The sequence below is a fragment of the Sarcophilus harrisii genome, chromosome 4 (genome assembly GCF_902635505.1).
Source record: "Sarcophilus harrisii chromosome 4, mSarHar1.11, whole genome shotgun sequence".
NCBI classification, from domain to species: Eukaryota; Metazoa; Chordata; class Mammalia; order Dasyuromorphia; family Dasyuridae; genus Sarcophilus; species Sarcophilus harrisii.
In genome coordinates this window covers 60,542,127-60,686,305 of record NC_045429.1, presented here as the reverse complement: position 1 = coordinate 60,686,305, position 144,179 = coordinate 60,542,127, and the positions used below count along the sequence as shown (strand labels likewise).

At 35.0% G+C, this 144,179-nt stretch overlaps 1 long non-coding RNA gene across 1 annotated transcript; it reads right to left on the bottom strand.

The window, feature by feature from the left end:
• Positions 1 to 53,539: 53,539 nt before the first annotated feature.
• Positions 53,540 to 120,009, bottom strand: LOC116419064. Its single transcript, XR_004229287.1, has 3 exons — positions 119,951 to 120,009; positions 54,083 to 54,230; positions 53,540 to 53,562 (listed from the first exon to the last, which is right to left on the bottom strand). It is a non-coding gene; the product is annotated as an uncharacterized LOC116419064 (long non-coding RNA).
• Between the last annotated feature and the right edge of the window lie 24,170 nt (positions 120,010 to 144,179).

Here is a 144,179-nt window from a genome sequence, read left to right as displayed (position 1 = left end):
AAAAATAACAATTTTCTCTTCTTTCTCCTCTCCTTTCTCCTCCTCATTCTCTTCTCTCCCTCCTCCTTCTCTCCTCTTTCCCCTTTTCCTTCTCCTCCTTTCCTCCTCCCCTTACCCTCTTCCTTTCCTTTCCTCTTCTCCATTTCTCCCTTGCCTCCCTTTTCTTCTTCACTTTCTCTTCTTTTCCTCTCCCTCTCCCATTCCTTCTTCTTCTCCCCTTGTCCTCCTCCTTATTCTCCCATTCTCCTCCTCATTGTTCTCTCCTTCTCTTCCCTTTTCTCTTCCCCTTCTCCTCCTCCTCTTTCTTCTCTACCTCCTCCTCCCTTTTGCCTTATTTATGTTGGGTAAAAATTATCTATTGACTTTTTTTTTGCATTATCATTTCCAGTGTAAAAGTTCTCCTCAGCAGAGAAAACATAAACAAAATAAGAATTGAAGAGCTCTGCTTTATTTTTCTCATCAGTTGTTATTGATCCCTGGGCCCCCAATAGTGTTATGATTCTTTCTTTAATCTTTCTTCTTACAAAATACAGCTTAAGCAAAACCAAAGTTAAAAAAACCAAAAATAACGACTTTTTGTTATTTTTAACTTTCCTTATCAGTTTTATATTATTCTGAACATCCCTGACATTATTTTTGCAGAGCCACATTGAACTTATAGTTATCTTCTATTATCTATTTTTACTTTCATCTTCAATACCTGTTAAGAGTCATGCCTAAGTGAAGGGGCCGGTCAATTCTCTGAAAGCCTCCACAGCAGTGAATTATAACACTTGAAGGAGTTGCAAAGCAGCCTTTACTAATGCAGATGTTCCTTGTGGATTGGGAATGAAATAATTTGGAGGCAAGAGGGAAGAGGAGAGAGATCAGACAATGCAACTGCCTCTCAGTCTCCTTGTTATCATCATCATCATTATCCTTTCACATGAGATCCATTCTACAGATCTGAGTTAGATCTCCAGCAGCCACTAGCTGGTAGCTCCCATATTGCAACAAATACATATCTTTAAGAAAATATAAATTGGTTGGCGAGTTCCCTCTGCATCCATGATCACTTTAGATAGCATGTTTTTATTTGTCCTCATTGGAATATTTTATGTCTTGAGAATTTTATTCTTAACAATTATCATATTTCCTGAGCTCACTTCCTCTGTAGAATTTTAATCCACAAGATCCCTTGCATCTTCCTATGAATCCTATGTAATCTGCATACTCTAAATACAGGTTTAACTTTTTTCTCCTTTATATCTTTAAATGTGTTTTTTCCTCCCTTATTCTATCAAAAATGCTAACAGAAAGTAGTTACTTAACTCCAGATTTCCCACCATTTCTACACCAACAACCTTCCTTGCTAGCTAGAAATAGATCCAGTAGAAAATTTCCTCAGTGTGGTACATTGAAGCTTGAAATCATCAAGGCAGGTTGAAAAAAGACCTGAACTACTTTTTTTTTTTTTGGCAGAAAGGGTGCTTTAATAGATATCAGAATAATTGAAATCTCCCATTTTTATCATATTGTCCCTCTGTGCAAGATCTGTTTACCAAATTCTTTATCCATTTCCTTTTTCTGTCCAGATCATCTATAGCATATTCTATTGATCCCTCGCTTTACCTTCTTTAAAATGTTTTTTTACACAAATATATCTATAAAATTATACCTTTTTTACTTCTCCTCTGGTTTTGTACAATGTATATCAATCTAGAACAATATACCAGTAATGGATTTTAGTCTATCAAGTCTAAGTGACACTTATGGGGTCATTTTTGTCTCTTTGTACTAAGATTACTAGTTATTCTTGCTTGTTACCTTATATCTTTAATTTTGTCTTCTGTAAATTTCTTGTCGCCTCAACTTTTATTTTTCTTTCTTTACTATAGCTTCTCTTAATGCAAGTGCCCTTTCTCTTTATGATCTACCATCTATCATCTCTTTAATTTATTTGTACATATTTGTTTTCATGTATCCCCCATTAGAATATGTGTTCCTTGAGAGCAGGGATTGTCTTTTGCCTTTTTGTGTGTCCCAAATGCTTAACACAGTGCCTGGCACACAATTAGTGCTTGATAAATTTTTATTGATTTATGGTCTCCTCTCATTAGACTGTGAGCTCCTTTAGACTTGTTTTTCACATTTCTTTGTATTCCCAGAACTTGATACAGTGCCTAATAAATAGTAGGTGCATAATAAATGTTATTGCTTAACTGCTCTCCACATGATTTAGATTGGTAGACATATATTATTTTCTCTTTTCCCTATTCTTTTTATTTGAAATATTTTTCAGCTTTTAAAAAACTGCTTAATTTGTTGTTTGAGAGTAGCCCAGAATTCTTCTCTTTAAAGAATAATGTTTCACAAAAAGAGAAAACCCTGGATTGATCTCTCATTACTCACAAATTGTGATCCTTTCCAAATTATTTATAGTCCTCTTCCTATTATCTATTAAATAAAGTCACAATTGTTTCCCAATCAATATTCTCTTTGGTGTGGCCTAAATCTATTTCTCTAGCTTTATTTTCCATTCCTCCCTCACACATTTCCTAGATGGTGGTCAGACTAGACAAGTCTTTGGATTTGGAATGAGAGGGAATGGGCTCAAATTCTGACTCTGTTTTTAGTTGTACAACCTTTGCTCACCTGAGCCTTGTGTATAAGAAGATGACGGTGGATTAATTCTAATTGTATTTCTAGTGGTAAATCTTATGATTCTTGAATAAACTCCATATTTTCCCACCACTATGTTTTCATTCATATCTCATTTTACCTGATGAGAGAGAAAAAGACAGAGAGAGACACACAGAAATATTAAGTTCCTCTTATGCTATGTGAATGGGCTTAGCTAATAGATTGCATTTCTCCTTCAAAGGACACTTGAGATAAAAATCATCATGAAAGTAGAAATGGTGGTGCCTTATATAATGAATTCCTATAATCTGTGAACTCTGTATCACAGGGATGGGAACATTTTGTCTTCCCCGTGAGACTGTGAGATCCTTGAAAGAAGGAGTTATTTTCTGTCTTTTATATCCTCAGTGCTTAGCCCAGGGTCTAGGACATAGTAGGTACTTAATAAATGCTATTTGACTGACTGACAATCTAAGGGGATATCTTACCTTCAGGAAAGTTTAGTAGCAATTCTCATACTAGTGATCCTTCTACCTTTGGAAGTCTGGAAAATGTCTGGATCTTGCATAGTTTAATTAACTATACAACCACTGATGGATATCTCTCTAATCCCTAGTGGATATTTCTCCTGCCAATGAGGGAAATTGTTATAGATTTGCTACAGATTCAATAAAAAGGTAGGGATCGAAGAAGGCTAAAGGGGGAGATGTAATCAGAACTAGACATGGGATATTTCATGAGGATCAAAAAGATTTCTAGATTTCTCACAGAGCTGGAAGCAATGGCCAAAAGAAATGTCAGGAAGATCTCTCCCTTCCCTCCCCAGGCATTTGAGGTCATGCAATCAGTTTTTGGTACAATTGCTACCATGTGTCTTTTAACAGTCAGAAGCTTGAGTTCATCGAGTACTGACTACTTCAATTTGATTCTTTGCTTTCTAGTTTTGGTCATTTCCCAACTCTTCAATTCTTTTGGGCATATAAATAAGCCCTTCACTTACTGACAAACATACAGATTGGAGTTTGGGCTCAAGGACCACTCCCATTTCAGCAGCCTGTGACAACAGCCCTACTGAAGCTAGCAGAGACAGAATAGATTTTAATTCTGTGAATTCAGAATTAATTGCATTGAAAAAAATGAGCAGTGACAATCTCTGTGAATTCAATGACAGCTATGATTCTATTCCAGAAAACTGGTGGTGAAGAATTCTTCCCTGTTGCTAACAGAAGTGACAAACTACAGAAATGTATTTTTGGACATGACCAATGTAGGAATATATTTTGCTTGATTATGCAGGATTCTTATGTGAGCTTCCTTCAGTGGGTGGGGAAAATGGAAGGGAGAGAAAAAATTACTTAATAATTTTTAAATGAAATTCAATATTAAAATTAACATAATTTCTCTCAGAAAAAAAAACAAACCTTCAGATATGGTAGCACTTCCATTGGAGTTCCAGATAACTAATATCCATTTAATTGCTTCAATTTAAAAATATTAGGGAGGTCTATCTTATATTAGTCAGCAATGGATTCTCTATGGCAAATAAAAACAGAGTAAAGTAGTTGTCCCATTCATTCTTTTTAAACTGACTTGTGTGCAAACTCATCTAATTTTTTCTAAGTTCAGTTTATGGATTTCTTTTTACATAAGGACTTTTCCTGATTCTTCTTCCCTACCCCCCACTCCCTACACACATACACACAACCAGCTATTAATACCTTCTCCCTTAGGATGATATGATATTTATGTATTTTTTTTTAAAGATTTCTATAAATATATATAGAAAATTTCCTCCCAATTACATGTTAAAACAATTTTAACATATTTTTTAAGTTTTGAGTTCCAAATTGTAACCCTCCTTCCCTCTCTAAATGTGGTAAGCTATCAGATATAAGTTATACATGTACAATCATGAAAAATTATGTATTTATTTTTTAGAAGAGAAAAAGTACTACATAGATAGTTGGCTTGAAGCCAGAAAGACTAGGTTCTGGTTACATTTCTTACATATATTAATTGTATAACCTTGGGCAAATCATTTAGTCTCTAAGACTTGTAAGAAACTCTCTAAATCTTTAAGCTGTAAAGGTGCTGACCTATATTAGTAGAAAGTATTTTCTTATCCAGAAATAGCTGATACCAAAGAAATAACAAATTCTGTCCTTATTCATATTTTTAAAAATATATATTTTGTGTATGCTTGTATATGAATATTGTCTTCCTTAGTAGAATGGAATCTCTTTGAGGACAGGGAATGTTTCTTTCTTTTTTGTATTCCTAGAATTGAGCATATAGTAGGTACTTAATAAATATTTATTCATTGACCCATCCTGCTATACTGGCCTTGAAGAGATTTGGAATCTAATTAGGGATATGTGGGCTGTGTCTATGAATTGACTAGAGTAAAGAAACATAATTGTGAGATTATGTGATATAGATTATGCAATAGCAATTTGGAGTAAATATAGTTTTCTTTTTCACCCTATCCCTTCCCCATGGAGGAGGGAAGGCTTCATAAATGACATATAGGACTTGGGTTAGGTGGAACTATAGGAATCAGAGGATCTGAGTTCAAATCCAGCTTGACACTTAATACTTTATGACCCTTAGCAAATCACTTAATCATGCCTGCCTCTCATAAATAAACAAACAAACAAATATTGGGAATGAATGTGAAATTGAATTATGAAAATGAATAGTTGTCTTCTTGGATTCATATTGATTTATTGACTATCAAGCTCACTTAAAATCATTTACTTTTATTAGGAAAGATCACTGAATAGAATCAGATAAACCAACTAAGTGTTAATAGAATTTAGATATCTCCTTAAATCAATCAGTGCTTGAGAACCAAATCTCATTTTCTCGCACAAAAGACATTGTATAAAAGGGAGGAGTTCTCATAGAGCCACATAGAAAGCCATTAGGGAAAGCTGGGGAAAGGAGAAAGAAGTGAGTAGAGAACATTGCAGACATGGGAGACAGCCAGAATGAAGGCACCCACTTTTCTACCAATACGTACAGTACTAAGGGCTCAAACTTAGAGAGTTTGTTTGGTAAAGAGGTAAGTCACAGGTCCTTAATTGCTTTGAGTCCTTTTCCATTGACCAGGGAGGTATTGATAACATTTTCCCAGTGTTTTCCTACAACAAAAACAGACCAAAAAATGTCCAACATTTTCAAGATAGATATGGAAACAGAATCCTAAGTAGTAGATAAATTAATAGTAGTAAATAAAATTATAGAATTAGAAAGGGGCCTTGAGGCCATCTAGTCCAACTCATATGCCAAAAGAAAATTTTCCAACTGACCAGTGGTCATTCATATGATTTTTCCTTGAAAATTTTCCAATGAAAGGGAACTTGCTCACCTCCATCTCCTGAGGCTTTGTATTTCACTTTTGGAATCCTCTGTTTGAAAGTTTTCCCTGACACTTTCCCCAACAAGTCTAAACTTGCTTCTCTCCACCCATTTTCAACCTTCTGCCTCCTGGGGCTAAACAGAACAAATCCAATCTCTTGTCCACACTAGTAAAATCTCATGTACATAGCTATCATATTCTCCTGGTGTCTTTTTTTCTTTCTAATCTATCTTCAATGGCACAAACTCAAAGCCCTTACATATTATGATTGCCTTCTTCTGGGACCACCTAAGCAGATCAATGACCTTTCTAAAGGGTGATGCTCAGAACTGAAAACAATACTCTAAATATAGTCAAACCAAATCATAGTATAATGGGATCATAGGGAATCTGCAGATAGAATATCAAATAAGCATTTGACTAAAAGACAAGAGATTTGAATTTTCAGCCTCTTTGTCATGTAGTTCTTTGTGTGACCTTGAAGGTAAAAATCACATGACTTGACTGTGCCTCAATTCCTTTCTTTGTTATTTTATTTATTTATTATTAGTGAATACTAACAGTATTTATGTTACCTGCTTGTTTCATGAGAATGTTCTGAAAATGAAGTAAGGTAATAAGAAAAGGACAAAGCTGAGACAATGATAAAATAATATTTTTATGGGCTGCTCATTCCAGTCCAGGGGTAATAAGTAGTAGGGTGTAGCTATTAGTTATTGAGAGCTATTTGTCATCTTTATGAAAAAGGTTTGTGATTTTTGTGTCACATAACAAATAAAATAGAAACTAAATATTTTTTCTAATATTCATGATTTCTCAAACTTTCCCCAAATAGGAAGTATGTACCAGGAATAAAGCACTTTCAGGTGTCTTCATCGTCTGGCACACCAAGAACCAAAAATAAAAAACTGAAAATTCAATTGACAAAGAACAGATAACATTTATTCCTAACCCTTAACATTCTTATTTCCCACATCATTCTCTCACACCTACTACTCTTCTAGCAGAAAGGCTGAACTGACCAACAGGTTTTTAAAATACCTCAACTCTATGTCTCCTTCACTCTTCCCAGTGACTCACATGGTTCTAACAGCAGCAATTTGTTAAAGCAGCAATCGCAGTAAGGAGCAATAGTATTCTGTCCCACAAAGAGCATGGCTGGAGAACCAAAATGCAGAGAGAACTGGGTTAGGACACATGGGTGAGTCTGTGTAGTACTCCACTAAGCCTGAAGGAAAGAGACTAGCAGGCAACTAGGGGTGGATCTGATCCCCCAGAAATTACTATAAAAAATAAACTATAAATTTTGTAGAGTGTAAGAAGAGACAAGGCAGCTTTGAAATCCAGTTCCCAGGGAAAGAGTCATTAAAAGGGAGAGAATCAGAAATTGTACAATCAGAGAAAATAAAGAAAAAAGTCAGAAATTTTATTTAAAGTCCTTATGAGGAAACATATAAACCAACAGAACAAAATTTTTGGAAGAGTCTTAAAAATTTTTTAAAAATCAAATTAGAGAAGTAGAAGAAAAAATGGAAAAGAAATGAGAGTAATGCTAGAGAATCATGGACAGGAGAATAAATAAATAACATGGGAAAAGATATAAAAAAAATTCCTGAGGAAAATTAACTCACTAAAAAATAGAATTGGTCGAATGGAAAAGAAAGTACAAAAGCTAAAGAAAATAATTGTTTAAAAATTAGAATTGAACAACTGGGAGCTAATGACTTTTTGAGATATCAAGATCTGATAAAAACAAAATAAAAATGTAAAAAAGAAAGAAAATGTGAAGTTTCTCATTGTAAAAAGAACTGATCTAGAAAAACAGATCTAGTAGAAAACATATAAGAATTATTGGACTATCTGAAAGTCATAATAAAAAGATTAAATAAGCCTACACAGCATCATTCAAGAAATTATCAAAGAAAATTGCTCTGATATGTAGAACCAGAGGGGAAAATTGAAACTGAAAGAATCTATCAATCATCCTTGAAATAGATCCCAAATTAAAAACTCCCAGGAACATCATAGCCAAATTCCAGACCTCACAGATCAAGAAGAAAGTACTGTATGTAAGCAGTCAAAAAGAAACAGCTCAAATATCATGGATTTCTAACTTCCTAAGAAAAATTCTCCAGGATCATGTGGATTCACAAGCCAATTCTACTGAACATTTAAAGAACTATTCATCTCAATATTTTATCAAATATTTGGAGAAATAGGTGAAGGAGTCTTATCAAGTTCCTTTTATGACACAAATAGGATCCTAAAATCCAAATCAGGAAGAGACAAATAGAAAAAGAAAATTATAGATCAATTTATTTAATGGATATTGAGGCAAAAATTTCATAAGTAATATTAGGAAAGAGATTAAAGCTATATATGACAAGCATCATACACTATGATCAGGTGGGGTACAGGAATGCAGGGCTGGTCCAGTATTAGGAAACATTCAGCAAAACTGACTATATCAATAATGAAATCAAGAGAAATCATATAATTATCTCAATAGATGCAGAAAAAGCTTTTGACAAATTATAGCATCCACTTCTATTAAAAATCCTGGAGAGTATAGAAATAAATGGAGTTTACCTAAAATTATAAATACTATTTATCTAAAACCATCAGCAAGTACTATTTATAATGGAGATAAGCTGGAAAATTTCCCAGTATCATCAGGGATGAAGCAAGGGTTCTCATTATCACCTCTATTATTTAATATTATATTATGAATGTTATCTGTAAATTATTAGAGGAGAAAAAAATTAGAGCAATGAGGCAACAAGGCAATGAGAAAACAAAACAATCACTTTTTGCAGATGATAAGATGTTTGCTTAGAAAATTCTAGAGAATGGACATCAAGAAGTACTTGAATTTAACAACTTTAGCAAAGTTGCAATACATAAAATAAGCCTACATAAATCATCAGTATTTCTCTATATTATCAATAAAACTCAGAAAGAAGAGACAGGAAGAGAAATTCCATTTAAAATAGTTGTAGACAAAATTAAATACTTAGAAGTTTATCTGCCCAGACAAACCCATAAACTATATAAATAATATGAAATATAAAACACTTTTCACAGAAATAGTCAAATCTAAATAATTGAAAAATATTAATTGCTAATAGGTAGGCTGAGCTAATACAATTAAAATGACAATTCTACTTAAATTAATCTATTCAGGGTCACACCAATCAAACTTTCAAAAATTCTTTTATGGAACTAGAAAGAATAATAACACAATTCATATGGAAGAACAAAATCTGAAGGATATCAAAGGAATAAAAGGGAAAAATGTGAAAGAAGATGTAGCAAATCTCAAACTATATTACAACACAGTAATTATCAAGACAATCTAGTATCAGTTGAGAAATAGAGTGGTCAATCAGTGACATAGATTAAGTAAAAATTATGTTATATTAAATCTTCATGGTGATCTAGTATACAATAAACCCAAAGATCCCAGGTTTGGGGAGAAAAATTCTATTTGACAAAAACTACTGGGAAAACTGGAAAACAATATAGCAAAAAACTACATATAGATTGCCATCTCACTATATATGGCAAAGTAGAGTCAAAATGGACACATAATTTATACATATAGGATGATACCATAAGCAAGTTAAGAGAACATGAAATAGTTTATCTATCAACTTTATGGATAAAGGAAGAGTATAAGACAAAAGAAGATAGAGAGAGCACTACAAAATATAAAATAGATAATTTTGATTACAAAAAATTGAAAAGTTTTTGCACAAACAAAACTAATGCAACCAAAATTTGAAGAAAAGCAGAAAGTTGGGGGAACTTTTTTGTAACAAGCATCTCTGACAAGGCATCATTTGTGTAATATATAGTGAACAGAGACAAATTTATAAGATTATACATCATTACCCAACTGATAAATAATTAGAAAATATGAATAAGCAGTTTTCAGACAAAGAAATCAAAATTATCTACAGTTATATGAAAAAATGCTCTAAATTATTATTGACTAGAAAAATTCAAATTGAAACAACTCTAGGGTACCACCTCATATGTAGTTAATATTTTAAAAAAAGGAAAAAAAACATTGGAAAGAATGTGGGAAAACTGGGACACTAATGTACTGTTAAGTGGAATTGTGAATTGATCCAACCATTTTTGAAAGCAATTTTGAACTATCCTCAAATCGCTATTAAACTATGCATATTCTTTGATCCAGCAATACCTTTGCTACACCTATATTTCAAAGAAATCCAAAAAAGGGGGAAAGGACTGATTTGTACAAAAATATTGATAGCAACTATTTTGGGGTGGATAAGAATTATAAATCAAAGGGATATCCATAAATTAGGAAAAGGGTAACCAAGGTGTACTATACTATTGTAATGGAATACTGTTATATTATAAAAAATGACAAGCAGGAGGATTTCAGAAAAACCTGGAAAGACTTACAAGAATTGCAATATAGTATGATGAAGAGCTGTGAATGACAGCTATTCTCAGCAATATAGTGATCCAAGACAAGCCTAAAGGACTTGTGATGAAGCATATCTGCCTCCAGAGAAAGAACTGATATTGACAAAAAACAGATTGAAGCATGTTATTTTTCATTTTTTTTTCATTTGTTTCTTTTACTCAACTCTTCTTGTACAAAATGACTAATAAGGAAATGCTTTACATAGCTGCACATGTTTAACCTATATCATGGAAAGGGGTGAAGGAAAAAGGGAAGATATAAGGGACAGATAGAATGAATTTAAATGAAGATATTTAAAAAGAAAAAAAAAAGAAGTTCCATGGGAGAAGAGGGGAAAGAAAGGATGATCTTGATATAACTAAAACATCAGTTGCAAAAACTGGAAAATTATAGGAAGAGTTATAGGCTTCCCAGAAGAACAGAAGTCAACAACTTGGATTCCATAATATAAGAAAACTGTCCAGATTTTCTGAACACATAGAAACAAATTGTCACTGAAAGATTTCACAGATTGTTTCTAAGGGAAAAATAGAGGGAAACATCTCTGTGCTGAAAAATCCAAGACACATAGTGACTAAATTTAACAATTCCTCTGACAAAGAAAAAAATTCTTTAACTACCAGGAGAAAACTTTTAAATATAAAGAAAATGAAAGTGAAATAATGCAAAACTATTCTGTATCCAGAGGCAGTTAGATGGCACAGTGGATAGAGCACCAATCCTGAAGTTAGGAATACCTGAGTTCAAATTTGGTCTCAGACACTTAACACTTCCTAGATGTGTGACCCTGGGCAAGTCACTTAACCCCAACTGTTTCAGCAAAAAACAAAAACAAACAAAAAACTATTCTGTATTCACACACACACACACACACACACACACACACAGGAGAGAATAGAACAATATATAACAATGAACTGTGGAACTCAGTACACAGCCCAAGGTGATTTAACCTGTAAATTTGAGCCTAACCAGAAATGAAAAAGATGGATATTCAATAAAAAGAGATTCTCAAACCATTCCCAGAAAGAAAGCCAAACATAAAGAAAGTGTTACCTTTGTAAACATTTAAAACAACAAAAATACAAGGAGGCTTAACAAGTGCAGTAACCAAGTATTTTTTTTAAAAAGCTAACACAAAGATAAGAGATTTCTTTGTCAATGGAGTCAAGATGACGAAGTAACAAGAAAAAATACAATCCAGCTCTCCTATCAAACTTTTCCCACATATACTTAAGAAACACACAAAACTAAATTCTGAGCAGAAAATCCAAGGAAAAATCATAGAGAATTATGTTTCCCCCCAACTCAGCTTGACTTAAGGATACAATTCAAGAATCTGGCCTGGAGTGGGTTTCATTTGGAACCCTACAACTCCTAGGACCTGAGAGAGTCTAAACTAAGGGGAGTAAAATTTCATCCCAAATCAGATCCCTTTTGGATTGTTGAAAGCTTGAAAGACTCTAACCTAAATTATGATCACAACATAAATATGAAAGAATATAGAACCCCAGGAGAGTCATTCCTCCAGAAAAATACAGAGTCTAGATTTAACACCAGTCCAAAATCAAGAACTAGGTTAGAAGCATGGACAAAGAAATGAGAATCACATTATTAAAAACTATTATGGTGAGAGGAAAACTCAAGAAATAAGCCCAGAAGAAAAGGATGACTCAAAAATATAGGAATAAATGAAAAAAAAATTTTAGATGGTAAGTTATACAGGCAACTAAGTAGTACAGTGGTTAGAGTGCCTGGCCTGGAGTTAGGAAGCCTCATCTTCGTGAATTTAAATCTAGTCTCAGACATTGACAAGCTGTGTGACTCTGGGCAAGTCACTTAACCTGTTTGCTTCAATTTTCTCATCTGTGTATTAAACTGAACTACTCCAGTGTCTTTGCAAAGAAAAATCAAATGTGGGTAATGAAGAGTTGGACATGAATGAAACAACTAAACAGCAGCAACATCTATCTAAACCTCAGAGTCTTTGTTAGTTGTAATGGGAATAGGCAAGAGGCATTTCCAACATCAGAGATGAAGCAGGGATATGCATTGTCACCATTATTAGTCAATATTTTGTAGATAAAGAGGAAACAAAATGATCACATCAGATGTTTATTTAAAAAATCTAGAAAATCAACAAAAAAAAATAATGGAAACAAACTAGCAAAGGGGAAAGACATAAATTAAATCATACTAATCATCGACATTTCTATATATTACCATTAAAATCTAGCAGAAATATATAGAAAGGAAAATTGCATTTAAAAGAGTATAAAATATCTATATGTCAAGACACACACAGGAAAATGATATGAACATTGTTACAAAATACTCATGGCAGAAATAGAGATTAAATAATTAGGGAAATATTAAAGACTCATGAATAGGTCTAGTTGATATAATTAAAATGAAAGTATTATCCTAATTACTTTTTTATTTATCACCATACTAAACTACCAAAGAATTATTTTATGTACCTAGAAAAATTAATAACAATTTTTTTCTAGAGGAATAAAAGGTCAATATCAAGAAAATTAAGAAAAGGGGTCTAATAAGACTAGAAGCTAAAGGCTCACACTGAAATTTTAAAAATCAGGTCCCAGGGTTTTGTTTGAGATAGCTTCACTGTGCATGGTCAATTCTAGCCATTTTTCTTGTGTGTGTTGTATTTTGGTACCATTTTAGCTTTCTTATAGGCACATCTGTGACTGTGATATTACAGTCCAGATATAATGGCTTTTCTCCTTTTGATGACAAAAAGATTATATTATAAAAATCTTGGCAGATGTCATTTCTATATTTTCTTTTCTTCATTATCTTTCTTCCATTTTGTTCCTTAAATACCTTCGGGGAGACTTTCTTTAAATTTGATTTACCCAGGACTGCTTCTCTCTAATTGTAAATAGATATTGATCATAAATTAATCATTCTTTTTCATCGATATTATAACTATGGATGTGTCATTAACTAGCTCTCCTTTAGTCCACCATCTTTTCAGCTTTTAAACTAGGCAAAACATTTGTTAAGGCACCTCGACTTCTTTGGTTGTCTTGTAGTAAAGATGGCATTGATTAGAATTACATATAGAAATATTATCATTGATGTTGATTTCCCTTCTTTTGTTCATTTTCCACTTTAATTTTTTTGAATTAACAGGGATCCACTTTTTCTCTTATCCACCCATCCCCACTAAAATTAAGGAAAGAAAAACAAAATCATTGATTATTTTAAAAATAACCAAAAAAAAAAAAAAGAAAGAAAACAAAACAAGTCAAAACAAAACTGAACATTGTCATTATCATCTGCAGAACATCAGGGAGGATTCAAAATATATAGCAATAAATTATCAGTTCAAGAAAGAGTGTGTGTGTGTGTGTGTGTGTGTGTGTATGAAAGAATTATATTCATGAAGATCCATCTTTACTTCCTTATAGGTTGTTCTTTTGTTCTCTGCTGAGTACTTTTTGAATTTTATTTTTCCCTCCTTTCGCCTCCCCCACCCCCAAGCAAGCTACAGTTAAGCAAGGATATATTTATGTATACATATATACACACACATATATATATGCCCACATACACACACATATCTTTCTTATCCTTGCTAATACTTTGCTTTCATTCTGCTCCTCAACTTACTTTGTTATTATTTAACCTCCCCCCACTCATGGATCCCTTCCTAGTCTTTCCCCCCTACCTTTTGCTTCCCCGTCTGCTTATCCCTATTCCCTTATTTCTTTATAGATTTTGGAGGGTGCTATACCCTTCCTGGTATATTTAGTATTTCCTATTCAACCTATTTCCAATATGAATAGGTTTTCAAAATTATGAGTCCTCCTCCTCCCTCTGATACTTCTGTGTCTATTCTTCTACATTTCATTTTTAAAACATAATTATAATTTTTACCTTAATTCTGCCCCAATCTTTCTTTTGGGTTGCCCAGTTGATAATTACCATTAAACATATGGTATACAATTCCCTGTAAAAACCATAATAATTCATCCATGTTAAGTTACTTGAAATTGATCTTTGATATTGGCTCTTACATGTTAAATTTTCTACTGAGTTCAGTTGAGACAAAGTCCTAAAAATCTGCAAGTTCTTTGAGTGTCAATTTTTTTTCAGTGTTATAGATAACTTTGCTGTATATGCTATTTTGGCTGCTGATAAGTCTTGTACAATTCTACTTGTAGCTCTAGCATATTTGAATTGCTTTTTATTGTTTCTTGCAAAATTTTCTCTTTGAAATGAGTGTTTCAAAATTTGGCAATAATTTCTCTATGTATTTTTCACAAAGAATCTCTTTGACATGATGATGGGCAGATTTTTTTTCCTATTTCTATTTTCCCCTCATGTTCCCTCACTTTAGGACAATTTTCTTGGATTATTTCTTGAACATATTCTTATGTCAAGGTTCTTTGTTTGGTCATAGATTTCAGGTAGTCCAATTATTCTTTTATTTTCTCTTCTTGATCTGTTCTAAAGGTCCGTTGTTTTTCTTAGATGCTTCACATAATGTTCTCTTTTTTCTTTTCTTTTTTTTTTTATTTCTAAAGTCTCCTACAGCTTCACTGGGTTCCCCTTGCTCAATTCTTGTTTGAAAAGAGTTTCATCTTTAGGATTCTGTATCTCCTTTTCTAGTTGGTAGCTTTATTTCACAATCTTCTTGGGGTTTTTTTGAATGGTTTTTATTGAAAAAAAAATTCTCAATATCTCTCATTTGTTTTTTAAATTCTTTTTTTGAGTCCTATAAATTCTCTCTGGGCAGAGAACCAATTTAATATTACTTTTTAGGGTAGAAAAATCTATTTTACTTCAGTGCCCTCTTCTGAAGATGAACCCACGTCTTCCTTATTCCCATGGTAAAGGTATCATGGTTGAGTTCTTTCTTCTTTGCAGGTTTATTATTTTTTAATGTGAAGTATTAGTGTAAGCACCTCTAATTGTGGAGAAAGGGGATGGTGTTTCTAGCTTCCTTTCAGTGCTCCTCTCTGACCTGTAACCCCAAACCAAGAGTTCTATCCTCCTACAAGTATCCACAGCTAGCAGTAATCCTCTCCCATTGCTTCTGCACTCATGAGATGTGCTGGTTCCATCTCACTCAGGGCTGAGTATCTGCAGCATAGCTGTGCCTGGTGTTCCTAATGAGCCAAGATTCACTCCATTTTCTTGGACTCAGACCCCCAACTCCTGTTTCTTAAAAGGTGCAATGTCAAGCAAAAAAAATAGATCTCACATTGGCCCTCCAAATATTTATAACCTAATTTCCATTATCTCTGTGTCAGGAGGTGGTAACATGTTTCATTAGGAATCATCTGAAATTATGGCAGATCATTGTCTTAAACAGTGATTTTAAATATTATAAAGTTCTTTGTTTTGACAATGTGATTGTTATTATATAAATTTTCCTCCTGATTTCACTCACTTTATTCTGCATCAATTCAGACAAATTTTCATAAGTTTCTCCAAAATTATTTCTTTTATAATTTCTTAAAAGAAAATAGTATTCCACTATATTTGTAAAACACAATTTATTTTCTACTAAAAGATAGTTGATACAATTACTTTTGTATGTATGAGTCCTTTGCCTTTTTCTTTAAGCTTTTTTGGGGAGTATAGGCCCCGAATAAATTTGAATGGGTAAGAGGATTGCATAGTTTGGTAAATTTTATAGCATAGCTTCAAATTGTTTTGTAGAATGCCTAGACCAATTTATAACTACACCAATAGTTCATTTATGTATTAGATTTTCTCACAGCTCTTCTAGCATATATTATTTTTTGGCCAACTTTTAAAATGTGTAAAACAATCTTTGAAAACTCAAAATTTCTATAATTAGTGATTTGGAACATTTTTAATATGCCTATTGATAGCTTAAATTGATAGCTCTGAAAACGATCTGGTCATGTCTGACAATTTTTCAATTGGAGAATGCCTTTTATTTTTGTACATTTGAATCTGTTATATACAAATCTTAGAAATGAGAACTTTATCAGAGAAATTTGCAATGAACACTTTTACTTTTTTCCTTTCTAATTTTAGCTACATTGACATTGTTCCTTCGTTTTATTTGTTTTTATAATAGTTTTTTTTTATTTTTCAGAATACATGCAAAGATAATTTTTCAAACCTTGGCCAAACTTTGCTAATTAAGAAATAATTTTATATTGTAAAAATTATCCATTTTGTTTTCTGTGATCCTTTATATCCTTTATTTAGTCATGAATTCTACTTTAGTCATGGATTTGAAAGATATTTTGTTACTCTTCTAATGTGTTTATTCTGTTACCCTCTTTGTTTAAGTTAAATGCCCTTTTGAAACTTATCTTGGTATGCAGTATGAGATATTGATCTATGGTTAGTTTCTGCCTAATTTATTTAGAGCTTTCCTATTAGGTCTTTATCAAGGAGTGTCTCTTACTCCAGGATCTAAGATCTTTGGGTTTATTAAACATTATATTTCTGTACCATTTGCTTCTCTATTTTTTCTAATCTGTTCCAGTAATCAATCTGTTTGTTTCTTAATTGGTACCAAGTTTTGGCATCAATTATGATGGCTACTGGCAAGTATTATAGTTTGAGATATAGTACTACTAGATTCCTTTTATTCCTATTTTTTCTTAATTATTTCTTTTGAGATCATTGACCTTTTATTCCTCTCTATGAACTTCAATATTATTTTACTAGAGAGTAATCATGGATTAGCTTGACTAACATCGTACTGAATAAATAAGTTAATTTTAGCTAATATTATAGTTTTTATTACATGTATTTATTTCTATAAAATGTGTTTTTGTAGTTGTATTCATATAATTCAAGTATGTATCTTGAGCAACAGGTTCCCAAGTATATTATGAATTCTGTAGTTATTTAAAATGGAATTTCTCTTACTATCTCATCTTGCTGGGTTTTGTTGGTAATATACAGAAATGCTGATGATTTGTGTGGGTTTATTTTATATCCTACAACTTTAGTGTTTGTCAATTATTTTGATTAAATTTAATTGCCTTTATAGTGTTCTCAAATTAACTTATCATATCATATGAAAACAGATAATTTTATTTTATTTTTATCTATGCTTATTCTCCCAATTTCTTTCTTATCAACACTGCCACAATTTCTAGTTTCATATCATAATGGTGATAATGGACATCTTTGCCTCTGATTTTATTGGAAAAATCTCTTAAGGAACAATTCATTTATAGTTATGCTATGTGTTTTTTTAATCAAATGATATAGTTTGCCAAATATATCATTTCAGTGATGTAATTAAAATATTTTTTATTGTTTGCTTTTTAAAATGATTATGCTGATTGTTTTCCTAATATTAAACTAATATTTCTATGATGTGCTTTCTATGACCCAACATGATCATAGATAACAATGTGTGTATGTGTTTCTGTAGTATTCTTACTAATATTTTATTTTTAAAATTTGCATCAATAATTAAAAGAGATATTGGCCTATAATTTAATTTTTTGTCTTTTCCTAATTTAGACATAAAGATCTTATTTTCATCATAGGAACTTTTTTTCAAAGAGCTCATGTAATATCTTGGAAATGGTTGCTCTATAAATGTTTTTATAGAATTTTCTTGCTAATCTAAGAGGTATGTAGTGTTACCTCACAATTGTCTTAATTTGTATTTCTCTGATCAATAATGATTTAGAACATCTTTTCATATGATTAGAAATGGTTTTAATTTCTTCATCTGGAAATTGCCTGTTCATATCCTTTGACCATTTATCAATTGGACAATGGCTTGATGAATTCACTTTTTTCATTTTCAAGATGGGTTTTTCTATTTTAAAAAATTCCAATGATCTAATAGTTTATGTATTTCATTTTTTTCTTTAAAATAGTTTCTATTTTTTAACAAGTCAACAAACATTTATTAATGTTTGCACCAGGCAATGCACTGAGCATAAGAGATAAAAATAAAAGCAGAACATAGTACCTGCCCTCAAAGAATTCATTGTCTAATAGAGAAGACAACATAAAAATAGCAATGTATAAATATGGTATATACTGGATAAATTGGAAATAAGCAACAGAGAGAAAGTACTATCATTAAGGGAAATCTAAAAAGGCTTCTTGGAGAAGATAGGATGTATAGCTGTGATGCAAAGCCAAAAAAAAGACAGGAAGTGGAGGTAAAGCAGAATAGAATTCTAGACAGGGCAAACAATCAATGGAAATACAGAGGGAACAGGAAAGAGGCTAGCATCACTGGATAAAGGAACACATGGAGATAAGGAATGGAGGAAGATATAAGAAAATTGGCAAGAGGAGTCAAGTAATGAAGAGCTATGAATACCAAACAAAAGGTTTTGTATTGATTTTTGAAATGACATAGAATCACTTGAATGATGTGGCAACATAGTATTCCTAAGCTTAAGGAAAAACCAATTTAACAGCACAGTGGAGGATGGTCTGGAGTGGGCAAAGATCATTTACTAACTCAATCTTTTCTTTCAGTTTTGTTAGGATTCTTACAAGGTAATAAGTTGGTTGTCTAATTTTAGCATTGTGCTTAGCAGTTCTCTGGTTCACTAATGTGTTTATTACTCATTGGATTTGTATAAGATTCACATGTCCTGGAGATTCACAAGTCACAGCTCCCACAATCCCACTCTCGGAGGAGGAGTCAACCTTTAGTTCACATCTCTAAAAGAGCATATCAAAGGACAAGCACTAGAGACTTTTGGGAGATTGATTGATCTCCCAGGATTCAGTTGGGCAGAACAAAGGATTCCGAGAAAGCAGGAGGCTGAAGCTGGCAAAGACAAAGGACTAGCAGCAGGAGCTCTTGGAACCAAGGAAAGAGATAGGTCTCTAAGAAAACTAACCGGGCTATTTTGAAGGAGACAATAAAGTATCTGAACTTTTAACAGCTGGCCGCATTTGAGGTGATTATTACTTTGAACTCAAACTAAGTCTGCCTTCAGAAGCCACCCAAGAAACCTGCTCCCAGAGCACAATTATATTTTAGAAAAGAAGAACATAATAAGTTTTGCTTATTTCTTTAATTTTTTAGGATTTCTATTTTAGTGCGAATTAAAAAAAAATTGGGTTTTGAATCATAGTTTTGTGTCCAACTCATTGATCTACTCTTTCTTTTATTGATGAAAATATTTAGAGAAATATATTTCCTCCAAAGAGAATTTTGTCTACATCCTCAAAATTTGACCATGTAGTCTCATTTTTTGTCATTATCTTTAATAATGACAATTGTTCTTTGAATTATATACTTTCCTTTCATTTCTTAAATTCAGTAGCCCTTCACTGAAAATCATTTTATTGCATTGTGATCCATGAAAGATTTGGTTAATATTCCTGCTTTTCACAATTTGTGAGGCTTTTAAGCCCTAAAACACGACCAGTTTTTGTAAATATAATGTGAACAGTTGCTACATATATATTATTGTCATGAACACATATAAAATTATATATGCACATATCTATACAAACATACATATATATTTTATATATATTTACCAACATCAGAAAGGAATATATAGAAGTCTCCCACCATCATGGATCTACTATTTCTTTTTGTAATTCATATAATTTTTCCTTTAATTATTTAGATGTTATGTATGTGTTTGATATTTAATATTTACATAAATTGTCTATAATATGCTTCAGCAAAATGTAATTTTCATGTTTATTCCATCCATCTTTTAATAAAGCCTCTTTTTGTCTTGCCTTGTTTGAGATCATGATTCCTATCCCTGCCTTTTTTATTTCAGCTGAAACAGTAAATTTTGCTACAGCCCCTTATTTTAGCTCTGTATAAATATTTGTGTTTCAGATGTGTCTTGTATAAATAATACATTGGTGGACTCTTCCTTCTATCCATTCTTCAACCCTCTTCCATTTTATGAATAATTTCACCCCCATTAACAATTAAAATTATATACCTTTCTCCATCCTATTCTCTATACTTTTCCTTCACTTTGTTCCTTCTTATTTTTACAAGAAGAAGAGGATGTTGAATGAGAAAGAATTTCAACACCAGGGCTCTAGGATTTTACAATTTGTTTTTGTTCCCCTCCCTCTCTTTTCTTTTCCTCATCCAGAGTCCAATCATAGAATCTTATCTTTTCTTTCATTTTAAACCCATTGTTATAATCTATGTTCCAGGTTGATTTTTCTTATGACTAATTTCTCCCTGAATTTACTCTCTCTTGTATTTTTCCTTCTCCCCTTCCCTTCTGTTTTTCTGTTAAGTAAAATGTATTTATAAATCCATGTATGTGTTTATGTATATTCTTCCAATTTTTGACCAGTTCAGATGAAAGTAAGTTTCAAGTGTCACCTGCTCACCCCAACTTTTCTTCTAGGTTTATATATTTCTTTTCCACTTCTTTTATTTTCACTTAAGACTAGAAAAATGTAACAAAATCATTCCCAGGCTCTTTCTCTTATTTTACTATAATTATGACTCACAAATGATAATAGATTTCTAAAGAGGAACACTTATCTCTCACTTAGTTCAGCATTGTTGGTTTCTTATTCATGTATTTCCTTTTATGTTTTCTATGGCTCTTTGTTTTTAGAAGTTTCCCCTCATTTCTTATCTTTACATTAAGAATAGTTGGAAATCCTCTATTTCATTAAACATCTATTTTTTTCTCCTACATCATATACTCCCCTCCCCCTCCCCCGGATAACTTAGTCTTGCTGGCAGGTCAATAATTTTTGCCTTTTAGGATTTCATATTCCAAACTCTCCCCTTATTTAGAATAGTGACTGCTAACTTTTTGTTATCTAGGTTGTGATTTGAATTTTTTCTTTATAAAACTTTCATTTTTTTTTTAACTCAGAAATTCCAGATTTTATTTATAATGTTGGTGGGAGTTTTCATTTTGTGGTTTTTCTGGGGAAGTGACCAGTGTTTTTTTTTTTTGTTTTTTTTTTTTTCAATTTTTCACTTTGCTCTTTGGTTATAAAAGATCTGGTTAATTTTCTTTTAAAAATTTTTGAAATGTGGTGTCCAGGCTCTTATTTTTGTCATGATTTTCAGGAATTCAAATAATCTAAAATTCTATCTCCATCTGTTTTAGGTTAGTTATATTTGATATGAAATGCTAATATCCTCTTACTCCAAATTCAGCACTGCTTCTCCTCTATCATTCTATATCCTAGACTACCTGTTCTGAAAATTGTTGTGATGAATGCCTTTTACAAATTTAATGCACTTTTAACTATGTAAAACTGCACTAAAACTTTTGGGACATTACAATTAGTAATTACATTTTATGCTACTACCAATCTAATTTTCCTCAGTTACTACTTTAATCCTATCTCCTCCCTACTCAGAAATCTTTAATTTCTCATGTTTATATATCTATATATATATTATATATATATATATATATGCCTATATAAACTGTATATAGTAAGACTGTCACATGTAGGATATGGGTATCATTGTGTGACTCCCTTTGAGGCTCTGAAATAGGATGCTCTCTATCTTCCTCTCCTCCCATTCTTCAAGAGGTTGAAAGGAAGGGAAATAGGAGGTTGGAACCAAAAGCTTGGCCGCTCTGTTCTATTAAAGAGAGGGTTAATAGGCTAGAATTATGTATAGTTGCTCTCATAAATAATGTTAGTCTAAGTGATATAGTTTTCAGATTCAAGCTAAACTTTTGATCTCTATTTCTTAATAGGGAAAAGATGTTCATAGTTCTATGTCCAGGGCTTGACTTCTTTCCCATCAAATTCCAGTCCCATGATAAAACCATATAACAAGTAGGCAAAAAAATTTTATCTTTTATTGAAGTCAAAGCAAAACAGAAATCAAAGGAAATATACATAGGAAAATGTACATCAAAAAATAGAGAGAAAAGTGCTCTCCCATTGGAATCAAGATAACTCAACATGACCAATGGGACTGGATCTCCATCCTAAGGGAAATTCCTAAAAGTTCTAGTGTAGAAAACTAGGGATAGGAACATAATAGAAATTTGCAATCTAGAGTAAGATTGGTCTGTCATCTCTCTTGAAGCTGGAAGCTAAATGCACCCAAGATAACTGCAGAGTCTGAAGAAATTAAAAAGGCTAAAGAGGCTGGAGTTCTCTTTCTGATTCTTTTCAATTTCATCCCCACACCTTATGTACACACAGGGCATTGACCTCCACCAGTGAGAAAAGAATCCATAACAGTATATTTGAGCACTTGGGTTACATGAAAATATGAGTACATACAAAATAAATCCATGATAACTTTTAAAGAAAAGGCATGAGTAATTGTTGAAGATTATTTTGTGCAAAAAATGATTCTAGGGCTCTTGAAACAATGGAGGAATTCGAAGAGGTAGAGGTAGAGATGAGGGGGTAGTGAATTCTGGTCATGGGGATAGGTCAGAAAAAGAAAGAACAACTTGAATTAGAGTCTATGCAAAAATAGAAAGTCAGTTAAACTACTAAATAGTAGAGTATGTTAATATGAAATATGGTCAGAAAAGTGGAGAGAAGGAAACAGACAGAGATAGTTAAGACACACAGACAGAGCAACAGAGATAGAGTGAAGGAGGGAGGTAGGGAGGGAAGGAGAGAGAGAGAGAGAGAGAGAGAGAGAGAGAGAGACAGACAGACAGACAGACACACACACAGACAGAGACACAGACAGACAGAGACACAGACAGACAGAGACACAGACAGACAGAGACACAGAGAAAGAGAGACAGAAACAGAGAGAGACAGAGAGTGAGAGATAGAGACAGAGAAAGACAGAAAGACAGAGAGAAGGACAGAGAGAGAGAGAGGAGAGAAAGAAAGGAGGGGGAAGGAAATCTATATCAAATATGATAGATGGGATCTGTGAATTCACAGAAGTGAAAAAGAATAGAAAGATATTAGAGAATAACAAATAATCCAATTTAGTGATAATTTAAAGAATACCAAGGGTCATATAAAAAAGAAAAAAAAGGTGGGGCTAGGAAAACAGTTTGGACCCCTATTTTTGAAGGCCTTAAATAATAAACTAAGGGTTTTGTGCTTTATCCAAAAGAGAGTCATTCAAAGTTTTTGAACAGGAAAGAAATAGGATCAGAACTATATGTCATTAGATAGGAATACTACCCTATCCTTAATCCTGAAATTGTATGACTCACTAGTTTATTACTATAAGAGGAGAAACAGTGAAGTTGAAATATTGGGTCACAAAAAAACTGGGTATTTTTCTTCAGTGTCTTTATCTTTACCAATATTCACATTTCTTTAAGCCATTCCAGTTCTGATGTTTACCGTAGGATCATTGAGACTTATGTAGAGAAGCCTTAATGTTTCTGAGAAACCAAATCAGGATTAGGTCTGGTGTATAATGGAACAGGGTACATTGGGTGGTTTGAGATGGTATTTTCCCACCTGTATCCATGTGCTCTGTTTATGGGACAACTGTGGCTTATGTAGTTACTGAAGTGTAAAGAACTATCTGACCTTCACAAAACTGTAGGAATTTTAAAACTTTTTTGGTATAATGGACATCTTGGGAAGTCTAATGAAGCTTATCGCTCTCTTCTAAGAATGTTTTTGAAAGAACAAGGAAGAATTATTTTGAAATACAATTACAAAAAAAAAAAAAATTAAGTTCAAGATCCCAGCTTAAGAACACTTGTTGACTGTATGTCCCCAGCCTGAGGGGGAAGGCATCTATATGAGGAAAATATCAATAAAGAAGAATCTTAATTTGTGGGTGGAGAGATTTCTAGCTGTAGTTACTAATATCTCAGTCACCCTCTGTACCACATCTGAATAATCACATCTTGATAAAAATGAATTCAATTATAAGTTATCTTAGAAACTGGGAAAGTCATAGGTAATCCCCTCTCAGATAACCTTCTATATCCTCTGGCTATATCTTGTATATAATTAGTTATTTACATAACAGTTTTCCCTGTTAGAATGGAAGTTCTGTGAAGATAAAGACTGTTTTTATTCATCCCCCTTTGTATATCTAGAGTGTAGCAAACGCTAAAAGAAACTCTTAAGAGAATGCCTAATATGTTTTTATTTTCTCAATTCATAGGATCACATTTCAATCTGGATGGACTTTATAGATCATCTAGTCACATTTCCTACTTTTACAGATAATGATGCCTTGACCAAAAACTTTGCCCAAAGGGTTATAAAACTGCATACCCTTGTCACTATAGGGTTTATTTCCCAAGAGAGTCATAAAGAAGGGAAAAGGACTCACATGTGCAAAAATGTTTGTAGTGACAAGAAACTGGAAATTGAATGGATGCCCATCAGGTGGGGAATGGCTAAATAAGCTATGGTATATGAATATAATGGAATATTATTGTTTCATAAGAAATGATGAGCAAGACTTACATGAGCTGAAAGTGAAGTGAATAGGACCAGGAGAATAGCATACACAGCAACAGCAAGATTATGTGATGATCAGTCTGATGGACTAAGTCCTTTTCAACAATGTGGTTGATATAAGACATTACCAATACACTTGGGATGGAAAATACAAACCACATCTAAAAAGAAAATTACGGAGACTGAATGTAAATCAAAACATAATATTTTCATTTTTTTGTTTGTTTGCTTTTTTTCTCATCTTTTTTTTTTCTCTTTTAGTCTGATTTTTCTTGCACAACCTGACACATATGGAAATATGTTTAAAGTGATTGTACAATGTGCATGTTTAATTTATATCAGATTACTTGTTGTCTTGGGGAGGGGGGAGGTAAAAGAAGGAAGGAGAAAAAATTTGGAACACAAAGTCTTATAAGGATAAATGTTGAAAACTATCTTTACATGTATTTGGAAAATAAAACATTATTGATGGGAGGGAGCCCAAAAAAGAAAAGAAAAGAAATTTGACCAAAGTCATATAGGTTGTAAAGTAACAGATCTAGGACATTAGCCTAAGTCTTCTGAATCAAGGGCCAGGATTTTTTAAAATGCCAGTCAGTCAACAAGCACGTAAGAAGTATTTTTTATGTGAGAAGGGCTATGCTAAATGCTGGGCTTTCCCTTTACTATATTGCCTCCCAAGTCTTACTATACTAAATTCTGGGTAACATGGGATTAACAGGGAGTCTGTGAACTTTGAGAAATAATTTGTTTACCACAATTGTATTTTGTACTTTGTTTTATGCATTTAAAAATGTAATTCTGAGAAGGCACCTAGAGGTTTTCCCGGACTTCTTAAGAGGTCTACAATACAAAAAAATTAAGAACTTTTGGCTTAGACAGAAGCCAAGAAAGAGTATCAGTCCAGATGTTAATCAAAGATCTTGGTTTTCAGATTTCTGTAAATCTGAAATTTACAGAGGGAAAATAGTCACGGGAAATAGACCCCTAATCATATAACACCATTGGGTAGAAGAAAATCTGGGGTCTTATGACTAATTTGACCATAATCTCATAGCATGCACTACCTTGAGCTTTATTTTTCTAAAAATAATTGAACCTAAAACCTTCCAGAGAAAAAAATTTATCAGAGTTCACACTTCTGGTGTAGTCTAGAGAGTGAGCAAGTTTCACTATATGCAAATTGCCTAGATAGCCATCCAACCATAAAGGTGTCATGCCTGTCATTCTTTTAAGAAACTTTTGAACCTTTAAAATCATTGAAATTCCTTTTCCCAGGTCAGAGGGAAATATTTTTGAAAGTCCCACTATTTCATTTTCTATTATAAAATTTTATTGATCATTTAGATCCATTCCTTTCTGTTGCTCAATCCTTTGTGTTGAATTTAATGCAAACTTGTATTGACAGTGCTTATAATCAGTACATTGCACATAAATGCTTAGTGAAATCAATGATACTGAGATGAACTTTAATTTCCTTACCTATAAAATGAGAAGCATGGAACTTTTACTACCTACTTCACAAAATTGTCATAAAGAAATCATTTTTTTAATCTTAATGGGCTTGAAAACACAATTTATCATTATCATCCTAGGATTATGCAAAAGGATAAGTGGGGTTGCCCCTTTAGTTTGCAGAAGCTATCATGACATTACATGGAAATGCATGAGGTCTCTTCCAAGACCAATGCTTCGTTCAGGAGTCCCCAAGATCTTCAGTTAGTTAGCTACACTAAGTTACCTATGTAATCAGTACAATAGCAATAAGACTAAAAATGAGAATGATATTGCCTCTGGGTTACTTTGGGAATACCCTGCTTCCCAGAATCACACTGTACTACACTTCCTTTTGCTACCTTCATGAGTTAAATATGAGATCACCTTTGTCTAGCAGGTAGAAGGAAAAAGGCAGTCAGTATCCATTTTGTGCAATTTTTGCCATGATAGAACTGATGATGGGATTCTGAGGCCTTCGTGAGGACAGATATGCTAAAAGAAGGATTACTCAGGAATACTCAGGGGATATTGGTTGAATAAGATGCCCTCAGATGTCTTTTGTAATTTTGAAATTTTACAATTCTGTAGTTATCTAGAAATATCAAGGACACTTTATCAATTTTCTCAACCATTTAAGTATCTAGTTTAATATTTTCCTCATTTCTGTGTCTTCCTTCCTACTCCAGGAACTTGTTCCTTCAATAATCCACACCCTTTCCCAGATTAGAATTTTTATTTATGATTAAGAAGTAGTGACAGCAATAATTATATAAATATGTATGCAGATATTGGATTTAACATATATTTCTACCATGTTTAACATATATTGGACTATCTGCCATCTAGGGAGGGCGTGGGGGAAGGGAGGGAAAATTGGAACACAAGGTTTTGCAAAGGCCTAATGTTAAAGAGTTGTCCATGCATATGTTTCGAAAAATAAAAAGCTTTAATTAAAAAAATAAAATAAAAAGAGAAGTGGTGACAGACTAGATGCTTATCAAAGGTGCAGGTGACATATGACACATGAGGGGCAGTCAACCCCTTCGATGACAGAATCAAGTTCCAAGATGATATGGAGAGGCTATAAGATTGGGATAATGCTAATAAGATTAGATAGCAGCTGGGTAGTGCAGTAGATAGAGCTCTGGGCCTAGAGTCTTTTCATATCTGGCCTCAGTCCCTTACTAGCTGTATGACATTGCACAAGTCACTTAACTTCTGTTTATCTCAGTTTTTCAAGTGTAAATTGGGGATAATAAGAACAAGTACTTCTCAGGTTATTTTGAGGATCAAATGAGATAACATCTGTAAAGTGTTTACAATAATATTATTTTTGTAATAAGATGACATTTTAATAGGAATAAATTAAAATCTCCTACTAAAGTTAAAAAATCACAACTATTAGATGAATAAAGCAGATTGTCAGTTTATCTGAAAAAGCCCTTATGGAAGGTAAGGTAAACTGAAAATTCAATGAATCAACAGTGTGAAATAGATGCCAATAAAGTTAGCACAATCTTACATTGCCATAAATGAGACATAAGGCAAAGGTCTAGAGAAGTGTGAGAACCAATGTGTTTTGCATTGGTCTGACCACATCTGAAATATTATGGTGTATTCAGTATAGTACAATTCCTAGCATGCTACATGTTAGGAAGGACATGGATAAAGTGGAGTTATATCAGAGAATATCAACAAAAATGGTGAATGATCTCAAATTCATGCCATATGAGAGTGGTTGAAGGGAAAAGATATTCTAAGTCTGAAGAGAGGAATTGGGGAGGGGAGATGATGGCTGTCCTCAAGTATTTGAAAAGCTGTAATATGGAAAAGGAAAAAAAATTGATCTGTTTAGCCCCAAAGGGTAGATTTAGGAACAATGAGTAGATGTTTAAAAGAGATAAATTTTGATTTGAAATATGGAAAACTTCCTATCAGACATAGTTCCACAAAAGGTGGAAGCTGTGGTTTCTCCCTCATTTAAAGCCACCTAAAGAGGGACATCTAAGTGAATACTTGTTAGGAATATCATATAGAGAATCCTCCATTAATTTTCCAGTAGACTTCATGACCCTAGTTTCCTTCTTAGCTTAGCGATTTCTTAATTTTTTCTAAAACTGTGCCCTCCTTTGGCTTCTCTGAACCCAAGCCCACCTACTTTTCTGGTCCACCTCTCCTCTATTTCTGTTGCTAATTCTACTTCCTTCTCATGTGACTTAAATGTAGGCAATCTCTGAAATGACTCTGACTTTAAATCTATTGAATCAGAGACCAGTAATCAGTGCTTAATCATTTATTCTAAATGAATGAGCAATCTTTTAACTCCTTACTTCTTAAAGGTCAGTTGGATACCTTAACACAGTATATAAATACTAGATATTACTAATTCAATAAATATTTATTAAATGCTTACCATGTGCCAGTCATAATAGTAAACACTGGATATATATATATATATATATATATTTTTTTTTTTATTTAATAGCCTTTAATTTACAGGATATATACATGGGTAACTTTACAGCATTAACAATTGCCAAACCTCTTGTTCCAATTTTTCACCTCTTACCCCCCCACCCCCTCCCCTAGATGGCAGGATGACCAGTAGATGTTAAATATATTAAAATATAAATTAGATACACAATAAGTATACATGACCAAAACGTTATTTTGCTGTACAAAAAGAATCAGACTCTGAAATATTGTACAATTAGCTTGTGAAGGAAATCAAAAATGCAGGTGTGCATAAATATAGGGATTGGGAATTCAATGTAATGGTTTTTAGTCATCTCCCAGAGTTCTTTTTCTGGGTATAGCTAGTTCAGTTCATTACTGCTCCATTAGAAATGATTTGGTTGATCTCGTTGCTGAGGATGGCCTGATCCATCAGGACTGGTCATCATCTAGTATTGTTGTTGAAGTATATAATGATCTCCTGGTCCTGCTCATTTCACTTAGCATCAGTTCGTGTAAGTCTCTCCAGGCCTTTCTGAAATCATCCTGCTGGTCATTTCTTACAGAACAGTAATATTCCATAATTTTCATATACCACAATTTATTCAGCCATTCTCCAACTGATGGACATCCATTCAGTTTCCAGTTTCTAGCCACTACAAAAAGAGCTGCCACAAACATTCGTGCACATACAGGTCCCTTTCCCTTCTTTATAATCTCTTTGGGATATAATCCCAGTAGTAACACTGCTGGATCAAAGGGTATGCACAGTTTGATAACTTTTTGAGCATAGTTCCAAACTACTCTCCAAAATGGTTGGATTCGTTCACAACTCCACCAACAATGAATCAATGTCCCAGTTTTCCCACATCCCCTCCAACAATCATCATTATTTTTTCCTGTCATCTTAGCCAATCTGACAGGTGAAACACTGGATATATAAAGGCAAAATATAAATAGTCTCTTCATGAAGGAACTTTTACCCCAGGGGACATTATTATCTGTCCCCTAATAATTCATAGAAATGTGAGAAATAAAATTGCATCATTGACATAGAGTAACTTTTCATAGTGATTATTTAAATACAAATTCCTAGAAAATGTCTATGTTTGTCTCGTAAAACTACATCAGTAATTAATATTGTAAACACAAATTCACTTGGATTATAGCATTAATATTGATTAGAGCAGTTAAGCGGGATTGTAGAAAAAGTGCTAAACCTGAAGTAAAAAAGACATCTTCCTAAGTTCAAATCTGGCCTCAGATATACTTACTAGCTATCTGACCCTGGGCAAGTCACTTAACTCTTTTTGTCTCAGTTTCCTAATTTTACAAATAAGCTGGGGAAAAAAATGGTAAATCATTCCAGTATTTCTGCCAAGAAAACTCCAAATAGGATCATAAAGAGTTGAACACAATTGAACAACTGGTGTTGAACACTGCAGATGACACATGGGTGTGTGAGTCTATCAAGTATATATATAATTTTAAAATGTAAAATGAATTAGTTGATAAATGACCTAATCCTTAAACCATCAATATGTAAGAAAACTTCCTGAAAGAGCTTTTGGCTAGTTTTTGAGAACCAAGTATGTCTGTCAACAATGAATATACTGTATAACATGGATTATGAGAAGAGTACAAGAGTGGTCACTAGTGACCTGAATTCTAATCCTAAGCCTACCATTCATTTGCCTTTAGAGGACTTGATGATCTTTAAGTTTATTACAGCTCTAATGTTTTATTTTATGTTTATGACAACATTATTGAAAACATATCTGCTAAGTGCTTTGCCTTATTAGACATATTATAATAGTTTCATAGCCAGTTAAATGAATAGAGCCTTTTCTTTCTTTAAACAAATATTTATTTAAGTCATTCAATTTTACTCAGAAAATGTTGGATATTTTGTTAGTGGATGTGAAGGGGCTGCATAAAAATATCATTTCTGTCTGCAAGCAGTTTGCCATCTATAAAATCATGACAATTTTATAAATATATATATGTACATATATATCTATATAAATCTCAAAAAAGATTCATGCTTTAATTCATTTGGATTGTAGCTCTTAATAGATGCAAATATGTATATATATGTTCTCATAATTTCTCATGACTTCAGGCATGTCACTTTGTTTCTTGATTTTAATTCATGAAACTGAGGCATTGAAGGTCGGTTATTTTTCTGTACTTACACAGTTTGCCAACAATACAATAATATTGCAAGGAAAGCCTCTAGAGTCCTTTGGATGTCCTCTTGCTATAGATGAAAAGGGATGTGACCGATTAAATTGGAAAGGAGCATTTGAAGGCATGATGGTGATAGTGATGATGGTGGTGGTGGTAACTACCATCTATCTATATAAAGCTTTACATTTTACAAAGTGCTTTCATTCCCTAAAATCTTACTTGGATCTTACAAATGAACCAACTGTGGTCCCAATACTGATACTGAAAGGAACACTTGATAGCTGGATGGATGGATAGATAGATAGATAGATAGATGAAAACCTAGTATCAATATGATTTCCTTTCTTCACCTACAGCAGTAGCCCTCGATAAACTTGTTGAATGAGAAAATTCTGCCTTTGAAACCCTCCTATGGTACTTCTCTAAGCTTTTTTCATTCGCTCTGGGGTTCCCTCAGAGTCTTAAACCTTATTTTCCTCACTCCTACAAGTAAGATTCGAAATGCCAGTTATCTTCTCTTTGCTGTATAAATGAGCTAGCATTTATACAAGGCTTTCAGATTGCAAAGCCTTTCATAAATTATTTCATTTGATCCTCAAAAGCACTTTGAAAGGTAAATGCTATTATTATCCCGATTTTACAGATAATGTAAAAAGGTTGAAAGAAGTTAAGTAATTTACGTGTACAAAATCATCTGTTTAAAGCAGAATTTGAGCTCAGGTTTCCCGAAGTTCCTTTAGGACTTTATATACTTTAACATGTATCTGTCTCTGAAAACAGTGCTTTGCACAAAGTAAATAAATGGTTATGTAATGAAATAATCAAGTAATGAAAGAATTAATTGTGTCCTCTTAATGTTGGTATTTAGTCAGCTTCATCTTCTGCGATCTATTCCTATCTCTCTCTCTCTCCTCTACATTTACATAACTAATTTGTCAAAAAGATTCTGATTCATGAATGGTTTATTTTAACCTGAACTACTGGATAATCCCATTTTTTATTGTTTCAGTCATCTTTTAGTCATATCTAACTGTGAGTCCATTTGAGATTTCCTTAGCAAAGATACTGGAATGGTTTGAATATTTTTTTCTGTAGCTAATATTACAGATGAACAAACTGAGACAAATAGGGTTCAATAGCTTGTCTAGGGTCATACAGCTATTAAGTGTCTGAAGACAGATTTGAATTCATGAAGATAAATTTCCCTGCCTCCAAGCCCAGTTCTCTATGTATTGTGCTGTCTAGCTACCCCTGGGTAACTCAGGGCCTTAATAATGCTAAAGCATTAGAGTCATAAGCTTAGAGTTGTGGAAATAGTGGAAAGAGTCTGGGATTTGGAGTTTAGAAGACCCAAATACAAATCTTCCCTCAAACACTGAATACTAATCCTACCTCGGGCGTATACTGCCTGGGTGACCCTAAATCAGACTATGAGCCTATGAAAATTCAATAGTGGAATTTGAAGAACTATGTGCATGGAAGTGTATTGCTAACAAATATTCTCTCAAAAGCCCCAAATCAAAAGATATAATTACACCTACACAGCCATTCACAGTGAAAAACTAGGCTTGTTAGGTTAGTTCGTTTAGTCAGATTAGCAAGAATACACTTTAGCTATGCTCACCTTGAAAGAACTTTAGAGATTCTTAAGAATGTTAGAGGTAGACATTCTCCAATTGAAAAATGGTCAAAGGATATGAACAGACAATTCTCAGATGAAGAAATTGAAACTATTTCTAGTCATATGAAAAGATGCTCCAAGTCATTATTAATCAGAGAAATGCAAATTAAGACAACTCTAAGATACCACTACACCCCTGTCAGATTGGCTAAGATGACAGGAAAAAATAATGATTGTTGGAGGGGATGCGGGAAAACTGGGACATTGATGCATTGTTGATGGAGTTGTGAACGAATCCAACCATTCTGGAGAGTAGTTTGGAACTATGCTCAAAAAGTTATCAAACTGTGCATACCCTTTGATCCAGCAGTGTTACTACTGGGCTTATATCCCAAAGAGATTCTAAAGAAGGGAAAGGGACCTGTATGTGCACAAATGTTTGTGGTAGCCCTCTTTGTAGTGGCTAGAAACTGGAAACTGAGTGGATGCCCATCAGTTGAAGAATGGCTGAATAAATTGTGGCATATGAATATTATGGAATATTATTGTTCTGTAAGAAATGACCAACAGGATGATTTCAGAAGGGCCTGGAGAGACTTACACAAACTGATGCTGAGTGAAACGAGCAGGACCAGGAGATCATTATATACTTCAACAACAATACTATATGATGACCAGTTCTGATGGAGCTGGCCATCCTCAGCAAGGAGATCAACCAAATCATTTCCAATGGAGCAGTAATGAACTGAACCAGCTATGCCCAGTGAAAGAACTCTGGGAGATGACTAAAAACCATTACATTGAATTCCCAGTCCCTATATTTATGCCCACCTGCATTTTTGATTTCCTTCACAAGCTAATTGTACAATATTTCAGTCTGATTCTTTTTGTACAGCAAAATAACGGTTTGGTCATGTATACTTATTGTGTATCTAATTTATATTTTAATATATTTAACATCTACTGGTCATTCTGCCATCTGGGGGAGGGGGTGGGGGGTCAGAGGTGAAAAATTGGAATAAGAGGTTTGGCAATTGTTAATGCTGTAAAGTTACCCATACATATAACCTGTAAATAAAAGGCTATTAAATAATAATAATAAAAAAAAAAAGAACGTTAGAGCTAGAAAAGCCATCTTAACCTATCTTTTGTCTGTAAAGACAGTCTTTGACAGTCTTGTAAAACCCATAAATAATGCATTTTTTCCCCAAAATGCCTTCAATGAAATGCATAGGATTGGAAAGGAAACCAAACATATTGAAATAAAGGTGAAACGTTTTTCCCCATCCAAATTTACAGACCTGCAAGATTATCTAGTGCAATGACCTAATTTAATTGATGATGAAACAGTGTGGCCTTTCCAGGGTCATATCAGTATTGCATGCAAGAGCCAAGTCCAGTATTTTTGTCACCATACCACAAGATGAGAGCTGTGGCCAGATAGCCTAAAGGGCAGAAATTAATGAGATTCAGTAGGGAGTCCCCCACCTTCAGGGTTTTGAATCTAAGGTCAAATCAACTCTTCATTGGTACTTCCTGCCTAGGCTCTGCTTAGAACAAAATTGGGAGAGCTCTGGAAAAGGCAGAAAAAACCCAGCATATCTGGGTTCTACAAAATTCTGCAACAAACTACTCTCTGGCAGAATTAGCTCTTCCATAGTTAGAAGTAAGAAAGTCTGAGCAGAGAAAAGCAGATACAGATCTTCATAACACTCTAAGAATGTCTGTTTGGGATGTTTCAAATCAATAATAAACTCTTCTACCTCAGATAAGAGAAATGCAGCTTTTCTAGTTATTGCTAGCACTTTCCTATAACCAATGGGAAGTTAATTTTTGAATTTCCCTTAATTGTTAATAGCTAGCATTTGTGCAAGTCAGCTCTCAGGCCTAATGATTAGATCAGTGGAAAGGGCCTAACTGAAATGTCTTGGTCAGATTATATGGACTGAGATGAATTTACACCAGAGTCAACCACTTTGATGAATGTTTTTCTTTCTTAACCTGTGGTTTTCAAAATCTTGGTGAGGCAACTGTGTTGGTTAGAATAAACATTTGTGGTCTGAAAGATAGACTTTGCCACTCAGTCACTGAGAGGAAGACTTCTCACCATTTCTTTGCATCATACTTGATTATTCTTCACAGAACTTGGTCAAAACAATTCAATGTTATCACTTCAATTTGAAATATGATGGAGTTAAGCGATATGCAAAGTGCTCATGGGAAACACTGGGCATTAGAGAAAATATAATTTAATCCTTTCTTTATACCTTCCTTTGCTATAGAAATTGTAAAATGATTATTATTTTCAGGTAATTCAATGACAGCACTTTGGAAGTCACCTAATCCAACCTATTTAAACAGGAATTTCCCTTAACAACATCCCTAAAAATTGATCAGCCTGACTCTAACTTTAAGAAGTTCAGTAAGGAAGAATCCACCATTCCAAAGGCAGCTCATACCAATTTTGGATGAGTTTGATTGGAGTTTTTCCTTATATTGTGCCAAAATTTGCCTCTATGTTTCTTTCACCCATTTCTCCCAGTTTTTCCTTTTAGGGACAAAAAGTATGTTTAATCTCTTATTCTACTGGTTGTTAAGAGGGTTTTGAATTAGTTTTTAGTTTAAAATACGCTTTGAACAAACTACAATTCCAAGGCAGGACAGCAGGGACTTTGTCTTAGGGAGGCAAAATTTAAAGGATTTTCTTGAGAAATTGAGAGTCCTTCTGTAGCCTAAAAAATATTTAATTTAGTACCTGTCAAGGTTAAATTGGTCAAATTGACAGCTACATAGCTCAGATCATCTCTTCTTCATGCATTTAACACTTGTAGCCGCCATAACAGCTTGGGATGTCCAAAGATCTTTTCCTCTCCATTATCTATCCTATATTTCCTGTTTTTTCAGTTCAATGTCATTCCATGCTTTCCATGTTCTTTCCAAAGTTTTGTTTAGCATTACTTAGAATAATCGGATTAAAGAACAGCAAATCTGAAATTCCTTTCAAATCTAATGGCCAAAAAGAATTTGGTCTGGAACAATAGTGGTGGTTTTATAGTGGAACAAAGTCACTTTAAAAGCCTTAATTACTGGGGATTGAAGAAAAGACTGTAAGCGTTAGTTAGAAAATACTGAGAATTGCTTCTAGTTTCTATGTTTCTGCTACAAATTCACAGAAATTGAAGACAAATAATGGAGCCATTTTTAGATTTATATTTCTATCACCATCTCTCAAATTCTGCTAATTTTAACACATTCTTCCCAATTACCTTAACTACTCTTGGTATTGCCTTCTTACGACATAGTCAAAATGTATTTTTTCATTCTTGTCTCTTCTTTGGGACTCCCTTCTGAATTTTTATGCTTTTTATCATTATAGTATTTGGGAAATGTCTTAAACTTCCAGCTAAGTAGGCTTAACCCATTTAAATAAAGTAAGAAGAAATTGATTTAATACTGTGGCTTTTATCCCTAAGCTTTTTCAAAATATATTGATGCTGAATTCATCAGCAGGGCTTAATTTTATTATATTCTTTTCTTTAAAATGTCCAAAATAATTGAGCTCAAACAATGTGGCTTTTATTTTCATCCCTTTATTTGGATCATAGACAAGTCTTAGGCTTGTCAACATGACAAACTGATAAAACACTGATTACAAGAGATTTGTTTTTCTTCTTTTTTCTTTTTAAATTGAAGTGGGGAGGGAAAGAAAAATATACAGAGATGGGAGTTAGGAATAAATTTTCCACAAAAATGAAAACAAGAAAGAGAAAAGGGTTATAGAGAAATTTTTACAGAATACAATGGAAGGAATAGAAGGATGACCAGAAAGAAATAGACATGCAGAATAATTTTGAAAGTTTCATATTGGATTTATTATATACTTAAAAGGAAAAGTAATACAAAATAGATTCATTTTATTACATATATTCTATATATGTATATTACATATACATAAATGCACATACAGACTGTATAATCATATATACATGTATATGTCATACTGTTTATGAAGTCAGAAGTATTGGGTTCAAATCTTGACTGTGCTATTTATTATCTTTGACCATTATCAAATAATTTACTCTCACTGGGTTTATTAAGATGAGGGGTTTGGACTAAATAGCTTCTAAGGTCTCTTTGAAGATTCTTATTCTTATTCTGGATCAACAAAGATAATACTTATCTCATTGATCCCTTTGTGATCTGGAAAGAATAATCCAAACTGAGTTAAAAAAAAAAAAAAAACTGTGGAATTGGAGGTGACCAATATTCATTTTCAAGGTAAAATAGATGGAATGGTAGATCAGATTACTTGTCCTGGAAACAGAGGGACCTAAAATCAAATATGGCCTTAGGTACTTACTAGCTGGGCAAGTCATGGTCAAGTAACTTTTTTGCCTTGCTTTCCTCATCTGTAAAATGAACTGGAGAGGGGAAAAAAAGGCAAATCACTCCTGTATATTTGTCTTAAAAAAAAAAAAAAAACCAAACCCAAATGATGTCACAAAGAGTCACACACCACTGAAATGACTCGACAACAGCAACAACAAAATAAACTAGAAAATCAGCCCAAATAGGTACATGAGGGCCCAGAAGTGTATTCAGACACAAAAGATGATGGTAAAGCCCTCCTATTCTGCTTTATGGCAGTCACTACAAAGGCATGATCCAAGTACCAGAGAAAACAAAATAACAATGAGGGATAATCATCTTTCCTAATACCTTATGTTCAATGCCCTTTCACCTTCATTACCTCATCCTATCCTTCCATCCTGTGAGGTAGATAGTGTGTGTCATTATTATTATTATTTTATGCATAAGGAAATTGACATCTCATTTCTTGCGCCAAAACATCCTCTAAATGAGGGTATCCTCTAAAGAGAGAATCTCATTGAGTCTTGACAACAGTACTGAGAAAGGCAAGGTCAGTATTAATGAGTCCATTTTATAGGATGAAGACAAAGAAGCTTTATGTACTATCCAGGCTGGCCTAATGTGGCCATACAAATACTTCAGGAATTAGTGTTCATTTCTTTTTGCAATCATGCCTCTATGTGAGTTACTATGACTTTGACTGACTACAGAAATAAAACCCTCTTTAACAGGGAAATTGCATTTATAGTTGTATCAGGGATTGCATTGTAAAATGTACACTCCTTGAAGGCAGATAATATTTTCTCTTTTATGGAAAGAACACTTTATTTGGACTCAGAGGATCCAGATTCAAATCCTGCAGCCACTTAGTAAAACATTAACTTCAGATATTTTAACCTTTCTATATTTCAGTTTCCTCAACTGTAATATGGGGTGGGGAGAAGGCAGAGGCTACCCAGAGGCACTGCCTGTGATGAGACTGTATCTATGTTCCTATGCAAAGAAGTAGCTATAAATTATGAAACTTCCCTTCTTCTTCTTATGCTGGGAAGAGTATATGTGTTACAAAACCTATATCCTTAAAGTCGGTGTATTTCTAAATTGTTTCTAAAAGTCTGTAGCAAAATAAACTTGGGATTAATTCAGTGCTTCAGTGGTTGCTGTGAAACTGGTTCATTTGCTTAATAAATACTTGTTCATCACAAGGGGAATGGACTTGATGAAATCTCAAGTCCTTTGAATTTGAAAATTGTAATTTAGTAATATTTTTTCTGGATCCCACTTGTGCTTTCTACCACATAGGAATCTTTCAGTAAGGAAAGTTCTGTTGCTATTTGCATCTTATACTTAGAGAATTTCCTGGGAAACAGATATTTAAGTCACCTGTTTAAGTCCAAGCAAAGATGGGACTTGAATTCAGATCTTCCCTATTCTGGAGATTCTTAACTCTAAATTCAAATCTTTAGCTGTACAACATTAAGGCATGTCACTTAAACTGTCTCAGTCTGTTTCCTAATCTGTAAAATAAGGATAATAATAGCCTTAACCCACAGGATTGTTATGAGAAAATCTGTAAACTACTTTATAACTTTAAAATGATTTATAAAAAACAGCTCTTATTATTAATTACTATGGAAAGGGTGGGAAAAGGAAAGCCATTTCCACACTTTGCATAGGTAGATACAGGCAGAAAAATATCAACCAAAATTGGTCAAGGAAATTAGGGAAAACCTCCCTTCTTTTGTGAGAATTGCCACAAGATTTTTAATAACCACAAAGGTTCAAATGACTTATGTGACAGATCATTCTGTTCTCTTATGGGCCTAAGGTGTGAACCTGACTCAGGAGGTTATATTCCCCTAAAGAGGTGGTTCCCTGCCAGCTTGGTGGTGAGATTTTATGTAAAGATGAAATAGTAAAGTGTTTGATAAGGATATGATATTCATGCCCACAATCATGCCAGTTTTTCCAGAATGTATAATGTGGTGGTTTCACAGGTCTACACTGCACTGCTGTTAAATCTCTCTTGAAAATAACCTATTTCTGACAGTTGAAGGATCTACTAAAGTCAATCCCTATCTATGGTAGTTTTTAAATTAACCAATTAGTCTAGAATCTGGTTAATTACAGAATAACAGAACTGAAACCTGAAGCTATGAACAGACTCACTTTTCTGGGGATGGGTTTGTCTATTTGAAGGTGACAAATCTTCTGTTAGTCAATGAATTTATTTCCTCTCTGCTGTTTCCTGCCCATAAATCCCTCTCCCCACTCCACAAAACACACACACACACACACACACACACACACACCACACACACACTCATACATACACACACATACACACACATATATTTTTTAAAAATGCATGCTGTCACACACATACAAGCATGCATTTAAAAAAAAATCTCTAGGATAAGTTAAAAATACACCTGGGCATACTAAACGAAAAATGGGGAAACAAAAATCAAGAAACTTAGATCACCTCTAATAACCCTAATAAACATTCATCGTCAAAGTACAAGCTTCTCTGAACATTTTCTGCATTCTGAAAAGAGTGTAAATAGTTTCCAGTGTCTTTTTCTATTGCTTGAATGAAAAACTTAATAAAATTATTTGTACCCAGCAGATACATATTATCATCTATCTGGATATCATTGGACACTATTGCAGTATCACCCCTTTTTCTCTGTAACACCTGGAATGGCAAACTAAATATATCAAGGTACTTGACACCATTCACATGTTTTAGCCTTAATGATAATATAACTAGGTAAAAAAAATGGGCACTATTTTCAAATGTATGGTCTTCAGAACTTTTGGACCATTATAGATAGGAGTATGAATTAAATCTGTAATTTAATTAATATGGGTTATCTTTTCTGCAAACTCTTCACTATTCCAGACTTTCCTATCACTAGCAAGACACAATCTTCTTGGTTAACTAGGCTTGCAAATTCCAGTCATCCTTGACATTTCATTCATACTCACCCTACATATCCAATGTATTTTTAAATCTTGTTCTTATTACCTTTAAGAAAGTTTTTACATTTTTTTTCTTTTTCTTTTTCCCAGTCATACAGCAATCAATATGTACATTCTCTAATCATTCCACACCTGAAGAATAGTTTTCTGGTTGTCCTCTCTATCTCAAATCTCTCCTTTCTTCAATCCATCTTCCACTAACTGCCAAACTAGTTTTCCTAAAGCACAAGTCTGACTCTCTTTGCCTCTGTCTCTGTCTCTGCCTCTGTCTCTCTTCATCTCTCTCTCTCTCTCTCATACACACACATACATACTCAATAAACTACAAAGACTCATTACTAATCAATTAATAAGAATTTATTAAACATCTTATTATATACCAGGCATTGTACTAAATTTGGGGGACTAAAAAGAAGAAAAAGATGGTACTTCCCCTCAAGGAGTATACAGTTTAATGGACTACTATTCCCAGGATCAAATAACTCTTCTGTTTGTTTTTTAAAGCCCTTAACAACCTGGTCTCTTCCTACTTTTTTAGTCTTACTACCAGCCTTTTTGTTATTTCTGACACATTTCCCAATTCAATACCATTTGATTTGTGTAACCCAAGTCTACAATGTTTTCTCTTTTCATCTCCACTGCTTGATTCTATTTGAGACAGTTTCAATTTCACCTTCTCCAAGAGCCTTTTCTTTACCTTTTCACTTTCCCCAATGCTAAAATCTTTCCTCTGATAGTAGGTTTTATCAATATTTGTTTGCTTGTCTCCCCATGAGAGCTCTTTAAGGACAGATATTGCACCATTCCTGGAATAAGTTAGTGACTGATTCCAGATGAGGAATCTATCTACCAAGCCAGAATAGGAGTTGCTTAATGGCATCATTCACAAACTTTTGTTCTCAGTATCTTTATACTATTAAAAATTATAAGGGGTCAAGCCAAAGAATTTTTGTTTAGATGGGTTGTATCTATAAATATTTACCATACTAGAAATAAAAAACTAATTTTGAATTTGAAGACCCTCTGAAAGGTTTTTAGAGAAGCTGGACCATACCTTGAGAACCACTGGCTTAAAGCATTAAGAGGCCAAAAAACTTGTCTGGAATTTGAAGGTAGATGATCCTGGTTCCAAGACCAGTTTTCTCTCCACTGTGCTATGCTGCCACTGGTTTTGAGCCATTGCTAACTTTACAATACAAATGCTAGTTGTTGTTGTTACTGCTAACCACATTGCCCCAAGATTGCCATGGGCAGTGTATAGATGCTTATGTAAGGGCAGTTATCTGAGGCAGATATCTGGGGCCTAATTAACCAAGGCTATAACCTTGGAGTCAAACCAAATTGGAGGGCCTTTCCAAGATTATCAAATTCAATCACTCCAATCATGGAGGCCAGAAGATGCATTAATGTTCTTTTCTTCCAAGAGTATAGATCACATTCTTGTCTTCAAGGGTAGCACTCCCAACTGCACCAGTAGTCTAAATTCTTTTGCATTAACCAACTTGAAAGTATGAATACATTTGTCACCTAATACTTTCCAGTTTTCTTATAAGTCAGCAATTTTTACCCACTGTTCAACAACCTTAGAGAGAGAGCCCCAGGGACTTTTCCCCAGAATTCTTTTTTTCCCCAGAATTCTTACTTAAAACATATATATATATATATATATATATATATATATATATTGTCTAGGCCACAAACAACTTGCTTTGTGCCTACATAATCCAGGGACCAACTACTTGGTGAGAATTTGAAAAGAAAAAAAGAAAGCTAAATTATTCACCAGTTTGCAGGAATCCTCATATAGTTACTTTATGTATAGTGGAGATACCTTATTGATTTCTCTGCATCATATTTTCATCACAAAGTGAAGTGTTTCCATCTACTAGATTCAAAGGTGTGGGCCTCCAGAGGTAACCAATACCAAGGCTATCTCCTTCTTCCTTTGACTTCAAATCATGCCTTTTTATAGTCCTTTCTCCTTATATGACTTTTCTCTTTATTCCCACTGTTTACTATTTGGATGTCCATTCATATATATCATTGTATCCTATCATTTTATGCTAATAAATATTTAGCAAAGAACTATCTGGAAGAAAAATAATTCCCATGACATACTTTGAAGTTTAATCTGCATTATTAAAATTTCTTCCCTCACAATCTGAAGTCTAGACACTGAACCAAATAACATATCAAACTCTGATTTGTATTGTTTGCTTATTTCTGAGATAGAAATGCTCATACTGAAAATTTAAAAGTCTACTCAAAACAAATGAGGTGACCTTAGCACATATACGTGTGTGTGTATGTGTGTGTATTTCCCTGTAGTATATTTTCAACTTGTACAAAGATAAATTCTCAGTTTTTCTGATTTTTTTTTTTGCCTCAACACTGTATACACTGCCTACTGTCCAATGTCTTTCAGGTCAGAGACAGCTCATGTTTTAATTGATCTTATCCTTTTTTTCCCCAAATCACATAAATCTCCACCAGTCAACAAGTATGGATTACCATCAAGGGATGCAGGGATTCAAAGCATACATACATTATAGCCAGGAAAAGAAGACATAAGCTATTGAAAAATTAACACTTTGAGACTAAAACAAAGTCCGAGGCAATGATCCCCAAAATCATCTATTCAATCTCCTCATTTTCCATGTTAGGAAAACAAGGATGAGAGAAAGGAAGTGAGGTCAAAGAGGTACAAAATCATAGAAGATGATTTAAAATCAGGATACACGATCATCCGTTTATAGATTTAGAAGTGAAGGAGACTTTAGAGTATTATCAAATCTAACATCCTCATTGTGCATATGAAGAAAAGGAGCTTAAGGAGGTTGTGATTGGCCCAAGATCAAATAGCTAATATTTCAACTGAATTCAATTCAGAAAATATTTATTAAGCACCTATGGTGTGCCAGGCACCATGCTAAGCATCGGGGATACAAAAAGTGGCAAAATATAGTCCCTGCCTGTAAGGAGTTTGCAATTTAGTATATTGAAGATGTAACTAAACTGAAGCTAAATTGTATTCTTTCTACTATACCAAATTGCTAATTAGCACCAAAAACAAAAGAGTAGTACAGATACCAGGTCATGTGTAACAATTTAGGCAGCAATGGAATAATCAGAAAATCACACTGCTCCTGCTGTCATAAAGCATAGGCAGGAACATAAACAATTGTTTCATCTTTGATCTTCAAAAGGATCCTGAATCTCAGCACAGTTTGAGGTTAGGGGATAAATCAAGACCAGAGGCAGGAAATGGAAATGACTTACTGTGAGATTCCTAGTGATATTTGTTTTCACATATAAATCCCAGAGGCAGTTAAGTGATCTAGTGGATAGAATGCGAGGTGTGGAGTCAAAAAGACTTGAGTTCAAATGCAGTCTCAGACACTTACTGCCTATATGAACTTGATCAAGTCACTTAAAATGTCTCACCCTTACTTGTCTCATCTGTAAAAAGGGGATAGTGGTAATACCATCCTCCCACGATTGTTGTGAGGATTAAATGAAATAATATAGGTATATCACTTTACCAATCAATATTAATTTTATCATTATTTCAAGTTATTATTTTAAGTTTTGCCTCAGATTTTTGATCAGAAAGGAAACCTATGGACACTGTATCTAACTTACATGTTCTATTCTGTGAACTGCCAGGTGATACTTAGTAGTCAATGTTTAAAATCTGCAACAATAGTTACTCTAACTCTAATGGAATATGCTATCTGCCAGCTATCCTTGAGAGCCTGGGCCTCTCTATGAATTTATAATAATTCTCTATTTTTGCTAAGGCTTCTATCTTCTCCCCTGTCACCTATTCAGAATTTTGGCTGTTTCTTGAGTTTCCCCCATCCTAAATAAAATACTGTCAATTTTACCACAATAGTTCAATCAATAAATATTTATTAAGCACCAGTAGATTGTAGTCACACTGTAATATGTATGTGTATATATATACCCACATAGAGAGGGAGACAGAGGGAGACAAAGAGAGAGACAGACAGACAGAGAGACATATAGACAGAGGAGGGGGGAGGGAAGGGAAGAATGGAAGAGAAGAGACAGGAAAAAGGGAAAGAGAGCAAGAGAGAAAGACACACACAGAGAAAGAGACACAAACACAGAAAGACAGAGAGACACACAAAGAGAAGAAAGACAGACAGAAAAGGAGAAAAGGGGAAAGGAGGAGAGAAAGAGGAGAGAAGGGACAGAAAGGGGGAAGGAGAGAATAAGAGAATAGAGAAGAACAAGAACAGGAAGAAGAAGAAAGAGGAGAAGAAGAAGAAAAAGAAGAAGGAGGAGGAGGAAGGAGGGGGAGAAGGAGAAGGAGAAGAAGAGACAGAGAGGTGATATAAGGTAGGAGTCCCTAAAACATACTTCTCTCCCCACAACCTGTCCCTAAGTCCCTCCATCCCTTTCAAAAGCACAGGGAAATTCCAATGGCCTGCAGAGTCAGTGACTTAAGATGAATCAAGTCGTTGTGGTCCCAGGGGTTGGGACACTGGTTGAATAGTCAAAAACTCAAGTACTGTTTCTAATATTAGTCAGCAGGCCACACCTTCAGTAAGCAGAGGGTTGGATGGGTTTGGACAACAATACAAATAAACTGTGCACTGTGAGGGGATAGAGGGAGGAAAGAGAAATCCCCTTCTCATTTGTGTGTCCTCTATAACTGCAATATTAGTTCAAGTCACTTCTCAGGGGGTTACATTTATGTGTTTCCCTCCCATCAGAGGATAAATCCTCTGGCAAAGGGAAGTTTATGACAAGGTCCTTATCTTCAGGAAACTTGAAATCTTAGGAAAGGGCAAGGTCAACATGCAAGAAAGGTTAGGGGAGGTCAGGAAAGAGATCAGCCGGAGAGTCAGTTTCCAAGAGATATGGCCTAAAGAATATATCATTTTTTAACTTGAATTAAATTCTAAAATTTGAGTGGGTAGTGCATAGGCAATTAGTTCTTGAGAACAGCTACAATTTACCCTCATTACAAAGTTTTAAAAATTCAGAATTCTCCCCCCCCCCACACACACACACCAAGCAGGTTTCCAGAGTTATTTTTATGGAGAGGCTATCATTACTGACTGTAAAGTGCGGGCTACTTCCCTGGAGGGCCTCGAGGTCAGCCACAGTCAGGATAAATTAAAGTCCTTGGTCTTTAGGGGGAGAAGTGAAGGAGGCAGGCAAGCAGAATCCTGGATTCTGGAGTTCAGAGTCACCAACTTCTCTCCTCCTCCTCTTGCCTCCAAGTGACCCTGGCCTCTTCCCCCCCTCCCCACAATCCTTGCCTATGATTATCTTAACACCAAATATTCAGCAAGCACCAATGGTGAGAAGAGCCATTTATCCTGATATATGCTAATAGAGTCATTATCTCACATCAAATAGGTAACTAGCCTTAAGTGCTCGGTTGTCTGATTCAAGCACACCTTTTTGGAGTTTCAGCCCTCTACAACTGAATTCTCTATATTATATAAAATTTCATATTTATTATTCACTTACTAAATAGCCTAGGTTAGGAGGAATACCTCTTTGATGATTCCTCAGATTTCTTTGGTGCTCCTTAAAGAAATTTTTAAAAAGAAAACTTAAGAAATAGGATGATGAGTTTGATATCATAATCAGGAAAGGCAGTGCAATATTGTGCATGGAATTAGCAAGACCCTGACTTAAATCCTTACTAGCTTTATGACCTTGCACAGGTCACTTAATTCTTTTTTTGCCTCAGTTTCCTCACCTGTAAAATGAGAGGAAAGTGGACTTGATGGTATCTAAGAGCTTTTTCAGCTGCTAAATCTATGCTCCTATGATCATTGGCAGATAAATCCATGCTTCTGTGATTACTGATAGGAATAACAAAAAGCTCAATTTAGGTTGAGTGTCTTGACTGTTAAAAACCCAATGGGAGAAAGCACAGGAATAGAATAGAAAACAGAGATGAGCTTGCACAGGCTTCAAGTTCCTCCTCCAGTTAACTTAACATTGCTGACATCAGTATGAACATAACTACTCTTTCCCTCCTGGGAGTGTTAAAACAAAATAATCTTTACCTGACCCTCTTAGCATTTCCCAGATATATGCAGAACCTAGCCAGAGCCAAGCTAAACTATGCTTCTTGAGCAGAATCAAACATGAAGGCCAACAGGGTAGAGTTTTGTGGGGGCTTTTCCCCCTGAGGTAATTGGGGTTGAGTGACTTGCCCAGGGTCACACAGCCAGGAAATCTTAAGTGTCTGAGGCCAGATTTGAACTCAGGCGGTCCTGACTTTAGGGCTGGTGCTCTATCCACTATGCCACCTAGCTGCCTCAAAGTAGCGTTATTTTTGAGGACACCTGGAGCTTGGAACATCATCTCAAAAGGACCAAAATATGAAGCAAGGCTAGGTAGGCTACATCTGACTTTGAAGTTTCCCTATAGGAGTATACACTGTCTAAATCTGCTGGATCAGTCCCACAAAGCCCCAGTCCTGCACCACAGCCAAGACACAAGAGGAAATACGCACACAGCCAGAAAGTCTGATTCCTCTTTTCTCCCTTCTCCACACCAGTCACACCTAGTCCTTTAAATTCCTATGGCAATGCCTGAATGCCCCTGTGGAAAATGGTACAACAGAAAGTGCAAAGATCATCAGCTTTAGAGTTGAAAGACCTGGCTTCAAATCCTGATACTTACATCATTATGCAGTCTTAAGTAAGTCCTATAAATCTCCAAACCTCAGTTTCCCCTACTGTCAAATAAAAATATTGGATTCTCCCAGTCACTCAAACTAGCAACCTCGATGTCAACCTTTACACGTCATTCAGATTCACTCATCTCATATAAGCAATCTGTTGTCAGATTTTATCTTTCCTTACTCTCAGAACATCTCTCAGATATATGAGTATTTCTCCTAACTCAAGCAGCCATCACTGGTGCAATCTCTTATCAGCTCATGTTTGGACTAACTGTTGCTTAGATGTATTACAGTTAGGCTTCCCCTAAAAGATTTTTTTCTGTCATTAAAGATCTATTCTTTAGGGTTAGTTGGTATCACTTAAAATGCAAATACTCCTGAAAAAAGTGGATCATTAACTGTTGTTATAGTCAGTTAACTGTCTGAAGCTATATTTGAACTCAGGAAGATGAGTCTTTTCAACTCCAGTTCTGACACTCTATCCACTGAGCCATCAAGCTGCCTTCCCTGCAGATTATAAGTACTTTTCAGGGCAAGTAGCAAACTCTTATATTTCTAAATAGCTATCAAATAGAATTTCCTGAGGCACAGATCTGACCACGGCATCCCTGACTCGAACTACAGTTTCTCATGATTATGCGCACAATCAAATAACTCCTCTTTTTGGCATTTAGAATTTAAAGTCCCACATAACCTTCCAGTATTGTCCATTTTTTCTTCCTTTTTAGGCTTTGCTCCTGATACTTTTTTCCCACTATGTCATTTGTGCAAATGGTCTAAGACAAATAATTATAGGTAGATTTTATAGTTTTATTTTGAAATAAAAATGTTCAGTCTACTATCACTAGTATGCACAGCTAAAGCATGCTAGTGGACAGCTTTATTCTTAAATTTGGGGAAGGTACATTTGAATTTAAAAGTATAAGATTTTGCCACTTGCCCTAAAAAGTACTTATGATCTACAGTCAAATGACTATAACAGTAACTAATGGCTTAAATTTAAATCCTATCTTAAGGAACAGGGATCTGGTAAAGAGAAGCGCCATTTTTCTCCTGAGTTATTGATTGCTTTCTCAGCCATCTGAAACAGAAAGAGATGAAAGAATTAGAAAGTGAGATGACTGAGTCCATTAGCTGGGTAAAAAAAAAAAAACTCTAAACAAGGATGGCTTTACAATTTTTTGCAATTTTTGCAATTTTTTTTTTTTTTTTTTTTTTTTTTTTTTTTTTTTTTTTAGGGAGGGAAAGTAATATAAAATGACTTGAAATATAGTTAGGAGCCAAGGCCTTTAAATAACAGTCTGAGTGTTTTGTCTTATGCAGAGAGCTTTAATGAAGGTTTTGGGGTAAAATGTGATATGATCACATATGGGTTCTACAAGTATCCTTTTTGCAGTTTTTAGAAACTTGATTGGAGAGAAGGAAAGATTAGGAAGTTAAAAGACCAATTAGAAAACTATTAGAAAGATTTTTACAATCTTGCAAACATCTCCAGTAGACTGATTTCAGTAGAGCCCTAGGGAGGGTGTAAGAATGGGAAAATGCTCCTGCTCTTTCTTTGGAAAGGGTTGTGGCAGGGATGGGGGCAGAGGGAGGAGAGATCTAATGATAGATCCCAAAATAATAGTTCAAAGTTCTAAGTGGTTTGCACTAGCTATCTGCATTCTCTAGTTTTTCACTAATATCTCATTCACTTGTACTCTAGTGAATTATTGTATTTTAGGTTACAATCACCCTTACAGATCTGAAAATTCTGTCTTCAAGGTTAGCAATGATCTCTCAAGTGTTAAATCCAGTAGTCTTCCTTAGGATTCCCACTTAGTGTCTAAAATTGTTGACACTGTTGACCACCCCTTTCTCTTGGATGCTCTCTATTCCCTAGACTTTGTTGACACTGTCCCAGATAAGTTAAATAAATGTATACATTCAGCCCTAATCTATCTCTTTTACTCCATTCCTACATTACAGTTAAGTTCCTCCATTGGGACGTTTCATAATCATCTCAAATATGACTCGTTCAGAACAGAACTCATTGCATTCTCTCCACAATAGCTATCTTTCCAAATCTATTCTTCTCCTAAACTTCCTCATCATATTTCTTTTGAGAGGATTGCCATCTCACCCAAACTGACAATCTTGGAGACATTTTTGACTCCTCCTTCACCTTCCCTCCATCCATTTACTGTTTATTTAGATTTTTTTTTTGGACTAGGTGAAAGAGGAGATTCTTTGCCTTATTTCTTAACTAGCCTTAATCACTGACTGGGTATGTCCTCAGTCAAACTGAGACCTGTTGAAGACCTTAACTTAAAAAGTCCTAGGTCTCCCATTGCATCCAGGACCATCTCCAGTCGTCCTGATCTCTATCTGGCCACTAGACCCAGATGGCTCTGGAGGGGAAATTGAAACAGGGGACTTTGCACAGCCCTCCCTTACTTCAATCCAGGTCACTTGCCTGTCATGACACCACCAATCTGATATCATGGTCCTCTTGGAGAACAAAGAACAAACAACATTCCATGAATTACTAGGAGTGATACTCAGTGTATATCACCAAGAAGCTCCTCATCACCTTTCACCTAGATTATTATAATAGTTTTCTAATTGATCTTTTAACTTCCTAATCTTTCCTTCTCTCCAATCAAGTCTCTAAAAACTGCAAAAAGGATACTTGTAGAACCCATATGTGATCATATTATTTTACCCCAAAACCTTCAATAAAGCTCTCTGCATAAGACAAAACACTCAGACTGTTATTTAAAGGCCTTGGCTCCTAATTATATTTCAAGTCATTTTATATTACTTTCCCTTCCTACACTCTACATTCCAGCCAAATTAAAGTATTAGCTACTCCCCAAACATGAATGGCACTCTGATTTCTCATCTCTGTAACTTTATCCAGTCTGTCTCTTAGATCTGGAATGCACTTGTCACTTGTATCTCTTAGAATCTCTAGCTTTCTTCGAAGAATAGTTCTTTTGCTATCTTTTACATCAGACCTTTTGTGATTAATCTCTCACTATACCCTTAGTTTTTATTGTTCTATTATCTTATAATTACTTCATATATATTTCTTACTTACTTGTTTGTGAAGATTGGTTTGAAACCAATCTATTTCATTTTTCGGGTTTAGATTCTCTAGTGTCCGATGAGTTTTGTGCACATGCTGCTGTTCAGTCATATCTGCCACTTCCGTGACTCTCTGGGTCATGCTGTCCAGGGAATTTTCTTGAGAAAAATACTAGATCAGTTGGCCATTTCCTTCTCCAGTGATTAAGTGATTAATTAAGAATTAAAACAGAGATTAAGTTTCTTGCTCGGGATCACATTTGAATTTAAGTTTTCTTGATTCCAAGCCTCCCCCCCCCCCCCCCCCCGTACTCTATCCATTGAGCCACCTAATTGCCTGCATGTATCAGGCCCTTAATACATATATGCTGAATCGAACTAAGAGATGAATTGAAGGAAATGCAATTTTAGATCAATGATCACATCAAAGTGAGTTTGAGCCATGCTTGATGATAGTTAAATATTAGTCAGAAAGATGACAATCTATAACCAGATATTCATTTAATTTAATTTTTAAAAATCTTGGTTTTATTTAAAGACTTGATTTTATTTCTTTTTTTAGTTATAAATAGATGGTTAATTGTAAAATTATGCTTCTACACTAAATGGCTTGTAATGAAACAGCTATTTGGACCACAATATTAAGACTTTATCTTGCCTCTGGTGGCACCATACTGTAATAGCAAGCAAGTTACACATAAATGGACTTAGGCAGGGAGAAGGACACAAATAGTTATTAAGTACCTACTTTGTTAACCATTCTAAGCACTTTATAAAAACACCTGCTTTTGTTTGATCCTCATAATCCTATGATGTAGGGGTTATTATTTTCCCCATTTTACAGTTAAGAAAACTGAGGCCGAAAGAGGCTAACTGACTTGCTTAGAATCACACACTAGTAAATGAGTCAGTATGGATCCAAATCCAAGTTTTCCTCCTGTCTTATTTTCTCACTATCTATCCTTACCATTATTCTATCTATCTATCTATGCCCCCTAGGTACCTAGAAATCATAAAGCAACAAGAGTAAATGTTATTGTAATTATCATCACTATCAATATATGCAGGAATAGTTACTATTACTTGCCTCCTTAGAGGCAACTTTTTTTGTGAACTAGAGCTTAGTTAGTACAAGAATCTTGGAGACAGGAGGATCAAAGGCAAGGAAAGAAAAGGTAAATCTTCCAGATCATGTCCCATTTTTTGAGGATAGGATATAGGCTATCACAACAGCAGTGATGATGTATCCATTATCAAACACTTTATGTTGGGCCAGCCCAGGGACATAGAAAAAAGCTCTGGCTGGGAAATCAGCAGAAGTTTGGGTTACAATTCTGCTTTGGGATTTACTAGTTAAATGGCCATGGCCAAGTCACTTAAATTCTCTGAGTTTCAACTTTTTCATCTGTAAAAAAGGCAATGTTATTGGAAGGTCTGAACTTGGAGTCAAGAAAACTTGGGTTTAAATCTTGCCTCAAAAGTTATTCTCTATGAGCATGCACAAGTCATAGATTCAATGAGAACCAGTTTCCAAAGAGCATCCATTGGTTATTCAATAGAGTAATCCACTCCTTCTTATGTAACCAAGAGAAAACCTCCAGTCCTTTTTCCATCCCACTCTGAGTGACTACCTGTTACTCACCTTCAAGAAAATGTATCTAATGTTGGAAGTATTGAACAACAGAAATTCTGGCAACAGAAACTCTAGGCCAGAAGGTTGTGAATGGTCTGAATGAGAAGGCCAGAATCACTGATCATCACATTTTGGGTTGAGTTTGGGTTGAGGGTGTGAAGGAAGGGGAAGGCCCAGGCCACAAAGACAATGCTTTGCACATAGTGCTTAATAAATAACTTGATTTAAAAGGTTAAGTGAGAATGTACTCTGAGTCTCTGTGTATCTGGGATTGAAATAGAAGGATGAAATGGAACAGGTTAATTTTAAGGAATAAGAACTCAATTGAAACTCCATTTCTCCTTCTGAACCATCATGCTTAGCCACTCTAAAGAAACTAAAACTTTTTCTAAGCTCTGCTGTTTCTTACCTGCAGGGCCTGGCTTAGGTTGAGTATGATTCTTAGCACCCTCTGTTCCCAAAACACTTCCTCCACCTGCTCCCTAATGCTTTAAATTCCTTTCTTAAGAGACAAGGTCTTTCATCCTAAAATTAGAAATGAAAGCCTTAGCTGGGAAAATTACCACATTATTCTTACTGAGTTTTAGTCAAAGTATAAATGATATTCAGTCATTTCTTTTTTTAATAGTAAGAAGTATTATTATTGTTATTGTTATTATTTTGGCAACAGATACTTTTTGATTCTGTTTCCTAATTATGCATATGTTTTAAGTTGTAGATGGATATCTGAATCTCCCTCCCATGATTCTTCTCTGTCTCTCTCAGTGTTACTGTCTCTGTACATATTGTCTCTGCCTATAACAGTCTGTTTTTCCCCTCACTCCTGCCCTTCTCTTCTCTTCAATTACATATCCATCCTCAAAGATGCAATTGTTACATGTGAAAATACTGTAGACAATAAAAGGGGATCTTTATTGGAAGGCATAACTTTTTTGAAAGAATGCAAAATATTAAATCTAGCAAAGCACAGAGAAATATAATAAAAATGAATTATAGGGCAGGAAGCTGGTATGATTGTCAATCCTTAATCATCTAAGGGGAAAAAAGAGGGCTAAAGCACTAAAAAATTATCAGAAGGATCCTGCTTTAACCAGATCAAGAGCAAGATTCTCTTTGGAGTCCACAAGTACTGGAGAAGATATTTATTGCCTAAGTTGGAATGTGAAGGAATAGGATGAATAACCTGAAACTAAAATGGAAACCAAAAATTAAATTTCCCTTGTGGGCCAGGATAGTCCTGTAGAAGGGTTAGAAACCCCATCTCTCTGGAAGGATAGAAAAAGGTCAAATATATATTGCAGCAAACATTCTCTGACATAGTCATCTAATTTACTGAACATTCCCATCATTTTGACTCACAGAGGGCAGGGATCTCACAGTTTATTGAGTTTTCCCATGTGCCAAAAAAAAAAAAAAATACCAATTAATCAACAAATATTTATTTATTGAGATGTCTATGAGCTAAGCATTGCTTTAGGCACTGAAATACTAAAACTAAAATGTAAAACACCCTGCCCTTCAAAAGAACAGACATCCTCTCTCTTACAAGTATGTGTATTAAATTAAACATGGATTTGTTATTAAAGGAGAAAGCATTGTTGATGAAAACTGAGGAGGGCAGGAGGCTGGATGTAATGAAAAAGATAGACCTCTTGGGTTTTACTGAATGGTTATAGAAGTCTCAAGTGGGTTGCTAAAAGAAACTAATTACAGTGATGAGAGAAGAATAAGCATTGTATTCTCCTGGGAAGTAGCAAAATAAACAAAACAAGGTCCTGTCTATACATATGAGAAGTTAAGAGGGGGAACTCATAGGGAAATTCTCAGTGTTGACACCTTCCTATTTCTGACCATAGTCTCTTTATTTCTCATTCCTCCCTCAAGGGACCTAACTTTAGACAGATAGTTGGATAGTAAGAGACTGAGAATCAGTAAGGCTTGACTGAGTTGAAATCTGCCTCAGACACCAGCTCTGTGATTGTAGACAAGTTATTTAACCTTTCTGTCTCCCTCTGTTTCCTTATCTTTAAAGTGAATAGCAACCATCTTGGAATGTTACATGAGTAGCAACATAACACTCAGCCACCCAGGAAAAAGAAGTCAGGAAGATTCATATTCTTGAATTCAAATCTGACTTCATAAACTTACTAGCTGTGTGATCCTGGGCAAGTCACTTAACCACGTTTGCCCCAGTTTTCTCATCTATAAAATAAGCTGGAAAAGGACACAGCACTTCAATATCTGCCAAGAAAACCCCAAATGGAGTCACAGTCAGACACATCTGAAAAATAACAACATATGTATATTTAAGTAAATATAATACCTCTTTCAATAACCTCTTCCACAAAGGCTATATTATATTCTAACATATATATATATATATATATATATATACACATATATGTATGTATGTAATACATATATGTAAAATATGTATATAAAATATTATATTCTATTTAAGAAGCCAAAAGTTACAGTTGTTGCTATCATTCTTAAAAGTGACTCTTTGTGGAGATAGGGAAAGTATGTGAGTTTAATGTTGTTATCTGAGGATGATTGCTTCATTTAGTAATATCCTCCTTAATTTACATTTATCCTTCAATTAATTTTTATATTGTTGTTCCATCTCCCCTCCACCTGAAATTATTATGTTTCTGTTTCCTTTTTTGTTTTTTTCAGTGTCTGTCATATGGGAAATATTTAATCAATTTCCAGAGAAAGCAATTGAAATCAATCATTCATAAGAGTGTAGATTTAGAACTAAAAGGGACTTAAGAGATCTTTAAATCCATTTTGCTTACCCCATTTGCAGATAAGGAAAGTGAAGCTCAAGGAAGCAAAATGACTTCTTTTTCCTGGATGGCTGAGTGTTATATTGATACTCATGTAACATCCAAAGAACTAGAGAATGACTTTTACATCACTGTGTGGATCTTTTAAGGAAGATTTCTGAAAGAATAAATAGTTAAGATTAGTAGAGGAGAAGACACAGAGAAAATCTCTGCAACAAAGACATTACAAGTCCAACCAAGTACTGAAATAATTTCCTAAAGTTGAGGAGTAGGAGTGGAGAGAACAACAACAAAAATCCTAGAAAATAATAGCTACGATTCATATGGTACTTTAAAGTTTTTTAAATGCTCTAAATGGATTATCTAATTTGACCCTCATAACAATCTTTTAGGGTGGGTCCCATATTCCATCTCCTTTTTACAGATGAGGAAATTGAGCCTGAGAAATGTGACTGGCCTTTAGTCACATAATTAGTAAGAGGAAATGTCTGAGGGAGGATTCTAATTCTAGTCTTTCTGACTCCAAATCCAACAGCTTATCCAGTGCTTTGCCCAACTGCCTTGAAAGAGCCCCACATTTGTAGTTTCAGACCTTTTTCTTTACTCAGTCCTCTGAGTCTATATGCTTTTGTCCACATCTTCTCTTTCACCTCAATTGCAACAGATCAGGTCAGCTTCTAGCTCATCAAAAACGTTTAGAACTTTTAACTTCACTAGGATCTTCACTAGGATATAGCCCCTCTTCATTTCTGCCTCTTAAAATCATTATCCTCCCCTTCAAAATCCAATTTATGTGCCACCTTCTACCTGAGATCATGGTCTTCCTCCTAAAATTACCAGGTATATTTTCCATATATGTGTGTATAAGCATAGTCATGTTCCTCCAATGAAATGTAAGCAACTTGAAGGCTGGACCAGTTAATTTTTGCTTTGTATTCCAGTTTCTAACACAATTCTTGGCACTTAGTAGGTTTTTAATAAATCCTTGCTGATTGATCTTCTCTAACTTAATCTTTGTTTCTACACACTTCTCCAGTTTTAGAAGAAGAGACATCTGTCTTCTTTAGAGTAATTATTTCCTGATGTGCATTGGTTCCTCTAGTTTATGGGCTACATACTCATCTCCTCCCTTTTGACAATCTTCCATCTAGTTTTCCTTATTGGTTAATTCCATTTTGGTTTTGAATGTCCTTAGAACTTCTTTTACTTTGCTATTTCTAAAGATATGTGACTTTCCTCAGCGTAAATACCCACTCCACTGATAATTACCTTAACACTCTAGCAAATAGTCTTCACAGATTGCTTTTGAGAAATAAAAATGAAAAAAAGAAAGGATGAAAGGAGGGAAGGAAGGAAGGAGGGAAGGAAGGAAAAGAAGGGAAGAAGGAAGGGAGGGAGGGAGGGAAGGAGTATAGAAGGGAAAAAGAAGGGAGGGAAGGAGGAAAGGAGAGAAGAAGGAGGGAAGGAGGAAAGGAGAGAAGAAGAAAGGAAGGATCATCTAATTTGATTCATATTTCTGTTTCCTTTTTTTCTTTTTTTCAATGTCTGTTACATGGGAAATGTTTATTCAATTTCCAGGGAAAGCAATAGAAATCAAGAGGGAGGAAAGGAGGGAAGGAGGGAAGAAGGAAGGAAGGAAGGAAGGAAGGAAGGAAGGAAGGAAGGAAGGAAGGAAGGAAGGAAATAGAAAGAAAGAGAAATGAAAAAAGGAAGGAAGAAGATAATCTTCATGGATTGCTGCAGCCAGAAAAAAGAAAAGGAAAAAAATCATGACCTGGAACCAAACCATTTATGGTAATTAGCATATCTGATTTTTGCTTAGTTAATCTTTACATGGCAGATACATGGTCCAGTACCAATTCTATTCTTATAGCCTTTCAATCCTGGTAAGATCAGCCAGACTTTGGGATCTACTGGCCTAGTATTAGTTAGCCCACAGTCACCTCCAATCCAAGTGTCAGTGTAGGCCATTAGTGATAGCTGATCTCTGTGCTAGAAAAAAATTTTCACCTGACCTTGCTACCACCTTTAGCAAATGTCCTATTTCTGTCCTTCCCTTAATTGCCACACTTCCTGAAAGAGTGGTCAATATAGACTATTTTCACTTTCTACCCACTACTTAATTTCCTGAACTCTAGATTAATCCTCCTCATGCTATGTAAATTTCTCTCAAAAATCACTGGTGACCTAATTGTCAAACCCACTGGCCCTTTCCTTTCCTTCATCATCATTTTTCTTTGTCTTATTTACATATCTGGCTGGCTAAAACCCACTAGTTACCTGCTGTTTCCAGAAACTTTCTTGGATAATGCAACTCTATGATATGCTCCTTATCTTTTCTTTCCAACACTAAATCTTTACAATGATTAATAAAAACAATCGGTCCCCTAAAGTGGTCATATATATTCACACAATTTGAAATTATAATGAATAAAATATAGTCACTGATTCCAACCTGGTGGAAATACACAGCACAAGAATCTAAATAATGCTACCATTCAGAAGGATCTCATTATTCTCATGAATCAAAACCTAGCTTTTTTGAATGTCTGCTTTTAGCCTCCTTCTGCTTCCTCTCACCACCTTTTTCTTCATTTTATGAGAATTACTCTTAATCCCATATTTCTGAAATAATCCTGAGGCCATGCTCCAAGATTCTAACTGCCATCTCCTTTTTTATGTGGCTCATCATTACACTATTATGTTTAAAACTAATCTTGCCATGCCATCCTCACTACGAACAACACCTCCCACTTCCGACTCCTCTATCTCTATCATCTTTCTTGGAACCACCCAGACAAAATAAAACCAAAAAAAAGTGAAATTTCTTTCCTTTATCCATCATAGAGTCATTTGAACTTTTTCTTCAAAATGTCTCTTGGTTTCATTGCTTTTTCTGTTTTTTTTTCCCTCTAACATAGAGAACCATCCTAGATTATAAATCCAGAGAGCTAGAATTAAGTCCCAGCTCTCATACCAATTATCCATGTGATCTTAAGCAGGACATTTCCCTCTTGTATGCATTAGTTTATTAATTTGCAAAATGATGAGGTTGGATTAGACTATCAGTAAGACACTTTCCAGCTTTTAATAGTCTATAACACTATGAAAATCTTTGTCAATAGCTTTATCACTTCCCACTAGGATTACTGTGATAGCTTGCAGCTGGCTTTCCGAGAACAATTTCTGCCCACTCCAATAATTACCAAATTATTGTCAGATTTTTGTGTATGGAACCATGCTTTTATCAACATGAGGAAACTTCAGTGTGGGAATTCCTTACATTTCTGGAGACAGGCAGCTCATTTTAAGCTTAAAAAACTGCCCTAAGGCACTATGAAGTTTCTGTGGTACCAATTTTTACAGAGAAGAAATCAAATGTTAAACTGTATTTTTATCACTCACCTTAAATTGTTTATTTCCAAGTTCAGGAGACTTTAGAAACTGGCCCTTTGATCACATAGACAGTCTATGTGAGAAGATATGAAATGAGATCTTTCTACTCCCAGATTTGATGCAATACCCATTAAGCCCAGTCTGTCTCTACTATCAGCCTACTCTTTCTAAAATACTCTTTAGATTACCATAGTATAGTGGAAAGAACAATGGATTTGATATCAGGAGAGACTAATATTTGAATCCTATCTCCCATGCTTCCTAGTTGTATATCTGTGTATTAAACCTGAAAGAAATATCTGAAAAACATTTCTAAAAGCTGAAGGCACAGTGTCAATGCTACCTATTTCTACTATTAGGTTATATATATCTCTAAATTGAGGGGGAGAATAAGTCATTTACATTACTGCTTCTAAAAATTTAGGGTATATTCCAAGGAATATTTTTAACTTGGCCAATTCCCTAAAAATTAAACATAAATTCCTCTTAGATTTTAAGAAATATATGCAAAAAGAAGCAGAGTATACTCTGTAAAGGAATTAAATCACCTACCAATGCCCCAGTTGAACATGGATATGTGTCAGATAGAATTCACACAATTTAAACTCAACTCCCATTGATAAAGTGGTAGGTACTTTTTCCTATCCCTGTTCCTACAACTGGAAAAAATTGTTCCTAAAACCACCAAGGAATAATGTGTTAAAAGATTAAGAAAGAGACCATACCCATCTAGTAGAGATAGTATAATACAAAGAACACTAACATAGGAATCATTAGGGATGTGCTGTAGAGCTAGATCTTGACCTTATCAAGTCAATTTTAATCTATTTCAGACTCCAGTATTATCATCTGTAAAAATGAAATAGTTGGATGATTTTGAAAACTGCATTATTCTCTTCTTTCAAAATTTTCAAAGAATCTGTGTTTCCTACTGTGTATGATCTATTAACTTCAAAACCTAAACTCTTAACACACATAACATCTCCTTGGTATCTGCTTTCAATGCCACGCTCACATATGTTGAGGTCTCTGCCTCACTGACCACTCCATGGTTTGCTCAATTCAATTCAACAAGTATCATGTGAAGGCAGGAGGTCCTGGAGCTGGAAAGATGAAAAGCAACATAATTCTTCCATAAGTTCCAAGTGACATAATTCATGTAAACCATTTTGTGAATCATTAGACACTATATTAAATATAAGGAATTGTGTCTTCCAGATGAGACTTTAATCTTCTTCAGGTAAAGGACCTTATGTCATGTTTCTGTGTGGCCCCCACAATGCCTACAAGAAGCATATACTAAAGAGCCACAATATTCTTACTGATTGCCACTTAGTTTCTATATGAAATCTTTCCCAAGAATTCATTAAGTGCCCTGGGTTCAAGGTCCAAATTTCAAAGACTAACAAGATGATCACTATCTCCTGTTCATGGCCCTGAGTTCTACCATTTATTTTATGATTTGGATCAAGTCAAATAAGTTATTAATTATTTCCTCATTTATAAAATGGGGTAGCCACAAGATACACAAATGAACATTTGATGTAAAGTTAGATAACTCAGAAATGATATGACAACAACCAACACACCTCAAGAAAAAAATCCATCGACTGTGATTAAGAAAGGATGCTATCAAATATAGCAACAGAGGAAACCAGCCTTGCCCTAGCCCTGACAACATTTAATCAACATTCACAGAAAAAAAAAAGTTCATCTTTCTCCCAAAGGGTAATCTCTATTAATTAGCTTGCTGAGAAAAGGTTATATATTTGGTCATTTGCTTTAATGAAAAAAAGAGTGCTAAGCAAATAAGCTGATATTAGAGATTTAGTTCAAAATGTACCACATCCCTTTACTTGTCCTAGAACCCATGCGGAGTTATGAATATACTATTCTTTATAATAGTAACAGTGAAGATTTACAAAGTGCTTTAAAATTTGCAAAGCATATTACATACATTGAATCACTTGATCCTTTACAACAACCTTGAGAGGTAGGTACAACAAAGATTTTCCTCACCATTTTACCATATTCATCATTCACCATAAGGAAAATAAAACTTAGAAAAGACCAATGACTTGCCCAAAAGATCACAGCCAGTCAGTGTAAGAGGCAGATAAGAAGAATTCAAGTTTTCCTTACTCTTCCTGAAGCATTAGATCAAGCGATCGTAACCTCATCCACATCTCAGTGTGATATTGTCTACAGCTATAGTGTAATGATCTTTTTTGCTCATGATGATCTTCAGAATATTATAGTTAAAAAGCTAGAAGTAGCTGGCAGTGCTGGAGTCAGAAAGAATTGAATTCAATTGCTGTTCCAGATGCTTACTAGCTGTGCACCTCTCCATAATTCCCTTCCCCTATTTGCCTCAGTTTCTTAACTGAAAAATGAAGATTATAAAAGCACCTATCTTATAAGGTTATTTTGAGGATCAAATGATATAATATTTGTCAGGTGCCTGGCATATAGTAGGTAACATATAAATGCTTACTTCATTCCCTACCCCCTTTCTATAGTTAGGAGGTACCTCAGAAACTATTTTGATTAATCATTTAACAGATGAGGAAGCTTGGGCCCAGGAAACCTAAATGATTTATCTAAAACCACCCAGACATCATATGTCAAGAAAAGGAAAAGCATCTTTTTTCATAATCCATACAAAATCATATAATGAGAGAGAAATGACCATTTAAAAAATTTTCAGTACTCTCATATACATAATTTTATCTGTACTATCTACTAATTCAAATGTCAACCCATGCATTTTAGTGGATCATCTAAAAAGGGACAACAATTTGCTTTCTTTTTAATTTTCCAAATCCATATTCCAAGGAAGAATATGAAGATCCTGACAGAATATGAACAAAGGTAATTCTTTCCTAATAGAAAGAACTTCTGGCATCTCAGGGCCTCTTTTAGATCTGAGGTGAAGAGAGAGCTATGTTTGTTGACTTGGATAGGTTTCTCTCTGAGGCCTCATGAAAAGTCAAAGAAACTTAGTGGCCTGAGGTAATACTTTCTACCATGCTTGAGCAACTAAGACTACTGGGTTATTTGTTGGTAATTTATTCACTTCTTTCTTGATCTTTTACCCTATCCCATATTCCTGGGGATCCCTTCTTTTTGTGACCTTGACTTTCAATTTTGGCAAAATCTATATGACTTTATTCTTTCTTCTCCATCTTTCCCTCCCTATTTTCTGCAGGTCAAAAATAAGTTTCTCAGCTCTCTACTCACTTGGGGAAAATAGCATTCCATAGAAAGAGAGAGTGCTGCATTAAAACCAGTAAAACATGGTTTTAAACTTGGGGTTTTAAAAATCTCACCCTAGGCACTTACAAGCCAGAGAGCTTTAGTCAAATCATTGAACTCATCTGAAACTCAGTTTCCTTATCTGTAAAATGGAATATGAGGGAAGGGAAGAGATAGATTTGAAGATCTCCAAGGTCCTTGCCAGCTCCAAACTTATGCTCCTAAGCTGATCTTGCTCCTTGTTTCCTCTGTGTATTCTCTTATTCTTTAGTAAGGGTAGGATCATATCATGTATTTTTCATTACCCATAGGCCAAGACATGCACTGCACACATATACAGAAACACACAACCATAAAGATAAGCCCTCTTTACTCCCACAATTTGCAATTTTCTGGAATTTGTTTAAATGCTACAATTGCAAAGGAGCTAAGTGGGTCAGTCAATGAACAGAAAAAGTAAGTGGAAGGGTATTTTTGGGCCCAGAGGATCAGATCAAATTAAGACCAATTAGGAAAGACTCATCACTTCACTGTCTTCTACATAGATTGCATTACATTGTAAGAAGCCAAACACTTGGGCCAAAAGGATTGCTCTTTTCCATGAGGAATGGAAATCCAGACAGAAAGAAACGATAGAGTGGATGTACTGCTGCTTCTGGGGCTTCAGTTATTATTCTAGGTAGTATTTTAGCCCTATTATTTTAATGGATGAGTCTAGCTATCCCTATCAGGATTCCTCAAACTTTTTAAATACGGGGCCAGTTCACTGTCCCTCAGACTATTGGAGGGCCGGACTACAGTAAAAACAAAAACTTTGTTTTGTGGGCCTTTAAATGAAGAAACTTCATAGCCCTGAGTGAGGGGGATAAATGTCCTCAGCTGCTGCATCTGGCCTGCGGGCATAGTTTGAGGACCCCTGCAAGCCTTTGGGCATAGATGGTGATACCACTCAAAGTAATGGGCAGATTTCAGAGAATTAACTATCAGATTTAAATTCTGGGTTTGGGAGTTTTATTTCCAATTTCATCTTGAGCTTTCTATTGCTTAATCACTATTGGCCAGTTTTTCATTCTCTCTAAAATAGGAATAATAATACTAATCTGCCCCAAAAGGACCATCAAAGTTCTTTGATAAGAAGAATAAATCTGTGATCGTGCTATAAATGATGAATTAAGGCACTTAAAATTAAATATGCCTCTTGTTGTTTTGTCATTTCAGTCATATATAGGTAATAATAATAAACACTATCACTTGACAATTGTCTTGAAGAATTCAAAAGCAAAGAACTGCATTCAGTTTGAGGCAAAAGTATCAGGGAAGGCTTCATGAAGGAAGTGTATGAGCTGGAATTTAGTGAATTGGTTTCCTCCTATAATAAGTGTTATTTTTACAAAAATAATGTTAATAACATCAACATAAAGGCCTTATATTTGTATATAATAAAAAAACATTTTAGTACAAACATGTTAAGATGGGGTGAACATGGATGAATAGAAAAGGATTCTTTCTGTCTAGCCCTCTCACCTTCTTTCTCCTTGTCTCTCTGTTTGTCTCTATTTGTCTCTTTTTAAAAATTTTATTTAAAAACAAAATAAGAAAAAAAGAGAAAAGGAATACAAAACAAAATAAAACAAAAGAGAACATTGTCATGTGCCTAGCAGAACATCAGGGAGGATTCAAAATGTACAACAAATTAACAGTTCAAGAAAGTATATATATATATATATATATATATATATATATATATATATCAGTTAAAATTGTATTCATGAGTGCCCAGCTTTTCTTTTCTTCCTTGTAAATTGTTCTTGTTCTCTGCTGCTTGACTTTTTTACTTTTTTTTTCATTTTCATCCCCACCCCACTCCCCACAGTCAAAAAAAAATATATGTATGTATATATATATATATATATATATATACACACACACATACACACATATAAATGTACACCCCATTCTCACCCTACATATATACATATATATCTTTCCTATCTGATAACAAATTATTCTTAACCTCCCATTCCAAAGGGGGAGTCTTCACATGCTTTGGGTAGACATCCCCCTAACTCATTGAAGAATTTAATCTAAATTTAATTTATCTGTTCAGTTACCTTTAACCTGGTTTAGCCCTCCATCACTCTTTTTATCAGAGTGTGGCTACTGTGTAAGCTACAGTTTCTTGGAGCCATAGGTGAGAATCGTGTAATAGATGGACACCAAAAGTGGAAGAGCAGCCCTGAAAACAGTTCAGCAAGTCTTTGCACCAGAGATGCTTCTCCTAGAACAGCCCATATACCCCAACTTTTTATTTTAATCTACTAGAAATCTGAATTATCTTGAAGAACCAAGAGTGTGATCATTAAAATCAAAGAAGGCATAAAACATGAAGCTGGTTGTTCTTCATAGTTGTTTCACTTTATCATGAAGTGTGCCCAACACACAATAGAGATTGAAAAAAATTCCCTATGAATGGTGAGGTACTCCAGATATTTCTATTTTGGGATAACATTGCCTTGAGGGCATCAAATCATGGAACATTGCAGAATCATTCAAAAGAGTTTAGCCTAGTTATTCACACAGGAAAACCAAGGTCGATGAAGAATGTCTATTGTCTGGCCAATGATATGTGATTGGATTGACAGCCAATCTAGATCACTCATTAGAGTGATCTATATCTTATATCTATATCATATATCTTAGATATACACTATAAATGGAGAGAAAACTGAAGTTAAAATGGAATATGAAAAAATTTCCTTTAAGAAACCAGTTCTTTTGCTTGGAACAAAGCTCATTTTTAATGCCAATGTTCTTCCAATGGTGGTGTGCGGTTTCAAGCAAAGCTATTCCACAGCCTGAAGAATTTAAATGGAAAATCACTAGAAGGGCAATGGAGTAGCCTCTGGTGGATATGAGCAGGCTACAACAAAGAAAGAGAAGGAAGGAGGAGAAGAAGGAAGAGGAGGAAGGAAGGAAGAAAGGAAGGAAAGAAGGAAGGAAGGAAGGAAGGAAGGAAGGAAGGAAGGAAGGAAGGAAGGAAGGAAGGAAGGAAGGGAGTGGCAAAAATGATACCAAAAGAAAAATGAATGAAAAAATGTTTGTTATAATAATTGCTCTCTGGGTGGGAGAAGGGAAAGAAATATAGGGGGAAATTAGGCAAGAAAATATATCAATAAAATACATTTAAAAAATAAATATGAATAACTGGAAATAAAAAGAAGGGCCAATAACATAGGAGGGGAAAGGCAGCAAGCATTAATTAACACTTATTTTGTACTAAAACACTGCAAAGAATTTGTCAATTATCATATCATTTAGTTTCCACAATATTCATGGGAAGTAAGTCCTTTTAACATTATCTCCATTTTAGAGATCAGGAAACTGAGGTAGAAAGGAGTTAAATGACTTATTCAGAATCACACAACTGGTAAGTATCTGAGCACATATTTGTATTCAGGTCTTCTCAATTCTATGCCAAGTATTCTGTATCCACTGAGCTGGTCAACTGCCAAGGAGGGGAAAGAGCAAAAGATAACTGATAAAGTCCAAGTCCTTCATTGGTAGCCACTTAATGTAGGGAACTTTAGGGAAATGTTATTAGATTTTGAGTAGACCCCCAAAGCAAATTTATGAAATTGTATAGACAGGAATCCCAAAGGATGATCAGTCAAAAGTAAGTTATAATTGTCTTCACTGAAGGAGATAACTACATCATTGACCTCACAAATCCATTCAATCATAAGAACACAGTTTAGTTTGTACCTAGTCTCAACATTAAATACTAGGGATTTTCCAAACAAACCAGGTATCCCTATATATTGACTAACACCTTGCTATTGTGCAGGACACTGAGTATCACTAAGAACCACTTCCTTGAATTTTGTATTATGACAAGGAAGAGTGCCCAAGGACTTCCCTACCTCCTGCCATCCTATTATTCAAATCATAAACTTCGTTAATGATATCTGAGATCTGGGGAAGTAATATTTATCTAAACCAGCTGCCAGACAGTTTTGTCTTGACATAAACAACACTTCACTAATTAATTTAATTCAAATAATATGTTCTCTCTGTGGAAAGCACAATGCTAGATGCTGAAGACAACAAATACAAAAATTAGTCTTATATATTCTCATGGGAGATTAGAATCTAGACCACAGATTCAGAGATGATTTTCTCAAAGATCAAAGACCTCAAAGATCTTCTAATCCAACTCTTTCATTTTACAAAGAAAACAACCAAAGTAACTTAGCCAAGTTTACCCAAGTAAATGACAGAGGAGATGAAGAAGTAGAAGGAGAAGGAGGTGGGGAAAGAAGAGGAAGAGGAAGAGAATGAGGAGGAAGAAAAGAAGAAGAAAAGGAGGAGAAAAAAAAGGAAGAGGAGAAGGAAAAGGAGAAAGAGGAGGAGGTGGTAGAGAAGAAAAAGAAGAAGAAAGAAGGAGGAGGAGGAGGAGGAGAAGGAAGAGGAAAAGGAGGAGGAGGAGAAGAAGAGAAAAAGAAGAAAGAAAAAGAAGAAAGAAGAAGAAGAAGAAGAAGAAGAAGAAGAAGAAGAAGAAGAAGAAGAAGAGAAAGAAGAAGAAGAAGAAAAAAGAAGAAGAAAGAAGGAAGGAAGGAAGGAAGGCAGGGAGGAAGGCAGGCAGTAAGGAAGGAAAGAAGGAAGGAAGGAAGGAAGGAAGGAAGGAAGGAAGGAAGGAAGGAAGGAAGGAAGGAAGGAAGGAAGGAAGGAAGGAAAGAAAGAAGGAAGGAAAGGAAGGAAGGAAGGAGTGAGGGAGAGAGGGAGAGAGGAAAGATTTATACTAGATCTTCTGATCTCCCCTCCAAAATGTCATATACTTTCCACCACCATAGAGATAGTATTCTATCTCTATGCAAGAAAGGAAATGTAAATTTTATACATAGTTAATTTCAAGGTAGAAAAAAAAGATGCCCATATTTGTAGGGATTGGGAAAAATCTATAAAGAAGTTTAAATTTAAGTTTGGAAGAGAGTTACAATTCTCTGAAGTAGAAGTGAGATTTAAGGGGGCGGGGAGAAATACATCTCTTTTTCAGTCATTTCTTACTGAACCTTCTCATTTCCTTCAATTATTTAAGAACTTTCTTCTGAGAAGGATCCCTAAGTTTCAGTACACAGACTGCCACAAGAGTTCATATGCCAAAAATATGTCTAGTTTAAAATGTTTGCTTTAAAGGTCCTGATTAGTTTTTTTTAAGACAATGACCTCTAGGCTGGCTTGGTTTTGTATTTGGGTTCTATCAACTCTCTTTACCCTGAGTTACCAAGTCTTAAAAGCAAAGGAAGAACATTTGAGAAAGGAAGCAGGGAGAGAATGAGCATGAAACACAAAAAAAAAAAAAAAAAGCACATAGGCCACTTTGATCCGTGCTCTAGAAAACTAATATGCCTCTAATGTGAAACTTTGAGCTTCCTTTTCCCTATGAAGTAGATATTTTATATCTTGTAGAGACATCTTACAGGCAACAGTGTAGTTGTTATAAACCATCTTCTTTGCACTTGTAAAACTATATCAATCACATCAGTCATCTTGTATCCCGGGATTACAGTGAAAAACCTACTCTGACCAGGAAGTCAGGGAATTCTCCAAGGAGCAGAAAAAACCTGCCATTATTGAAGTCTGGTGGGGAAAGTACAAAATTTGGAAATAGTGAACCTGGACTGAAATATTGGTGTTGCTATTTACTAGATGTATGACTTTGGAGAAGTCACTTCTCTCTTCACCTCTACCCCCAAGCCTCACTTCCTCACCTATAAAACCAGAAAGATGGTTTAGATAATTTGTAGCTGTGTATCTATAGCCCATATAAAATCTCTCTAGTTTGTTTCTAAAATGGAAACAAAATTATCTATAGAAATACCTTATTTATCTACCTTGGTGGACAATGAGATCAATGTGTTTGGATTCACCAAAAATGAAACTGAACTTTCTAGGTATAAATACATCTCTAATTTTAACTAACTTTTTCCTGTGATTTGATGTTACAGGAAATATTTTAAAATATACATTAAAAAGCATCATAGTCTTGCTCTGGGGACTCAAAGTTATTACCATATTAATGTACAACACAATAATGCTCCTAGGGGCTATTCAAATATTCAACCAACATTTAACCCCACTATTTGCTAGGTAGCTCATATATGAAGCCTTTATCACCACAAGTAACACTGATTTCTTGCCTCTACTAACTATAGCAAAGATTGTCTTGCCAATCAGCCAATCCTTAAGTATATTTTGAAATTTTCTTATTTAGCCTTTTATATCTATGTCTTTTCTCATCAATGGAATAGCTAACTTCTCCACGATAGGGATCTTGTCTAATACATCTTTATCACTTCACATCATACTACCATGCTATCAAATTCAAATCAAAACAGGGATCCTTACATAAAGATCCTTGAAGGCCACATGTTAACTTAGAAAACTACGTGTTCATTTTTATTTATTATTGTTTCTTTTTTTTTCATTCACATATTAACATATTAAAATCATACAGAATTTGCTTTTTAATCTATTTTGGGCTATAGTTGGGTATAGAGATCTTTAACATATTTTAAATTCTTCACAACCTGTCCCTTTTCTACCTTTGAATCTTTTACACTTTGATTTCCCTTCATTCTCTTTAATCCAGCTACATTCGGACCTCTTTGTTGTTCCTCACAGAGGACACTGTATGTCCCAACTCTAGTGAATTTTCACTGGTTGGCTTCCATGTCTGTAATGTTCTCTCTCCTCACTTCTGCCACTTAGAGCTTACTTTCTGCAGGAGGTCTTTCTCATTCTCTTGTGTCAACCCAGTCCTTCTTTCTGAAACTACCTTCCATTTAAATCGTTTATGCCTTGTATATACATAGTCAGTTGTGTGTTGTCTTCCCCACTAAAATGCAAGCCCCTTGAGGGCAGGAAAAAATGCTTTTGCCTTTCTTTGAATTCTCAACACTTAGCACCATAAAAAAGAACAATAACAACAACACAACACAGTGGTGGACACATAATAAATGTTCATTAAATATTGGTTAATTGTGATTCTGGCTAAGTCAAGAATACTCTCAGTCAGAAAGACTAAGTCAGTGAGACCAAATATGGCCTCAGTCATTTACTATAAGTAATCCGGAGCCAGTCATTTTAGTTCTAAGTTTTCTCATTTTTAAAATGCACCTACCTCCAAAAACTTGCTGTTAGGATAAAAAAAATGAGATCATATTTGTAAAAAGTATTTAGAACAGTGACTGGCACTTCCTGACTGCTATATGAATGTTAGCTGTTATTATTATCATTTTATAATTCTATATAATATTATAATTATATTTATTACATGTGCTTTTATGTTATTATATGTTAATTATATATAATTATATAAATATATAATGATTATATATTATTATATAGGTGGTGAAGATAGTTTAATAAAGATAAAAGTAGATGTAGATGTAAGTGTAGATATATGTCTGTATAGATGATGAAAATGCGATTAAAATTCATGAGAAGCAGCCAAAGTATATTTCTGACCATTTAGATTAAAAAGTGAGGAAAATGGGGGCAGCTAATTGGTGCAGTGGACAGAGCATCAGCCCTGAAGTCAAGAGGACCTGAGTTCAAATCTGATCTCAGACACTTAAGCTTCCCAGCTGTGTGACCCTGGGCAAGTCATTTAACCCCAGTTGCCTAAAAAAAAAAAAAAGTGAGGAAATTGAGGTGACTTTGAAGCAAAAGAAATCAGAGAATGAACAAACCAATAACCAGTGGCAAATATAAAGCAAATAATAATAATAATAATAATAATAAGCAAGCAAGAAAGAAAAAAAGAAATTAAAATTTAAAAAGAAATCAATAAAGAACTAAAACAATTAAATTGATAGATAAAGCAAAAGACCTAGACTTTTCACTCATTAGTTTATTTGTTTACATCCCCCCATCTCACTCAGCCAAGGCTGGAAATGTAGTTGCCATTCCTATGCTCCTGACAGTGCTAGTAGGCAGGGAAACTTTGATCTGCTCACTTTCTAGTGAGAGGAGTTTTCTCATTCCTTAGTCAGCCTGGTGAAACTCCATTCTAGAGGCTCATTATCTTGGTACTAGATGTAGCATGGGCACCTGATTCACTTTAATTCTGCTATAACTCAGAATCTTTGAGCTCAAGAGATCCACCAACTTCTGCTTCACAGGGGAAGAGACTTATAGAAGTACAACACTGAGAATACCAAGATTTGAATTTTATTTTTTTAATATTAAAATTCTTAAATAATTTTTAGTTTAATTAAAAGCAAGAGAAATTCAAGTTGCTAGAATAAGAAAGGAGAAAACAACAAATATTGAAGAAAATTATAAGAAGCTATTATTCACAACTGTGCCAATAAAACTGAGAATATGAAGAGATTTAGATTTATAAAATATACAGATTGAAAAAGTAGTAAATAATCTAAAATGATGAGTTTCAAAAAAAATTAAACAAGTCATTAATGAACTGGCGCATAAAAAGATATTCCAACTAAGTTAATTCATAAGTGATTCCAAGCATCCAAAGAATAAATGGTTCATACTTCATAAGCTATTTTAAAATGTAAACAAATATGACAAAAATAAAAGTGAAAAGATCAAATTCATTCTATAAGAAAAATATGGTCACAGTTTTCAAATTTGACAAGCTGCAAAGAAAAACATCATTATGGTTTTTTTGTTGTTGTTGTGATAAAGTAGAGGAGAGGACAAGCTGCAAAGAAAAACATCATTATATTTTTTTTGTTGTGATAAGTAGAGGAGAGGTCATACAATACTTTAAAAAGAGTGGGGGGGAAACAAATCAGTAACCCATGCATAAACAAGGTAAAAAGAGGTCTTCATGATCCAGTTCAAGTTTGAAAAGATTAGATTAGTTTGTGATCATTATGAGAAGCAAAATCATTCTCTTCCTTATGCTCTTGAAGTTCAACTAAGGGAAGGAAAAGGAGGAGAACAGCAAAAAGGAGAGTGCTAGCCATGATTGCATATGTTTTGAGATTTCCATGATTCCTCTGAAGACATAGAAAGGACCCTGAAAAATTAATAAATTGAGTTCTAGTGATACCATTGACTTGAGTGTGACTCAGTCAAACTGACTTTAATCAGTATGCTACAACTGCTCCAAAGTGTCAAAAAATATTAGATGGAGCAGCCAGTACATATTTGCAGGCTATACTTCCTCAAAAATGATCAGCTTGATGCAATGGATAGCAGACTACAAAGTTCTCCATGTTCTGACACAACAGCACAAGTGGGGAAAATTGATAAAATTGCCCACCTGCTGAAGTGCTACAAAGAATTTTTTCATTGAAGTGGGAAAATCATGAATTCACATAAAATAGGCTTGAATGGGCATAATATTTTCATTATACACTAGAGTACTGTGCCATAACAAAATTGGGACCAGATCTTAACAATTATAGACAAAAATAATATTTGTTTTTCAAAACTCAGCACCAAATCACAAAATAATATCCTGCTGACTTTTATTTCCAATTCTCTTGTATATTTCTTTGTTTGTATATAATTCTTTGTATATTGTATTCTCCATTGCACTGTGAGCTGCTTGAGAATGAGAACTATTTGGATCCTCTTCATTTAATATCCTCAGTGTTTAGTAAGCTACTTAGTACACAGCACTGTTATAAAAGTTGTTAGAAATAACTGAGAGAAAAAATTAAAGTTACTAAAATCTGAACAGGGAGAAATTGAAGACTGAAATCGTTGAAAATTATCACAACAAAAATTCCAGAAATTCTACCTAATACTGAAATAAATGGTTGAAAGAAAAATACTGATGTCTCAAATGATTTTGAAAATGAGACAAACATACTTAGATAGAGTCTCAAAAATGCCCCTTTGGAGTTTGATGTCATGAATCTAAATAGCAGACCAATTAATTGTACCAAAATAGAGTAAATGTTGAGAGCTGACATGTTTTTGCCACTGTCTCACTTCAAACTTAGATCAGTCCATGATGACTCAAGCCATCTCTCTACCTTTGTTCCAGCAGCCTTATTCTCATTCTGTAAATGCCACCACTTATGTAGCCTCTTTCTCTCATCCGGGAGATCCTCTATCCAAATCTCCATTTGAGAAAATGTCCACAGAAACTAATCTGATCTTTTCAAACTTGAACTGGTTCATGAAGACCTCTTTTTACCTTGTTTCTGCATGGGTTACTGATTTGTTTCCCCCCACTCTTTTTAAAGTATTGTATGACCTCTCCTCTATCACATTACAAGCTCCTTTGGTCAAGGTGAGCATTTATACCTCAGAAATCACAAATTTGGGACTGATTTGTTGTTTTGCTGATTATCTAGACTTAAGAAAGTGTTACCAATGGGGATTAGACCTTAAATTGTGTGAACTCAATTTTCTCCTTTAAGAGTCTAGTTATTAAACATTTTTTTTTTTTTACTAGCACACTAGGTATTGCTCTATAAACATTGCTTGAACTTAGCAGAAAAGCAGTAAGAGGCTCAAGATCAGACTAAGGGCTGCTGACTGACTGGGTTCTTTATCATCATCACCTTCTTCATTATCCTAATTGACATTTATAAAATACTTTAAGATTTGCAAAGTACTTTATATCAGGCTACAGGAAGAAGAGAGAAGAGAAGAAGAAAGGAGAAAAGCAGAAAAGAGAGGAGAGGAGAAGGAAGAGAAGAGAGGAAGGGAGGGGAAGAGAAAAAAGGGAGGGAGAGGAAGAGAGGAGATGGAAGGAGAGGTCAAGAAAAGGGAGCTCATACTGAATGGCTTCTATTCTTTGGTATTTTTTGATGTGAGACCTATACCTGCATGTAATGTATGGTGTGGGAGATGCCAGAAGAGGTTTGTAACAACTGCATTGGGAGAGGGGGGCCTTACAGAATCAGTGAGAATGGAGTAAAAAAAAAAACTGGATTGCTGTAGTGAGGGGATATGTAAGAACCAATTTATACTGAACCCAAATAGTAAAAAGAGTAGAGACCTAAGGTTTTCAATCCCATCCTCTAAAGTTTATATTTACTAGCCACATAATCATAAGCAATCAATTAACCTCTCTGGCCTTAAGTTCCACCAACTGTCAAATGGAAGTGGAATCATAATACTTTTGCTCTCTACCTCACAGGGTTTATTGAAGGAAGGAAAAAAAAAAACTTTATAGACTTCACAGTATAAATAAGAGCTATAAAAAAGCTTTTTCTTGCACAATATGAAACATAAATATTTTAAAAGGAATGCACATATTTAATCTATACCATATCACTTGCTGTCTTAGGGAGCAGGGAGGTAAGAGAAGGAGGGAGAAAAATATGAAACACAAAGTCTTACAAAGATAAATGTTGAGCAAGATTATAAGATTATCAGTTCTGATGTATGTGGCTCTCCTCAACAATGAGATGATACAGGCCAGTTTCAATGGTCTTGTGATGAAGAGAGCCATCTGCCCCCAGAGAGAGAATCGTGGGAACTGGATGTGGATCACAACATAGTATTTTCACTTTTTTGTTGTTGTTTGCTTGCTTTTTGTTTTCTTTCTATTTTTTTCTTTTTGATCTAATTTTTCTTGTGCAGCATGATATTTGTGGAATATATAGAAGAATTGTACATGCTTAATATATATTGGATTACTTGCCATCTAGAGGAGGAGGTAGGGGAAAGTGAGGGAAAATTTGGAACAAAATTTTGGAAGGGTAAATGTTAAAAATTATCCATGCATATATTTTGAAAATAAAAAGTTTTATTAAAAGTGTTGAAAACTATCTTTACATGTATTTGGAAAAATAAAATACTATTGAGAAAAAAATGAATGAGAGCTAATATAGAGGAAGAAAAATGTTAATGGGCATGCAAGGTGCTTCGTAGTATATCTATATAGTTGGATAGGCAGGAAATGCTAAAGAGTTTTAAAAATAATTTGAAAAGTGTCAGAACCAAACCCACAAAAGGTCTTTCTGCACCCTTTCTGCAAGTTACAGTAAAATCCAGAAGTAGGCCAACATCTCTAAATGAGAGGCTAGACTACTTCAATTCTCAGCATGGGGATCGCCACAAGAACAGCCAAAGATCTTTTCCAGGGTTTAGATTTTTTTTTCAAAAGTAGGAAAGGATGATCTTGAAGAGGCAGACAAATAGAGTCAAGACTCATTGGCAAGCTCATCTATATGTCTATACTTAGCAGCCTCCACACTCTACTTTCTTTTTGAAAATCAAGATTACTTTTGCACTTCTCCAATTATAGGATCATAGATTTTGACCTGGAAGTAATTTCAGAACTCAGTTAGCCCAACCCTCTCCTTTTATAGCCTAAGAGACTCAGCACTCTCCCCTCCCCAAATGGTTAAATGATTTGACCATGATCACACATGAAATCCAACTTCTCTTACTTTACTCCAGCATTTTTTTTTCCTATTTTACCTTGAATCCTTCTCCTGAACCACTTTTCCTACTCTCCATAGTTTTTCAGACTTCCAGTCCAACTATCATAGTTACCATTAATTGTTGTTCAGTCATGTCCACCTTTTCATGGCCATATTTTCTTAGCAGAGATACTGGAGTCATTTGCCATTCCCTTCTCTAGCTCATTTTACAGATAAGAAACTGAGGCAGTGAAGTGAAGTGAGGGTCTCAGGGTAATCCAGCTAGTCTGAGGCCAGATTTAAACTTAGGAAGAACAGTCTTCTTGTCTCCAGCCCTAGCCCTATAAACACCATTATCACCTAACCTTCCAACTATTAATTACCTGGAGGAAAAGTACTTCACCTATACTGGAATTCTTGCTCTAAATGAAAGTACATGATATCAAGTAGTTGAAAATAAATGGAAGGCTAGTACAAAGTTTTTCCTCAGAAAGAACAAATGAATTGTTTTCATAATGGATCCCAAGGGCAAAAAGAAATAGTATTTCATGGGACGCTTGAGGATAATAAGAAAAGCACTACCATGAATACAGTCTAATATAGTATGTTCTGCTATGTAATGCAGAAGATTAAGTATAAAAAGACTCAACAAAGAAATATATTAGAAACTCTAAATCAAGTCAATATCTATCTGGATCCTAGGTGACCTCAATGCAGAGATGTTCACAGTATAGAATAGCAAAGAAATGGGGTAAAAAATGGCTTTCAGGATTAAACAACGAAGGAGAATAAAGACTCTTAGATTACTCCGAGACCTCAGGCTTGCATATCATAAATACTTTCTTCAAGAAGAGAGTTGAAACACATTGGAAATGGTAAGAACTAAAGAGCACTCTTGCATAAAAATAAAATTGACTATATCTTAAGAAACAGGAAATGACTTTCTATCAACATATATTGCCATTTCAATGGCTTCAGAATCAGCTGTCTGTGTGAAGACATATCATAGATTGCAAATTATTATCATTGCGAAAATTATTATCATAATAGAAGAAAGTATAAAAATAAGAAAATATTGCATGTAATACCAAAAGTTCAAACCTAACTATTTAAATAAGTTGTTGACTAGGGAAAAGAATCAAAGATAAGTAAAAGTAAAGGTTACTTCTATTTCTTCAAAAAGTTTAAACTATATAAAATAAAAATAATAACAATTTCCACAGTGATAAATCAAAAGAGCCCAGAAAATACTTTCATCACATCCTTGATCTGTTTGCAAAGAGGAGATGTGGCAATCAAGCACAATGAGGATATAGCTACCTCATTTGTGGGATGTGTGGGTGTATTCTTAAGACTGTATCTGCTCCCTCTTTGTAGTGGCTAGAAACTGGAAACTGAGTGGATGCCCATCAGTTGGAGAATGGCTGAATAAATTGTGGTATATATTGTTCTGTAAGAAATGACCAACAGGATGATTTCAGAAAGGCCTTGAGAGACTTACACGAACTGATGCTGAGTGAAACGAGCAGGACCAGGAGATCATTATATATGCCAACAACAATACTATATGATGACCAGTTCTGATGGACCTGGCCATCCTCAGCAATGAGATCAACCAAATCATTTCCAATGGAGCAGTAATGAACTGAACCAGCTACGCCCAGAGAAAGAACTCTGGGTGATGACTAAAAACCATTACATTGAATTCCCAATCCCTATATTTATGCCCACCTGCATTTTTGATTTCCTTCACAAGCTAATTGTACAATATTTCAGAGTCTGATTCTTTTTGTACAACAAAATAACAGTTTGGTCATGTATACTTATTGTGTATCTAATATTTTAATATATTTAACATCTACTGGTCATCCTGCCATCTGGGGGAGGGGATGGGGGGTAAGAGGTGAAAAATTGGAACAAGAGGTTTGGCAATTGTTAATGCTGTAAAATTACCCATACATATAACCTGTAAATAAAAAGCTATTAAATAAAAAAAAATAAAAATAAAAATAAAAAAGACTGTATCTGCTCCTCTTGCCCATTTCCAATTCTTCGAACGCTGGTTCTCTCCTCCTTAGATAACTGGTGCCCTGCTTCTGGGCATTCACCACATTGATGCTGAATTTAGTGTGGGTACCCCTTTAGTGTAGTCTACTATAGTTTAGAACCCCCTAGTTCATGAGATCTGTTAGCCTCCATTTCCTAATAGCTAGGATTCTATTGGGAATTATTCCCAATTTTCTATTTTCTACTTTTCAAATTAGATTTTAGAACTCTTTATTATCTATTTACTATTTCTAATTTCTATTTTAGCTGGGGTTTAAGGTATGTATCACCATGATAGGCTGTCTGTCTTATTTCTGTATGGCATTGCTTTTGTTGCACTAAATTCTGACATTTATTTCTTTAGTCTAAGAAAACCACGTATAAAAAGTAGATAAATGTATAGAATATGATATACAAATGAATGATCCAAGACTCCTGAATCTTTCCCAATTAATTCATTTCTATATGGAAAAAAACCTAAAAATATAAAACAAATGGATAAATAAGGTGAAATTTGAAGGATATAAAGGGATAGAGAGGCACATACATGAAGAGTGGAGGAAAAAACAAGAAAGGAACAGAGAAGGTTGGTTAGTCATTTTGAGATGTGAGGGAAAGCAATGCTTCATCTTCTTGAGTTGGTCTGGATGTGGCTGTGCATGAAGCATCTATATAGGACTATTATGCATCATAAAATTGTAGCTTGTTATGTTTGAGCTAAAAGGATTTTGCTAGTATTTTAGCCATTTTTTCAGTCACAGTCTAATCTGCATGACCTCATTTGAGGTTCTTGGCAAAGATAGTGGAATGATTTGCTATTTCCTTCTCCAGCTCATTTTTACAGATGAGGAAACTGAGGAAAATAGAGTTAAGTGACTTGCCTAGCGTCACATATCTTGTAAATGTCTGAGGCAAGATTTCAACTCAGGAAGATCAGCTTTTTTTTTTCTGACTCTGGGCCTGGTACTCTATCCACTGAGTTACCTAACTGCCAAATATCCAAAGTCCAAAGTAGGATTTTAGAAATCCTTTGATTTCAAACCCCTAATTCTACTGAATGAGGAAATTAAGACACAAAGAGGAAAGTGGTTTACCCAAGATCACACAATAATAAGAGATGAATTGTTCAACACGTTGTCCACACTCAAATACTAAATAAACAGAATAATGTATAGTGTCTGGTGCATAATAAGTCCTTAATAAATATTACTGACTGTTAGGAAATTTTTTCTTCTGTCTAACATTCTATATGATCCTATGATCTTCTAAGACAGTGTGACATAGTGATTTGGTAACTGGACTTGAAGAAAGATTTGAGTATAAATCGTTATTCAGATATTAAGTAGTGTGAGGCATTATCAACTAGGGGCATTAGGCAACAAGAATTTATTAAGCCTTGTGTAGGGAAGATCTTTTGAGCTAAGCATTAAAGGGACTGAGGGATTCTAAGAACTGAAGATAAAGAATTAGAGCATGACAGAAATGGGGAAAAGACATAAAGAAAGGAGAATCAATTTAATGTACAGGGAACATCAAATGTCAGATCTGTAATGCCAATCACAATGTCGGATCTGTAAAGGACTTTAGAGATCTAGGAGGGAAAAACTGTCTATACTTATTACTTATACTTCCTCACCTCCCATTCATTCCCTGCAATTTAACTTTCATCCCTATCACCTGACAGAAACTTGGAGAGAACACCCAGGAACCTAGAAACTTCAGTAACTGGGATGTTCCTCTCCTCCTAAGATTAATCAAAAGTTCATTTAAGCTTGAAATCATGAGAAAACATAAGGTCACAATTACTGAAGCATTGTGAACTTTAAATAAGATTGAATTCCTAGAAACTAACTATGCTTCAGAGAGTTAGATCATAGAAAACAGAAACCAGGGTTGGTTACAGAACAATATTTTTCTTAGTAACATGTTGTTTTAAGATATATAAGCAACATGATTTCAAAATTTCTGACTTGAAAGGTGCCTTACTACCACAGAGCCACTTTCAGGTACCTAATTAGAAAGTGTTTTCTATATTAAGCCAAGTCTGTTTTTTGGGGATTTTTGGTTTTTTGCTTGCCACAATCAACCATAGATCTTGTAGCAAGGTGGTACAGAGTACTGGGCCTGGAATCAGGAATACCTACCTGAGTTAAAGTCTGGCTTCAAATACTTACTAGCTATGGGATTCTGGGAAAGTCATTTAATTTCTGTCTAGTTAAGTTTTCTCAATTGGAAAATAAAGATCAAAATGGCACAAGACTATGAGAATCAAATAAGATAATCTTAGTTTAATTTTTTATGATTTTCCAATTACATGCAAAAATGATTTTGACATTCATTTTTTAAAATTTTGAATTCCAAATTCTCTCCCTTCCTCCTTTCCTCCCCCCAGAAGCAAGCAATTTAATATAAATTATTCATATGCAGTCATACAGAGCATTTCCATATTTTTAAAAATTTATGTTTTCCAATTACATATAATAATTTTTGACATTCATTTTTTTTTAAATAATATTTGTAAAACACAGTGCTTGGCCTACAATATGCCCTTAATAAATGTTTTTTTCCCTCCCTCATCTCCATCCCTGCCTCTTCTGGGATTAAGCAAAACATGTCAAATTTCTTTTCAATATAACAATTCTTCAGATGCAAATAGTGAAGACAGCTGCCAAGTCTCCCCTAAATGTTCTGTAATTGAAGCTAACAGTGGCTGCTACTTCAATTATTGGCAATATCTCTAGTCCTTTCACTTTCCTGGCTGCTCTCTTCTGTCTTATCTTTCCTAAAATGTGACATTGTAGAAACAAATCTATGTTATTCCATACATGATCTGACCACATCAGTGAGCAGAGTGGAATCATAGCTATTCTCCTTTGAGGCAAACTATTTTTTATTAAAGCAGCCAAAGTTGACTTTTTCATGACAATGTTGTATTATTGATTCATAATGAATTTGTAGTTTATAAAATTTATCTTTTCTCAGGTCCTTAATCTTTGTTTGTTATCCAGAACTTAAAGAAAAGCAGAAAAAGATTATATATGAAACCATAAATCTCTATTAAGAGTTTATTTTTGTTAAGTTTGAGATCAGGTCAGTACATTGGTTCCATCACTGTTCTGCTAGTTCTTGTTTCCTCCTAAAATCTCTTTTTTGTATAATTTTTTTAAAAGTGTCATGGTTTTCTCTTTTTTTCCTTGACATCACTATCACTAGTCATCTTTTGTTCCTACTAAGAAGGAAGGAAGGAAAGAAGGAAAGAAGGATGGAAGGAAGGAAAGAAGGAAGGAAGGGTGGAAGGAAGGAAGGAAGGAAGGAAGCTGTATATCCCAACTTGAATTGGTCAGTTGAGTCCCCAGTAAGGCAGCTACTATTATTTATAATTTGGTGTTTGTCCTTTATTCTTAAAGAGAACCCTGAAATCTAGTAGGTAATGCCATGATTTGCAAGTGTATTGGATTTACGTGAAGAGGAGCTGGGCAGTCACCAGCCTCACTCTTTCATCTAGAGCTATCTAGATCCAATGGCAAGATATAAATTAGGACAACTAGAGATGGCCCTGGAGAAAATGAGAGATCTTGGTCTTTTTGAGATAAGACTTTCCCAGCTCTCCATTTGTCTGAGACAAACACTCATCAGTGATTAAGATTAAGGTTAAGAATGAGGCAAAAAATGGCCTCTTTCACCTAGTTGATCAATAAATATAATGAAAGAGTACCCCCTCTGCCTTTCTCAGTACTCCTTCATTCTAGTACCTTTATTCTCTTAATTACATCTTAGTTATCCCATAATGCAGTTTGTGCAAATTTGTTTTTTTGTGGTGTTCCCCTACTAAACTGTAAGCTACTTGAGGGCAGAGAATGTCTTTTATTTCCTTTTTTATCCCTAACATTTAGTATACTGTCTGGCACATAATAAGTGCCTAATAAACATTTGTTGACTGATTAGCAATATTTCATAAATACTAATGCAACACTCTGGCTGTTCATTTCTTCTCTTTCTACTTTACTTCCTAATGTGACATTTATAAAGTATTTTAAGCTTTGCAAAGATGTGTATAGATTATCTCAAAGAAGCCACATTGCAGAGTGAATAAAACACTGAAACTGGAGTCAGGAAAACATGGGTTCAAATTCTGCTTGAGACATTTATTAGCTGTATGACCCTTAAAGACACTTATCTTGTGCCTTTTCCCCTCATCTTTAAAATGAGACAATTGGACTTCATGGCTCCTAAGATCCCTTTGAGAAGGTCCTGAATGGTAAGTGTGGTGGGCAGAGTGAAATCAAAGAATTCCTAGGGCAGGCAGGAAGTTTTGTGCCAGATTAGTTTTGTGGTACTACCCTCTGGAGGTAATCCAGTTAGAAATTGAAGTTATATCAAGTTCCTTAGACTAAATTCTTCCTATAAATTTACTTATAGCCCATCCCATGGCCACTGCCCTCCTTTGGGTCAGTCTGACTCTGGCACTCTGCCTTATGTGGTATTTTTTCCTTTAGCCCTCCTCCATGCCACGTGGTATCTCTCCTAACCCCAGTATGCCCTTGACCCTACTTCTCTTCTTTATAGCTAATTCTTTTAAGGTGCTAATTCCCTTTCAGGATTTAGTCTTAGAATATGTCCCAACTTCATGGGGGTACTCGCTTTCTACTGGGCAATTGTGAGTTCTATTGAGAAACTTGTCTTTCTAAGTTCTCCAACTATCTTTCAAATGTACCATTTCTGGTGTTCATTATATCCCTCTATTTTGTCTATAATTTCTTCTCCTAAATAAACCTGCCTTTTCCCAAAGAGAATGGTCATTGCAAATTATTCACATGACTAAACCCCAACATTAGTTGCCTACTATCATCTGGTATCTACACCAATTATATGACATGACAGCCTTACATGAAAATATTTGTATAGAGAAGATTTTGGGAATATGAAAGAGCTCAGAAAATTCCAAACTTCAGATTTCCCCCACAAACAAGATAAAATTGTACCTCTGAGCAAACATAGAGTCATAAACATTAAGATGTAGGACAGAATAATGGTGACAACTAGAGAAGATCCAAAAAAAGATACCGGGATGAATGTTTGGCCCATGTGTTTATATAAGCACCTCCAGGTTAGTTCCATTGAAACAGCAAGCTGAGAGCCTAGGGACTAGATTGTTGGGAGGTAACCTCAGCCCCAATCGTAGGAATTTTCACCTCCCAGATAGTGAGGGGAGACTGGTGTCTGAGTTGGAGAAGATTGAGGGAACCTTTATTCATAAGGAACACCAGATTTAGATGTATATGCTAAGATGCAGCCCTAGGCAAGAAGGAAAAAGCTCACACCCAGTGAGTGCAGAAGCAGTGGGGCAAGGATTGTTAGCTGCTGACACTTACAGGAGGGTGGAGTTCTTCGTTTCAGGTTCTAAGACAGAGGGGAGAACTGAATAAAGACCTTATATCAGAGGCACCATCCCCCATAACCCAATACCAAAAGTGATTATACCAGCAATCTGCTACAATTTAAAAAAAAAAAAAAAAAAAAAAAAAAAAAGCAGGTAAAGGACAAAGAACCAAACTACTGAAAGTTACTCTAGGAAAAGGGAAGACTGGGATTCATCTTCAGAGGAGGATAGGTGAAGTTTTTTTTTTTTTTTTTAAAGCCTCTCCTACCCAAAAAAGCAACTCTAAATAATCATCTGCCCAAAAAGAATTAATAGAAAAACTCAAAAAAGACTTTAAAAATCAAATGATAGAAATTGAATAAAAACTTTAAAAAATAGAATAAAAAACAATCCAAGAAAAACAAAAAGATTATATAAAGTTAACCAACCAGAAAAGGAGATCTGGAATCTTTTTTTTTGCCTTTTTTTTTTTTTTATTATACTAACTTTTTATTGACAGAACCCATGCCAGGGTAATTTTTTACAACATTATTCCTTGCACTCACTTCTGTTCTGATTTTTCCCCTCTCTCCCTCCACCCTCTCCCCTAGATGGCAAGCAGTCCTATATATGTTAAGAAGGTAAAAATAACCTGGGAAGAAAAACAAAAATGCAAACAGTTTACATTCATTTCCCAGTGTTCTTTCTTTGGGTGTAGCTGCTTCTGTCCATCATTGATCAATTGAAAATGAATTAGGTCTCTTTGTCAAAGAAATCCACTTCCATCAGAATACATCCTCATACAGTATCATTGTTGAAGTATATAATGATCTCCTGGTTCTGCTCATTTCACTCAGCATCAGTTCATGTAAGTCTCTCTAAGCCTCTCTGTATTCATCCTGCTGGTCATTTCTTACAGAACAATAATATTCCATAACATTCATATACCACAATTTACCCAACCATTCTCCAATTGATGGGCATCCATTCATTTTCCAGTTTCTGGACACTACAAAGAGGGCTGCCACAAACATTTTGGCACATACAGGTCCCTTTTCCTTCTTTAGTATCTCTTTGGGGTATAAACCCAGTAGTAGCACTGCTGGGTCAAAGGGTATGCACAGTTTGATAACTTTTTGGGCATAATTCCAGGAGATCTGAAATCTTAAAGAAGAAAATGACACCTTGAAACTAGAATTGGGCAAAGGGAAGCCAGTAAAGTTATAAAAGCAATAAATAATAAACAAAATATAAAGAATGAAAAAAGTAGAGAATGTGAGACATCTAAAACAAAAAACAAACATATCAAAAAGAGAAAACATAAGAATAATTGGATCACTCAAAAGCTATGACTAAAAAAGAATCTCAACATAATAATAAAAGAAATAATTAAAGAAAATTATTCCAAAGTGTTAGAATAAGAAGTGAAAGTTGAAATAGAAAAACATCTACTGTCACCAACTGAAAGAGATACTACAAGAAAATCCTTTAAAAACATCATAGCCATAATTAAATTCCAAAATGCCCAGATCAAAAAGAAAATATTACAATCAATGAGGAAAAAATAATTTAAATATTACAGAGCCATAATTAGAATCACATAAGATCTAGCAACAGCTACTTTTTTAAAAAATGCAGAAGTTGCAACATAATAATATATTAAAGAGCAAAAGAATTGGGGTTGTGGTGAAAAATATCATACCCAGCACAATTAAATATAACCCTGAATGAAAAAAAAAAAAACACTTGTATATTCAATGAATTGAGAGACTTTCAGGATTTTGTTGCAAAAAAACATGACCCTAATTGAAAATTTAACTTAATGTTCAAGAAAAATATCATCAAACATTAATTTCATGAAACATCAAAGACTAATTTCATGAAACTTAATAAGGACAAACTATTTTTTATATATGGAAATGTAAATCCTATCTCTAAGATTGTCATTAGTAACTGTGTAGCTTGAAAAAAAGACTGGATAGAAATGAGAATAATGTGATTCTAAAAAATAAAACCATGTAGGAAAAGTAAAAATAGTACTTATATGAATAAGGTACAAGAGTAAGAACAAGAAAGAGGAATTATATGGAGAAGAAGGGCTGGTAGTTCTAAAATCCTACTCCCATTGGGAATGGATTAAAGAGAAAAAATGCATATATATTTAGAAGGATATAAAAGTCTTTATAAAGAAAATAAGGAAAGGAATAAGATGAGGGATATAGAAGAGTGTGTAGGTAAACAGAAATGGGATGAGATTAATGGGAACAGGCTAAAGAGGGAGGGAAAAGTGTGTCCAGAGCTCTCTGGAGGATTTTGGTACCAGCCTGAGTCCTTGGTCTTAGAAGAGGAGTGATGAGGCTGGGACCCACATGGATGGTCAAACATAGAGTCCGTTTATTCCAAATTCTCTCACCCTTATATATACTAATACCCTTATATAACCAAAACAACACTACATGAAGGACCACTTAAACAACTTGCTATTGTATGTAGATGACTCTGCCACTTGGTATCACTCTGCTTCAATCACAACACAGGTTGTCATGGCTCCCTCACTTCTCAGGAAAGCCAAGAGCCCTTAGGGGAGATGGGGAGCCAAACCAGACATTATCAGCAGTTTCCCTCTAGGCTGAAGGGTCTTATACCTCACTCAGAGATCCCCTTCTATCATGACCCTTTACATCTCTCCCTTTCTTTTGTTTTAATTGATGCAGGTATATACCAGTGGTTAAATCCATCACCATGAGAAGAATCACAAAAGCAAGTAGTAATATCACACAAGCAAGTAGTGATATAATAAACAATATGAATAACAAGATATTATAAAAGACTTCCATGAGTCTCAGAAGGAAGGTGTAGAAAATAACTATCAATTCCCAACCACACATACACCTCCGTCAGCAGCCAAGAGATAGTCCAAAGCTAATCTATTGTTTGTCACTTCATGTATCAGGGAATCCAATGATTCCTGCAGGTTTTAAAGGCCTGCATCAGTCTCATTAACAATTATTTTTGATGTTGATGAGTCAATTGCCATACACATTAGGTTAACAGCCATGCTTTTTAAGTGGCACATGTAGTCAGAGATGGAATCACCTGGTGTTTCTTGGGTCTTCTCTTTAATTTCAAGGTCTTCTCTTTTTTTCATTTCTCTCCAATGGACAAGGTGGATATGGCTCGTTGGCACCCATCTGATTCCTTCTCCATCTGTAGAAACACAAGCAAATCCTCTGCCCCAAATGGTTAGTCTGTCTGGTCTCTTCCATTCGCCACTCTCCAGATCTCTCCACATCACCTGGTGATTATCTAAAGATAGTGGGGCTGCTTGCACTGGACACTGCCATTCTGGTAAGTTATGAAACTGATTTGCCAGAGCCAATGCATCCTCATCAAAAACCAAAAGATTAATAGCATATAGAGTTAAGTTTGGAAGCTCTCTAGGATTACCTGTGGCTCCCCCTTTCTTTTGTTTTTGGAGGAGTGTCTTGATGTCTCTGTTTCTCCTCTCTACTATTGCCTGTCCTTGAGGATTAAAAGGTATGCCAGTGGTGTGTAAAATCCAATACTGTGTACAAAAATGTACAAAATGTTTAGAAGTATATGCAGGTCCATTATCTATTTTTATTGCTTGTGGCCCACCCATGATTGCAAAAGCTTGTATAAGGAATTAAGTGACCACTCAGGCTGTCTCTTTTGCTGCTGGTATTGCAAAAGTAAGTCCTAAATAGGTGTCCACTACAACATGAATAAAAGACAGAGGACCAAAAGATTTATAATGGGTCACATCCATTCGCCAAATTTCATTGGGTCTCAAACCACGAGGATTCTTCTTGGAGGGAGGGTAAAAGCATGAAAAGAAAGGCAAGCTGTATAGGCTTTTTCCTCTTTTGTTATCCCAAACTGCAGATGTAAAGCTCATGTAGCCTGATGATTTTTAGAATGAGATTCTTGGGCTTCGTAAAATAAAGGTGTATTAGCTAACCAGTGAGAAGACAATCTGCCTTTGAGATTCCATAAAAAATAGGACCTGGAAGTCCACTATGAGAGTGGACATGCAAGATATAAATCTTGCCTGGATGCTTTCTCATTTGCACTTGAAGTTCCTTAAAGAGATGATATATATTAGAAGCTACAAATTTTATTTGAGATATGGCAATTCTTTGTACCATACCTATTAAATAGGCCGAATTAGATATTATATTTACATCTCCTGGATAATAAATAATTGCTAACATGATTGCATACAATTCATTCTGCTGAGTGGACTGAAAAGGAGTTCTGACTACTCTCTTTATAGTTAAATCACGAGATTTAAATAAATCACGATAATCACAGTACAAATATTATGTTTGGATGCATCTGTAAAGATAGTTGGTCCTTTAAGATAAACTTTAGAAATCTTTTCTTCAAAAATCCATGGCTAATTATGTAATAGTCAGATTATCTTCAAGGAAGACCCACGTATAAAATTTGGAGCTGTGACCAATAAAATTTGCCACTCTGGGATAGTTTCACAGCATACATTAATTTGTGCATTGGTATAAAAGGTGTATATCTTGTCAGGTCTTATCCCAGATAATTGTTTTACTTGCTCAATGGCCTTTAATAAGATTCTGGTCACAAACACTGGGTAAGGAGTAAGGCTTTGTTCTGGTTGTGCTGGGAGGTTCATTCATTTGATCGCACTGTCTTCTTGATGAAGGACTGCTGTGGGAACCTCTTTTGTAGCAAAAACTGCTGTTTCCAAGGTTTTTTAGTGACTCTTTCAATCACATTGGATAAAGCCAGTTCAACTTCTCTTGGGCTTCTTTTGTAAGCTGATGTGATGAGTCTAAAGCATCATCTCCCCTTAAAATGTTATACAATGGTTGTTATTGATAGGTAGTTAAGCCTAACTCTGGATGCATCCATTGCATATCTCCTATTAATTTCTGAAAATCATATAAGGTGTTCAACTTCTCTGTTCTTAAAGTTTTATACTGTAAATACCTTAGGATATATTCCATATCCTAAATATTGAAAAGGAGAGTGTCTTTGAATTTTTTTCTGGGGCTATATATACAGTATATATACTTTATATACAATTGGTAGTTCCTTAGTGTTTCTATGGCCTTTGGTTGATATGCTTCTAACATTTGCTCCTCAGGTGCACATCCCAATATATCATCCATATAATGTAACAACATAACTTTTGGAAATGCTTTTCTTGTTGGAGTAAAAGTAGCAGCCACATACATCTGACACATAGTAGGGCTATTTTTCTTCAAATCTTCTATAAGGCTTGACTAAATTAACACTGAGCACTGAAAAGGCAAATCTTTTCATATCCTCCTTATCCAGAGGGTTAGAGTACAAACAATCCTTAATGTCTATAACCCAAAGAGGCCATTCCCTAGGCAATTGAATAGGAGATGAAAGTCCAGGCTGAAGAGTTCCCATAGTTTCCATCTGTTCATTTTCTTTTCTTAAATCAGTCAAAATCCTCCATTTTCCAGATTTCTTTTTTACAACCAACACTGGGGAATTCCAAGCACTTAGAGAAGGTTGTAGGCGTCCTTGGTCAAGTTGCTGCTGTACTATACCTAATAAGGCCTGGATTTTTTCTCTGGTTAAGGGCCACTTTTCCACCCACACTGGTGTATCAATTTTCCATTGGATGAGGATAGATATGAGTACTGGCAGGCTTCATCAGCCAGTGGCCCTGCCTAAAAAGCCAAAGTGTTCAATAGTAATCCTAACTGCAGTAAAATGTCTCTTTTCCTTTGCCTTGCCTCAGGACATAGGAAGACAAAACTGTAGGGGCTGATCACCCCTCCTATTCCTCCTCCCCCTGCCCATGAAGGCAGAGTTGAGGGAATAGGTTCTAGAAGCTGAAGATACCTCAAGAGTACATGCAAGGGTTTAGGTGGAAGTGAAGGTGGGTTAGGAAATGATGAAATACCACGCCCCTCAAACCTCCCAGGGCAATCCTTATCTCCCTTCCTGACCAACTGGCTATGTTCATCAAACCTTTTAGAGCAGTAACAAACAATATTAATAAACAAAATACTAAAAGACTTCCTTAGCTCCATCCTACATGCAGTACCCTCCATAGCTACAGGCACCAACCCTCTGCTTGTTTTTCTCTTGATACTTCCTGGTTTGACACCCCAGGCTAAAGTTTTCTTTTTATTTTTCTTAAGTGTGAGATTTCTTAAAGCCATTTTATCCCATTTTATTCAGTTAGTTGTTCTCCCACTACCTTCTGCATCTCTGGCTCCAAACTCTCTTCCTTAGAGGGCCAAGGAGACACATACCTCAGAGAATCTGAGAACTCAATGATCTGCTTCTGAGTTACCAACAAACCTTGCTTCTCTACTGATCCAACTAAGCATGCTTCATGCTGACCTCAAGAGGGAGGCTCTTTTGTTAGCAATTGTCCCATTTTGGCTGAAAAACAAAAGTGACTAGTGTAACCCTTACTGAATCTTTCCACTTGCCTGTCTTTATACTTAAAGGATCATGGGGATCCTCAACCAAAGTTACTGATTGTGTCAGTCCAGATGCTTTGTGCCCTGTTTTGCAAGACTCTGTGTTGAACAGAGACTTTTGTGTTTGGAGACTAGCTCTCTGGGGGACCTTGGTACCAGCCTGAGTCCTTAGTCTTAGAAGAGGAGTGTAGACTCATGAGGATAGGATGGTCAAACATGGAGTCCATTTATTCCAAATTCTCTCAGCCTTACATACCTAATACTCTTATATAACTATAGCATACTGTGCTTGCACTAATTGTATATTGCTCAGACCAAATAAATAACTTGCTATTCTGTGTAGATGACTCTTAGCCACTTGCTATAACTGTTTTAATTACAGCACAAGTTATCATCACTCCCTGACTTCTCAGGAAGGACGAAAGCCCTTAGGGAAGATGGGAAGCCAAACCAGACATTGTTCTTCCTCACCCAAAGTTTCCCCACTATCTGTAGTCCTTTATAGAAAAGGTTGGAGTAGATGATAAGATAGGGATCCTTGGAGGCTAAGTAGATTAAGTAATAACAAGGCAAGGGAGCAGGTAGAAGTAAAGCAGAGGAGTCAACAGGAGTAAGAAAAAAGAGATATATACAAACAGTGATAATGATCAGATACTGGGGCAGTTTGCCAGCTCATTCTCTAGTTCATTTTACAGATGAAGAAACTGAAGGTAAAAGGATTAGAATTTGTTAGGAAAGAAGCAAGGGTAGCAATTATTGATCTGACATAAAGTTAAAAGAAAAAAAAATAAGGAAACTACACTACATGTCAGTCACATTACTCAGTGTTGTTTTAGACTATTCAAAATATCTGATGGTAGAAGGTTGGAATATTCCTGTGGTGTAGGAAATAATGGATTGATGAATTTACAAAAATCTCAAAATCTTAAGACCTATAAAGGATGATGAAAAAACATAGTACAGCCTTACATAAATTTAAATGAATGTATATGTGCATAATGTATATGTATATATATATATATATATATATACATATGTGTGTGTATGTGGGTATATATATATATATATACATACATAGACTTAATTGAAGCCTTCTTGGGAGAGATGAGGGGGAGGTAAAAAGTGCACAGTAAAGAATAGAAGAAAACCTGCAGGGAACCAAAAAAAAAAAAAAAAAGATTAACGGCTCTGTCTGCAATATGAAGTATTTATTATATAGGTTTTCTAGAAACAGAAATTTATTGCCTCATCTTTTGAATCCTCTCATGTTCAGCTGTTCACATCACAATATTTTTTTTCTTTTTCTGTGTTTTTTTTTCTTTTTCTACATTGTATTTAAGTTTAAAATAAATAAATACATTAAAAAAAAAGATACCGGGATAGTTTGCCAGTTCTTTTTCCAGCTCATTTTACAGATGAGGGTAAAAGGATTAAGTTACTTACTTAGGGTCACAAAGCTCATAAGGGTCTGAGACTTAATTTGAACTGATTCCAAGTCTGGTTTTCTATCCATCATACCACCTAGCTGCCACTCTTTGAGTCAAATGCAATACTGATTCTTTTGAAATCATGGTGCAAGGGACAGCTAGTTGGTGTAATGGATAGAGCACCAGCCCTGAAGTCAGGAGGATCTGAGTTCAAATCTGTCCTCAGTCATTTAACACTTCCTGATTGTGTGACCCTGGTCAAGTCACTTAATCCTAATTGCCTCAGCTAAACAAACAAACAAATAAATAAATAAATAAATAGATGAAATCATGGTGCCCAATAGTTGTATAGTATATATATATATATATATATATATATATATAGTTGTATAGTACATAGTTGTATAGTGGGAAAACATTCTGTTTAAAATATGGGATTGTAGGCAGGCAGTAGCTTGGCATATCTGAAAGTGCTACACAATTTTTCAAATGTAATCTAGCCTAATTTGTTTCTCATATTCAAGTTTGTAGTCATCCTGTTTTCTCTTTCAGTGCCTTCTCACAATGTATGAACCAATGAATTAATTCAATTGGCTTTCCCTCCATTGGAATGAGTACAGACTTTGGGAATTCAAATCTAGATTCTCATATCTCCTGCCTTTTTCACTATGGGCAAGTCCCTTAATGTCCTGAGTCTCAATTTCTCCATCTGTATAGTAAGGACAAGATGGCTTCAGAAGTCCCTTTTGGCTATAAACCTATAAGTAGAAATTTGTATATCCTAGTAACTTTAGAAACTTTTTTCTTTTAATCTCCTATTTAAAAATTGGTTCTTAATTACATTTTATTGCCCATGGGTGTTAATTCTCAATCTTGAATTATTAGACCTGACCTGCTGATTTTTTGCTCAATGTGATCAATCAGTCTGATCTCCTATAGAAAAACACCTATAACAATCTGTTACCTTATAATATTTTTGTTAAAGATACCCTCCATGTTTGGGTGAACCATTTAAAAAAAGATTTTATAGTCAAGTCAACAAGACTTAATAAGCACCTATTATGTGCCAGGCAGCTATGTGGTATGGTGGAGCTGGGCCTGGAGTGAGGAAAACTCATCTTCCTGTGTTCAAGTCTTATCTGACATTTATTAACTCTTTGGATCTAGGCAAGTCACTTAACCCTGTTTACTTCGGTCTTTTCACTTATAAAATCAGATGGAGAAGGAAATGGCAAAATAACTTTGCCAAGGAAAAATAAAATGGGATCATGAAGAGTCAGACACGACTGAAAAAACCAAACAACAAAATGGGCCTGACACTGTGTTAAATACTAGACATCCAAAAGTGAGCATATGGAACAACACTTTCTATTCTCAGTGAATTAGGCAGAGGGCTAAGAAGTTGGGCTTAGGGAAGAAAAGGAAGAAGAGGAATAACAATGATGGTACTGATGTCTCCCATTCTTTTGAAATCTTTCCAGTTTTGGTGTACTTTGAAGAGTAATCTATGAGTTCCATTTAAGTACTTTATAATCTCTAAAGCAAATTTCTTTTGAATATCTTTGTTCAGGTTATATCAGTCTCCAAATCATCTTTCAAAATACATTTCTTCTTATACTATAGAAAGCACTAAGTTTGTGGAATGATGGAATACTGGAAGGAATTCTGAAACCAACTAATCTAATTCCTTCTTTTTATAAGAATTTGAACCTAGATCTTCTAACTCTCTCATCGAAGTGTAATAGTTCCATTCATTATCACTGATAATAAGAAAAGAGTATTACAAAACTACTAGCCATGTTGTCTGTCTGCTGTCTTTCTTTCAGTTTTAGCCATAAATATCTTGCTAGATGAATATTTCATTAGTATTTCTGCAATCTGTGTCCTTTCCACTATTTTTCACTCTTCTTTATGAGTATGTGTGAGGTGATATGTATCTTCATTACCTATAATCCTATCGTCTGGTGTTTTACAAAAGACCTTTCACTCTAAACCAATGGTGTTCTTTTATGTCTTTCTGCTTGGAAAGATCAAGGGTTTGGGTTTTGTTTTGGGGTTTGTTTTTGTTTTACTTTACTGAAGAGTTTTGGGATTCTTTTGGTTGCTAATTGTTTTAACTTGTCTTTATTGACTAATCTTTTCTAAGAAATAGTGATAATCAGAATCAATATCTTTACTTTTATTATTTTCCACTTTTCATAGTCAACAACATGTTTAAATAGGTCAAGTGGAAGTTGTACCTGTATGCAGTATCTTCTCATCTGTATCTTTCCTTCTAATTTGTAGTTGATTTTGACCTTTCTTGTAACAAGTCAAGGATCTGATTAGTCATAGACAGCTGATTCTGAAATTACACCCACAACAGTAACCAGTTATTTCCTGTCAAGAAACAGCCAATTTCTTTTTTGATGATGATATTGTTTAATGCTCTTCCCATTCAATATTGTTCTTCTTGAAGAAAATGTTCATAAAATAAATGTATGAGTTTTCTGAGTAAATACAAAAACTTGATCTCTTTCATTTTTTAATTGTAAATAATATTCATCAACATGAACCTATTTATCATCTACAAAAATGATTCTTAGTCTACCCTTAACCCTCTCTTGAGCTCCAGTCTTGCATCATCAACTACCTTCTGAATATCACCCAGATGTTTCCTGGAGCTCTCAAACTCAGTAGATTTTAGGACAGAACTTATTCTCTTCCTCCTTAAGTCTACTCCTCCAAATATCCCTATTTCTGTCATCATCTGTCTAGTTATCCCAAGTTCATGACCTAGGAATCTTCCTTAACCTTCTATTCATACTTACTCTCCATGTCTACTAAGTTACCAAGGCTTGTTGATTCTACTTTCATACTCTCTTCCAATTTACATAATCTTGGTTTAGGCCGTGAGCCTGTCTCACATGAATAAGTTTAATAACTGTCAAATTAATTTCTCTGGGTTCAATGTCTCCATTTTATGATTTATCATCTATAGGGCTGACAAATCAATATTCTAAAAGCACATATCTGACCATATCTCAACCTTACTTGAGAAGCTTCAGTGGCTCCCTATTGCCTCTGGGATAAAATAAAAACATTATTAGGCACTTTAAGACTTTCATGGCCTGGCTTTACTTCATCTTTCTAGAATAATTTCACATTTTACACACACACACACACACACACACACACACACATTTTGCAAGCAAACTGACCTGTTTAAACTTTTCAGTACACCATAGTTCATCTCCTGTCTCTATGTAATTTCTTGTCTTCACCTCTTGGAATATTTAGCTCTTCCAAAGCTCAGCTCAAATGCTAGACCTTCTCTTATTTCTTCCAGTTATCCTCCTATGAAAAGAATTGTTTTGCATGATTTTGAACATAGTATGCTGATCTATGTATGTGTTTATTTCCCATGTAATCTCCATTCAGTAGTAGATAAGATTTTTTGAGGTCAAGATTGTTTTTGATTTTGTTTGTTTGTTTTTTATCTGCATTTCCTAGCATTTTGTCTGATACATACTATAATAAGTAATAAATGCTCAATCAATAAGTATTTAGCAAACATCTATAATGTGTCAAATTCTGTACTCTAGATATACAAACACAAATAATGTAACAATCAGTAATTGAAATGAGTTGTATATTTATGTATCTGTATAGAGATGTATGTATATATATCTATATACATATATATGTACATGTGTGCAAATATGCATGTAAACATAAATTTTCAACCATTATTGAATTTCATTGTCCTCACTGACAAGGAGGGAAGGAAGGAAGGAAAGAAGAATCAAATTTGACTTACAAGAATGAATGAATGATATTTATTAAGTGTGTACTATGTATACTGTACTAAGCATCAGGAATACAAATATAAGTAAACAAAGACCATCCCTACCCTTAAGGAAATTACATTCTGATGAGGGAAGATACTACTTAAAGAGACCTAGGAAGAGTGGGAGTATATATATATACATATATATATATATATATATATATATATATATATATCCACAAAGAAAACTGAATGTTTCTCCCTTGTCTTCAGGCAAAGTCATTTTAAGTCATCCTGAAGTTATCTTGTAGAAAAATTAGGGATTTCCCAGGTCTTCTCTAGTCAGGACCCAGAGCCAGACAGAATTGTCAACTCAGTGAGTTGCCTAGGAGTCTGCTGGAATCCATAAGAGAATTCATCCTCTTAGACACAATTTCACAATTTTCTGTTTTATTCTCTCCCTGCCTCCGCTTGAGCTTCCCCCCTCATCCTGTTTCTGGGGAGGGCACTGTGCAGTTGTTGCATCATTTGGTGGTCATGCCAGAAATGGCATTTTTCCTAGTACCCTGAACAATATTTTTGCTCCAATCCTCCAACATTCCACCCCCACCCCTCCATCCCAGAACAGAGTACTGCCACTACCATCTTCAGTTGCAAAGTTTTCTGTAATGAAAACATTTTTGGTTTTTAGCTGTTTCAGACTCTTCATGACCCATTTGGGGTTTTCTTGGCAAAGATACTAGAGTGGTTTAGCATTTTCTTCTCCAGCTCATTTTACAGATGAGGAAACTGAGGCAAATAGGGTTAAGTAACTAGTCTAAGGTCCCACAGCTAGTAAGTGTCTGAGACTGGATTTAAATTCATGCTAGGCACTTTATTCACTGTGCCACAGAGCTGCTTCAAAAAGGACCTTAGGGACCCACTAGACAAAAACTGTCATTTTACAGATGGAATAATTGCGGCCCCAAAAAAGCAATATGATTTGTCACAAGTCAGCCTCTGTTGCTCAGAAGGCATAGTCCAGAATATTCTCCTAATACTCATTCAGCCTACTCTAGATTGTCTCGCATTTCTATGATCCATTAAAACACTTGATTGAGAGGAAGGAGACCTGAGAATTAGTGCTGATAATAGATAAAAGATAGATAGATAGATAGATAGATAGATAGATAGATAACCTAACAAGATCATGGACTTTCCTCCATGATTCATTTGCATAGGGATTTAGGATTCTCAAAGCACTTTGGTATTCTAGTCCTATGAAAAAAGGAACTTCTAAGCATTGAATCTTTACTTCACAGGTGAAATAGCTAAAGAACAGGGAATCCATAAACACAGATTTAGAAATAAAGGGAACTGAGAAGTCATGTAGTACAGCCATTCATTTTTCAGATGAGGAAACAAAAACCCAAGAAGCTTGCAATTTATCACAGTCACCCAGGGTAGGAAGAGACAAAAGCAGTATTTGAGCCTAAGTGGGATCAGTTTGCTGGTGTCAGGGATTCAAAAACTAATCTTCTGGTTACAAGATCTATATCCACCCCTTTCCACCAAAGCACACAACTTCTCACAAGTAATAAGGCTGAAGCAAAGGATTGGATGGAGGCCCAAGTTTTTTGCTGGGCTTATGGTTCCATGAGAGACAAGCTCTTATGTAAAATTAAGCTAAATTATTGATTTAGGATGAATTCCTCCCCATCCAGTGGAAATTACACTGGAGAAATATAAGGGGACTGGAAAAGTAAAGGACACTGAGTCTCTCATCAGTATGCCACTGGACTAAACAATATTGAGAAACTGCCCTTTCTTGTGGCTCTCTGCAGTAAGTGAACAGAAACCGAAACCAACAGACATTTCTGACAGTGGATTCAACTTCTCGGGGGGGGGCCCCAAGAAAATGACATTATTGGTTTAAAATAGCAAGATATGCCCCACCACAAAAAAGGGGGATAAACAGGGGAACTCCACCCAGGCCCTTTAGAGTAAAAAAAAAGATGAAAGAGACATAGATTGGAGAAGAAATGAGACCCTCTCTCTACCCCAACTCCGCTGTCATCACATATTTCATCTAGCTCCTAGTATCATTGCTAATTTGGGCAGCTTCAATTTACCCAAACATGTGATAAATCTCACCTGCTGACATTCTCAATGAGACAGATGAGTGAATGGTGTCAAGTTCATGGTCAAATGCCCCCAAGTCAATGAGTTAAAGGGTGCCTGAGTATTACACCTCCTGCCACTGAATGGGTGAGCCAGCAACAAATCACAAATGTCAACCACATCACCAAAAAGAAATGTCTCATAGATGGGATTATCCCAGGACATGCAATAGCCCAGCATGCTCAAAGTAGATTACACTGGGTCCCCCCTCCCTATCACTCCATCCAGTTGTGTTACATGGGTGAATTCCAGTTAAAACCAGTATCACTTTGGTTAATGGTACTGAAAATAAAGACCAGGAACAATGATTAAAGCGGTAAACGTCAATGTTCAGCCTGGAGGAGGTGGTTAAGTTACAAGGGAGGCATTGCTGGCAGCTCTCCAAGTCACAATTCCTTTTGCATTATTCCTTGGCAAAATGGAATAGAAGAAGGTCATATTTGAGATAGAATTTGGAAGACTTCGAGTATATGATACTGTCTCATCCCTCCTATCCTTGTGTGCTTTTTAAAAATATGTTCTGTATTTACTTCTGCGGACATCTCCTACTAGTAGATCTGTGAATTAAGAGCTTTATCACTTTTAAAAAATTTTTCTATCTCTAATGCCTAATACAGTGCTGTGGAAGAGCACATTGTAAGTGATTAAGAAAAAGAAAATGATAAAAATTGGTGAGGAATATGAAACCATCATATCATAGCATGAGCTCTGGTAAGGGTCTCAGAAGTCATCTAGTATAATCATTTTACAGATAGGAAAACTGAACTCAGAGATATGAAGAGGTTTGCCCAAAGTAGATAATTACAGGTAGTAAATATCAGGAATTGAATCTGAACTAATTACAACTAAAAATCTAGCATACTTTCCCTTAGTCCATTTTAATCCATAACTTTGATGATGTTTTAAGAGAACAAGCTATATTTGGGGGAAGGGTGTGGGGTTGGTGGGAGGTTGAGTAAGTTAGGGAGGGGAAGAACTAAGTTACACAGCTTTGGAGCTCCCATCCTGGGATATGTTATTTTAATTGGTGTGAGCCCACCATATCTAGGTGTCCCTTGACTAAGTCTCCCCAGCATCCTCCTGCTAATGTCACCTATGCAAAGCCTTTTCCAAGACCTTAGTGAAAGACTCCTTTTGCAATACCTCAAAGTTCATCTCTTTCTCTGAGAACAGTAAACAAACTAACATTTCCTTTGCTTCTTGAAAAGGTATGTCATTTAAGTGTCCTATGGCTTCAGTCACCCTCCCTGTGACCCATCACTCCTCTATATGGTAGTGTTATTTCAGCCTACTAGAACATAAGCACTTTGAAGGTAGGGACTGGCAGAGGGAACATTTATTAAATGCTTTTTAATTCATTTGTTTATTCATTCAGATATTTTCTTCCTGGTATATATAAATGAAAGACTATCATCTGGAAAGGGCTTGTGCTCAGAGGGTAAGATAAGGAGAACAAGTAAGAGGAGAAGAGAGGATGTTTGGGCTAGATATAAAGAAAATTTCCTAATAATTGGGATTGCTTTGAAGGACAAAGATCACTTCCCAGTCACCAAAAATCTCCCAGTGACCACTTATCAGGGATACTATAGAAAGGATCCCTGCTCAATTGGTCAATAAATCAATAAGCATTTATTAAATGCTTACAATGTTCAAGTATGGGTTGAAATAGAGGAACTTTGAGATCCTTGTCAGGTCTGCTAGTCTGTGATTTTTACAAGCAATTTAGGCTTACTGTGTCTATACCTACCTCAGGTCCTTTTCCGCACTAATTGGGGCTGTCACCTCAACTTCCCTCCACTAGAAGAAGCAACTCTTGGTATTTGCTTCTTGAAGCCATTAAACACCACCCCACTGTTCCAAAAACAACTGGTTGTTGGATCTAATTTGTCTTAATCTAGGAAGGGGTCAGTTTCCAACCACTGTCTAAAATCTTGCCAGATCAAGTCTTACTATATATAGCCCAGAGAAAAGGTCATCTCTGGAATAAAATCTTCCCTTTTTGCTCCCTATTTTCCCCACCCACATACACACGCACATAACCTTGGACAACTGACTGACTCAGTTTCCATCTGAGTAATTTGGGATAGAAAATGTTTAAAAGCTTGATATACCTTATTTCAGTGTTACCACTAGCTTATTGTATGATGCTGGACAGATCATTAGCAATAGCTAGCATTTATATAGCACTTTAAATTTCACAAATCACTTCTCTTAATTTTTTTTATTATTTTATCATTTTTGTTATTACTAATCTCATCTTATTTTATACTCATCAACCCTCAGAAGTAAGTGTTATCATTATCCTTCATTTTACAGAATAGGAAACTGACAGACAGGTTAAGTAAGTTGTCCAGGAAAACAGTATTTAAGGTCAGATTTGAACTTGAGTATTTCTGATCCCAGGACCTATGTTCTATCTACTAGACCTCTCTAGTTCTCATTTTTCTTATCTTTACAATAAGGAGATTTGTATAGATGAAGGTATCATGATATAGCAGAATAGTATTGAATCTGGAGTCAAGAACCTCAGATTCAAGTTTCTTTTCTGTCATTGACACTTAGATAAGTAACTGAAAACTGTCTGGTCCTGTTTACTCATACTTGGCCTGGAAAACCTTTGAGATTCTCTCTAGCTTTAAATCTATGTTTCTATGGATCAATTAGGTCCCTGTTGACTCTAAAAGTCTATGAGTACTAAATTCAAGGAAACTGGAGTCTACCTCTATGTAATTATAATTGCTTAAGTATCCTTGAAGGGTCTCTTGCCTGTAGTGAAGAAAGGACATAGGAGTTAGAGCTGGAAAGTACCTTAGTCCATCTTTTTGAGAGATGAGGAAATTGAAGTTCAAAGAGACAAAATTGTAACAAAAACAGGATTTGAACTCAGGACTCAATGCTGAATCCAGTATTCTTCATTCTTATGGCCTCTGACTGTTTATTATCAAGATAGTTAACAGGTGGTAGAACACCTGGTTTGGAGTCAGAAAGATCTGAGTTCAAATCTAGTTTTAGATACTTACAAGCTGTATGGCCCTGAACAAATCACTTAGCCCTATCTACCTCAGTTTCCTCATCTGTAAAATGAACTGGAGAAGGAAATGGTAAACCACTCTAGAATCTTTGCCAAGAAAACCCCAGTGGTATCACAATATGTTGAAGATGATTGAAACTATTGAATAAAAATCAGGGATCTAACTATATAACCCTGGAATAGGTTTGCTGCCTAATGGGATGAGGTGAGAGATGTTTTTGAACAGACAAGGGTTTCGTAATAACAAATTACCCGCTATAGGCAATTACATGCTCTGGATTTGTTCAACACTGGGGAATGGCCTCCATGAGGTTAGAAAACTTCCACCGGAAAAGTTGTCACAGAACCCCCGGGGGGAAAGCCAAGATGATTTTATCCCCTGTGGTTGTGTACATATCAGTGTTTTAATCTTTCTGGGGTGGGGAAAAGATGAAAATGAAGCTTTAGTAAAAAAAATATTTTTTCCCTTTTTTTAACACTTGTATTTAGTTTTGAGTTCCAAATTCTATCCCTCTATTTCTCTCTTTCCTCTCCCTGTGAGATAGTAATCAATCAAATATAGGTCATATCTATTCAACGTAAAACATTTCCTTATTAGTCATTTTGTACAAGAAGACAAGAAAAAAAAGAAAGAAAGTGAAAATATCATGCTTCAGTCTGTATGCAGTCAATATCAATTCTTTCTCTGGAGGCAGAAAATATGCTTCATTATTAGTCCTTTGAGATTGACTTGGAACATCGCACTGCTGAGAGTAGTCAAGACATTCACAATTCATCAAACAATATTGCTGTTATTGTATTTAATGTTATCTTAGTTCTGTTCACTCTGCTATGCATCAGTTCCTGTAAAGTCTTTCCAGGTTTTTCTGAAATCATGCTGCTTGTCATTTTTTATAGCACACTCATATTCTATTACAATCTATATAAAAAATGACAAGCAGGATGACCATAGCTTATTTAACGACTCCCCAATTGATGGACCACTCTGATTTTTTTTTTAACTGATTTTTTATTATAGCTTTTTATTTACAAGATATATGAATTTTGTACATTTTTCAGCATTGATAATTGCAAAACTTTTTGTTCCATTTTTCCCCTCCCTCCCCCAGATGGCAGGTTGACCAATACATGTTAAATATGTTAAAGTATCAGTTAAATACAATATATGTATACATGTCCATACAGTTATTTTGCTGTACAAAAAGAATCGTACTTGAAATAGTATACAATTAGCCTGTGAAAGAAATAAAAAATGCAGGTGGACAAAAATAGAGGGATTGGGAATTCTATGTAGTGATTCATAGTCATCTCCCAGAGTTCTTTTGCTGGGTGTGGCTGGTTCAGTTCATTACTGCTCCATTGGAAGTGATTTGGTTCATCTCATTGTTGAAGAGGGCCACATCCATCAGAATTGATCATCATATAGTATTGTTGTTGAAATATATAATGATCTTCTGGTCCTGCTCATTTTACTCAGCATCAGTTCATGTAAGTCTCTCCAGGCCTTTCTGAAATCATCCTGTTGGTCATTTCTTACAGAACAATAATATTCCATAATATTCATATACCACAATTTATTCAGCCATTCCCCCACTGATGGGCATCCACTCAATTTCCAGTTTCTGGCCACTACAAAGAAGGCTACTACAAACATTCTTGCACATACAAGTCCCTTTCCTTTCTTTAAGATCTCTTTGGGATATAAGCCCAGTAGTAACACTGCTGGATCAAAGAATGTGCACAGTTTGATAACTTTTTGAGCATAGTTCCCAATTGCTCTCCAGAATGGCTGGATGTATTCACAATTCCACCAACAATGCATCAGTGTCCTAGTTTTCCCACATCCCCTCCAACATTCTGCATTATCTTTCCCTGTCATTCTAGCCAATCTGACAAGTGTGTAGTGGTATCTCAGAGTTGTCTTAATTTGCATGTCTCTGATTAATAATGACTTGGAGCATCTTTTCATATGGCTAGAAATAGTTTCAATTTCTGTTCAATATGAACAGATATATCCTTTGACCATTTATCAATTGAAGAATGGCTTGATTTGTTAAATTAGAGTCAATTCTCTATATATTTTGGAAATGAGAGCCCTTTGATTTTCACAGAAAGAAATGATATAAACATTTTTATAGGACAATAGGTGCTTTTCCCTTTTGGGGTCTATATCTTTGGGATATAGACCTAGCAGTGATATTACTAGATCAAAAGGTATTCACAGTTACAAAGTTCTTTGGGCAAAGTTTCAAATTGCTCTCCAGAATGGTTGGATCAGTTCACAACTCCATCAATAATGCATAGGTATCTCAGTTTTCCCACATCCTTTCCAAAATTTCCCTTTTTTGTCATATTAGCCACTCTGATACGTGTAAGGTTGTACCTCAAAGCAAAATATATCTTTTAAGTTAGTGATAAGAGTATTTCTATCTTAAAATATCTAGATTTGAGAGGCAGCATCTTGGTGTGGCCATGATAGGATTAGGATTCTAATCTTGGCTTTACCATTTATTCCTTAGGCTCTTGCCCTCAAAAGTTTTCAGTTGTAAAATAGTAGTAGGAGGGTGAGTGGACTAAATCACAGCTTCTTAAACTTTTTCTATTACTGATCCCTTTTCACAAAAGAAATTTTTATGTGACTCAGGTATATAGGTATATAAAATGGATATACAAATTAAACCAATAATAACTCATAATTTCACAGATCCCACATTTAGTTATAAGACCCCATATGGAGTTTTGACCCACATTTTAATTTTCTGGGAACCAGATGACCTCTTAAATACCTTCTCACTCTAGATCAATCGATGATCCTATGGGGATAGGGTTTCAAAACTTGTACAAGGCTTTCATTTAACTGGAACAGTTTAAGTGTGCTACTATTTAAGGTGCTGCTGGGAGTCAGAAGCTTCCAGTTCTAGCTTCAGCATAGTATTTATAGGTATCTTAGAGAGTGTCTATTTGCCTCTAAGGTTGTAACACATCATATGTCCCATGGCAGAACTGGAAATCTGACTTTGAGAATCAAACATTGTTCAGCTCTAGCCTGTTGGACTATTGATGAGGAGAATCAAAACAGACATTGACTATCCAAAGATTCTGTGCAATCAGAAGCAGAAGCAAATAAATATAAACTTCTCAACCTGCCCCTCAACAATTTACATTGAAGTTTTATTTATTTATTTTATCATATTTAGACAGTCCAAGTTCTTTCTCTTGAGACAGCCTAAGTTTCAAGCTAGAGGACTGGCCATTTGATTCATTCAGCATCCTATCTCCCACCTTTGTGAATTTGTAGGAGGGGTCCTCCATGACTTCAATATAATTACTCTACTCAAAATTTTTATCTTTCTTCAAGGCTTAGCTCTGTTTAGCTACACTATGAAATCTTTCCTGATGACCCAAAGACTATTACTTTTTCCCTTCTTAGATGACCTTATATTTATTTATTCTTGTTCCTGTAGCACTCCATTAGACGATAAGCTCCTACTGTTTCTTTATATTGTTAGTACCTAGAAGAGTGCCTTTGTCCTTAGCAAGTGCTTATTATTGAATCAACCAATAAGCATTTATTAAGCACCTGCTCTGAACCAGGCTAAATTTGAGGAATAAAGAGAAAAAAAAGGAAAAAAGGCCCTTCACTCAGACCTCAAATTCCAATGGGATAGACAACTATAAAAAGATAGAAATTAAAATTCTCTTTGATTTCTACCATATTGATTTTACAATATAATTTATTTGTATTGATAATGGTTAGCATGTGCCTGAACTCATCATGCTCAAAATTGTGTGTCTCCCAATCTGAGCTGATTTAAAGGTATAGCTGAGAGGGAATGATGTTATCATTTCTGCAACTAGGAACATTTGTTTGCTAAGCTTTTTAACCTAGGAGATTTGTTTGTTGTCTGTCAACAATCATTCAACTTAAGCTAAATCTCCTCCTTTCCCCCCCAAAAAAGACAAAATTCTTCAGTTCTTGTCTTTTCTTATGAAGTTAAGGGAAGTTTAAGTTCCACTTGGGGGAGACCAAACTGGGTGGTTCTAGTCTCTAGCCAAGAATACGAGAGACAAGTGAATACTATAAAACAATAAACCCTTTTTTGTCAGAGAGGAGCAGTAATTATCCATATTCAGCTTTTCCTAAGGGGGCATTCTGATCTACTTTATTAACAAATATAAGCATCACTGTTAATAAACCGATCCTTGCTTGAAGAAATGTATTTCATTTTCCTTGTTACTTAATTTTATTTGACACACAACACAAATATATAAGTATACACAAAATAAATTAAGAAGTTACTTTTTTGAGATGTCACTAGCATTTGGAGAGACCAAGACATGCCTAACGTAGGACATGATTCTTGAAGGAAGCAGAGTGGAACTTAAAAGAGAATGAATGCATTCTAGGCATGGGAAACAAGACTAGGCAAAATCATGGAGGCAGAAGAAAATTCTCTGTGAAGAAGATCGAGAAAATCAATTTGATTGGACCAGAGAGATAGTCATGTTCCATAAGCCTAGAAAGCAAAGGGTTGGAACAAGATGATGAATTTTGTGTTGGATCCTAGAAGTGATTAAGGAGCTGATAAAGTTTGTTAAGAAGGAGAAATGATGTGAGTCATGTAGACACCAGATGATGGTAGGTACCAAAAGTTGAGATTCAGTTGTGTGAATTACAATGGCCATTCTCTTTGGCAAAAGGTAGATTTAGGGTAATAGGTTGCAGAGAAATTGAAGGGATATAATAGACCGCAGGAATGATAAATGTGAAATAGTGTTGGGAGAGCATATGAAAGAAAAATTCTTCAGTGGAATTCACAATTACCCAGTAGAAAGGAAGCACTTCATGAGGTTAGGGCATGTCCTTAGTTGGCAGGATAAATCCTGAAAGAGACTTCAGCATTTTAAAAGAGTTAGTTAGGTGTGAGGAAGAGAAGTAGGGTTGGGAAACATAGTGGAGTTAGGGGAGATATCACATGGCATGGGGAGGGTGGTAAAGAGAAAGACCACGAGGCAGAGTGCCATGGTGAACTGACAAGGAAAACATCAGCCATGGAATGACCTATACATAAATCAATTTTATAGGGAAAATTTAATCTCAGGGACTGAGATTTCTGATAGGACATGGCAAGGTGAGACTGCTTGAGACTTCTAAAGAGCGTGGGTCACAGGAATATGACATAACTTGAATTTCAGACTGGACAACCTTTCTAGGGGGTAGAATCATGGAGCTAAACTGATCTCTGTCAATGTCTTCTGCCTGCTTGCCTCAGGGATAAATTTTTTAGTTTTCTTGATCTAAAATTCCATTCATGACATCATCAGAATGATACAGGCATACCCCTGCTTTAGAAATATCACTTAGATCCCTTTAGAAGTATCACTTAGATAGGGAAGGGAGAACTTGAGACAGGAAGGCCAACTAGGAGCCTTTATAATATTCTGAGTGAAAAGAGATAAGAAGCTGGATGTCTGTATGAATAGAGAGAAAAGGATGGAAAAAGCATCAAAGTTTGAAGAGAATTAAAGATGAATTAGGACTGAGGAAAGTTAATTGGACATAGTAAAAAAAAACCAAAAACAAAACTGTTGCCTATGGAGAGAGAATTTTCAAGTGAGCGACTGAGTAATAATGATGATGATGACGATGATGACGACGACTAGCAATTACATAATGCTTTCAAGTTTAAAAACTGTCCCAGAGACTCATGGCTAATATCTGAGTCTGAATTTAAATTCAGGTCTTCCTGACTCCAAATAGAGAATTCTATCAACTGTTCCACAGAAACCAGATTGCTTGTAATAAATATTTGTCAAATTAAAAAGGACCTGGCTTCAAATCAGCTTTTCTATATATTAACTGTATGATCATGAGCAAATCATTTGCCTATAAAGTCCGTCCATAATATAAGGGCATTGGACCTGATGGCCTCTAAGATCCCTTCCATCTCAAAATTCTATTATCATAGAGCATATCAAGAGGTACAGAAATATAAAACTTAAAACTAATTTCTATTTTTAAAAAACCACTTGAAAGTATATAAATTGATTTTTCCTTAGAGTTATAAAAAAAGTATTTAGCTCCACTTGGTTTGACTCCCCAAACATCATGCCTCACCCCTCTGGAAGTGTCTCACCTTTTAAATTTTCTTTTGTGTATTATCTTCTCCCTTTAAACTGTAAGGTTCTTGAGGGGAAATCCTATCTTCTTCTTTGTATACCCAAACAATGTCTGTCACATAGTAGGTACTTAATAAATATTTGTTGAATTGAAATGAAAATGGGAATTATCTTCTAGTTTATGACCCAAACATGTGATCAGTGTATAAATCAGAGAGAGGGATATAGCTGCCATACTTTTCTTTGAAATTTAATCCCTTCCCTTTGTGTGACATGGAAAAATAATCTCCATTTCCATGCTTCATCCCAGTTTCCCACACCTCTCATCCACTGAAGACTTACCACTAACATCTCCTCTCCAGAGATGTTTCCAGATAACAGATTTCCTTGCCCATACCCTATACCTCATAATCCATATGTCCTGTATCCATCCCTTATCCCTTCCAAGGAGACTTTTCAACAAATGTCAGCAGCTCTCCATAAGGAGAGGGACAGAGGAAAGGACAGTTACAACCACCCCTAATTATCTTCAGTCAGAATACTTTACTATTCCAGACAAACTATATGCATTATAGCAATAACCTAGAGACAGCTTATTATACAAAGCCTCCACTTTAGTTTCCGAGATAATCCTTCTGACTCAATCAATCAGCAAGCATCCTAGCTTTATGGAAAAGGAGTTAGGGCACCTGGTTTACAGTCTTACTACCTGAACAAGTCATGTCTCTCTAGGTCTCTAGTTCCACAACTGTAAAATGAAAATGTCATACTATAAGATCTCCCTTATAAGTCTGAATCTATGCACCTTGACTATTATTGAAAACTCATCTATTCTGTCCCTATATATTCTGTGATAATTTCAGGGGAAATCAAAACAAAAGCAATCAGCCCCTACCATCAAGGAGCAATCCATGACCTTCTTTCATCTAATGAAAGAATAGCCATAGATCGTATAAATAGAGGATAGAGAATTTCCTGATGAGTAAGATGACCTTCTTTTTCTCCTATATTACTTAGACCCATTCTATCTTAGCTCTTCCTCTCTGAGTAGTATCTATCAGTGGAAAAAAAGTCTTATTTTTCTTTCCCAGAGATGGGGACACTAATATGGGATACCACATACTGATCCACATCAAGGACAGAAGTGAGGTTTGTGATTTCAAAGGGTATCACACCAGCACCAAGATTAAATCATTAGTCTGAACAGCATTGGAGAGTTCAGAAAAGGCTTTGAATTAGAGTTCTAGATATGGAGGGGCTCTTCTTTTTTGAGTTAAGGAAGAAGAGGAAAAGGTGAAGAGGGGAATTTTTTGGTGACATTCAACTTCCCACTCTTTCAGACAACTGGGCAACATGGTTTCAGATGTCATTACTGAACAATATTAGCAGAGAGTTAGTTGTGGCTAATGTTTAGGAGGCTAGCTACTAAATCACCACTTGACAAGATTTCCAAGTAAATCTATAAAAGTTATAGTTAAGTAGATGACATATAGTTAAAGAGGTGGAGTATCATTAATAGGAGTTCTCTACATTGATGAAATCACAGATTAGGACCAAAAAAACCCCAAAAGTTTCACAAATAATAAAAATAAACAAATAAACATGTGGCTTAGGACTGATGACTACTTATAAAGTCTAGTATTAATGAAAAAGACATAGCAGATAGAGTTAAAAGCCTTACCCCTTTCTCTGTGTTGTTATACACATATAGTCTATTTAAACTGTGCAAAATTATTAGTATCTTATCAGTTATTTTAAAGTGTAATGTGGAGTGGTAATTGATTGATTTATATAATGGGAGTCCCCTCTCCCATTCATACAAGTATATAAAATAAATAGAAGTTAAATTTTAGGGGAAGGGTGTTAATAACTGAGAGGAACAGGGAAGATTTTATGTAGAGGGTAGTGATTGAGCAGAGGTTTTAAAATAAATACATTTTAAAACAGGGAGGTGACAAAAGAGTACATTGATGTATAAGTCTAGACAAAGTAACAGGGATAGTCAACAATGTGTACTGTGTGAGGAACAATAGGAACTCCAGTTAGGCTGCTCTGAAGAATACGAAAAGTGGGATGGGATTAAATTATGAAATTTTAAAAGCCAAATAGGAGACTTTACAGAGCTAGATAAAATCATGTGGAGGAGCAAAAGATCTATGACATCAAGGGCAATAATGAAAAAAGTAAAAACAAAGGAGAATACTACTTCCAGAAGTCAAACTGAATTATACTATAAAATTATAATTTTGGAACTATATCATCAAAACAATTTGGTATTGGTTAAAAATAGAAAAGTAGATCAATTGAACAGATTAAACAAGAAAAATAATTAATTTAATAATCCATTATTCAATTAGTATGAAAACAAAAATTGCTCAGGAAAGAACTTTCCATTTCCTAACAATCACTGAGCAAACTGGAAATCATTCTGGAGGAAATTAGGTGTAGACCAAAGTCTTACAATATATATTAGCAATAAATTCAAGATGATTTGAATGTTAAGAGGAACACAATTAAAACTCAGAAGAGAAGTAAATTATATACTTTTCATATTTATATATAGGGAGTAAATTCTCAATCAAAAAAGAGGGGTAGGGATGATTAAAAATAAAAGATTTCAATTGCATGAAATTTAACATTTTTATGAACAAAATAAATATAAATAGGATAAGAAAGAAAGCAAATGATTGGGAAAACAATTTTGTGTCTATCTCTGAAAAGGGTATTATATTCAAGATATAGATACCTTGGGAAAATATATGAATACCAAAAGCCATTCCCTAATAAGTAATTGGTCAAAAGATATGAACAAATAGTTCTCAAAACAAGTAGTTCTCAAAACAAGAACTGCAAATTATTAACAATCATATAAATGAATTTACAAATTACTAATTATAGTTAATCAAAACAACTGAATTATTATCTCATATCCAGAAAATTGACAAAAAATAACAAAATATAAGAATATTCAATATTTGAGCAGCACACCAATCTATTATTGATCAAGGTGTGGACATGTCAAACCATTTAAGAAATCAATTTGTGATTATTCCAAGACAATCCCTAAAATGTCAATATCCTTTAATTCAGAGATTCCTCTTCCAAGTATATATCCAAAATTAACTACACTTGCACAATTTCCTATATAAAATACCAAAATATTTGTATCAGCACTTTTCATAATAATCAATAATTTTAAATAAATATCAATTTATTACATAAAATATCAATTTAAATAAATATCAATTGGGAAAGAAGCAAAAGAAAATTCTCTCTACTTGCCTGAAGTACTGCTGAAATGTATCACATTTCTTACTGGTCCACTAAAGAATAGTAAATATAATCATATAGTAAAGTGATACAAAGTAAAGTAAACACAACCAAGAAAAAAAATATATTATAGCAAAGTATATAAATGTAAAGAAAAGCCACAAAACAATGGAAATTTAAGGCTGAAATTGTAATGATCAAATTTGGCCAAGAAAATATATGAGAAGACACCTTCATCTTGCTTCTTGCAGAGTTGAGAGACAAATAGTGATCAATCAGTCAGAGTTACAAAATATATACATGCTTATTAGATAGATAGATAATATAGATATCTATAATGGAGATACCTATAATTTTTTAAAGCTCCTACAAGGCACTGATGTAGGAACTTAGAGGCCATGGGAATCATAAGAATCTATTGAATAGAAAAGCTTCATATTTATATCTGTACTTTAGGACAACTTTGGCTTATATGTAGGATGGATTAGAGAGGGAAGAAATTTGAGGCATAAAGCTAGTTTAGGAGGATATAGCAGTACTTCAGGCAAATAGAGAGAAACATACATGTTTGTTTGTTTGTTTATCCATTCCCTTATTTCGTATTCATCCATTTATTTATTGTTATATATATGTTTGGAAGTGATCTGGAGATCAGGTTAATGAGGTCACCAAGTTAGAGAGTTTAGAGAAAGAAGAGAAGAGGGAACAGATCAGAAACTTAGGAAACAACTATAGTTAAGGGACATGATGAGACTGGTAAAGGAGAATGAACAAGAGTGGTCAGATTAAAAAGTAGAAGTATCAAAAATCCTGAGAAAAGTGTTCAAGAGGATAAAATAGTCAACAATATTAAATAAGAAGAGATATTAAGAAGCATAAGGGCTAATAAAAGGCCAGAAGATTTATTAATTAAGAAATCATTGGTAACTTTGGAAAGAACTCTGTAGTAATGAAATTGGAAACCAAATGGCAACATACTGAGAAGTAATGAGGAAAGAGAAAATGGAAGCAACCTGTTTTTCAAGGAGTTTGGCTGTGAAAAAATTTATGAAAGAGTTATAGAATGACTATAATAACATAGGAGATAATAAGGTCCAATAATGCTAATTTTTTTTCAAGATACAGATGACTTGGTAGTTTTTATATGATTCAGAAAAGAATCCAAAAGAAATAAAAGGAAAGTGAAGATTAAAGAAATGAGATGTTCATGGGGCAATCTGATAGAGAAGATGGAAAGAGATGTTATTAAGGGGGTATATGAAAAGATAGGCCTTGATGAAGAGGAGGTTTACTTTTTCATTAGAACCTGGAGCAAAGGAGGGAATGAATGAGAAGAAATTTAGAGATATTGGAAAGGGGAGAAGAGGGAGTAAATAACAAATGGCTTCTTTTTTCATTAATTATGAGATGAATAATAATAATAGCTGACATTTATATAAGTTTATTCTGTGCCAGGCTCTATACAAAGTGCTTTACAGTCATTTTATTTGAGCTTCACAACAACCTTGGGATGTGCATGCTGTTATTATGCCCATTTTACAGGTGAAGAAATTAAGGCAAACAAAGGTTAAATGTCTTACCCAACATCACACAGCTAGTTAATGTTTGAGGCCAGATTTGAATTCAAGAAGATGAGTCTTCCTCACTCCAGACCTGGAACTATATCTACTGCCATCCAGCTGCCCTACTAGGACCTGGTTTGAATTATAAATATGAACTGTGTGTATTTCAAGTATTGGGGAAGAAGGGAATAAATTATCTATAGATCAAGTAATCTGAAATTTTTGTAATAAAAAGTGCTTTTCATTTTTATGTTCATAGCATTCAGCTCAGTGCCAGGCACATAGTAAGCACTTAATAAATGTTTATTGATTATTATCCATTGACTAATGGGTTATAGGGTGGATAGTAGTCCAATTCCTACCTAATGTAGGATACTACATTATGTACTAAATGATACTACCAGTAATGTACAGTAATGTAATGTACTAAAGATACTACCAGTATTTGGGGATTTTTTATTTTTTAGTTCAGGGACTCCCTCTAGTGACACAGAGCAGATTTCCATGACTTAGTAGCTGATCTAGAGTTTCTGTGACCAAAAAGCTAACTCATCATCAAGTAGTCATTCTAGTGAGGAGCATCTCAAAACACGTACTGATACTCAAATAAGAGATGGGGGGGGGGGGCAAGGAGTGAGAGACAGTGAGAAAGGGGAGAGAGACGGGGAAAGAGGATAAAGAGAAGGAGAGGGAGAGGTAACAAGGAGAGGGAGAGGTAACAAGGAGAGGGAGAGGTACAAGGAGAGGGAAGAGGGATAGTGACAGAAAGAGGGGAAAGGGAGAGGGACAAGGAGAGGGACAGGGAGAAGGGACAGGGACAGGGGCAGGGACAGGGAGAATAGTGCCCAGAGCTTCCACCTGGGTAGATCCTGTCAAAGCTTGCACTTGGTGTTAACATAATAATTGAGAACCCAAGGTCACTGCCATGAAAAAGTTCTAAGTAGAACTTTAATGGAGATGCTAAGATGATAGCTCCTCCAAAATTCACTATCTAATAGGAAAAGATAAAAATCTTCACAAATAAATATAACATGAAGTAAAATATACTAGTGGCAAAAGAGAAATCCAAGCAAAGTGCTTTAAGAAAATGGGAGGAGTGAGAGTCCTACTTTGAACATATATATTGGCATCAGGAAAGGGGGAAGAATTGAAATTAAATTAGATGGAGGAAGAAGAGTGAAAGAAAGAGAAAGAAGAGACAGAGAGATAAAATAATGGATCAAGCCAAAGGATACAAGATATGGTAGGACAAATGGTGCTAGATGAGGGGTTATCAAGAGCATAGGAAAGAAGCTCATAATTGCATAGATTTAGATTAGGGAAAACCTTGTGTTCCTGGTCATGAGATCAACAACAGAAATTATGTATAAGGAATAAAGCAATTTCAGCTGTGTCCATGGTCTACGATACCAAGAACTCAAGGGAAGAAATAATTCAATGAATTAACTGCAAAGGAGACTAATCCTTTTATTCCTAATCTTCACTCAGTGCCCTCTCCTTTGCTGGCTACCACTCTCAGACAGCAGAATGCCCAAAGCTGATGTGCTTGTTTGCTACCAAACTTAGCTCTTGCCTCTACCTCTTCTCCTAGTGGGAGAAAAATGAAAAACCGAAGTTTGTTCACTCTGGGGACACAGCATAGCAATATTCAGTGCTATAACAGAGCTTAGCCAGAGAATTGAGGAATAGAAGTAAGTGGGACAGGACATGTAAGTCTGCCTGGCACTCTAATTAACGTGAGGGAAAGAGCCCAAGAACTGAGGCACGAATTGTAGTCTCCCCCAAAAAGTCACCTGGGTTAGAAACTGAGGCTTCAATAATGTGAATTGCCCAGCTTGGGAAGAGATTCGCAACTTTGATTCAGACCCAAGAAAAACTACCATCAAAGAGGGAGTCAGAAAATGAGTGATAAGGGAATAGAAGGGAAAAAACCCTAAAATTACCAAAGATTTCATGAGGAAGAAAACTTACTTAAGATCGTGAACAGATGCACTAGTAGGATAGATATTAATAATAAAAGGGACTATGACCTTCAGATCACCTAAAAGATTCCAGACATCTATGAATAAATATTGAAGATAAAGGAATATGAATAAACATGTGATGAAGTGGGAAAGGCCTTGCAGTTCGTCAAGTCTAATCTTCCTTATTTTGCAAATAGCCCACAAAGTGGGTCTAAGTCACTTGCCTAAAGCGGCATGTTGTAAATGGAAAGCAAGGAACTGAATTCAAATTCTCTGAATTTGGTACCCAGGTACCATATGGTCTTTTCTTCTGACAGTCACCTTATCTTAGAATACTGAGAAAAAAAGGAATGAAAGCAGAAAACTTTTGAAATGTGAAGGATGGGAGATAAGAGATGAGATGAACAATCTTAATCTCAGTAAAGTGTGTTGTGAGATCAACTACTAAGATAGAGTAAAAGTCAGAGGGCATCAGAAAAATACAGGTTGGGGAGTTTAATAGGGTTTCTTGTTTTTAAAAATGCTTGGAATTGGGAGAAAGATTACCACGTGTGAGGGACAACAAAGGTATGGGATGTGTAGCTTCAGCTTTGGGTGGTTTCAGAATCATGGAGAGCTCAGGATGTTGTTCTTAAAGGAATGCAAATGATTGCCCAAACTTGGTAAAAATGTAGCTCCCAGTAAGAAGGCAGAAATACTTATGTAACTAAGGAAAAAGATTTCTTTTCTGGGACAACATCATTGATTGTCAGTCTCATGGCAGGTTTGGGGTGTGTGGATTGTTTTTTGTTTTCAGCTTCCACCATTAAAGATACTGTGCTAGGTGCTGATGATACAAAGATTAAAATGGCATAATTTCTGCTTTCGAGAATTTTATATTCTCCTTGGTACAGAGATAAGAATAAGGTCTATGTCAAATAGACCATAATGGGAGCAAAAGAGAGATTCTGAACAAGTTCTATAGGGAATTTGCAGAAAGACAGAATACTCTTAGCTAGAAGGCTTTCTAGAGATGAAATTGGAGCTGAATTTTGAAAGAAGAGAAGAATTTTGAAAGGAATATGTTTTAAGCACAGGGAATGAATAATAATCCTGGAAAGGTAACTTACAGATAGAATTTAGAAGGCCTGAAATATGGAGTTATTGGGTCTCAGAATTAGAAGCAGCATTGGAAGCTGTCTAAAACATTCTACACCTGTAAAAGAATCCCTTTTTTGCTCAAAGATTCCCAGTGAAGGAAAATTCACTATAGACTTTATCAGCCAGTTCCTCTTAAAGATAGCTTGAACTGTTCAGTTTTTCCTTATCTTAAGTCTAAACTCATCTTTTTGTATCTTCCTCCTGATAGTTATTCTCAGTTTTGCCCTCTAGACAAAGTCAAATTTAATTCTCTTCTTTGGAACAGATTTTTAAATATTTATTTGGTGATGGTCATCTATTGAATTTCCCATAACCATTTAGTGAGGAATGGAGTAATAAAATTAATAAACCTGCATTAGACGAGTGGAATACATTGGAAATTTTTTGAGCATGGTAATGCCCTAGTGGGATCTGCAATTTGGAAAGATTATTTTGGAAACTCTACAAAGGCTGGCTTGGACAGGGGAAGGACTGGAGGATAGGAGATCTTTTAGGCTAGATTTTTAACAGTCCGCCTAAGTGGTAAGTATTAAGAAGAGGGACAAAATACTTGGACTTTAGTGGCTTGTATAAGTGGAGGCAAAAGGATGAATGTAAGCTATAATGAGAAAGTATAACCACAAAGACTAAGGAGCAACTAATGAATGTGGGATAGAAGGTGAAAAAGAGAGGCATTAAAAGGATTTCTAGGGGTGCTGATTCCAGGTCCTTGAGATGATGGTGGACGCCCTCAAGAAAAATAAGGAATTTGAGAGAAGAGTTGAGTTTAGAAGGAAAGATGATGACGTCAGTTTTGCATATGTTGAGTCATCATCCAAAAATATTTAATGAGCTCCCATGGGAACTATGAGCAATATTCAATATGTAAACTTACCTATAGTCAGAGTTCCTCCCTAGAGCCATTTATAATTTCCTGGAGATGTTGCCTGTTCAAACCTTCACCTACCCTGTGGAAACTTTGACAGTAAATGGGCCAGGAACCTATACTGAAACTTCTTTTGCCCTCAGGAATAATGGGATAGAGTGATCATCTTCAACTTTTATTTTCTGGAGCCTATGATAGTTTCTATTTGAAGGCTGACATTTGTTTGCTTCAACTTGGATGACTTAATCTTTCAGAAGCATCTAGCTGAAGGAAGAAGGCCTGCCACGAAACAGCATCTATCACATTACACTATGTAACATCTAAAACATGAGGAGAGCAACAGCAATCCACCTTATAGGCTTATGGGACTGATTGATTTCCTTAAAATTGTTGAGAAAATCACTTATCACCAAGGCATAACAGACCTTCTAGCCCCAAGTGACACAAACGGGGTTAAACAATATTTGAAGCAGAGAAGAAAAAGTAGGAAAGGAAAAATAAAAGGAGATGAAAAAGAGGTAGAAAAAGGAGTGGTGATGAAGGTAGGAGAGAAAAAGAGTCAGTCAACAAGCTTTTATTAAGTTATTTATTAAGTGCTAAGACTGAAATGGCCAGCTAGCTAGTGTAGTAGATAGAGTGCTAGGCCTAGATTCAGGAAGACTCATCTTCCTGTGATCAAATCTAGCCTTAGACAATCACTGGGTGGGTGTCCCTAGGCAAATCACATAAATCTGTTTGCCTCGATCTCTGTAAAATAAATGGAACATGACTGAACAACAACAAGGCTGGGAATAGAAATATAAGTAGAAAGTCAGCCTCTGCCCCATTTTAATGGGCTAAGACAACAAAAATTAAAATTAAAAGGAAGATTAAATGGGGTTGGGAGAGACAAAGGTATTCTGTGGAAATCTGGCATGCAACCTCTGGAGAAAGGACACATGAATGATACTGAGTGGGATTCTTCCTAAAATGGAAGTCCTAGGAGGAGCCATACAATCAGAGAGAAAAGTCAAGGTATGAATTCCAGGATTGGAGTATGACTTTTCAAAATGAAAATAAAGTCCAGAGTACAGCTTTTGGTTGTTGTAAGAGGGAATAAAAGAGAAAAATAGAGAATAAAATTAAAGGTGGAAAGCAGTCAATTAAGTATCATCACCTTACATAGTTTGATAATATATTGTGAGCCAAGATAGAAGAATCCAAAGCTGATGCTTCCACACTGAGTTTTTCCACTCGACACTCTTTTTCACTCTACATATGTTTGTTATAATTGGGCTGTTTGTCTGGAAGATTAGAAAAAGTCCATGACTTTTTCATCCATTTGTTTGAAAAAAAAAAAACAAAAAAAAAAATAGAATATGCATCATAAAGCAATAGTTAACAAGCATTTATAAACATAGTAGGTGCTATGCTAAGCCCCCTGAGGATACAAATACAAATAATAAGATACTTCCTTGTAAAGGAAAGTAGCTTATATATTAATGAGAGAAGACAACACATAAAAGGAATCTGAAAAGCAGATGGGGTGGAGGATGGAGAGAAATGCCATATAGGGATTTGGTGGCAAAGTCTAGAGAGAGGCAAAAGCACAGCCAGAAGGGAAATGAAGAATAGCTATTCTTAGACTATCACCAAAATGAAGATCCTGGAATGAACCCACCAATAGGAGAAGAGGATTGGCATAGTAGAGGGATATTCTTTGGTGGGCTGTCCCCCAAGTGCCAAGGGAAGTTCCAGAGTGAAGAGACAACTGACTCGTGGAAATCCAGAAAGAGTTAGAACTCTAATTCTTATTACAAGAATGCAGTGTGGATGGCCTGGGCCTGTCCCCAAAATGGAGGGGCCATAGGGAACTCACCAATGTGAGAAGGGAAGTGACATGGGGGAGGAATGTCCCAGGGTGAGATGGCTCTCAGGTGAAGAGGGAAGTTCCAAGATAAGAAGACAATTGAGTCATGAAGTCAACAGAGTCAGAAGCATATCTCAGACAACATATGTACAAGAATTTAGGCACACATTCTTTCTTTCATATGTTGAGTAGGAAGGGAGCTACATTAACCCAATGTTAATCTAACCTGGAAACAACCAGCAACACATGGTGAGAAATGTTATCTTGGAATTCCCATCCAGTGGATCCTCTGTCGGGGAGGGAATTTCCTATACTTAATAATCCTACTGTTTGCTCTATAAAATAAAACCTTCCCCCTACCACACACACACACACACACACACACACACACACACACATTCCCCACATTGATTTTGGTGTCTCTAAATATGAATTTCTTAGGAGTCAAATATCTTTTAGTAGAATATGAAGTATCCCTATATTGTCATAGAATTCCATCCATGGTCTGCTTATTATTACAGAATGGAAGTTAAACTTTGTGACCACCCCAGGACATAGACATTAATGTGCCCTCTATATCAATGATTCTTCAAGTGTGGCCTAGGAACTTCTGAACCCCTGAGACCCTTTCATTATAATACTGAAATATTTTAATTTCTAGTATGGTTAATATTAATAGATATAATTTACATCAAAAATCTTTGGGTTTCCTCAATAATTTTTAAGAGTATAAAGAGATCCCAAGACCAAAAAGTTTGAGAACCTTAATATATATAAATCTCTTCCAAAAGACCAGCACCTAAGTAAGGCAGGACACAGGACCTAGAATCAGGAAGACTTGAATTCAAATACTTTCTGTGTGAATGAAAAAGTCAAGAAATCACTATTTGTCTTGGTTTCCTCAAAAGTAAAAGAAGGATATTAATAGCACTCATTTCCCAGGGTTGTTGTGAGGATTGAATAAGGTCATATTTTTAGGCTGCCTCTCATATAGTAAGTACTACATAAATGCTAACTATTATCATCATCATTATTGTTTTAACTCCATCCATCTTTACTCCATCACAACTTCGCCTAAAAACCTGGTTGTCATTACCCATGAAAATGCAATAAGAAGGAAAAAGGCAAATATTTTCAACTTTATGTGACCATAAGAAGCAACATTTATTGGAAAGGATTTTAGAGGCAGAAAGAACTGGTGCAATCTCAACATATGCAATCTTTAGGCAAGTCACTTAACCTTTTAGAAACCCAAGCAACTCTGTCAAACTACTAGTTATGGAGAAATGATGGTCAACACTAATGGAAGGAGTTTCAATATTAAGAGTTCCCCATCATCAACTGAAGGTTTAGACCAAACATACACATATAAATGTACCTATGAACAATGTATACAGTTATTTGTATATTTAGGTGTTTCTATGTATCTATCTATAGATATACTGTGGATAGATATACAGATATACAAATAAAAAATACTATGTAATTTTTAAAATTGTTTATAGTTTTCTATTTAAAAAAAAAACCTTTAATATAGGTCAAGGGAAAGGGAAGGAATAATAATTGAAAGGAATTTCCACACTAGCAATTCCCTACATTAATGAAACCACAGTCCTGTACTAAACAACTCTAACCAAATAATAAAGTCATAAATCTATGTATCTACTGCTATGGAGGTATCAGGAATCAATTTCTGTATTGCATTTTGTGTATTTATGATTTTTGACTATCTCCAAAGCCATAGGCACAGCTCTGTGTCAATAAGAATTTTTCTTCCCCTCATGGGGTGCTGAGATGAAGCAGGATGTAATTCTCTTTCTTTTCCTGCAAATGTCATTCAGTGGGCAAAATATGTGCTCAGAAGCCTCTATGTGTGGATAATGGACAGTAGAGCTGTAGAGTTGGGGAGGCAGAAGGAGGCATTTCATAAATATTCTACCAAGATTAGCTCTTCCTTGGGTTTCTTGGGAATGTTCTACTCTATATCTTAAGAATCCTTAGCCTCTCATCCTGAAAGAGGTTCACCCAAACACAGTGAGTCAGCTGTTGTCTAAATCCCCCTTTAATCTTCATAGATCATCAGGGGCTTTATCTCTGGAGGGCTGGGCTCCTTTATACTCTGCATGATTCTTTCTTCAGCTATGGAAACCCCCTTTAGGAAGCACCTCCCAGGTGAACATTTAGATGGCAGCATTCTCTTTAGCTCATCAGAAACCCTCCAGAGAGCCAAGTCCTTCCTTAAACCCAAAACTATTACTACCACCCCTACCACAAACAAGAAACTTGCAAAGAATGAAAAGCCCAAGGTTCTAAAGAAACTGTGGGGAATTTTTCATCTAACATCAAAGCTGCTCACATCTCATCAAAACTTCACAACCATCCTTGTGCATGTCCTCTCTCTCCAGAAAGTCAATTCTTACCAAATCTCTTGGATAGACTTTCCCCATTCCAGGCTATTCTCCACTCAGCTTTCAAAGCCATCTTCCTAAAATATGTGTGACCATGTCACTCTCCTACTTAGTTAACTCCAGTGTCTTTCTATTAACTTTAGTATCAAATATAAAATTCTATTTAGCATTTAAAGCTTTTTATAACCCAATCCTTCCTATTTTTCCAGTCTTCTTACACCTTATTTTCTTCCACATGCTCAATGGTATAACTACAGTTTAACTGTTTCTGCAACATAGCATTATATCTCCCACCCATACTCTTCCCCCCATATTCCCCATCTAGAATGTTTTTCCTGGTTTACCTCTACCTCTTGGCTTCTCTGGCTTACTTACTTTGTTGTTGTTGTCATTCATTTATATCCAATTCACCAAGACTCCATGGACCACATTGTCCATGGAGGTTTTCTTGATAAAAAACCTGGAGTGATTTACCATTTCATTTTCTAGAAGATTAAATCTTGCCCAGGGTCACAGAGTAAGTGCCCAAGGTCAGATTTTGAATTCAGGTTTTACGGATTCCAGGTTCATCACTGAACCATTTAATTGCCTTTCCTTACTTACTCAGATCAATTTTCACCTTCTACAAGTGCCCTGAGCACCCTTAATGTTAGTATTTTTCCCTCTGAGATGACCTCTTTCTGTTTTTACAACTGCCTCCCTTCCTCATAAGAATCTGCAATTATTGTCTGCATTCTACTTAAATTATTTCTAAGGATTGTAGTCATAAAGACTTTAAAAGAGAGGGAGATTTGTATGTATGGCTCTTTAAAAAGGCAAACATTTTTCCTTTACTTTTAGGGTAATTTTTAGAGGAAAAGACTGGGAAATAACCCAACAAAATATATTTGCCAATTCTGTCTGCTTGGGATTTCTTTCTTTGCAATCTTTTCAATACTTGAGTTTATCTGTAGGACTCACTATAGTCTATGGGGAATTATCTTTCTTTCAAAAGTTCTCATCTGAGTTCCAGTGGGTATCCTATTACTATACCCTGCATCTATGAACATATTGTGCCTAATTGTGCTTTTTGTTAATATCTGGCACTTGTACCTCAGCAGTGAAGCTTTCCACAATGAAATACTTAATCAGTGTCCCTGATACAGAGAAAGTTTGGAAGCCGACTGTTCTCCTTCAGAATGGTGCTCTGCATCACTCTGAGAAGCAAAATAACTTTTCTAAGAAACAAGTGGACTAGAAGGAAGAACTAAATAAGAGTGAGGATGGGGAAACTGGAGAAACTTCCCAGCTCCTCCTGAGTAAGGCCTTCACGGAAGGGTTTCAATTTACACAAAAGGGCGATGGACAGTACCAGGTATAGTGAGTGTAATTAAGCTGCAGCATATTATCAATAATAACTTCTACCCAAGAGGTGATACTGGGGGATATCATACAATTAATGCATGCCTGGGACAGTGCAGATATTAGCCAAGTACTAAGAGGGAGATTTGAACAATTCTGAGCATTAAAGGGGCAGACACTCATGAAATGTAAAAAGAGCTTTAAAAAAAGTATATAGTGTAGATATTCAAACATTTTGTAAAAATCACACTGAATGCAGAAAGCACAGAAGGTTTGATAGCATCATAGAAAATATTCATGTGGATTAGATTTACTTAAGGATGGAATATGAAGATTTCCAAATGATCAAATATGTCCACATCCAGAAAACATCTCTCTCTCTCTCTCTCTCTCTCTCTTTTTCTCTTTCTCTGTCTCTCTCTTTTTCTCTGTCTCTGTCTCTCTCTGTCTCTCTGTGTGTCTCTCTGTCTCTGTCTCTCTCTCTCTCTCTCACACACACACACACACACACACACACGCACACATTTCTCTTGGCTCTTCTGATTAATAATAATAAGCTTTTACACAATCAATTCTTTTACGTATTATTATATCTCTTTAATACTAATATACCTCCAAGTTAGTATTGTCTTGAAAAAGTATGATGCTGTGCTCTCCATACTATCTTCAATTCCATTCCTTACTGAAGACAATTCTCAGTTTACTCTAAGCTAACTAAATCCAAAGAAATGAACAATAATTCATTCCAAATCTTCTGATCTAAAATCATATAATAGCATTGTACTAGCATGTTATAGTTACAAATGAAATGAAACCAAGAAAAAAAGTTTTATATATTTCTTGGATGCATTTTATTTCTATTTTATATATATTATATATTTCATATATATATGCATATGTATATACATATTGCTGCTTCCATATGGTAGCATATGGAATTGTTCCATATGGTAACAATTTGATAAATATCTTTTAAATTTAGGGATCACTCAAAGAAGGTGAAATTTTGCTCTCATAACCTTTACTGTCTTCTCCCAACTCTCATCTATATTCAATCTTGTTTGAAGGAAGGAATTTGCTAACAAAAATGTAAAGAATCTCCCAGTTGAACTATTCCATATCTTTTATAATACTACAGAGTTACTTAAGCCCATTCTTTTAATAGCAATACTCTTTAGGGATAATGTATAGATTGTAAGTCATGTGACATGAGTCTTCAGTTGAGGATCACCCAAAAGGAACTTGAGATGCATAGGCTGGTCACGAGCAGGATACAACACACCACAAACACAGCATTATGAGGAAGTCATAACACAAACACATGATTGAAAGAGATGACCGAGTCACACTGTGAGATTGACACACGCAATAACTGATACATTTATATCTCTTTAAGATTTATAAAGTGATATCTATGTATATGTGTATATATATATATATATATATGCACAAACACACGTATAATCTCATCTGTCTTACAACTCCATAAAATAAAAACTAGAGATTATTGTGTCCATTTTACATATTTAGAAACTGAGATTCTGACAAGCCAACAGATTTGCTGCCAATGGTCTCACAGAGAACAAAATTCAAAGGAGGATCTGAAACTGTCTTTCTGAATTCAAGGATAACACTTTCCCTACCACATTACACTCTATCATTATTTCTAGAGATTTATGAAAATAAATTTAGTATGGAAAAGAAATAATTTGAGAGTTAAGAGTAAGAGGCTTGCTGTAACTGAACATTTAGAAACCAGTGTTTTAAAGATGGTTCTTTATATCAAAACTGCTTCCTGTGATTAATAGGTTTAGTTGCTTTGTTGAAGGTAAACGATATCTTGTGGATATTTGTTAAAATGCATGGAGATAAGAAAATGAAATACTGCAGTGGCATATGTAGTGTATACTAATTTTCAGATTTCAAAATGAAAATGAAAAAGCCCAACTTTTAAAGTCTCACCAAAATCCTTACTGATTGGGGATGGGGCTCTCCCCTTTTTGCTTCATAAGAAAAAAAGAGATTTGATTAAATAGTACAGGGTGATTTTCTGTTCTGAAGTGAAAGTATAATATACTCTTACCTCAGGTAGCATCTGATCTCTATTGGGAGAAGTCTTTGCTGTAATTTCTCTTGTTCTAATGCTGGGATAAAAAATAAAGTAAGATAAGCAGTGGTTTTATAGACAGTATAGGGGAAGAAATAAGCCCCCAAGCATGTGATGTTATTGAAAATCCACATGGAGATCATAGTAGGTTTTGGGTAGTTTTCTAAGAAAGGGCAGAACAAAAAAAGAGGAAGGCAGAAGCTGCCTGATGTAATGGAGAACATTAGTTACAATGTTCTCAATTACATAACAATCTTGTATACTCCATTTTTAGTTTTACAATAGACAAAATTATATTAGTATAAAAGTTGCCCTATTTATACATTTGACTAAGGCATTAGTGCTGGGGAAAAGGCACCGGACTTAAAATTAGAGGATATATAGCCAAAATTTAGATTCGTCACTTTGGCCTCAGTTTCTTGTAAAAATCTATGAATTAAACTAAATGATCTTTATAGTTCCTTTCAATTCTGAATTTTATAACCTGATTTAATGAAGGAAACAAATGATAAGAAAATAAGCAAGCAAACTGGTTTTTAGGAGCATGAATAATGAGTTAAATTTATCCAAAAGTAAATAAAAGAAAATGACCGAGAAAAGAAATAAATTGAGGGCAGAAGAAAACAAATCAATCAATAAAGCAAATCAAGTCAACAAGCTTTCATCAAGCAACTACTATATGCTTGGTACTGTAGTCATTATGGGAGACAAAAAGAAACAATCTCTACCCTCAAGGAGGTTATTTTGCATGAAAGGATATATTGATCAGTATTTAACAAGTAGCTCTCTGAGGGAGAAATGTGAATATTCCACCCTTCTAAGTTTAAATTTCATTATTAATTCTCTTCTTATTCTCATATCATTCTCTTAACTGTCTAAGCTATTAAAAAAAAAAAAAAAAAAAACCAACAGATCAATCCTTGATTTCTGCTTTTGACAGTTTCCAGGTACAAATGCATACATTGAAAACTTAACAATTGGCTCTCACTAATCAGTACAAACTGAGTAAACACATGTGAAATAAATAAAATCACTAGTTGTTGAAAAAGTAGAAAGATGGTATTGTAACTAGGATGCCAGGCCAGGAGTCAGGAGGGCCTATATGTACAAAAACATTTGTGGCAGCTCTTCTTGTGGTGGCAAAGAATTGGAAATTGAGGGGATGTACATCAATTTGGGAATGGCTGAACAAGTTATGGTATGATTATGTTAGAATATAGTATGCTACAATAAATGACAAGCAAGATGCTTTCAGAAAAAAACCTAGAAAGACTTATATGAACTGATGCAAAGTGAAGTGAGCAGAACCAGGAGAACACACATGCATATCAATAATATTCTTGTACAAAGAAATATTGTGAATGACTTTGCTATTCTCAGCAACACAAAGATACAAGTCAATATTGAAGGACCTAAAATAAAAACTGTTATAGACTGATGGAAGAACTGATGGAGTCTGAATATAGTTTGACACGTACCTTTTTTTTTTTTTTTTTTACTGTCTTTGGTCTCTGTTTTCTTTTGCAACATGACTAATATGGAAATATGTTTTACATGACTACACATTTATAATCTATATCAGGTTGCTTGTCTTCTCAATGGGGATGGGGAGGACTGTGAGAGGAGGGAGAAAGGGAGAAAATTTAGAACTCAAACTTAAAAAAAAATCATCACTGTTTTTATATGTAATTAGAAAAATATTTTTTAAAAGAAAGGGGAGGGCGATATTTTTTAAAGACCCCATGATATAAAATATGGTATTTGAGTTGAGTTTTGAAGGAGATAGGGTGATCCATTGGATAATCAAAAAAGAAGCTAGAAAATAATAAAATAATTTCCATGGAGAGGCAGGAGGGACTAAAGGATAATCTCTAGATAGACTAAGAAGTTAGTTCTAACTTGAAGGTGAAGAGCAGGGGAGGGAGAGAAGTCGAAACAAAAACTAAGTAATGAAAGTTTTTTAAGCAACCAAGAGAAGTAACTTGGAACTGAGAGGATTGAATTAAGCAGGGAATGGGGGCCAAGAAATTTAGAAGTAAAGCAGTCCTTATGGCAAAGGATTCTTAACCATCTTTTTGTCATGGTCCTATATGCATTCCCACACATATTTATATATGTGATTTAAAAGAAAATAAATTTTAATAAAGTACAATTATAAAAATGTTAAAAAAAACAAACAAAAACATTTCAAAAGTACCATGTTAAGAACTTGTGCCCTAGCCCTTTTTGTAGTGGCTAGAAACTGGAAACTGAATGGATGTCCATCAGTTGGAGAATGGTTGAATAAATTGTGGTATATGAATATTATGTAATATTACTGTTCTGTAAGAAATGACCAACAGGATGATTTCAGAAAGGCCTGGAGAGACTTACATGAACTGATGCTGAGTGAAATGAGCAGGACCAGGAGATCATTATATACTTCAACAACAATACTATATGATGACCAGTTCTGATGGACCTGGGCATCTTCAGCAACGAGATCAACCAAATCATTTCCATTGGAGCAGTAATGAACTGAACCAGCTATGCCCAGAGAAAGAACTCTGGGAGATGACTAAAAAACCATTACATTGAATTCCCAATCTCTATATTTATGCCCACCTGTATTTTTGATTTCCTTCACAAGCTAATTGTACAATATTTCAGAGTCTGATTCTTTTTGTATAGCAAAATAACGTTTTGGTCATGTATACTTATTGTGTATCTAATTTATATTTTAATGTACTTAACATCTACTGGTCATCCTGCCATCTGGGGGAGGGGGTGGGGGGTAAGAGGTGAAAAATTGGAGCAAGAGGTTTGGCAATTGTTAATGCTGTAAAGTTGCCCATGCATATATCCTGTAAATAAAAGGCTATTAAATTAAAAAAAAAAAAAAAAGAACTTGTGCCCTCAGACATATATCACTGCTGACTATATTGTGACTATTACATATAATTTTATTGCTTGTATATGGTTTCTCTGCTGAGGTTTCTAACACTGTAATAACATCATTTCTTCCTCTCTGGATGACACACCATTAGTACAGAACTGTTAATGACTCAACATGAAAGAATCTGTCTAAGGCAGCAACACTGGTGCAGACAATAGGTCAAAAAGGACCTCTTGGTCCCCTTCCTTTGGATCACAGGATCCTAAACAGAGTCAAGAGACTTGAGGTCATCTAATCCACTAGGAAACTAAAACCCAGAGAAGCTATGGCAGTCAGCCATCAAACATTTATTAAACCTTTATTTTGTGCTAAGATGCTGGGACTACAAATATTAGATAAGAGGAAACAAAAAAGTCACTGACCTCAAGAAATTTACATTCTAATGGGAGAAGAGAATACATAAAAGAAATCTAAAAGGGTCAGGGTGGGGATGGAGGCTGAAGTTACGGACAGATGTGGTTGAAACCATCTGGAGTGTAGGAATGACAGCTTAGTAAATTTCAGCAAGTGGTTGCACTGGAATTTAAATGGGTTCTGACTCTAAATTCAGCAAATAAAATGAGGTCATATTGACCAAAAGATCTTTGTTTGGGAGTGGTCTTAGAGTTTCATCTCATCTCCAGAGACAATAACATTTTTTTCATTAAAAAAATTTGATCTTTTTTTTCATCATCAACAATAATTTATTTTGTCTTTACTGGTATAAGATGCCAGTTAGACACTGGGGATAAAAATACTAATAAAGCAGAATCACAGTCCAATTGGTTGTATAGCATATATACTTTATATATACTGTATGTACATATGGTTGGCTGTTTGTTGTCTTCATTCTTGAAGAGGATCAAAATGACATCACTAAGGGGCTGATCAGACCAATATGAAGTTGGAATGCTCTGCCACTGATTGATCACTAATAGTCCTATGAACATTTGGAGTGTATTCTCTAAGTCTGGGCAACTTGCATTTTCCTGCTCCTGCAGTTCTGCTTTGCTCATAGAGCAAAAAAAATCTCTGATGAGAGTACCCCATGCTGGATATTCCTATGCCTATGTCTCCCATGTCACACAATCAATTGTAAAGTTCTTAAGAGAAATCTTGAAAGTGTCTATATATTACTTTTTCTGATCACCACATGAGCACTTGCCATGTGTGAGTTTTCTGAAGATCTGTAGTCTTTGGGGACAGGAACCCTAAGTAACTTTATAACCTAAAGGGTTATGAAGTATGGCTAGGTCAGAAAATGGGACCAGGTGGTATACTGAAGGAGGATTTTGATAGCATTAGTTACTACTATGACCCTCCTTTCCTCCCTAAGCCATGGTGAAATTGAAGGAGAGGAGGAAGCATCTCCAAAACCCAGAGCTCCCTCCTACCCTATCCCTATTTCACTGACTATTTACTGAACTCATCTTATTATTCCCTTAGAAGGTCAATCTCTTCTTCAGACTTCTCTCCATATCCCCTGTCAGGAAGGGTCAGGATAATAATATTCATCTCTCAGGATAATAATAATCTTCATCTAACATCATTGATGTTACTGGGATCAACTGAGATAATGCACATAAAATGCTTTGAAGAATCTTAAAATACTATATTAATGTTGGCTATTATTCTAATAATAAGTTCAGCTAAAAAGCATACTGGATCTGAAGTCAAGGAAGATCTGAGTTCAAATCTGATCTCAGACATTTAGTATCACTTACCCCCTATTAGCCTCAGTTTCCCTGTAAAATGATCTGGAAAAGGAAATAACTAACCACTCTGGTAACTTTCTCAAGAAAATCCCCAAACAGGATTGTTGGACATGACTGGACAATATAATAAATTATTCTTATTTGAATTTTTATCACCTCTTATCTCCACTATTATATTTCCTAATTTCTGACTACAGCCTTTCCTCTCACTGTTTCATTCTTAGAAAGGAGAATTGAAAGGAGTCCAAATTTTGTTTAAAGTTCCCTTCTGGCATTTCAAAACTTCCTTTAGGCATTAAAAAGAAATTCAGCCAACCACTCGTTCTATCTTATTTTTTTTAGCACAAGGATCCCTAATTTTTTATGCGTCATGGATCTCTAACCCAGTCTGGAGAAGCCTGTTGACCCCTTCTCAAAAATAATGTTTTCAAATGCATGACATAAAATATATAGAATTATAAAAGAAACCAATTATATCAAAATTCAAGTTATCAACAATATATTTTAATGAGACCGGAGGCACATGTTAAGAATATCTGACTCAGAAATAAGAAAGAACATAGAAGTTTTTTGAGCAATAGAGTAAAATGACAAAAATTCTGCTTTAGGAATATTAAATTTTGGATGAAACAGAGAGAAGCTAGGCTGGGAGACCAATTTAGAGACTGTTATAATAGTCCAAATGAGAAATGGTAAAAGTAAGAAACATAGCTAATATTAGTGTAGCATTTTAAGGTTTCTCAAGGCATGCTACATGCATTACCTCAGCTGATCTCCCACAACAACCCTGGGAGACAGATGCTATTATTTTCTTCATTTTACAGATGAGAAAACTGAGGCAGACAGTGATTAAGTAACTTGGCCAGGATTACACAGCTAATAAATGTCTAAAGCAGGACTTGAAATCAGATTTCCCCCAAACTCTCTCTGTATTTCTATCTGTGATCAATCCTAGAACAAGAAAAGTGACATTTTTAGAGGGTTTAAATTGGAGATGTCCCCAGGTACCTATTATCTTCACCTGGGAAACATGTCCCTCGGGTATGGGAAGTAGCAAACATCTCTTATAAGCTGGAAAGAAGTTTTAGACTTGTGTGTATGTATGTGCATGTGAGAGACGGTCAGAGGACAGATAGAGAGAAATAGAAAGGAGGGACAGAGAAGGAAAGGAAAGATACCGATAGATGAACACAGAGACAAATCGAGAGAGACAGAGAGAGGAGAGGCAGAGACAGAGAGACAGAGAGAGAGGGAGAGAAGTGAGAAGAGGGAAGGAAGCAGAAGAGAAAGGGTGATACAACAACCCAGGGCCCCTTTTACAGTTCAATCTCTATAAAGTCCCATTTTCCCTTCTGACACAGTCAAAGGAGGAATGTCTTGGGGAAGGAATGGAGGAAAGGCCTTTTGTCCCCGTTTTGGCTGCTGGTCAAAGCAATTACCATTTTGAACTTATTTTTGTTCCTGTGGTACTTGGAGTACTTAGTTAAAATACAAAAACAAAATCTAAATGCCATGTAGCATGAATTTGTTTACTTATGAAGGTTCAGAGTGGGATTGAGACAGGAAAATGCCAATGGAAAGAAGAGACCGAATTTTCCCCCTGCACCTGTTGGTTGAGGGCAGAACCAATTAGAGCATTTGTTTAATAATAACCTCCCAAACTATTTGAGTCTTATTGTTGCTGCAGATGACCTGACCAGGTTTAGAGATACCCTGACACACATATACACATCTAGCAAGGGGGTACCCTTCCTATGAGCTCCATGCCACCTGAACAAGCACACCTGCTCTGTGGACATATACCACAGGTATAAAGACAACAAAGTCTGTTCAACAAGTTAAGACACTCAAAATCAGATGCAAGTGTGGTTGTTCCACCTGAGAAATACAGGGCCCCAGAGGCTCTGAGAACAAGCAAGATTTCTCAATTCTATGTACTGAGTTGTGGGCGGCAAGGATGGGAGATGTTGGGGAAGAGGAGATACCCTGCCAGCACATAATCAAAGACCTTGTGAAACTGTGGGTGTTTAATCAAAATTTTTACATAAGTAAGATCTGCTCTGGTGAGCCTGCAGCAACTCAAGTCATCCACTGGGGCTGAAACCCATGGCATATTCAATTCCTAGCAACTACTCCATTGAACTAGTTCACTCAGACCAAAACCAAGGTGACACATTTCTATTGCCCACACAAAATCAAAGATTCCTTTTCTGGTGAGTTATAGAGAGCTCTAACTCTATAAGAGCTCTCTTAAGACTTTGCCTTATTTATCCTTGGATCTTCTTTAGCCCTGTGCGTTATACACATTAGGTATTTAATAAATGCTTGTTGCATGAATAAATGAACATGAAAGCCCATCTTCCTCAAGGGCAACTTGCATTTCTATCTCCTAAAGACTTAGATTTCCCTTAGGGAATATCACATCACATGTGCTGGCTAAAGACAGCATGTATCAAAGTTAGATATTACTGAAAATGGAATGGAGATCACTGAAAGCTATTTCCAGTTATATGCCTTTGGGCAGGGCTGAAATTGTCTTCCAGGATGAAGAGCTGTCTGGGCTGATGATTAATTAGTCTGGATTACAATCTAGTAAGAAAATGGGAAGTTTAGTAACTTTAACCCCTCTAGCATTCCCAGACAACTCTCTAAATGAGAGAAAAGCTGCTGACCTATCAGTGGAGGTTTCCAGAAAGTACCCTAAATCCAAGAAAATCACAGATATAGATAGATAGACAGAGAAATAGAGTCCCAGGAGAGAGAGAGAGAGAGAGAGAGAGAGAGAGAGAGAGACAAACCGACAGATAGATAAAATATAAAGTATAAACAGACAGAAGATAAAGTAGAGATAGACAGATGGATAGATAGATAAAGATATAGATCACATAAACACATATATACGCATGTAAATGTACATGTACATCAGTGTGTTTATGTATATGTGTAGATAATACATTTAGACATACATGAATAGATGAGTGAATGAACAAATAAATAAGTAAAAGAAACGATAAATAAGTGGATGAAAAAGCAAAAGATTAATAAACAAATAAATAAACAGATCAAAGAATAAATAAGTGCAGCAATATGAGATGCAATAGATAAAATTAAGGGATGATACAAGGTAATACTTCAGGTTAACAATAACAAAAATCAGAGTTACCTGATTCAAATCAATTGAATACCAAGCATTTATTGAGTGCCTACTATATGTCCAATCCACATAAATTACATAGGATATAGAAATATCACATACCTAGAGTCAGGTGCAATATATTATAGTCCTGACTCTGCCACTCACTGAGTCCATGTATCTTGGACAAGTCAATGCTGCTAAACTGAGTGAATGCTAAAATCCTCTCTAATTTTGTTAATTTTTCTTTTTCTTCAGGCATTCTCTAAATTAAAATGTTAATGCTGCTTCCCTTCCAAGAAGTTTTCACTTCTTGATTTTATTATACCTTAATTCCCTCCCCAACAGAGGCAGCAAATAAGGTGTCATTTTGAGAATCAGGAAGGCCCAAATTCAAATCCCATCTCTTAAACATGCTACCTGTATAATGAGAGCCTGGTGGTTTAATCTCTCAGGAACCCAAGAAACCAACCCTCTTAGATGATAAATCACAGCTCAGTCGATCTACAGTAGTAAAAATAGCTTTCACACTAGGGAGTATTAACACTAATGAAATCACAAGCCTGAACTGAAATTAATCAACTAAAATTGCTTTTTCACCTATTATGTTTTGATTCAGATGCCTCAACCCTAAAATGCTTACTGGAGAGTGGGAAATAACATCAAGTCAAGGCAGAAGTAAAAGGGTACCAGAGACTTGAACACAGAACTAACTGTCCACAAGTTTTTCACTTAGGAAATACTAATTAGGCTTTGGAAGGGGTATTTTAAAAAGCTTTATTCCAGCTCTATACATTTCCCTTTCTTTCTCTTATACAGCCTCACTTTCTCTTGTTCATGGATCATAGATTATAGGACTAGAGAACAGTTAGTGAAATTCTATCACTTCAGCCCTGAATATCAAGAAACAGAGATGACATCACTCATTCAATTGATCTAATTATGACGTGTTTATTAAAGTTATATAGGTCAAAGCAGTAAACAAAGGATGCTGAGAACACATTTGTCTAGCATGTTTACCCTTAGCCTTGACTTTATTACATCTGGTTCTGAAAGTCTTGAAAGATGACAGAAAAAATTTCATGATGAGACAAAAAAAAAGCATGGCCCAAATGTAGTCTGGATCTCAGAGGTCAATAGCTATGATGATTTATTCTTCAGCATAAATCCCAGGAGCAAGAATCTTTTATAAATATTCCCAGTGGGGACAAGCAGATTTTGTGTGTGTGTATGTGTGTGTGTGTGTGTGTGTGTGTGTGTGTATCTCCATTCACATATATGTATATGTATATATATATATGTATTTATGTGTGTACATATTATGTATATATGGATTAGAAATAGACTTAATAATGATAAAAACAGGAGTTAGCAAAATTCATTTAATGCTAATTGTTTATTGTTTAGCAGCTTCTTTCTTTTTTCTTTTTTTGAGCTTATAGTCTATTTTTTTTATTATTATAGCTTTTTATTTACAAGATATATTCATAGTTAATTTTTCAGCACTAACAGTTGCAAATCCTTTTGTTCCAACTTTTCCCCTCCTTCCTCCCACCCCTTCCCCCAGATGGCAAGTTGACCAATACATGTTAAATATGTTAAAGTATAAGTTAAATACAATATATGTATACATGACCAAACAGTCATTTTGCTGTACAAAAAGAGTTGGACTTTGAAATAGTGTACAGTTAGCTTCTGAAGGAAATCAAAAATGCAGGCGGACAAAAATAGAGGGATTGGCAATTCTATGTAGTGGTTCATAGTCATCTCCCAGAGTTCTTTCGCTGGGTGTAACTGGTTCAGTTCATTACTGCTCTATTGGAACTGATTTGGTTCATCTCATTGTTGAAGAGGGCATATGATAGCATTGTTGTTGAAGTATGTAATGATCTTCTGGTCCTGCTCATTTCACTCAGCATAGCTGCTTCTTTCTGTAAGTCTTCCTCCCAAGGGGGAGGGGAAGAGAGGGAAAGAATTGTTTGCATTTTTACAGCAGTCCCTTCCTTTTAAAAACCAAGAAATTGAGATAAAGTGAGTTATCCAAAGTTTCAGCAAAAGGAAATGGAAGGAATAGTATTTGAATATAGTTTTGTTTTGTTTTGTTTTGCTACACCAGACTACCTGAAGCCCCTGCATCTCTTGTACTGTGAAGGAAATAAAAAAGATAACTAGTCACTTGTTTTTAAAAGAATTATTTTTTAAAAGAATTTATGGAATGAAACCATAACATAATATGATTAAAAAAAAAAAAGATGATTGCACATGAAACTGCAAATCTTTTTGCGATTCCTTTTTGTTTGCTTTTTTTTCTTCCCTCTCCCCCACCTGCTCCACCCTAGAAATTGCTATGATTAGACAGAATTAGACAGCTATTTACTTGTGAACAAACAACATTGGATTTGCCATCTCAAAGTTAATTATTTCTTCCCAACAGAAACATATCTCTCTTTTTATGCTTAGATATCTCTATATATCTTTATGTTTGCTTATACTTAATCTGTGTCTATCTTGTATCTATAGCTATTTCAGTATCTAATTATATTTGGATATCTACATGTATGGACCAGAAGATATGGACCATACATTGGTAAGATAGTAAGATCTGAGGTAAATGTAAAAATGCCTTTTAAGCAGTTCTACATATTTTCCAGGAGTCTTTCCTATCTCCAAGTTGATTCTAAGAGAGATGATGGGTTACATAGTACACATTAATGTGTATCTTTTTGTGTTTTAAGCATTTTTGGGTGGAAAAAGAAATAACTTACACTTTATATTCACTTCTCTGTATACTGAATAACTTTTCTACAGGGGATTCTGTTCATCTCTTTTTGAGGAGACATGAACTATGCATAACCTTTATTTTAGAGGTTTCCCCATTTATTTTAGAGGCATGTGTGTTCTATAGACAGGTTTCTAGAATTGGGGTATAACTTCCCAAAGTTTTAAAAGTCAGGTACAAAAAACAAGCTCTTCTTCAGAAATTATCTTAATGGAAAGACCCAAGGAATTCCCCAGCTTTGGCCAAAGACTATATATACCTAGTCAAGGGGCAACATGGATTCATAAGGGACCAAGAAATTATTAACTGCAAGGCAAGTATGGGGAAGAATTTTTTCATTTGCTCAATTTTTCCTTGTGGAAAATGAGAGGATTCTTCTATTGGCAACTTCCATGCAGTTGCTCAAATAATGAAGACAAATTAGTTTGAAAACAAAAGCAAATTCAAGCCCAAGATAAAATTCAATCTAAATACAATAATTATGTTCCAGTCAAGTGTTTTGCTTTTAACAAATAAAAACACATTAAAAATTCTCTGGAAGATGTTGAAACTGTTAATTTTGAGGTTTCTCTAAGGAATATTGATGGATTGAAATCTAACCCTATGCTTATATTTGTATCATATTTCTTTCTGAATACATTAATTCCTTCTACCAGACTGAGCTCTACTGTACAGAGATTAAATATGTCTTATTTAATCTATGGTTCTCGACTACCTAGAGTCATGCTCTTCAGTGTTAGATACTTTATAAGTGGATCAGGTTAGAGTTGAAGATGATATAAATAATGATATGGTATTAGCAATGATGATTTATTAATATCACATTCAGAATACTTTCTTAATTAAAAAAATATATAATTAGTGCTCATAATGTCTCTAGAAAGTAGGTAAGGAATAGGAATTATTCACTGAAAAGAAATCTGAAGAATTTAAGCAACATCCCCAATATGATAGGAAAAAAAAACAGTAACAGAGAGGAATAGTTCTGACATCCACATAGCTGCCAAACAGATATTTTATATGACCATGTTACTCCCTTACTTAATAATCTTCAGTGGTTACTTAATGTCTCTAGGAGTAAATATAAAATCATCAGCCCCTTAATAGTCTTCTATACTATAGCTTTCACCTGTCTTTCTCATGTTATCACATATTATTGCCCTTACTATATTCTTCCTTCTATCCATACTGGCCCACTGGATGTCCCCCATAAAGGACATTCCAGACCCTAGCCCAATGTCTTTGTACTTTTCTGATGTGTACTCATTCCCTATCTCTACAGCTTTGAAGCTTCAAAAGCTTAGACTTCTTTCAAAGCACAGCTAACATGATGCCTCTCACATAAGGCCTTTTGTGATCCTTCCCTTACCTCACACTTATAAGTGCTGTCTCATTCTTGACCCCCTCATTTTGTAGATCGAAACTGAGGATGAGGATTAGTCACTTAAACTAAACTTGAACTTAAGTAGGTGTTAAATAAGTGGAATTTTAAACCATATCCTTGTTATTGTGCTTTGTTTTGTGTGATAGGGCTTTGATAAATATTTGTTGAATGGATCCAATTGAATCTAGTGATTTTCAAACCAGTCAAAATGAAAAGAGTCACCAAACTCCTCCATGTATATCTAAAACTCATGTTTCAAATTAGGGAGTAGGAAGGAGGTGATTCCCAGGAATGTTTGTTTAAAGAACAAAAAGAGGATTTGAAGAATGCTGTATGTGTATTCTGTAGGTAGATGTGTATATCATCCTGACCTACTGGCATGGGAAGTGTAGAGATGCAAAAAAAAAAAAAAAAAAAAAAAACGACTAGAAGGAGAGAAGGGTTGTTGACAAATTTGGCTAAAGCCAATGGAAATTTTTCAGTTATAAAATCTGAGAGACTTTCATTTTGTAACTGTAGTTATAGGCCTGCTCTAATAATTTTGCTTTCTTGCTTTTCCTTAGAGCACCAAATCTAAGCCCAGCTTTCAGGTTCCCCTATAATGTTTCCTCCACTCCCACCTCAGTTTCTTCCATTTAAGTGATGCAAACCCCAAGAACAGGTATATGGTAAAGGTCACAGTCAAAACCAAACAGTTTCACAAAAACAATTGTTGCCACCAACGTCCCCCAACCCCTCCCCCCTATGGGGACCAAAAAAACAAAAATTTAAGGAGGATCTTGGTTCGAAGGGATTTAGGTCAACTTTTTTCTTAGTTTCAGCTCTATTTTTGTATGACTCTTGGTTTCTAGTGACCTTTCACATCTATGCAAAGAAGAATGAAATTCATGACATGAACAATCTAAATTTAAAGAGATATCAAGCTGTCTTTTTTTTTTAACCCTAGTGCAGTTGTCATCTAACCAGATGACACCCTTGATTCAAGATGTCCTCAGTAATAGGTAGCTTGATCAAATCTGGCCAAAGTCAAAGAATACTGTGATCATTTCAGTCCTAAAGATAACAAGTGAAATAACTCACAGACTGGAAATTTCAGGGAAGACCTTAACTCTACTGTGAGAAACCTGTTGCATAGGTTCAGAGAAAGAACTCAGATTTAATTATCTGCATAAAGGCACATAGTATAGTAAAATTAATTCATTCAAGATATATGTATATATATAAATGCACATTAATATCAATATAGATAATAGAGACAGAAAGAGATACACATACACCAAGAGACAGAGAGAAAGAGAGAGAGAGAGAAACTTTAATGCACATACTAAGAGTGGATCTCCTTATCTCATTCAGGCTGGAAGTGAAGGACTACTTATGAGCCTAATTCCAGTATCTGTCACAAGAACTCTGACATTTCCAATCTGGTTGCTTTGCCTCTTCTTAAGTAACTTAACAAACCCCACTCTTGGAGGCTCTATATCAATTTAAATTTAGTATGGACATCTGATTGGAATAGTCCCCTACTACTTAGAAGAAATAAGCTCAAGAGATCTGCCAGCCTCAGTCTCCCTAGTAACTGGGATTACAGATGTACACTAACATACTTGGCTTCAATATATATTTTTGAGTACCTACTACATGAAAGACACAAAGTTAATTGATACAGGGATTCAATGATGTATGCATTACATGGTTCCTATTCTCAAAAAGCTTACATTCAAGTAGGAAAGGTTAGAAATGAAAACAAGTAACAATAATATAACATTAGTGGCAACAGATAGCTCTTTCTAGGAGTTTGGAGGCAAAGAGACCAGGTCTATTCCAAATCACCAATGCTATATAAGCAGAAATGACTCAAGAGAAGAATACAGTGGTACAGGGCTGGACATGACAAAAGAGGAAAAGACTAGATGTAAAGGCAGAATGTGTTATTAAGGTTGTAACAAAGCTGTGAATTGATCCAAATATTCTGGGAAAAGATTTGTAATAATTCTTTTTCTCAGAGATCCCACTGTAAGGCTTACACTCCAAGAAGAACAAGGACCAATAGAAGTCTCTCTCTCTCTTTCTCTTCTCTCTCTCTCTCTCTCTCTCTCTCTCTCTCTCTCTCTGTCTCTCTCTTTCTCTCCTTTTCCCTCTCTCTCTGCCTCTTCCCTTCTCTCCTTCTTTTCTCCTCCTTCCCTCCCTCCCTCTCTGTCTCTGCCTGTATGTCTCTCTCTCCATTAATGTCATATATATATATATATATATATATATATATATATATATATATAATTAGTATAAATGTCATATAGTAGTATTATTGAGAAAAAAATAATAATTCTTCTATTGAGAAAAAACTAGCTCAAAAGGAGTATAGAACATTATTATGTAATTATAGGAAAAAAAAACTGAAGTTAGAATTCCAACTAGATTTACTCCCTAAAGAGAAAGATTCAGAGAGAGACTTTATACATTGCAAAAGCACCAAATTAACATCTCATAAAGAAAACACTAGATGCAGAATATAATAGAACTAAAGAGGAATAAAAGAAGATGCCAAGTCTATAAAGGCTTCAGGTTATCCATGGTCTTATTTGATCATAAGGCCTGGCATCACTAATAAAACAAAGAAGTATCCTAAGTTGGAAATAGCATTCCACATTCCTGAAGTAGTCACTCTGCTACATTCTCAGTCACTCCTAAATAAAGAGCTATGTTATTATATTTTTATCAATATGCAAAATACTTATAGTTGTACTTTTTGTGTAGCAAAGAATTGGGAGATATCCATCTTCAATTGGGGAATGGCTAAGTAAATTGTTATACATGAGCATAATGTAGTATTATTGCATTGTAAGAAATAATTTAACTAATAAAGAAGAATTAATTCTATGAACAGATGGAAAATGAAATAAGGAGAACCAGGAAAATAATTACAATAACCACAACAATCTAAGTAGAAAGAATAAAAGTGCCAAAACAATTGAAAGAAATTAAAATGACCAAATTTGGCCCCAAAGAGAAAAAAATGAGAAAGGCATTTCTCTTACATCTTTGCAAAAGTAGATCATGGATGTGGAACACTACATATAATTTCAGAACTTTTTCTGATATGGTGGTTGGTTTTCCTGTAATTATTGTTTCTTTTCTTTTTTAAAAAAATTCTTTGTTGTGAGTTTATGATTTTCTGGAGAGAAGAGAGGAAATGATATATTGAGAAATATAAGGAATGTCAAAACAAAATATATCAATAATTTTTTTAGAATAGTTAACCAGGAACTCTATCATGGGCATGGAGTTTACCATATTGAGAAAGGTGAGTTGAACAAAATAAAGAAGAGTATATCAACTGTAAATCCCAGTGGGGGCAGAAAATTGGCACCATAGATACAAAGAGTGGAAGAGTAAGAAAATTTCGAACAGAATAATAAAGTCTGAGTTATCAGAAAAAGAATCCAACCACAAAAGACCTCATCACTCATGTGGAAGGAAGATGATGGTCTGTAGATTTTAAAGAGCTAAAGAAGCATGAATTAAACACAGGATCCAATGTATCATCATCAAAGGTGAGAGAGAATAGGGTAAAAGAGAATAATATAAGTCAAGTACCATAGTTACTTAGGAAAGTGGAAGTAAATATTAAAGGATACTAGACAAAAGCAGAACTGAAATTGAAGAATGGCAACATGGATTTCCATTGACAGGAAGCTGAAGAGAAATAGTAGTTTGATGATGCTGATGATGGTAATTAACATGTCTAAAACATGTTAAGTTTTTCAAAGCACTTTCCATATGTTATTCCACTTCATCTTATTTGTTGATCTGAAAGAAACATTGAAAAGTAGAGAGAATGGCTCCACTTCCAGCAGAAGCTAAAAGCTCTTCAACCTTTCTTCAATGTATGAACTATATTGCGGTTATTTTTGTCTCTTCACTGTCTTTTTAATGTGCCATGCACATAATCTCTTCCAAGCCTCTGTTTGTGTTGATTCCCTTGTCTCAAATGCTCTCTCCTTATCTTTTCACATATCCTGAATATAATTCAAGACTTAAATTATGCATTCTTCTGTTTTATGGAGCCTTTCTTAGCCACTCCTGAATTTTAAACTTTTGCCTTTCTAAATTTCTAGACTTAGTATTGCAAATATCACACTTTGAGATAAAACAGATTACATATTTTATGAATTTATGTTTTGTTCTACTAAGCTAAATTGTAAGTTATTTGAGGGCATTTTTTTTTTTATGTTTTCACATTCTTTTTCCAACTCTCTATCTCTTCTTGAGGAGGCTCCCTTTGATTCTCTGTCTCTCTATGTCTTTGTGTTGACTGTGTCTTTGTCTATGTCTATCTATATCTCCTAGAAAACAAAAGCAAAGGTGGAGACTGAAATCCAGAGGAAAAAATAAAGAGGAAATGAGAAATTTCCTTGAAGCAACATTGCAAACCCGGTTTACACCCTCATTGTTAGCGAGCTTTTTAAAAGGCAGGTAGAGATCCTCCCTGGTATGAGATCAGAATATCTGAATTCCAGTCCCATAGCTAGATGCTCATTTAGCCTCTCCTGTAATCAAAAACAACAATGTCTACTCCTCTCTCCTTATGGATATGGTAGGTTCTGTGGATCATAAGGATGATAAAGATTTCATGATTAATTCTTCCATTATGATGTTTTCATTATATAAATAACAAAAATATTAATTAATGTCATTGATTTAATTTTTTTTTTTGCCTTTTGAGACAGTTTTCCTTTTAGTTTGGACTTTCTGGGATTGGGGACAAAAAAGAGGAATATTACAATTGGACATGGGACTAAAAAGGAAAGCATGGGCCACTATACAGGCAAAAAGGATGGCAAAAGGAAATTTTTTTTTACAATAAGCAGAAGGAAGTTATTTTACAGTAAAGTAAGGAAGAAGGATGAGGAAGAGGATAATGTGAATTAGAAATTTTCTGAAGGATCATTTAGTCTATCTTATTTTAGATAAGGAAAAAATTTAGATATGACTAACATCAATTAACATCAAAAGAACCATTGATCAATGAAGTGGCAAACTGTACTTATGAATGTTTCCATTATACATATTTCTAAGTGACCACCTTCTCCTCCACAAACCCACCTAGCTAATCTTCCAAGGACAAGCTTTTTTCCCTCCTAGTAAAGGAATCTCTATCAACATATAAACTAATACCACAAAACATCAATTAAAGGGGAAACATGGAGATGGAGGTCTAATAGCCAATTTTATGATTAACAAACTTAATCTATCTCTGTTATTAGCCTGCTTGTTAAAAAATCATTCTAAAATGTATTAGCTCATTTTCTTGCCTTACTAAATATTAAGTGAAAATAATTATCAAGTGAGGATTAAACTGAAAACTCTGTATTATGATAAAGGACAACTTTTATGATAATAAAAAAAAATCTTTGCACAAGATCATAGTCTTCAAAAATATTTTCTCTGATCCTTTCAATTTACAATTGAGGAAATTGAGGAAGAGAACTTAAGTGATTTGACCAAGGTCACACAAGTATTCCGTGACAGAGAAAGAATTTGAATCCAGGTTTTTAGTAAAGTGTTCCAGTTCACCAACAGTTGGTAGAGACATGGAAAGGGAAGTCTGGATTTGATTTGCACCAGACACAGGAACTCATGTTGTTTTGATTAAACTCATCATCTATTGTTAGTGTGCTTTCTTGTCGTGGAAACAAAGACTCATAGAACAAAGCTGGACGGTACCTTCAAGATCATCTAGACTAACTTCTTCCTTTTGAAGAAATTGAAACTCTGCAAGAGAACTTCTGCGACTGTGCCATGTGTCCCACAGGTAGACAGTGGCAGAGCTAGGACCAGGAAGAACACAGATCTCCTGACTCACAGATCAGTACCTTTTTTTTATTATACTGACATTTGACTTTTTCTCCTAACGGGGTTTTCCCACATCATTAGTTATTTAATATCATCAATGAAATAAATTTATGAAAGTTTTACTTCATTTATGGAGTCACTGAGTTCTTCTGAAGAAGGCCTCTGTCTCCATAGTATAATGTAGATTCTACTATGGACAGCATATGCTTACTTACATATTCCACAGATTCATTTTTCAGATGAAAATCCAAGAAATTACAGAGTATTTGTAGAAGGCCAAGAAGCTCAGGCCTCTTCAGAGCTGAACATTATCAGCACCTCCAGAAGCAAAAGGGGGCTATGTGTGGGAGGGGGGTGTTAATGAATAGGACGTGTGACTGGGGAGAAGGTTGTTGCTGTGGTTTGACTGGCGACTTCAGTTTTTACTTGGTAAGCCCACCAGAGAATGGGGAAAAAGGCAAAATAGTCTGACAAGATGCTGGTACCAAAGACCTCTCACTAGAATCCTCACCACGCCAAGCAAGAGCAGGAAATGCGCTGGTGGGAACTCATCACCATGTAAGTTTTATGGTTACATCTGAAAGGCCATGTTGAAGAATAGGAGTATGGTTTCCATCTGGTTTTCTGTTTCTCCACCCAAGCTTTCCACCAAGGCTAAGCAAGATACACCAGAAAATTATTCCAGCAAATCATTTCTGAAGTTATTTCTTGTAAAATGTCCAGTTCTTCATGGGCAACTGTTGAAGACTACCTTCTTGGCAACTATTTCCAAAGGGCTACCATTATTTTTTTCTTACTAAAGTTCACAGGCTATAAATCCAGATGGAATTTTAGAGGTCATGTGGTATAACCCTATCATTTTAGAGCTAAGGAAATTGAGTAGTGAGTTAATACCCAAATCATATAAGTAAGAAAGAGTCAAGCAGATATTTAAACCCAGATCCTCTAACTATAAATCTGGAACTTTCCACACTATATCATACTCATCTTTTATTGCCTATATCAGTGAAAATTATATTAAAGAAGAGATATTACTATCTTTTTTGCCACCATATACTAGGGACTTTTCCATCTCACTTATAACACACTTGAACATGAACTCCTCAAGAGTGGAGACTGCCTTAGTTTTTATATTCCCAGCATTTAGCCTAATGTTTTGTACACAGCAAATACATAATAAATATTGTCTTCATTCACATGGCCATTGGAAAATTCACTGGAATACAGTGTCACACAGTGTAATAAAAAAGAGAACTGGGCTATGAGGTAGGAGACTTGGGTTCTAGTCCTGGCTTTCCTCTCTGGGCAAATTATTTACCTTCTGTCTGTTCCAGTTTTCCATCATACTTCATTGGGGTTTTCTAAAGGAAATCATTGATGCCAATGTTTTGAGAGAGAAGCAGAATGTTGAAGTAGAAATTGACCATCTGGATCGGCCTGGTATGGAGATCTGCCTCCAGTACTCGATGCATGGCCATGGGCAATTCACTTAACCTGTTAAAGCCTGATCCTCTCCTGATACTCCAAATAAGAATCATACCTGCAGAACCTTCCTGAAAAAGCTGTTGTGTACCTCAAAGTAGGAAATGTCTATCAAGCACTGAAGGAATCTGTCAACTCTTGTTACTTTGAAATCCAAGGGATTTCAAGAGCTGAAGTTCCTAAAGTTGCTTGATATAAATTTCCATATATTAGGTAGGCCTTAGACTCCTGAAGACTTGGGTTCAACCTCTCTCTCTGATTGATCAATTGTCATGCTAGTTATGTGATTGATAATGGGCAAATCATTTAACATTGTTATTTCAGAGGCAGCTTACAAAGACTATCAGTTCTAGATGATGGGTCTATCTATATCAGCAAAGAGAATTCCCACATTGGGATTTCCTTAGAGTATATATACACTATACATATCAAAGATACATACTGTACACATGAAATATATTATACAATTGGAGAATCAGAAGGAACCTGAGTATGTATATATATAGATAGATAGATAGATATCTAGATATCTAGATATAGATAGATATAGATATATGTATATGTCAAAACAATCCTCACTCTAACATGCCCAGCAAAGGGTCATTTAACCCCCAAACTTTCAAAGGTGAGATAGAAGTGGGAGAAATGGAGGAATCCATTCTCTCTTAAGGGAGTCCATTCCACTTTGGGATAGCTCTAATTGTTAAGAATTTGGCTTGTTTTTTTCCCAATCCAGTCTCTATTGACTTCTTCACAGATTCTCCCCATTCTGCCTTCTGCAGCCAAAGAGAGTGTCTGATTTTATTTTTTTTCCACATGCCAGTCATTCACATACATGAGCACAATTCTCACTGTCCCCTTAGTCTTCTTTTCTTCAGGTTAAACATCCTCCCTACTTTCATTTTATCCTCATATGACATGAACTCAAGCCCCTTAACTAACCCAGTTGCCCTCCATTGGACACTATTCAGTTTATCAATGTTCTTAAATCATGGCATCCAGAATTGAATACAATACTTCAAATCAAATCTGAGAAGGGCAAAGTACAATGAGACTATCACATACTTTCCCCCCTTTCAATGAAGCTCATGATTACATTGGGGATTTGCTTGGGGGATTTTTGGTCATTGCATAATATTTCTGACTCAAATTGCACTCCTTAATGGAATTTTACTCTCCACATATTTTACTCCCCACTATACTTCAATCTAGTGACACTGGCCTCCAAGCTGTTCAAAATATTCCATTTCTTAGTCCCAGGAATTTTCTTTGGCTGGGTCCCATATCCGGAATACTCTCTCTTCTCATGTTTACATACAGGTTTTCCTTTATTCCCATTAAAATACCATCTTTTATCATTCTATACTCTTTCCCAATACTTCTTAATTCTAGTACTTTCCCTCTGGTAATTATTTCCTATTTATCCTTTATATAAATTGTTTGTATTTTTTTTTTTTTTTTTTTTTTGCCTATTGTCTCCCCCAGTGGAATGTGAGCTCTTTGAGGTCAAAGACTGTCTTTATTTCTTTTTATATCTCCAGAACACAATATAGTCTCTGGCATATAATATATTATAAATATTTATTGAGTGACTAACTAAAATTCCCTTGTCTTTCTTTTTTCCCAGAACATCAGCTATTTAAACAGGCTTCCCCTATATTATACTTGTGAATTTAGTTTTCTATATCCAACTCTAAGATTTAACTATTGAATTTCATTTTCTTAGATTCATCCCAAAAGCTCTGGCCAATCAAGGACCTTTTAGATCATGATTCAATTAATCAATATATTTTGTTGTCCCTCTCCACTTGATGACATTTTTCTATCCAATAATCATGTACTATATGTCTTTTTATTTAAGCTATTGAAAAAAAATTATAAGCACAGATCCTTGGAGTCTAGCAATACAATTAGACCTGAATCCACTTAGCATCCCATCTAATTCATAGTCTTCCTAACAACTCCTCAAATTCCATATGAGGAACTTGAACAAAAGCTGTACTAAAAGTCAAAGTAACTAACCTGTTTAATAATACTCTCTTAAGGCATTGGTTTAATAATCATGTAAAAAAAAAAGAAAAGAAATGATGTTAGTTTGGTATGACCCACTCTTTTGATTTTTATCATTTTTAATTTTTTTTACATTTTTTACATTTGAACTTAAAATACCTAATAAAATGAGTATTTCCTTTATGCTAATATATAGTAGAAAAGAAAATGAAATTTCTATATAAATGAAATTATGTACAAGTTGCTGTTCTTTTTAAATATTTGAGTTTAAATATTTTAAATATTTAAATACTAAATAGTTGATTTAAATATTCAGTATGTGACTTTCAAAGTTGTACTTCATATTCTTGATTCTTTGATCTATCATTTTGATAGATGTTCTCTATTCTATTCATTTTCTAAAAATGTCTCTAATGACTTTTCTTTTCTACCTTCTCTCTGACTCCATTCTTCCTTGCATCTCTCTCTCTCTCTTTCTCCCTCTGTCATGCACAAATGCATGCCCACACTAGAATTATAAAACTATATATGTATTTAAAATGTGTAAAATTATAAAAAATTGTTTAAGAGAATTTAAACAAATATGTCATCATCTATTCTTGATTAAGCCACTCTGGCTCATTGTGACCATCACGTGCTTTTTATAAGATATTTGTCAATGATTCTTTTTCATAAATCACACTAGAAATTTCCCCAGGAATTATTGTCATGTTCACTGATCTATTGTTTGCAAGTTTTCTTGTCTTCCTTCTTTGAAATTCAAGACATTTTCTTTCTCCCAGCTCTTGAGATCTTTCTCATTTTCAGGGATCCTCCAAATGACCAGTTTTTAATCCATGAGTATGTATTTCATCCCCATCACACAGTCAAATCAAGAAGTTATTGGGCAGCTTATGTTCATCAAAAGCAGGTAGGTGTTCTTTTATTTATTTATTTTTCCAAGGTGTTCTTTCACTTTCTCTTTTCTTCTCTTGATTATTAGCTCCCTCTTAATCATTTTTGTGGTTATTTCTAATATAAACATAACTCTCTGTAGCAAAGAAAATGAAAGCAATATAAGAATTAAACAGCTCCCAGCAAAGATTCACACCTTCTCCTTTTTCTCTCAATATAGTATTTTTAAAATATGGGACAATAGGGGAGTAGAGCCAAGATGGTGAAGAGTAGACAGGACTTTGCCTGAACTCTTCCTGGCTTCCCTCAGAATCAACACTAGATCAAGCCTCTGAATGGATTTTAGAGTGGCAGAACCCACAAATATTTGGAGTGTAACAAATTTCTAGCAGAAGATATCTTGGAAGGACTTCAAGAAAAATCTGTCTCAATTGGACAGAACCCTGAAAGTGGGGAATCTAGTGAGAGGCTGTTAGCCAAAATATAGGAACACTGGCTACTCTCTTCTGGTTCAGAAGGCCAGTGGATAAGCATACTAGCTGTGAGATCTCCAATATAATTACTGAAGGCAAATAGTGAGCCTCTGAACCCCTACATATTAGGCAGGACTTAACTAGGTACACCCCACACAGGGAGGGAGCTTGCAGCACCATTGGCCCCAGGACAGTGAGAAGCCCCTTTTGCCATGTGGAAAAAGCTTGGGACAATTTACCTTGTACCCTAGGAGCAGACCTTAACCTTTAAAAATAAACAAAAAAGCAAAAAGATGCCAAACCATAGATAGCTATTATGGAGACAGGGAAAAACAGAAATCAAACCCTTAGGACACTAAAGGCAAAATGCCCACAGATGAAGCCTTAAAAGTAAATATGAACTGGTCTCCAACTCAAAAGAGTCTCTTGGAAAATTTCAAAAAGGACTTAAAAGATAGAAGAAAAATGGGGAAAGGAAATAAGAGCTTGGCAGAAAAGTTTGGAGAAGGAAACAGAGAAATTGACTGAAGAAAACAACTCATTAAAAATATATTAGATGAAATGGGAAAATAGAAGAGTAGCACTTCTTTTAAAAATAGATTTGGCAAAATGAAAAAAGAAAATAACTCCTTAAAACATAGAATTGATGGAATGGGAAAAAATTCAGTGAACAAAACAACTCCTTTAAAATTGACCAGATGCAAAAGGAGATTAAAAAAAAAAAAGCTAACTGCAGAAAATAATTCAATAAAAGTTAGAATTGGACAAGTGGAAGTGAATGACTTAATGAGACATCAAGAATCAGTTAAACAAAACAAAACAAAACAAAAAGAAAATTAAAAAATAGAAGAAAATATAAAATATTACTTCAGACAAAAACTGACCTGGAAAATAGATCCTGGAGAGACAATCTAAGAATTATTGAACTATGTGAAAACCATGGTGAAAAAAAGACTCTAAACAACACCTTTCAAGAAATCATCAAAGAAAACTGCCCTGATATCCTAGAACCAGAAGGTAAAATAGCCCTGAAAGAATCCACTGATCACTCCCTGAAAGAGATCCCAAAATGAAAACTCCAAGGAATATTGTAGCTAAATTCCAGAATTATCAGGTCAAGGAGAAAATGCCAAGGAGAAAAGCAACCATAAAGAAACAATTCAAATAGGGATCTTGGAATACAGCCAAAAATCAACTGCCCAGCAAAACTAAGCATTGTCTATCAGGGGAAAAGATGACATTCAATGAAAAAAGGAGTTTTCAATTATTAAAGACCAGAGCTGAACAGAAAAATATAATTTTCAAATACAGAACTCAAGAAAAGCATAAAAAAGTAAAAGGGAAGGGGGGAAAAACTACATTTTTAAAAGGTTAACATTTTTGCCTCTCTACATGGGAAGATGAAATGTGTAACTCTTGAAAATTATAGTTTTGTTAGGGGCATACTTACAGGGTGTAGATATATGTTGGCCTTAATGTAATGATATTAAAAAATTAGGGGTAGAAAAGGAATTGTACAGGAAGAAAAGAAAAGGGGGGTAAAATAGGATGAATTACATCACATGCAGAAG